Raw genomic sequence first — 144,179 nt, 5'->3', positions numbered from 1 at the left:
ATTGACTGAAGTACTGTTCAAAGCCGTGTTTAAACCAACTCACTCACTCAAATCATCTCTAGCTCCACGCAAGGGTATGTTTTATTCATCTGTAATCCCCTAGAACTTGCACTCGAGTAGGTTCGAAAGTTAAATAATACATATGAAGTGGTGTGTCGACAGGAACGACGCCAACCACCAGCTTACATCGATATTTATTTTGTTTGTATCGCAGACCTTTACATGCAAGTACTCAGGCCAAATATAGATCTTAAAACTTTAAACCCATTGTCCTTAGTGGAAGAAAGGCGCTGCGAATTACATACATCCACTCAGCCCATGAATAGTGTCAACTAATGGAGCAATTTTAATTGTATTGCTATTTCGCTAACACTTCATCAGCAGCCTAAAGTGTTACCACGTCAATCGCTAATAAGTACACGTACATTTACACATATAACACCATCCAGGAAATACATAGCAAGACAACACGTCTCACAGTCTCGAGTGGGCAATTTCAACTTTTATAGTGTAACTAAATGAAATAGAAAAGAAGCTATTTCTCTATAAAGTGTGTCTATAAAGCTGTGTAAGGTATGAAAACGTTTTCAAAGCACGATACGAAAGCATCTAAAATGTTACGATGTGTGCTGCTTTGATGAGTTAAAATGAATGTTGTATAACGCCGCAGTCCTGTCAAAGCGGTCGCCTGTACTTTACAATATTTAAATGTTTGGACCAGACAAACCAGTGATTAAGGGTATGAACACCTTTCCACGTCATGGGGGTACGCTGACACGCTGTAAGACAAGACACCGAGCATGACCACAATCCTCTGAATCGTGTCCTCTGTCATCATGAAAAATTGAAACCAGCGTCTCCAGGGGGGAATTTCAAGATTCTAATACACCAAATCAGAATCAGTCGTTCATTAAGCAGTTTTTGTAGAACCTTCAATGCACTGAATCAACTGGTAGCTGTGATTGGATAATTTTTGAAGATTTTGATGATTTTTAAATGTCAATCTAGTAATTAAAACTGACAATATTTTTCCTATATTTAGTACTGTCTTTTTAAAATGATGACTTATGCTGAATGTGACCACAGATATACTAGTATTCAAGCACGTGACATTTGGTGCGGAACAGGGGGTGGTGTGTTCCGCTTCCTGTACTCGGAAGAGGAGGCGGCTAAACAAGTCATTTTTTTTGCTGCTTAAAGGACAGCCTAGGCACACATGTACAGATAATAGCTGTTGAATACTTAGCCATTTAAAAAAACATACGTATAACGTTACTATGGGAAAACATTTGGTTGTGTGTAACCTCAACAAGATCATTGACTAGCTCCGAATGGATAAATAATCTTGGACGCGACGTTAAACCCAATTTCACCTCACCTCACCGAATGGATACATAACACGTATTTCGTCCCGCCATCCTTGATAGAGAGTCGTTGCAGCTTAACACCATGATAATGTCATAATGTATTAACACACAGCTATAACCTGTGTGTCTGCGTGGTGCCATGCTCACATAATCGACCACATGGTTGTCAGCAACTGGTTTTCTAGATACAGTTAAACTCTGTGTTATGCTGCTGATGAACTCTCCCACTCATTTTTCACTGACTCCTTCGCTCCTTCAAGCATCCCTCATTTATTCACTCACTCTTTCTCTCACTCAGGCCCAATGACTGTTTAAGTATGATAAGTGACAGACACATTCATGAAGCTGCATTAATCAATTTAAGCCACACTGAATAGTATTTCAGTTAGATCATGGTCTGTCAGCTTAAAAGATAAGGAAAAACAAATGATGCCGCTAGTGTACATGTTTGTTTAATTGTTTGTTTGTTTGTTGTTTAATGCCGCAGTCAACAATATTACAGCTACATGACGGCGGTCTGTAAATAATTGAGTCCAGACAATCCAGTCATTGACATCATGAGCATCGATCCACGCAATTTGGATACGATGAGCTGCATCAACCAAGTCAGCGAAACTGACCACCCGAGCCCGTTAGTCGCCTCTTACGACAAGGACAGTCACCTCTTGCGACAAGCATACATATTTACTATTTTGCTGTCAATGATCTAGACTAACATCTAGTCTCTGAAATGAACATATCGTACAGAAAAAAACAGTTGTTCAGTTATCTTAATACAAATATAATAAAAAGGAGCCCAGTGACTCTCTTCATTTTCAGATAGACTTGCCAAACATTACAGACTTGCATGGGCTGTATTTGATATATATTTGTATCAGGGTCTGTAAGACAGACTATCAATGATCTTAATTGGGCGGATACGTTCAACAGATCAACGAATCATGGGACTCCGTCCAACGAATTGCCTGCGGACCCTTTGGGAACTGGGTTGCCCCCGAAGCACGGCAGTTGCTATAAGACAGCCGAGAGGTATTCCATCGTGAATAACAGACAAGCTATATGTGAGGTTATTTTGTCAATATCCTTTTATCACTAACAGCTACAAAAACAGCATCATTTGTCAGGTTCGCGGAGATGTTAAAGAACTGCCAATATGATCTGTTGACATTTCCATTAATTATAAACCCGCTTGAAGAATATTATCTGACATTGCAGGTTTTTTTGGCATAAGACGTGTTACAATATGTTAATGTCAATTCAGCAATACTTCAGAAGTTGCGCACTGTTACATAACAACACAAAGAAAAGAGAGGAAAGTCATTAAAAATAACCAATGTTTAGTCTCAGGAAGGAGACGACGAGCGTCAAAAGAAATTGCAACAGGGATCAATAATTTGGAGCACAGCCCATAAGGCTAAATTAAACATGTAGAAGAATGTCACAAAATAACCCGCGTCTATTTCCCCGATGTCCTCTTAGGTTTAGATTATTAATGGTGTGTATCGGCCAAATCCCTAATGTTGTACTCTCGGAGATATAAACCCGCGTCGCCATTGTCTTAAAATCTGACTTGGCTCTCCGACACGTGCTGTGTAAAAACGAATGTTTGAATGTGTTCGTGTAATAAAACCTCGAAACGTCGTTATTGCAATTAGGGGCCTGGAGAATTATTGGCGGTGGAGGATTGTTTTTGGCTTTGACATTGGTCTTAAAACTCGTCCGCCGAATCAATCTCTAACCGACCTTCTATGAAGTAGCTGGCGCATAATGGCGCTGGCTGAAGCATAAAAAACGTCCGCCAAAGACGCTTACTCACCCACCTGCCATTAACACACCACACCAGTACCGAGTCATCGCGCAGTGCTTGTAATTATACTTTTACTATGTGTTTAGAGAAAAGGTTTTTCTCCATGTACGTGTGCCTGCGTGCGTACGCGCGCGTGTGTGTTTCTTTGTGTTTGCGTGCGTTGGGGGTAGGGTAGTCCTGCACCATGACCGTGGAATATATTTATTTTATGAAAAAATAATAATCTAGAAATGCATACAAAAGCAAGTCTAGCCAGCTCAAGCTAGCTCTATTCAACAGCATAGGGAATTTTATTTTTATTTTTAGAGTCAAGAAGGATATTGTGTAATATAAGATTTCAGAGACTAAATGTTAGTCTAGGGGTAGGGCTTCAGGATCAATAGTTTAGTCATGACTTCACATGTCTCCTTGACACCCAATTATGGTAAGAGTTATCCCGCTTTTTTACTAAATCCAGGCAAATAAGACGGGCTTGAGTGGTTAGAACAATTAGGATTGCAACGATTCACCGAGGATTCAAGCAATTGTCAGATTGATTTGATCACGTGTACCAAAGATGTCTTGGTTGGTAAGAAGTCAGTGTAAGAAGGAGTGAGTGAGTGAGTATGGTTTTACGCCGCTTTTAGCAATATAACAGCAATATCACGGCGGGGGACACCAGAAATGGGCTTCACACATTGTACCCATGTCGGGAATCGAACCCGGGTCTTCGGCGTGACGAGCGAACGCTTTAACCACTATGCTATCCGACCGCCCCAGTGTAAGAAGGAACACAGCTTCTAGAAATGATGTCGGATGTTTTTTCTTGATACAGCATAACCATCTATATAAAAAAAATTGTTTTATTCCAAAACAAACAAAACCATATTCAATTTCATCAGTAAGTAAACAACAAATTAAATTTCTTTGTTATTTAGTCATGACGATCTGAAGAAAGGAGAAAACGTCACTTCCGGTGATTCCAGGCCTACAGTTAGTAACTCAAGTAGTATCAGAAACGTCGGATCTGGATTAAATACTCATATTTGATAAATGATAACATATTTAATTATCATTATAGACAATAAGCTGGAGTAAAATATCATTTCACGTGGCCGCTTCTAGACTAATCAAAACAAACTGCGTGTTTATTTATGGCTCCAGTAACGGATATGGGCGTTAGTTCGTTTATCTGTTGACGCGACATTGAACATCATATGAAAATATTTTTAGATCTCGTGTCGGTTTTTACAAAATGTCCGCCCTTACAAAAGCGAAAGATCACGTAATATCATGTGTTGTATCATATAAAAGACGGTTATACTTAGTATACTGAAATATATATTATCAACTTGTATGCATTTAATTCGCCTTCCTGAACTTGAAATGAGCTTTAACATTTAAGTAAGATTTGTTCTTGATGGGTGTAGGCATTGTAAGGCTAACTATTGTAAACCTTTACCGCCTCGTAGGATCATAATGACTAACACTATCTATATAAACCTTGGGATGACAGTAGATACCCTATGGTATAGGTGTAGCGGCCATAAAATTTCCGAGTCCCGTGATGGGATTCGAACCACGGACCTTCTGATCAGAGGTCGGACGCCTTGTCCACATGACCAAAGAGGTTAACCCCGTCAGCAAGTTGGTTTATTAGAAAACGACGTATCCACCATTTCATGTTGTAAGTTATAAAAAAGGTGACCGACCCATTTTCATAATCATAAAAAAACTCTGCTAAAATTCGAGTCTATTGTACAATTCCATCTATACCATAAGCATGTGTTTATAAATGACTACCACATAGTGATGATACCAGGTGTTCGCTATACATGTGTTCGAAAAACGTAATGCATGACACTGGCAACCCGTTCACCGGTAAAGTTCTCGATGAAATTGTCCGGATTATCGAAACTTCCGGATTAACGAAATGTGGGAACAGAGTAATGTCACTCCATCAGATATAGTCGCTCTCCGCGTAATCGCAGAGGCGAGGTGTCCGCACTAACTTTGTCCGGACTAGCGAGGTGTCACTAATTGTTTCTTACGTGAAATCCCGTTTGATGAAAATTAAATGTAGAAGATATGACACTGGTTTATTGATGTAATTATAAGTATGCATCGTTAAATCTCAGCGTGTTCTACACTCCTGGTCAATCATGATACGTATTATATACAAATCCAAAAGTATCGACTTTGTTTCAGCTTCAGATTTAATACTCACCCCACAAAAATTAGTTTTACTAAAATTTGCATGGTCATATTATCAAAGGAATTTCAAAATTTAGTATAACTGATTCAATAAATCCCAACATATTTTGATATACTTCTTATCGAATTTATTGTTGGATGTTAAAATATTATAAACTTGAAAAAATATGAACATTACCAATGTCCACAATGACCAGTTGTGATATACAGTTGTTATATACAGTCTGTTGCTACATACAATTGTTATACACAGTTGTTAAACATTCGACAGATTCGTGACAGGTGACGACCTCTCCCCAACAATAAGTACGATGGGGAGCCTCCGGCATGCAGCTTGATGAGAAATAAACACGACAACAATGAGACTTACAGCGATGTGCAAAACGCTCCCTGCGTCGACCATCATGATCAAAGCCGCCGACAGAGCTTCACCTGCGTCTGTGAAAGAAGGTAGATCATGGACATACCTTAGCTTGTTTGCTTGGGTCTGTTATTTTTGTAGCAAAACCAAATAGAACATTCAGTAGCCCTTATCTTAAAGTGAAAGGTAATGTATCATTTGAAAGTACCGATGTCTATTTCACCGGGCTTGAAATATACATGAAATGGACATCATTCCTGTCATTCTGTCGCAGGTGGTTGCCCGGTAATTATAATCAAACAAAGCAATGTGTCTCGTGAAAAAAGAACCACTTTGTCTCGGTAACGATCCAGATAGAGAGTCAGTGGATACATTCGACAGAAACTGAGATTATAATAATAATGTCAAAACACACGGCACGCTATCCGTAGTTTGGATAATCATGATGGTGAGCCGTGAACACAATACCACATTATCGCTGACATGGTGATGACCGCACTTAAATCAGACCTCAAGACATTTTTATATGTTTATCGGAAAATGCGTCTGTGATAGAATCAGTTTGGGTGTAAAAGGGACGATTTAGCAAACTATCTTGTTGCTGTAAAATGCCATCGCTGATCGCAGGGTGAACGCTCGTGAATTGATGAAAGAGGCCGACTGTGAGAGATCGGGGGAGATCAAAAGATTCATTTCACATACGCAGACCCCCAGTTGCAGATCACGACAGGACCAGTTTATTGTCTATAATTTACCATTTATAATAAGAACTTTTTGGATTCTTTATATATCAAAATGGGTAAAATACTGTTTATTGGTCACCAAGCCGCACCTGCCTTTTAGTGAAATGCTCATTATTTCAATCAGTTATAGGAGTTATAGGATTTACTTGGGATATCATATTTTCATCCAGCAATTATTCAAACACGACCTGTTCCGAGAAAACAAGCATTTTACACCCCCGTCAGCATCAGCTATTAATAGGTTGGTTTAATGCTTCTCAACATTTTATTGAACCCATTTCATTCCAGTGCCCGTAGGGATTTCTCCGGAATTACTAGTTTAATCCTGAACAGAAACAAATAAACTACTGTCGTTTCAAATAACGATTCGTCTCTGTTTCGGTGCATGTGAACGTCCGTTGGATAAACGTTTTTATAAAGATTCCAATGTAACAGCTTTTACGTGAACTATTCATGGTATTACGTTATTACAACAAGTTTGTTTGATTTTGTTTTGTATTACGCCGCACTCAGCAATATTCCAGCTATATGACGGCGGTCTGTAAAATAATCGAGTCTGGACCAGACAATCCAGTGATTGACATCATGAGCATTGATCCACGCAATTGAGATCGATAAGATGCATCAACCAAGTCAGCGAGCCTGACCACCCGATCCTGTTATTCGCCTCTTACGACAAGCACAGTCGCCTCTTACGGCAATCATGGGTTGTTGAAGACCTTTTCTACCCCGGATGTTCACTGGTCTATGATTACAAGTATCTCGGATGTCGATGAAGTTTCTTGTGTTGAAACAGATGTTGACAAAGGTACTGAAAAACACCATACTCTTGTTGATTATTACAGAAACATAATCAAGAAAACTGGAGTTAATTATAACCCCAAGAGAGATCCAGCGCCATTAACAAATTATCATTAGCTCGACCCCACTGATTAAGAAGTAACCACATTAAACAGCGACACTCTCCGCATTAACCGATTAGAAGAATTTACAGCTTGATCAAAGAAAATGGTCGCAATTTTTCCCAACAGAACATATGTCGTTTAAGCCAAACAAACACAAGATGACAAAGCCTGTACCCCAGGCACACCGTTGGTGTTCTAGATTTCCCCAAAGTGTTGTACATTTCTTTCAATCACATGTCATTATCACCTTTCAAACGGCAACACAATGGGCTTTTTTGATTGGAGTGCTACCTTTGTCAGTCGGTGATATGTTTATGGTATCATTAACCGCCGAAAGATATAAAACCGCCTCGAGGTTGATATAAATGGGGATTTGTATTGAAAACAATGTATCTTCGTATTTTGGAATATAACTGTTTTGTCTGGTCCGCATGCCAAGCGATACATTTCATATTCCGTAGATGTTATAGACATTCTGTTGTTTAAGGACACGTTTGGAATGATGTTAATCCTGTTTATGACTTCTTAATGGACGTTTATTTCCTTTTATCATAAAGGCGTTTACATTTATTTGTCAGGTCGCTTCACCTGTGCTTATATATTTGCGTTTAGATACCCGTATCGATCAGCGACTCTTCAATGGCGGGGCGACTCTCAACCAATCCATGCGAATAAATTGGATTCCGGTCACCGGTATTGTTTTCGATCTTGGACCCTTTGAAGGTAACTTTCGATTAAACAAAGTATTCTAATTAGTAATTCAGTAAAGTAGAGATATTTTGATTGTAATAATATTATATGTGTTGTAGCTAATCGGACATGTATTTATTTGTTTGTTTGTTGTTTAACGCCGAGCTCAGTAATATTCCTGCTATATGAGGGCTGTCTGAAAAAAAATGATTCTCGACCAGACATTCCAGTGATTGGCATCATGAGCAAGCCTGACCACCCGATCCCTCACGACAAACCCGGATCTTCGCCAGCCAACTGGCCATGTTGAAGTGTGCTGCAAACAACAGCTGGCTCTAAAGCATGTCGTGTACTCGGATCTTTATGACTCGTATATATATCTCCACGGGTTTGGGACGTTGCTCATAATATCAATCACTGGTTTGTCCGGACTCGATTATTTACATGTCGTCGTCATATAGATGGAGTATTGTTGAGTGTGGAATTAAACAACAAACAAGCAAGCAAACGCTTGGCTACATATGCGGCCAAGTTCCATGGAAAGCGGGTGATGCGTGTGTGTTTTTTTGCTGTGCGATGCGCAACGCTGCAGCTGTTATAGAAATGGAATATTCCTGTCTTCGTCTTTAATAACAGACAAACAAACGGACGGTACCATTCCAAGTAAAATCGCCCAGATAAACAAATATATGGATAATAGAATCATGGGTACGGAGTAATGTTTATTTGTATTCATGCAGACGTTCCAACCAGCAGTAGTCTGGAATGCAGAGGTTCTGGAATAACGGATTTTCACTGTAATCATCTCCCAACGTTTGAAGTGGTGGGGCATCTAATGCCGAAGTGAGTGAGTTTGGTTTTACGCCGCTTTGAACATTATTTCAGTTATCTCACGGCGTATCAGCTTGATATGGGAGGAAAGCTTGAAGCGATGCAGTCTAAGGCCTTTACTGCTTAACTCGAGCACGAGTATGGTGCTGACAAACCAAGAAACATAATCAGGGTGAATCTAGGATTCGAACCTACGATCACAGTTTCCTGGCAACACAAAGGGACGCAACTCAACTCCAAAGGCTCGGATTCTAATCCTGCATGGATTTAATCAGGGTCTTGTATAACAATATAGGTCCGTGGTTTAATGTACAGAGCCCTGTCTTGGATATGTCAGGGAAAGTTGGTTCCAGCGGCGTCAAACCCCACTCCCTCACTAACAACTGACATATGATCGCTCATTTTGAAAATAGGTTGATAGTCCTCAGCTTAATCTCATTCATTTTTTAAAATTAATTCATCAGTGTTTTTGTAACTTGATGTAACTCGCTTATCCGGCCGGTTGTCTTACACAGCACGTCTGGATTAACGAGGTACTTGAACTAAGGAAATCTTCTAGTCAACTATTTCGTGGTTTAGTCTTATAGTTTCATGTTATAGTCAACTATTTCGTGGTTTAGTCTTACAATTTCAGGCGAACATATATACTTGAAGCATTATGTAAAGCAATTCACGTTGAAACTTTTTAATACCAGATCTTTCGTTGTTCGAATACATGTGTATGTTTTCTTCAAGTAACGGCAAATCAACGCTATTGACATGCTCTCTCTGACATGATTTATTACCATCAGTTGTCAAGATAACTTCCTCAGATCACAGCAAACAGTTGTACATGTCGATCCATATGTTGCCTGGCTATAGCGTTTTAACGGGATATTTCTTTATAAAGCTCGAAGACAGCTATCATTCCCCACACTACATCAATACAACGCATCTTAAAAAGTAACATTTCTGCTGCGTAAAAGAAACCAAAGACTGAGTATATACGGAATGCATCCAGTTCTAATATGTAATATATTTTGAGGGCCAACGTAGAAGGTGTCAAAGAACTAGATTTATATAGCCTATGATTAATGGGAATGAGATACCACAATGATACATAATCAATAGTCATGGTTAGTTCATGTCATAAACAGTGGTATGTCGTCGTGCACATTTAGTGACGTGTCACCAGTAACTAGGAAATCCAAGACCCGTGATGATCCGGGGTAGAATAGGTCTTGCTTGCCGTAAAAGGCGACTAACGGGATCGGGTGGTCAGACTCGCGGACTTGGTTGATGTATGTCATGGTATCCCAATTACGCGGATCGATGCTCATGATGTCAATCACTGGATTGTCTGGTCCAGACTCGATTATTTTACAGACCGCCGTCTTGTAGCTGGAATATTGCTGAGTGCGGCGTTAAACAACAAACAAACAAAACAAACAAAAGGAAATCCAAATGACTTTGAATAGTGTTTAACAAGGACATGCATGTCCGTCATCCGTTGCCCCCAGTGGGGCTTCATCCATGTTAGTCTCTCGCTATATCAAAATAAAAAAATACAAAGATCAATGAGTTGGGTTTATCGTTGGTTTGAACAACATTCGAGGTAAACGTAGTTCGAGACACACGTATAATTAAAGGGGAAGAATTTGAACACAGTGAAATTTTTTAATTCGATTTTCACTATTCGCTTATCTAGGCCCTTCATTATTTCTTATACATATTCGGTGCTCCGACCGCCTTCGTGGCCAAGTGTATGGAGCCTCTGCCCTGAGAGAGAAGGTCCGGGGTTCGATCCCCGTCTGCGTCATACCAAAAGACGTTAAGAGATGGTACTTGTTGTTTCCCTGCCTGTCACCCGGCATTAGGGGGCTAAAACAAGGACTGGTCGGATCGGAGTCAGTATACTCTGTCTGAATGGGTACCCATGTTAAACTGCGGCATGGTATCTCAGTGGGCTTGCACAATAAAACATTAGTCCAAGCTAGTGCTCCCATCCTCACACACACACGTGCACGCACGTCACTATACACATGCAATAATCCCGAACGTCATGTTAAACCCAATTCACTTCACCCATTCTCGATACTCCGCGTATCTCGAACTTAGTATGGTTCGATGGTTAGCTAGACTTCGAGTAAACAAGATTTTCATAACACATAATCCTCTAAAACGAGATGCATCGGAATGCCCAGGGTACCGTGACACCCACTAGTCCTAGAACATGACAGTAATACATTCAGTGAGTAATGTCTCTATTGTTATGTATAAATGGGAAAATTATTATTATTTTTGCAATGTCATTAATTATATAATTATAAATTAAGGAATGAATGAATAAACAACATAACAATATAAATATTTCGTTTTTAATGATTTTATTAGAAGGTACACACGGTTATTATCTATCGTGAAGACGTCCGATTTTCGATCACAAATCACTTAATTTCGTTAATCCGACATACTCGTTAATCCGACACAATCATGTGCAACTAACGATGTCGGATTAACGAGAATTGACTGTATTTAAATGTTGGCTATTTAATGTTTACAGTTAATAATGTTTACAGTTAATAATTGTCCTTCACATTAATCCGTAGTAGTTGTTATCCATACAAAAAGTGTCACGTCATCATAACCTGTCATGTTTCGTTTCGTGTATATATGCGCAAGAAGTGGAGAGTGTTAACGATAGTTACCACAGTGGCTTTATTCTTATCACGTGGTTGCACGGGATTTCAAAACTTTAAACGCTTATCCTGCACGAGACAAATAGTGCATCTCGAGTCACGGATCTATGACGTCACACGTGAGGCGTTTGTGAGCGTCGGTTCACATAACATAACAGTATGTCCGTTTGTGCATCGAACCAATCTAATGTCTCTTGATTATAGGTAATTCTTCATATATTAACCAACATGGATGGTATTCACGTTTCTTTTGTCGGTGAGTATACATAGGAGATGACTATACGATTTTTATGTTATAAAGAACTGTTATATAATACGGACTTTAATCAACATTCGAGCCGCCTCCGTGCTCTAGTGGTAGAGCGTCCGCCCGGAGAGCGGAAGGCCCGGGGTTCGATCCCCGACCGCGTCATACCAAAATACGTTTAAAGGTGGTACTTGTTGTTACCCTGTCTGGCGCTCGGCATTAAGGGGCTAAAACAAGTACTGGTCGGCTCGGAGTCAGTGTGTCTGTGTCTGAGTGGGGTATTCTTGTTAAACTGCGGCATGGTATCTCAGTGAGCTAGCACTATAAATCGGCATCAGTCCGGACTAGTACAAGCAGCCACACACACACGTGCATGCACGTCGCTATATAAGTGCAATAATCTTGGACGCGACGTTAAACCCCATTTCACCTCACCTAATCAACATTGGTTAACTGTAGTAGTTGCCTAACTTATGACCACCAGTATACATCTCGCAGATAGACGTGTCAAGTGTACCAGGTGATGTAGGTCACGTGCAGTTCAGACGTTGATATTGCTCAGACGTTGTAGCCGAGTGAAATAGATAGTACTTTAATTCACTTGTCAATTCCCAGGCCCATGTGAATCTAATCGTGATGACATCGATCAGCTGATAACGAAATCAACAACGTCGAGTTCAAGACGTACGGTTCTCTTGAGTCGAGGTTTTGTATTTTTTCTGATGCTATCAGAAGTGAAAAAATAACGCCAGAGGGGGGATTAACAATTACACACGTCTAGCTATTGTTGTAGTATTACACCACTCTCCGGCAATCAATAGAAATTAACATCGCTGAGAAGCTTGACCGTTGAAATATACATGAAACGTAAACATTTATTTCAGATGAGTGTTGGGGAGGTTCCGACAATTGTTGAAGTCAGATCTAGCGGAAGGCCATAATATTCTCGGACACGGACGGACCCTCCACGAACAACCTGCGGCTATTTTGACGCTGACCGCTGTCCAGACACACGATTTGGTGTCGTTGGTTTCACATACCTGGACTAAGACCTGCGTCCATCTGACCCGGAGGGTGGCACGTCAATTTGTCCTTTCCTGAAATTGAGCACATCCTAGTGAAATGTACATTGAAATAGACAACGCATGACCAGTTCATCTTTGTTAAAAGTGACAATGTAATCTGGGTCATTTATTCCCCAGCTGAAGATGAAGTATACGATGTGACATCTCTCTGTGACCATACAACGAACAGATAGATGCAGATCCCTAAATTATCGCTTCAGTCATTCAAGGGAATCTCGCCAAAGCTGACAAGCTTTTGAAATCCACCATGTCTATTTCAAACAAGCGGAGCCGATTTCACAGCGAAGCGAAATACAAATGAGGGTATTACAGCGTTACGTCATAATTCTAAGTATACCTAGTTGTCGTTGTACAGGAACTAGGACTCTGATAGAAGGGATTACTGTAATAACGCCCATGGTACGAAACCAAAACCAACTTTATCTAAGAATTTCCATGGTACGTCGAAGATAAATAGCTCATGGAGGTATTAATTTCGAAAACGATTATTTACAGCTGACAGAAGATGCAAGGTCAGAAAATTATGTTATTATTGCTGCCAGAGGACCGTATCCGGCCATTGTTCAGACACCAGTGAGGCTTAAATCTATGCGATGTTTGTGTTTGTGTTTAAACCAGTAGTGTATAGGCTCAATCAAATATTTGGTAAAATACATATTCATAACTAAAAGTGTTTTGATATAGCAGGATGTATATAGATGTATATATGTATGTATCCTGCAATACTATGGTTAGGGTAGACATCTATCATTTGCAATTTACACATTATGTTTTTATGTATCTATACATAAATGTATGTATCTTACTAGTATGTATTTATCTTTCACATGCCTGGTGCGATCTTTGCCCAATACACAGAACTTGAAAAACTAAAGAAAAACATAACTTCCTGATCAAAGGCAGGCTTGTAAATAAAAAAAAATCCTTGCAAGATCCTCAAACATTGGATATTACGAAACAGTTATTGAAACGTTCATTTACATAATACAAAACAGATTTCCTATGTTCACAGGGGCTCTGGTTTTCGAACTCCCCACGTTCATTTCTACATTAAATGACTGACTATGAAACGGTTGTTCGTGGATTCATGTATACATGAGCAGGGCACGGCATTGTAATTCGAACTCGCATGCTACAGAACTGACTCAGACGCAAGCGCGCTCGACTAATGCCTAGTCTGAAAATATGATTTAATATAATCTCGCTAGAAACAAGCAGCTTCACGTAAACTAAATAGGAGCCCCAGTAAAATGGGAGATTCAGAACCGGAGCCTACTGAAAGTCCAGACTTGCTTCATTTAGGGTTGCATATTAGCGAAGGGAAAATAATACGGTTGAGGGACTGGGAGACAGACTACAGGCACGCCAATGCGAGAGGTGATGAGTAAGCGTTAAATGATTCAGCTGCTGTTTGGTACAGTGGACACGACGTCATTGGGTGGTCACCCCGCTGTCTTCAGATCGCAGAACAAAAAAGAATACCCGTGTAGAACTGTATTTGAGAATAAGAACAATACAATGCCCACAGCCTGTAATACGCCATATGTGAACGCTTACATCTCAGGGGCAGTCTTCTCTTACAAACCCCAGAACATATATTTCATAAAACAACCATCCCCATTCCAGGCTCCGCTCTAAGAGCCTGAATTAATCCCCTTCTCAGTTTTAAGGCCTAAATAGGATATTTGAAGGTTTCCAATACTCGGGCGTTTCATTTTGGAACTGTGTGTATTTAACCGTATACATCATTTTATTTCGTCGATTATATGAATGTCGAGGTTGAGGGCTAACCTTAGTCTGTCTTACAGACCCTGATACAAATATATATCAAATACAGCCCATGCAAGTCTATAATGTTTGGCAAGTCTAGATCACTACAGTATCAGAAAAATCTGAAAATGAAGAGAGTCACTGGGCTCCTTTTTATTATATTTTTATTAAGATAACTGAACAACTGTTTTTTTATGTACGATATGTTCATTTCAGAGACTAGATGTTAGTCTAGGCTAACCTAATATTTAGAGCGCTGGCTCGTCACGCCAAAACAGTGTTCGAAATGCAGCGTTAAACCAAACTTCACTCATTCACCACCATTAATCACCACCACGATTATCACTATTAACACCATCATCATCATCAGCAGCAGCAGCAGCATCGTCAGCATCATCATCCTCATAATCATCATATCCGTCGTCAACATCATCATCATCATCACCCCCATCAGAAACACACATGTAGCGAGTGACAATACTCAAAAAGCGAAATATATTTTCCCATTAATTTACAAACAAATAGACAACGTTAAGTCCCGTTGAAACAGAAATGTGTTCCTTGAAAAGATAAATGTGTCCATTACTAATTTTACAAACATGTCCATTACTAACATCTGAAACTCTCAGATGACAGAAATATGGGTTGTTTGCAGTTTGTAACGAGATTGACACTTGGTGTTTCCTTGTGTTAGGTTCCGCATCTCGTTATACCTATTAAGTGGCATTAGACCCCACGTCACTCACTCATGCACGTTGTCGTTTCCCGTGGCCTTTATCTGTGTCTCCGATCTCCATGACAGGACGCTTATTTCAGCATGACTGGCACGCCGTGACATTACGCAATGGGGTTACCCGTTGGAAAATGAAAATGAAATCCTGTTTCGATTCCTGTATGATCCACATGCCCTGTTGATGGATAATTATTTATACTTCTTCAAATACGCAGGTTGATATACTACCACGTACTTCCTCTTGTGACAAATACTAAAATAACGGATTTTATGTAATACCGCGTGAAAAAGAATACTATTAGATAAATACGCACGTATTGATGAAAGCATCAGTAAAGACACAGTCTGGATCCCCGAGAAACGCGGAGACAACATCATAGATGTACATTGGATTAAATTACAGTGTTTGGTCCTCATAAACATATCAAATTTATAAATAGGGGGATTTACAGAATATTAAATAGGTGTGTGTTTTGTATCCGTAATTCAGTGTGTACACTACAGACCAAACGAACATGATACAAAACACGGCTTCTCTGTAACAATATTACCTGCATTGTCCTTGGCTTCGTTCCAAACTGTCGGGCAAAAGACATGAAATATAGACTTGAAAATATAATTCATTTAAAAGTTACTAAAGATATCAAAATGTTACATAAAACAGTCGACGAAACAATGAAAAACTAAGGTTTAGAACAACTTTGACACTCGTATCAAATACATCACCATTGAATGACCATTTCTGTTTGTTTCATTTTAGGCCACCACCAAACATGGGTGAACATTTTCTTTAACCCGGCAGTTTATATGAGGGCATCTTCCAGTGAATCTTGTGAATCAATACTGTATATAGTTACATTGACACAATGTGTTAGCGTAACCTTTCATTCAAATTCGAAAAACTTAAACGTAAATTTAGAGAATATCAGTAATATACTGATGGAAATAACTTAGGGAACATCTGTGAGTGAGTGAGTGAGTGAGTGAGTAGGGTATTACGCCGCTTTCAGCAGTATCACCAGACGCCTTCTTCATATATCGAACCCGTGTGGAGAACCGAACCTCGGCGTGAAGAAAGAATGCTGGTTCCACTAGGTTAACCTTATCGCGCATGGAACATTTGAGATTGTGGGTCCGTACACACGAAAAGCAAAACTGAGATTGTTTAACAGCCTGGCTTACACACTAGACACTAACAGACCCAAAGTGCATCGATATGTGACGTCATATTTTATTGAAATCAGTAGAACAACTTCTGCAGCGTTGTTATATGTTTCTTTACTTTTTGTATCAGCATATACATATCTGTTTGTGTGTTCAAAATATCTTTGGATACATTTACGTGTCCGAGTGTATTTCACAGACATTGCCAGTAACACATATTTAGACAGGAAGGTTAATATTTGTGTTAAATAACTTTGATAAAAATATTCCTAATGAGAATTATCTTGAGCATTAGTCCCTGTTGCAAAGATATAACACAATTTACAAATTTTTGTTCAAGCAAATCGTCGTTTTTTCGATCGTATTTATATCACTTCAAATCTACATTATCAAGAATTTGGAGAGGTAGGTGAACATTCATTTTAAACAATATTTGCTAAAATATATTTTTGGTCAAATTTACTTTATCGAGCGCATGTCTATATTATGGGCCTATAACAACGATTTAGACAGGTTAGGAAATGATTGCATTAAACAATTTATTTTAAAATATATCTTTGTTGCATTTACCTCCAAAGAGTGTATTTTTAAGTGTAATCTCATCTATAAGAAAGTCCTTTAGTGCATACTTCGTTACTGAGTGAATCAGGTATTCTTGGTATACCGTGTCAATTCGGCTTCGCATACAGCTGGTGTTGAATGTCTGACTGATTTCGTCGGTCATTCTATCTAGTGTTTTGTATACGCCGTTTTGTATACGACGTTAATCTTTGAAACATTTGCAAGACGAGACTATTCTATTCTTCACGCCAGCAATACCAAAATGTCACCCCTCTATCTCGCTATCAGCCACTTGTAGATTGCACCTGACAACGATATCGACACCCGAAACTGTCTTTATGTCCCTTTTATGTTGAAATAAGCCGACAATGCTCTCCATGTCCATTTCTCCTGTATGTTTTATCTCAGTCTCATAGGCAGAAAATGATCGCTTTATCGAGACGATCCATTGTTGGGAAATCTTAAACAGAAACAAACCCCAAAATAAATAATCCCCGAGTGGACGGTGACAATTTATTCTCTGATCATAGCCGAATAATTGCGATTGGAGTTTCTTCTAATCCTGAATGGGGACATGTGCCACCTTTTCACCCCGCAAATAGATACAGAATTCTTACAAAACCTGCAATGAATGCCTGCCATGTAAATCTGAAGTAACGAGCAGCGGCCCGCTAGTCCAACAGCGAGCGCAACCCATGATACCACTCTCGGCGTTCCTTAACACATTCAGTGCTAGATTATGTTAATTTAACGATCCCATTTAGCTAGGCCCAGAACGTAAAAATGTCCGGGCTTCTGATTTAAAATACTAATTTCCTGCAGAATTAGTAATGGTCAATTGGATTTGGTGAAGACCGATGGTGGCCGGAGTGATGACCGTGGCGATTTCTTTGTCTTGCTGCTTCATTTGGTGATGACCACCGCAGAGCGTCTTTCATGTCCTCGTTACGAAATTCGGCTTGAGGAGGATTCAGGTTAGATAGCCAAGTTAATCCGATTGTAACATTAACTTTAAATAGTGTTCGGCAACATCAGCATGCGTTTTGTAAGTGCGAAAAAGCGTTTCAATAACGACTTCGAACAAGATACAGATGATGCAATGTTTGGCTTTCACAGCTGGTATGCTCGTAAGATCTTGGGCCCTCCTCGGTGTGATTATTACCGGGGGATTCGAAACAGCTGTGGATCGGAACGGGACGTTTAGGTTAAAAAGACTCTGTAGAATTGTGAAAGGATTTAGCCTTCCTTTGTGGGATAAGGTCTGAACGTAAATTTGGTCGAGTTACAAAAAGGTTACAAACGGTTTTCTTAGAGCTGCCGGAATTAACGAGAAGTGTTAATGTTTGAAATAACGCAGAGCGCGAGGGATTATGTGAAATTGGCTTTTCCTGCTGTTTTGATACTGATTCGTGAATTTAGTTGGGATAATATTCATGTAGAAAATTTGTTTTCAACGCCCTGTCGAGTTAAGATAATTTCAGCCATGTTGGGAATAATATTGTAATTCTAGATTCATAAAAAATGTTATTTGAACAAACTTTTAATTACGCTTTAAAATTCAAAAAATCGAAATGTGTTCATGATGCGATAAGCAACATGAAAACATTCAGTAATTTGATATTGATATTAAATTCGTAATAATGGATTCATAAGGCTCTATGTTGTAATACTATCCTGCTCTTGTTTTGGTTAACAGGGATGCACTTCGCAAAAAAACAACTTTCATCTAACAGTGACAGGGTTATTAATCTCTGGTGTTTAACTTTGTTATTATCCCATTATTTTACTCTTCTAATCTATCAGTCAACACATTTTTAACCCCAACTGGGTATTTTGAACTCTGAAGATGAACAAGGTCCACAAAAGTCGTCCTTTGCAAACACAACATAGATTTCAAAACATGTTCGTAAAACCAAATAATTAAACTACCATCTATCTACCGTTAATCCATCTACGCACCTATCAAAATGTTGACATTAGCCAGAATGTTATCTTAAAGCGCAAGAAATGGCGACGAAAGTTGACAAAAAGCCTTCGGATCTGGATAGAAGTAATAAAACTGCACTTGTTGAGCGATGCACGGCACCATATGTCAAGCGTTGCACTGTTTAGGATGTGTGAGGCTGGTCGACGCGGTCTGCTAACTCAGGCATGGGGATACATTCAACATATGGCAGGAGCGGATGCGAAGATGAGGATGGGGTTGTTTGTGTGTAATTTGGGTTTGTACTGTGTGGCATGGGATGTACTTTTTTTACCGTCGTTCCTTTAAAAACGTGAACTTATTTAGTACAGAAATAAGGCTTAATCACTTTAATTCCACTAATATAAGTGAGTGAGTTGAGTTTAACGCCGCTGTGCATTTGGTTTCAGTTATATCACGGCGTGTCAGCTTAATGTGGGAGGAAAGCCCGAAGTAATGACATCTTACGCGTTTACCATTTTGGTGAAACCCGCAAGCAAGGGTATGGTGCTGACAAGCCTAGAAAGATTACAAGAGCTATTTGAGATTCAAGCCAGCCACCCAGGGTCCTGGCACATCAAAGGGACGCAACTCTACTGCAATATATGTTTGCTGCCAGGAAAACAGCCCTTCTGACAATCTGTAATGTCTCATTTATGTGTAAAATGTAATATTAATTGGTTTGATTAATACCCCGTATTCAAACATGTGATTTTCTTTTTGACCGGTCTTAATCCACGACATGTCAATTTTATCCTTAGTGTGTGGGTTAACTTTGCGCTGCTTTTAACAGTGTTAGACGAATATAATAGCGGGGCACCAACAATGGGCTTCGAACCAGGGTTTTCAGAGACTATTTGTCCTTTATTTAATCATGTTTTGAAATCAATTTAAACACTTGGTTACAATTATTTTATTTTATTATCTTAAAATGAAAAGAGAACCATCCCGAGTGAAATCGACGGATTAACAATGTCGGGCATATCGAATTATAACGGACAGATGTCCTGTGTGTATGTGTAGCCAACCAAAGTAACTGCCGCCCGGAAAACACTGTTTCCGGAATAACGGGATATGGGTGAGTGAGTGAAGTTTTGTGTGTTGTGTAACGCCAGACTCAGCAATATTCCAGCTATATGACGGCAGTCTGGAAATATTGGACCAAACATTCCATTATGAGCATCGATCGACGCAATTGGGATACGATAACATGCGACCAGTGAAGATCCGGGGTAGAATAGGTCTTTAGCAACCCATGCTTGCCGTAAAAGGCGACTATGCTTGTCACAAGAGGCGACTAACGGGATCGGGTGGTCAGGCTCGCTGACTTGGTTGATGCATGTCATCGTATCCCAATTGCGTTGATCGATGCTCATGATATTAATCACTGGATTGTCGATTATTTACAAACCGCCGTCATATATCTGGAATATTGCTGAGTACGGCGTTAAACAACCAACCAACCAACCAACGATAACATGCTGGACTAAACAATCCTGTGACTGACATTATGGGTATCGATCCACGCAATTGGGATACGATGACATGCATCAACCAAATCAGCGAGCCTTACCATCCCATCCCGTTAGTCGCCTCTTGCGACATTAACGCCGGATCTTAGCAATATTCTAGTGTTTACTTCCAAAAATGAATTTTATTGTCCTGATAACTGAGCAGGTATATATACTGAACCGCAAAAGAATCGTCACCCCAAGTAACATTGCATGGAAAGTTGTCATTTAAATATCTGGGTAATTTTTGTCAAAGTTTCTAAAATTTAACACTACCTTGTCCGAAAAAATAAAATTTGATGATAAAAATAAAGCAGATGACAATAAAACCGACCGCCCAAACGCATCACGGCAACGGCCATGGTAACCCGATGCACGTGAGTTCCGTGCAAATTGAAATGCACATGCGTTCCCCCGTTTTTTGCCCTATAAGAATCCACCCAGATCGGATAACATTCATTCGTTATTGAATTGCTACCACACGTCAAGATTTACAAATCAGGGACACCAAGCCCTTGGACGATTGCAAGCTGGACAAACCGCCCGGCATGTAGCCAATGCATTTCAAGTCCACCTAAGGACCATATACAGGCTCCAGCAACGGTACCAGACCACCAACACTACAGATGACCGACCACATAGTGGAAGACCAAGGGTCACCACCCGACGTCAGGATCTTCAAGATCGCTTTGTTACTGCTGCGGAAACTGCTCGACAGACCATTGGAAGCACCGGCGATACATTAGTGCGGAGCACCGTGCGCCGACGATTGACGAGCAGACACCTCAACTGTCACAGGCTACACCGAGGACCCATTCTGACACCACGTCATCAACATCACGTCACGTCATCAGGACCATCAACAGTGGGCAACACAGCCCAGCATTGGCGCCACTATCAGTGGAGACGAGTCTTCTTCTCAGACGAGAGCCGTTACTGTATCTCAACAGCAGATGGCAGAGAGAGAGAGAGAGAGTCTGGCGACGCCGTGGGGAACGTTATTCGGATGCTTGTGTTGTTGACAGAGACTCGTGGAGTGGTCCGAGCATCATGGTGTGGGTTGGAATTGGTCTTGCACAGAGGGTCGGCCCTATGGTCTTCCAGAACATCAGTCCAGGGAGAGGCAATGGTGTCACAGCAGCTCGGTACAATGATCAAGTCTTGAGACTACACGCCATACCTCATTTGGCACGTCGCCGCAACCACGAGTTCCAGCATGATAACGCACGTGCCCACACTGCGAGAGCAACAAGAGACTTCCTCCAGCAGAATGGCATCAGAACCATGCAGTGGCCTGCCCTCGGTCCCGATTTAATCCCATTGAGCACCGTTGGGACGAGATTTAAAGACGGCTGAATGACGTCCGACCAAGGCCTACAACTGCAGCTGAACTGCGTCAGGCGTTCCTCAGAGTGTGGGCTCAACTGCCTATGGCCTTCATCAAGCCTCATCCAATTCATGTATCGACGTTGCACGGCAGTCATGATTGCACATGGCGGACACACGAGATTCTGACTTGTGATATCATTTTCTAAGAGACTAATGGCGTTGTGTTTCACTTTAAGAACATTTAACACTTTAATTTCAACCTTGATGATCAGTTTTGCCAAGTTTGCTCAAAGTATGTTTACAGTGTTTGGATATATATCTTAATCATTTTGGTAGAACCTTTCCGAAATACGAATATTGTAAATCTTTCAATTTCTAAGCATTTCGTCCGAAAATCTCGGTTTCCTAATATTTGGCTTCCGGGTAATTAACTTCCCAATGTATGTGCCATTTAACATGACTCCCATCGCTTTATGTAACAAAAGATTTGATATATACAGAGTATCATCAGCAGCCGTAATGCGCTGAAACGTACACTAAGCAGATACAATACGGTAAAAGCGTCTTGGGTGCTGTTTCCGCCATCAAGTATAAATAAATCCTTGTCCTCAATTTAACACTCAATTGACAATACAGAGTATCTTTCTTGTAAGCAGCATGCTGAGAGAGGTTTTTTTTGTGATATTTCAACTCCATGCAACAAGAAGGCGCATTGATGCTGTCGGTAGCCGTTATAGGTTCTTTGTGATATGTTTACTCTGGAACGCTGCACAGACGCAGGTGCCGTATGTTGTGTTTCCTCCAACCGCTCTACTTTTTGTCACTTATAACTCAAGTACAATATTAGTAGGTAATACCGTACATCAGTTGTATGTATATTCAACACTTTTGTGCAGAAGGTGGTAGTTCTCCAAAGTCATATGGAAATGCATCGCCACAGACATTCCTTTCCTGTTTGTTTCAGTTTTAGCCACCATCAAACATGGTTGTATACTTTCTTTTCCCCCTCGGTAGTTTAGATGAAGCGCTCACTAATAAACCGATGTCAGTCTTACTTCAAGTAATCTATTTTTACGGTTATATTTTGCCTGAGAGTTTGAACTTTATTGTGTTAGACAGCTTGGTGCAAGGCTATTGATTATTTTGTAGAACATACTAGTTAATTTGGTTTTGTGTCTTCTATGGCCCTTCTTTCTTTTATAATGTACATGTGTCACATAAATACAATATTTCTCTCTCTTTCTCTCTCTCTCACTTTCGATCTTACTCTCTCTCTCTCTCGATCTCACTCTCGATCTCTCCACCACCCCCTCTCTCTCTCATTCCCTCCCCATCCTTTCTCTCGCTCTCCCCTCCCTTTTTCACTCTCTCAGCTTTCTTTCTTTCTCTCAGTCTCCCTCTCTCTTCGTCTCTCTCTCGATCTCACTCTTGGTTCAAGGCTATTGATTATTTTGTAGAAGATACTAGACTAAGTTAATTTGGTCTTCTATTATTATTGTTTTCTTTTACTGTAAATGGTAATGTACATTCGACACATAAATACACATCTCCCTCTCTCTCTCGTTCCCTCTCTCTCTCAATCTCCTCTCTTTCCTTCGCTCGCTCTCTCTCTCTCTCTCTCTCCATCTCTCACTCACTCTCTCTTCGTCTCTCGCTCTCACTCGCATTCGCTCTCCTCCTCTCTCTCTATCCCTCTCCCGCCTCTCTCGCTTTCTCTCCCCCTCTCTCTCCTCTGTCTGTAACTAAACATGGGTTCGAGTGTCATTATTTGTAAGTAATGTCGAATTACGCGAGCGTTTTCTGAATAAAAACAGCATCATAGTATATAACCGTCCAATTAAAAATACAGTAAAAACTTCGTGCTTCGATGTCCGTCATTACCGCAGTATTTTGTGTGATTTGATAGTTGTAGCCAGTTCATTCGTAATGCACGTGCTTAGAATTAATGCATGTGCTTAAAAATGCATTGAGGGTAGTAGGTCAGTAAAGTGTCAACTACACATACTCTACAGTTAAAACATAATGTTATTCATTAAACAACTTCTGGATAATAATGGCATGGCTTGAAGAAATTCTATTTGGTATACACAAGTTTTTGTTTTCACTCGTGACGTGTTAAATGTGATGTGTGTGAACGTCTGGGGTTAATGCATAAATTCTCTCTTGATGTGTCACAATGCGTCTTTCCTTTAATGAACACCAGGTACTAACACTTTAATCAAATTCAAAAGGAGTTACGACCGATGCACTAAGTGGATTCGAACCCACGCCCTGCGTAATACCCAGCTACGTTCACGGGTCAAGTAACACATCATAAACACACGGTTTCGTTCAGGCGGTTTCCTCTGTTCGCAGCGGGGTGCAGAAAAAGCAAGCATCCGATTTCCCCCGAAATGAACACGTGGTGTATCTAAAAGTAGGAATCTTCTGTAACATGCGTACATAGACTACACCGCTGCCTTTAACATAATTCTTTAATGCTCCGTGAAATGTTAACACGAGATAAAAACCAAAACGGATGCAATTTGTTCACTTGTTAGCGAAGCGTGTTTTATGGTGCAGTAAAAAGGCATTAGATTAGCTGGGGTTAGTTTTTGTCATAAAAAAACAGTAATTCTGTCCGTTTTCTTCTAAAACGTAAACTCGTGTAATCGGTAAGAGTCAAGTGCATGATAAACGATCTTTGTGGGACATTTTTCAAATTCAGATCGTCTCTTTGTTTAAAACAGTTCGTATGTCAAGAAAGAGTAGGTTTGAGAAATATCTCAGGACTTCTTTTTTTCTTTTAAATCTTAAATTTCCCCTTTGAATGTCAGGACTAGATTATATAGAGACAACAATTTACTCTATGACACCCGCTCCCACATCCTATAATTGTGACAAAGGTATTTGATTTATAAAGTACAGTCTCCCCACTTACAGATATTTTTTCATTCGACATCAGTCGTTTAAACTCTACTTTTTACGTCTACATTTATGTACGTGGTCTTATTTTTCATTTTATAATCTCAGTGTTTGAAGTTGTCAAAAAATGAATAAAATTATACAATGATTTGAAAAAAACCCTAAAAATTCATGTTTAGTTTCATAGTATAGAATGCATGTTTCTAGTTACATAAAGTCTACTGAGTATACATGTACATATAATTTTTCTTATAAAATAATACATTGTGTTGTATATAACAGGACGCATTGTTATCGAGCTTGAGAAGGAAATAATGTATGGAACACTATCTCTGTTTATCTTACCGTTATATGTCCTGATCAACTTTTATTTTTGAAATCACCACCATCCTTTCAAGGCATATTATTTATGTTATATATTATATTCATTATATATATCATATATTTTAGATAATCGTATCATTGTGTTTCCATACACTCGCTATGAACGCAGGATATGAACCATAACGCTACACGCACATATTTCTGTCACGGGAAATAGAAAACGGCCTCTTCATAAATGAAGCTAATATACCTCGTCGGTTACCGTTGTTACAGGATGCTGGCGGTATGGACACCTGTAACACATTTCCTGCCTGGAAGAATGTACATTTCAGAGCCTATTTCACCTGTCTCCTGTCACGCTGGGCTGTGTGTGTCGAGACGTGTCGTGTTCACCGCGAATGATGGAATGAGTACACGTTGTCATAACACGGACGAGAGTGATTGACAGTAGACGTTTAACAAGCAATAATTATGTCGATTTCACCTCGGACTTCACTCACGCCATGTAGGTCACAGAAGAAAAGAGTATCAGATTTCAGTGAAATTGGCAACAGTAACACATTTCAACCAGACACGTGCGTCAATATCGTGGGTTTCTATTTGTTTGTTAATTACGCTTTGTTGGTGGTCTCTTGACCAGCCTTGATGAGATATACAATAAAGCCCCGTTTATTGGGACCCCCGATAGACCGGAATCCTGTTTTCTTTGAACGTTTACACGTGCAAATTTAACCTAGAGTACCAAGACCAAGGATTCTTTCATATGAACGATGTTGGGAGCATCACCGTCTGAATAACGGGGTAACACTTTACATTAACCAATTCATACACCGCGCTATAAATCCCGTGTTGATATTATTTAAAGATCAACCATAATAAACCATTTATTCTCATAAGCAGCTTTCCCGTAAGGACTTTATCAAATAATAATAATAATGATAATGATAATAATAATAATAATAATTAAAGCTGCTAGCAGCAATGGCGGGCTCCAAGTAACACTGCGCACAAACGTCCATGTTCGAATCCTCAAAGGGTTTCCTTGTGCCAAATCCGTCAAATGTAAGCAGCACTTGCAGGGCATCGCCGCTACGAAATTGACATGTGCAGTGGCATCCAAGTCTGTTCTAAACCCTCTTCCGACCTTGAACATGTTCGAATCCTCAAAGGGTTTGCTTGTACCAACTCCGTTCAAAAATTGTCACCTAACATCGCTGCTACGAATTGGCGTGTTCCAGGGGTGTCCCAGGGATGTCCCAAATATTGATCAAATATTACCACGAAGCGGTGTTACTTTTAGCATGCAACCAAGAACAAAAGATGAGGTATACATGTCAGACTAACTTCATGTCAATTTTCAATAGTTTCTGTGGAGAACCTTACAAGATATGATCTTTCAAGTAAAATTTCGGTGAAAAAAAATCATCAAAATCAAAATCCAATAGGGCGATGACTAAGAAAGATATCCAAAAACGGCTAACAGAGTTTAATGTATAATGTATGGAGACAATTCTCAGAAAGTTTGGATGCAATTCAGACTGTGGATTCAGAGGAGATAGGATTTGAAGACAGGTACCCAAAAAACCCTTTGAAAACCTTGAATCCAATATGGCTGCCAAACCACGTGACCAATGACCAAAGTCAAAGAACATCAAATGGCAAGCACCCAAAGCAGCAGACACATCTAAAGTTTGAAAGTAATTGGACAAGCGGTTGCGAAGCAATAGGGCAAAATATAGCTTTTAAAATTGCTTATTTTTCAGTTATCTGCCCATGGTCTTTGGGCCTACGGCCTTGGAATTTGTGGGGTATCTGGTACGTAAGTATCTGGATACACATACAAAATTTCAATGGAATCGAGGCAGTGGTTACTATGCTAGCTCTGGTACAAAAATCGGCGGAATAATAATAATATTAAATCGAACAATAGCACTGGGACTCTTCAGCTTTTCGGCTTGGTGACTCTGAACCAGACTGTAACTTCTTTGTCAGTTGAGCTCCAAGTCAAATGGACGAGCGTTCTGAGTTCGTCAGGGCCCCGGGTTTATGTGGTATTGCTGAGATAAAGTGCTAAACCTGTTTCGACCTCGTCCATGTTCGAATCCTCAAATGGTTTGCCTGTACCAACGCCGTCAAATGTAATGAACCGCTTGTCAGACATCACCACGTGTGTCCCAGTGTGTTCTTAACCCATGTTTGACTTCGACCATGTTCGAATCCTCAAATGGTTTGCCTGTACCAACGCCGTCAAACGTAAGGAACCGTTTGTGAGACATCCCCACATATGTCCCAGTGTGTTCTTAACCCATATCCGACCTCGAATCCTCATGTTCGAATCCTCAAAGGGTTTGCTTGTACCAACTGCGTCAAAAGATAGTCACCATTTGCAGGACATCACCACTACGAAATTGGTGTGTGCCAGAGTTAACCAGAGTGTTCTTAACCCATTTACCACCCAGACAATGTTCGAATCCCGATAATCGCCTCTTGAGACAAGCATGAGTTGCTGAAGACCAATTCTAACGCTGATCTTCAAGGGCAGCATACATACTGCAAAAGACACTTGACGGTCAAAGGGAAATAACCCTAGGTTTTCTGAGCGATGTATTCGGTATTTTGTCCATATTACCACCAAGCGGTGTTACATTTAGCATGCAGCCAAGAACAAAAGATGAGATACATGTGCCCGACTAACTTCATGTAAACTTTCAATAGTTTCTGTGGAGAACCTTACAAGATGTGATCTTTATATAAAGGAAAACTTCGGTGAAAGAAATCATCAAAATCAAAATCAAACAGAGCCGTCACTAAGACAGATATCCCAAAACGGCTAACAGAGTTTGGTGTGTTATGTGTGGAGACAATTCTCAGAAAGTTTGAAAGCATTTCATGCAGTGGATTCAGAGGAGATAGTATTTGAAGACAGGTACCCAAAAAACCCTGTGAAAACCTTGAATCCAATATGGCAGCAACTAAAAAAGATATCCAAAATCGGCTAACAGAGTTTGATGTGATATGTATGGAGACAGTACTCAGAAAGTTTGGATGCATTTCATGCATTGGATTCAGAGGAGATAGGATTTGAAGACAGGTACCCCCAAAACCCTGTAAAAACTTTGAATCCAATATGGCTGCCAAACCACGTGACCAATGACCCAGATCAAAGAACAGAAAATGTTAAGCACCCAAAGCAGCAGACATGTGTAAAGTTTGAAAGTAATCGGACGAGCGGTTGCGGAGCAATAAGGCGAAATATATCGTCAAAAAATACTTGTTTTTCAGTTATCTGCCCTTGGCCATAGGGCCTACGGCCTTGGAATTTTTGTGGTATCTGGTACCTAACAACTTGCACACACACACAAAATTTGAACAAAATCGAGCCAGTGGTTAAACTGCTATCTCTGGAACAAAAAACGGCGGAATAATAAATAATAATAATAATAATAATAAATAATAATAAATCGAACGATTACAATAGGGCTCTACAGCCTTTCGGCTTGGAGCCCTAATAATAATTTGTCATTAAATCCTTTAAGCTTTTTGCTAAGCAAAGAGTAAGGTTATCATCCTGGACCTCCTCAGCACAGATCCCCAACACCCCTTACACACCCCCTTTTCATGGATGACCTTGAACGTATTGCATATGGAGGATCCACACTCAAAAAACAGATTCTTCTTGTCGAGTCCTTTTCTAATGATATCTGCATGTCCTTTGGACTTGACAAATGCAACATTCTTCATCTGAAACGTAGCAAGGTAGAAGAGGGAGGATCAGTCGGTTTACTTGGAGGAGGAGTTATTGACCATCTCGTGGAAGGTCAGGCCTTTTCGTACTTGGGGGCACGGGGGGCCCAGTCGTATAAGGCGCCGCGATTCGCTGTGCAGAGTTGCGTCCCTTGGGCACTCCAGAAACCTATGATTGTGGGTTCGAATCCCGGTTCGCCCCGATTATGTTTCTAGGTTTGTCAGCACCATACCCGTGCTCGTGGGTTTCACCGAAGTGGTAAACGTCTGAGACCTACATCACTTTGGGCTTTCCTCCCACATTAAGCTGACACGCCGCGATATAACTGGAATACTGTTAAATGCGGCGTTAAACCCAACTCACTCACTCACTCACTTTTCGTACTTGGGGATGCAGATTAGGGACAAACTCCAGAATGCCCATATCACGGAAATACTTATGCTTTACCCGTCTTTTTATATTCTTTTGGTTTTGTTGATTGGACGAAACAAGAAATTCAGGGTATTGACACCCTCACACGAAGAATCATGTCAGACAATAGATCCCACCACCCCCGCTCTTCCCTCAATCGCTTATATTTACCAATCATTATGGGAGGACGCAGTTTGATTTACGTCGGGGCTCTTCATGATAGAATTGTTTTGTGCACTTTTGCACACATTTATTTTTCTGATGATCCTCTTGTGAAGCATGCCAAGACTCATGATGAAAACAAGGCATTCCACAGTTTTCTAAAACGAGCCAAGGATGCGGGACAAAATCTCAATGTCGGTGTTGATTTTGTTGATGGTTATGTACTGCTGGACGGTACAGAAATGAGTGTCAACCAAGCGAAGTGCCATATCAAATCAGCCCAGACTCAGTCTTTCAAGGGGAGGCTATCTGAACGACAACTGCATCGAGTTTATGTGCTGTGTATTGAGAAGATGGGCAATCCTGCAGAGTCCTTTGCTTGGATGAAGTCGTCTGGCCTGAAAAGTGAAACAGAAGGCTTTCTGTTTGCTGCTCAGGACCAGTAATTTCCTACTCGAAACCGTCAATGTGTGATGTTGCATCAAAATGTAAATATGAAATGTAGATTATGTAAAGAATTTAATGTGACTGTCCAACACATTGTCAGTGGATGCCCAGCTTTGGCACAAACACAGTATCTTAAACTCTTGTAGCTCGATCATTTTATTACCGTCTTCGCCATGCTTGTGGTTTTGACACAGAGGTCCACCAATGGTACGACCCGGGATATGTTGAGGGCGTCATGGAAAATGATCAACATAAAATTCTTTCGAATAGTCCCGAAAACAGCCTCAGACATATCCAGGCCAACAAACCTGATCCTGTCCGTTTTGATAAATCCAAGGAAATCATATATATCATTGAATTTTCTGTCCCCTTTGACACTAATGTAATTGACATGATTCAAAATTGCATCGGAAGTACCAAATTGTCCGACTCCCCATTGTTCTCGGTGCCTTAGGTTTGGTATCTCCCAATCAGTTGACTGACATTGGTAGAGTACCTGGGTTTGCTACCAAGAAAACAGCCCTTCTGACAATCTGGGTAATGCAGAAGGCTGCAGTGATTGGGAGTCTTCACTCTCTCCGAAAAGTTCTGGGTGGGTTTGACAAGGCAGCGCTTCCTTGGAGAAGTCCCATTCGCTGTCTGGGCTGCGTGTAGAGGGGGCAAGGGCCCTGAGCTGATGATGAGCCTAACCAGGGATCACCCCAAACCTTTTTGCTGCATTTATTTATTCTAATCAGTACATAATAATAATCCGTTATATTTCAAGCTGCTCTCAGACATAATTATCCGTTTCATGTCAACTATTTGTTTTCTATGTAGAAAACACTAAGACACATCAGTCTTCTCCGTCATATGAGTTCAAGTTTCACTTCCGTTAATAATGCTATTTTGAGTACGCGTCAGAATGCATAATGAACGCCGCTGGAACTCCAAATTTTATCATATAAATGAGACTTAATTACTCTTTCTTTGGATTTGGTTTGTTTGAAAGAGGACACGCACAGGAGGACTTATCTTATCATTCCAATATGAAATTAATAAGCTGCAGTCAGAAGGCAATGATCAAAGTGCCTAGCAATGTATCACCAGGGCGAAGAGTTTCATCACAAAACTAATCTACTTGTTTCAGAGTTATAAACAATATATTTCCAAAACTAATCAAAATAAAGAAGACATATATTTTGTAATACGTCTACGGCATACAGACAGACATATAATATTTTTAATGTCTCACTCATGATACAACAGATATGTAATAAAAAGTTCGTAAAAGATCCATATCGGGTACGGCTTTTGATTATATCCAATTTGAGGGAAAATAACATGATGAATAATGAAAACATATATATACATCATAACACAAACTTCATGTCACTTATTTAACATATCTCTTCTTTTGAGTCAAATGTCATTTAGGTTCTGACTATGTGAAAGGTGAGATTTTGGTTTCACTTTATCTTCACTCCATTTCTTGATGTATTCCTCTACCATACCATTCCTGGCGCAGTCAATAAGTGAGTGAGTGAGTATGGTTTTACGCCGCTTTTAGCAATATTCCAGCAATATCATGGCGGGGGACACCAGAAATGGGCTTCACATATTGTACCCATGTCGGGAATCGAACCCGGGTCTTCGGCGTGACGAGCGAACGCTTTAACCAGTAGGTTACCCAACCGCCCCTCACAGTTAATGAACAGTGGTTTCTCCGGGTGATGTAGGGTTAGCAGGTGTGTTAAACCAAGCTACGTTGGCCATTTCGTCAAGCAATATGGTAGTACTACCATGATCTAAGACGTAACGTAATAAATAATGCATATATTGCTTTTTGAAGTTTACCGGTAATAGTTTCTTTGAAATCGAGAGTCATTAGTCTGTTGTTCTTTTTGAGGGTATTAATTAGTCTCAGATAAGGTCTCAAAAAAGAGATAGGAATGATAGTAGATTCATCTCAATTGAAAGTTCACTAACACTAATAGACTGTGGCTATTTGTAAATCAGGAATAGAAGCATTTTTGATTACCCAGTATAATATTTCGCCATTCATTTATGATGAACGTCCTGGATCTATTTGCTGCCGTTAGATATTAGTCTCTCATACATACCTTGAAACAAATATATCCAATAGAGCCCAGGTAAGTTTATAAAATCTAGCAAGTCTAGATTACTGCAGTATCTGAACAGAGAACTTCTGGGCTCCTTTTTATTATATTTCATAACTATAATTTAACAAATGTTTTTATCAGCAAATTATGTTCATTTCAGAGTCTAGATGTTAGTCTGCTTAGGTTTGAACTCAGCACTACAAATATCCATCATAGACTATATGTTAGTTTCAAAGGGATATAATATGTTGATTTGTCGAGGATGAAATAGGGAATAAGTGCCATTTTCATGTTTAAAAGCTCATGTTAAACAGATGTAAGAGATAGGTTATGAACATGGTAATATAGGCAAGCTACAAATATACAGAAAGGTGGCATGTAGGGGAAGAGTATTGTGGCATGTAGAGGAAGAGTATTGTGGCATGTAGTGGAAGAGTATTGTGGCATGTAGAGGAAGAGTATTGTGGCATGTAGAGGAATAGTATTGTAGCATGTAGAGGAATAGTATTGTAGCATGTAGAGGAAGAGTATTGTGGCATGTAGAGGAAGAGTATTGTAGCATGTAGAGGAAGAGTATTGTAGCATGTAGAGGAAGAGTATTGTGGCATGTAGAGGAAGAGTATTGGAGCATGTAGAGGAAGAGTATTGTGGCATGTAGAGGAATAGTATTGTAGCATGTAGAGGAATAGTATTTGTAGCATGTAGAGGAAGAGTATTGTGGCATGTAGAGGAAGAGTATTGTGGCATGTAGAGGAATAGTATTGTAGCATGTAGAGGGAGAGTATTGTAGAATGTAGAGGGAGAGTATTGTATAATGTAGAGGGAGAGTATTGTGGCATGTAGAAGAAGAGTATTCCGACATGTAGATGGAGAGTATTGTAGCATGTAGAGGAAGAGTATTGTGGCATGTAGAGGAAGAGTATTGTAGCATGTAGAGGAAGAGCATAGTAGAATGTAGAGGGAGAGTATTGTAGCATGTAGAGGGAAAGTATTGTAGCATGTAGAGGGAGAATATTGTGGCATATAGAGGGAGAGTATTGTGGCATGTAGAGGAAGAGTATTGTGACATGTAGAGGAAGAGTATTGTGACATATAGAGGGAGAGTATTGTAGCATGTAGAGGAAGAGTATTGTGGCATGTAGAGGAATAGTATTGTGGCATGTAGAGGAAGAGTATTGTAGCATGTAGAGGGAGAGTATTGTGACATGTAGAGGGAGAGTATTGTGGCATGTAGAGGAAGAGTATTGTAGCATGTAGAGGAAGAGTATTGTGGCATGTAGAGGAATAGTATTGTGGCATGTAGAGGAAGAGTATTGTAGCATGTAGAGGGAGAGTATTGTGACATGTAGAAGAAGAGTATTGTGACATGTCGAGCGAGAGTATTGTAGCATGTAGAGGAAGAGTATTGTAACATGTAGAGGAAGAGCATAGTAGAATGTAGAGGGAGAGTATTGTAGAGGGAGAATATTGTGGCATATAGAGGGAGAGTATTGTGGCATGTAGAGGAAGAGTATTGTGGCATGTAGAGGGAGAGTATTGTCGCATGTAGAGGACGAGTATTGTGACATGTAGAAGGAGAGTATTGTAGCATGTAGAGGAAGAGTATTGTGGCATGTAGAGGAAGAGTATTGTGACATGTAGAGGGAGAGTATTGTAGCAAGTAGAGGAAGAGTATTTCGGCATGTAGAGGAAGAGTATTGTAGCATGTAGAGGGAGAGTATTGTAGAATGTAGAGGGAGAGCATTGTATAATGTAGAGGGAGAGTATTGTGGCATGTAGAGGACGAGTATTGTGACATGTAGAGGGAGAGTATTGTAGCATGTAGATGGAGTGTATTGTAGCATGTAGAGGAAGAGTACTGTGGCATGTAGAGGAAGAGTATTGTAGCATGTAGAGGGAGAGTATTGTAGAATGTAGAGGGAGAATATTGTGACATGTAGAGGGAGAGTATTGTAGAATGTAGAGGAAGAGCATAGTAGAATGTAGAGGGAGAGTATTGTGGCATGTAGAGGGAAAGTATTGTAGCATGTAGAGGGAGAATATTGTGGCATATAGAGGGAGATTATTGTGGCATGTAGAGGGAGGGTATTGTGGCATGTAGAGGAAGAGTATTGTGACATGTAGAGGGAGAGTATTGTGGCATGTAGAGGAAGAGTATTGTGACATGTAGATGGAGTGTATTGTAGCATGTAGAGGAAGAGTACTGTGGCATGTAGAGGAAGAGTATTGTAGCATGTAGAGGGAGAGTATTGTAGAATGTAGAGGGAGAATATTGTGACATGTAGAGGGAGAGTATTGTAGAATGTAGTAGGAGAGAGTTGTGGCATGTCGAGCGAGAGTATTGTAGCATGTAGAGGAAGGGTATTGTAACATCTAGAAGAAGAGTATTGAAGCATGTAGTGTAAGAGCATTGTAGCATGTAGCATTCGTACGTATTCCAAGAGCCAGATTCCCGAGAACGCATTGTAGAACACACAACCATATGTCCCTGTAGACCAGGGCGCCTTGGCAATGCGCTTTGGGGCGAAACAATGTCAACTTCAATTCTTTTTCCCTTTGAAGGGCCTGGATATCTGTAATAGTAATGAAATTAACAACTTTTGACAACTAAAATGTACAAAAGCTGATAGGCAGACATCTCATTTGAAATGTTGAACGTATACATGCATACGTGGGAAACATTTTCACGGGTTTTTAGGTGTTCAAGATATTATTGTCAACTATGTGCACATTTGCGTCCTGTGCGAGGAAATAGATTAAATATACAGTGAATGCTACTTTTGTGCAGTGTCAGATTTCAAAACTGAATTATCAATACCACCATCCTCAGTCATACGAACGTTTAGGAAATGAGTGTGGCTGTAATGTGTGACAAAGACATTAGTGAGCCTCAAGAGAAATTCTAAGTATGACCAAGCCCTTTACATGATGAACTGCGTTTTAGTATAAGCCCTTAAACAGCAATAGAAATGTACATAGTATCAATATTTATTCATAAAAATAACACATCTGATTTCACAACGAATTGAAATTAAAGGTTTTCGTTATTTCTTAAATTATGCATATCTCATAGGCCAAAAAGCCCCTTATCACGCCTTGTGCTTTATTCAGGTGAGTATGCATTGTGCACGCAAGTTGGGCGACAGTGCCTGCTATACTGCAGTAAATGTCAACAACGAATCGGATTGTAAAGTTATTATGAAAATACTTCATCGTTTCCTGTTTCATGAAATATTCAATCATTGATATTTATGAAAATTAATGTTAGATGAGGTTGGGTTTTTGGAATGTTATGACATACAAGCGAATTTTAAATACTAAACGGAATACACATTTGGTCTGTTCTATCTAACAACGTCGAGTGTTTGAACACGTGAAATACGGTGTCGTCTCACAGCACCAACACACAACAACCTAAACAGTATTTAACAACCACCAAGACACAACAAACCTTAGCTATTATCTACACATGTTTAGAATTGAAACGTGTTTAGAATTTAAACATGTTTACTACAAAAGTGTGTATTTTCCTAATAATCTTAATCTGTTTAGAATTAAGTAAAAGTGTATATCATCTGGCATGAAATATGGATACGATGTATAATAAATATTGAAATAATGTGCAAATCAGATTCACAGGCGCTTGCATAACATATATACTACCAGGCCTTACAATAAAATCGGTACAACGTTAACTTAAAAATGTACAAATAAACCAAGCTAAATTAATGGTGACTAGTGGGCGGTGGGATAGCCTCGTGGTTAAAGCGTTCGTTCGTCAGGCCGAAGACCCGGGTTCGATTCCCCCCATGGGTACAATGTGTGAAGCCCATTTCCGGTGTACACCCCGTGATATTGCTGAAATATTGCTAAAGGCGGCATAAAACCATTCTCACTCAATCTCCGTTGCACAGGTGGTAACGGGAAGGACTGCGAATAAAGAGGCTGCAGATTCGTATACAGGACCTTCCAAAATTTAGACCCTAAACACGTTTACGTGTTAAACACAATCATCAACATGTTTAAACCCTAAACGCGTCAAAAGTATGGGACAAGGAACGTGTTTAGGTTTGTGTTTAGGATCTAAACACGTGGTTTACATTATAGTCAAACATGATCAATATTTGCAACCGGTGTTAAATGGTTGTAGTATATTTGCAACCTCTACTGTAATATGTGTCAAAGATATATCCAGCTACCGGCCCTTCACATTGTGATAAAGCACATGTCATTTTTTTCTGTCCTATATACACAGACCCTGTCATTAGACTGAATATAAAAAATCTATATTTAGCAAAACAGTATAGGCCAACACTATGTCAAATGTCCTGATCTGATTAACAATGCATGGGGGGGGGGGGGGGGGGGGGGAGAGATAGAGAGAGAGAGAGACACAGAGAGAGACACAGAGAGAGAGAGGGAGAGAGACACATACACAGAGACTAAGAGAGAGAGAGAGAGAGAGAGAGAGTAAAACATAAGAGACTACTTGATACAAAGTAACCATTAGCCTTGTGTGACACAGTATAGTTTAAACTCTTAGGCACAACACAAGAGCGTAAACATAGCTTACTTGAAGTATACGTGCATCGGTTAATCGAAACTGCTGGGAAAAGGAAAGTATATGCTGATGATGTCTAAAAACTGAAACAAACAAGACATGGTTGTTAGATGGTGATGTATTAAGACACGACTATCATAGGCGATATCCCATGTGTGCACATAACGTCTCAAGGAACATGAGGATCGCAATGTCGTCGACTGTGTTCATGTGTACACATCTACATCCTTTTGCACGGCAGTTTATAGTAGGATGTACAAGAGACGTCAGGCCATAATGACTAAAAGATAAAAAAAATAGTAGCCGGACAAGCTAAAAACGCCAGCCAATAAACCGATGTAATTTCGTCTGCAAGTCATATACATGTATAGGTTTGTCAGCACCGTGCCCGTGAGTCACGTAGGCTTCACCAAAGTGGTAAACGTCTGAAACCTGCATCCCTTCGGGATATCCTCCAACATCAAGCTGTCACGCTGTGACATAACAGAAATACTGGGGCGCTGAGCCCAACTCACTCGCATATGTATGCATGTTTGTATGTTTTGTTTATTTATTTGTTTATCTGTAAATAATCGAGTCTGAATCAGACAATCCAGTGATTGACATCATGAGCATCGATCTCTACACAGTTGGGATACGATGACATGTAGTATGATTAGTATTTCGGTATATGTTAATAATGTTAGGTTTCAACATGACACCATGTATTTAATCGTTTTAGTGCTGTAACTTTGCAGATCGTTAACTTTAGTAACGGCTACCTCAACAGCATTGATCGAACCTGAAATAGTTTCTGTTTGTTTCTTCCTCAGAGACAGGGGGCACGGGTGGGCGCACCAGAAACCTATGATTGGGGGTTCGAATCCCGGTTCGCCCCGATTATGTTTCTAGGTTTGTCAGCACCATACCCGTGCTCGTGGGTTTCACCGAAGTGGTAAACGTCTGAGACCTGCATCACTTTGGGCTTTCCTCCCACATTAAGCTGACACGCCGTGATATAACTGGAATACTGTTAAAAGCGGCGTTAAACCCAACTCACTCACTCCTCAGAGATAGCATCTATATGTAATCTGGGGGAAAGACATTTAGGCAAGAAGTAGGCATCCCCATGGACAGCAATTGTGCTCCCCGTCTTGCTCATATGATTCTGTATGCATTATGAATAAGAATTTCTCCACGGATTTGCAAAGGGAAAACAAGGTTATCTGGTCAAGAAGTTTAACTTACGCTTCAGGTTTCGATATCTGATAGCGTTCAATAACCATCAAATAGCCAATTCCCGTCCACTGATTCACCCACCTGAACTAGAAATAAAGGAGACCAGTGAGACCGCCTCATCTGTTTCATATTTAGATCTTTGTATAAAGATTCAGAGTGGCAAAACACTATCCATAAGAATGACAAGAGGGATGACTTCACTTTTCCAACAATCAACTTTGCCTTTATGTCGAACAATATTCCTGCAGCTCAAGCCCTTGGTGCTAACATTTCCCTACTTTTGAGTTACATGCTCTTTCCACCAATATTTCAAAGAGCGTCCTACAATTCTTGCTCAGCAGTTGTTTAATCAAGGTTACAACATTCAAGAACTTTCAAAAAGTTTTATGGTTGACATGTGGCGGATATTTCCAAATCTGACGCATCAGTGACAAAAAATATGTCTGATGCAAGTCTCTAAAGGTTCCCGTGTTTTTTCAGTGGAACAATTGATTTGCCTTTGCATGTGTTTGTTTGTAACGGGTGCCATCGGTGAGGCAGGATAATCTTCGCGAACATCTCGTATCATAACTATTTGATGGTAATTCATTGAAGAGTCGCAATCGTACAATCGACTCTGTTTATGGCAGACATTTCGTATGAATACGGAAAGGGTTTTGTTGCTTTTATTTATTACGTCATGGAACAAGAATCTATGACGGTCATCATCTAACATGATCTCATGTATTAGTGAGTGGGATGGGATTTACCGCCTTTTTTTAACAGTATTTCAGTGTACCCGCTGATGTAAGGGGAAGCACACTTGTCGATGACGTTTACCACTTCATTGAAACCCAGGGGTATGACCAAGATCACCATCAGAATATTTGAATCTGAAATTTGAACGCTCGAAGGGGAACCACACTAGACAGTGAATTACGACGCCTGAGACCAATAGGCCGCCCCATGGAATGCGATTTTTTTTCATTTTGTCTCTCCACTGAAAACAGGCTGAAGAAATAGACTTGTGTTGTTTTGTTGTTGCGTTTTAACAGGTGTTTGTATCTTAATTATATGTCGACACCTGTTGTCGATAGCGATACAAAACCACCTGTGCAGTGAAGTTTAACAAACCCACATCCTGGAAGGAACAGTGGAGAAAATAACCCACAGAGATAATAATCAACCGTGTCCATCAAATCGCAAATGAAAAAAAATATCACCGAGCTAAGAAATTTCGAATCCGCAAGAAATTCACGCCAAGAAAGTTTGATTGACAGGTGACCGGGATGTGCTATTGACACCCCTAATACACCTGTGTTGAAACTTCATTGTTCATTTCAATGAATTAACTTCAATTGACTGATGGGTTTGTATAAGAAGGTTAAAAGTGCTACCGAAAGTAACATCGAAATGGAGCATTTGAAATAGACAACCTCAGCCTCTTTTGCGGACAGGCGTCGAATTTCATGGCTAATTGTTTTCTCGCTTGCTCATCTATAATCAGTTTCATCTCTCTCAACGGGTGCGTTGTTTCGTGGGGACTGTATAATCTCGCACTGGGAATTGTCAATTCCAAACTATTTTGATGGACAGATACATTTAATTCGGTGATGAGTAGTTATTGGTGTCTTCTGATCACGCTGATACGTATTATCCTTCCCAGACACCTTTGCGCCAGACCTTGGGCGGTGACCTGACCTTTGACCGGAGAGGCCATTTGCTAATAGCTGTACTGAAGAAACTTAATGAAATACACTTCGTCGCAAATCCATTCTGAGATAAATATCTAGTTGTCCGGGTCCCAACTTCAAAGGTAAGGTCTTTCATGCGAGAAAACTTAGTAATAGTTTCCTTACAACATCTAATAAACAATTAGCACAACCGTCGCCTGACATCGTTATCACAGTGCTTAACTGTTCATGCTTTAAATGAGACTGTCGGATTTTAATTGTCAGGATTTTACTCAATTTAAAGATTAAATGACAAAATCGGAAGAGGAATCGTTTAAATGAAAGACATTATTGAATCCAATTTTAAAAGACCTTTCAATTACCAGTTACAGTATCACCATGAGAACAGCGCATGGTCAGTGTTGGGGGTGATAATGCTGTTCTTCTAGTTGACATACTCCCAGCGGATTGGTTCGTGGCTAGTCATAAGCGTGTGTCTTCGTATGATGTATGGAGTAAATCAGAGAGTCACATACATATATACCCTCTTTATGGGTCGACTATTTGACATTTAGTACGGGAGGGAAAGGTGGAAATCGTTTTTTTCTGCTTTTATGGGAGCAGGTTCTTTAGTACCTCCCCCCCACCCCCCCCACCCCCCCCCCCCCCCCCCCCCCCACACACACACACACACACACACACACCACCCAATCCCTCAGACATGAATATGAGCATGTCAAGTGAATTTAGCATTAATAGGAATTCAATCGTTGTGAAAATACAACGTTTATGATAACTGTGATATTCATAAACAAACCTCCGTTTTATGATTCATTTGATGCAACATTGATTTGACACTATATTTAATAAGGTGTCATTAATATTGATATGATTATCTTTAGATTCCGGGTATTAATCACTGGTATATGGCAGGACTGGAAATGTTGTTCGACAAGGGACACTTCTCTGTCCGTTGTTTTTAATGCTGGCGACCTCCCAACGTGTAACGCCGTCCCAGTTGAAACACGGCCAGTTTATTGGCCTTGATATTTTACCGGACATTGGCGGAATTCGTGTCAACACCGTCTCTGCCCTCCCTAGCATTTTCTAACCCGGACGCTATCTCATTTTCTTCTAATCTGTTTTTCTTCGGATCGGCAACAATGTTCTATACGTCGAGTCGCGACATCAATCCCTAAATCCTAACTTTTGTCAACAGTTTAGTCATGTAGAATAACACTGCTAGTAGGAGTGCACACATTGACATTATAGGGATTAAAGCTTGTGGGGGTCTTGAACGACAAGGACAGCGTGCACGGAGGGGAGGACGGAGGTCAGGATGAACACCAGTCGATGAGTAGAGCAGAACATTTAGGATGGAATAGTGGTATGCATTAAATTTTCAATATAACGTAATTGAAAAATATTTGTTTTTATTTGTCGCTATACGCAATATTCCAGCAATATCGGGGCGTTGTGGGTAGCCTAGTGGTTTAAGCGTTCGCTCTTTACGACGAAGCCCCGGTTTCGATACTCACACGGGCAAATTGTGTGAAGCCATTTCTGGTGTTCCCTACCGTGATATTGCTGGAATATTGCTAAAAGCGGAGGAAAACCTCACTTACTACAGCGACATAACGTCTGTCCCAGAATACTCGTGTCTAGCACGATGAACGCTCTGTAAGGTCGGCGGGACACGGGACCATCCTGTTAAGATACGTCTGAGGATATAGAGATCTATTCTGACCCGGAATCCTGGGTAATCGTATTATTAATGGTTACCCCAGTTATAACTAAGTATTTGTTGCAATGCTGCAATTGACAAATATAAATTGTCAGCGCAAGAATACCAGTCAAGATGGTCAGCAGAAACAGATTCCATTTCGTGCAGGAAAAATAGCTGTGAAAATTATATGAATAGACCACTGAAAATCAGTGATGAAATGTGTTCGCGAAAAGGATAGGCATCTCCTGCCCGGTACCGGTGTTCTTCACTTGCCCAACTCGTCAGTACTCCTTCTAACAGCGGTACCGGTGTTCTTCACTGGCCCAACTCGTCAGTACTCCTTCTAACAGCGGTACCGGTGTTCTTCACTTGCCCAACTGGTCAGTACTCCTTCTAACAGCGGTACCGGTGTTCTTCACTTGCCCAACTGGTCAGTACTCCTTCTAACAGCGGTACCGGTGTTCTTCACTTGCCCAACTGGTCAGTACTCCTTCTAACAGTGGTACCGGTGTTCTTCACTTGCCCAACTGGTCAGTAATCCTTCTAACAGCAGTACCGGTGTTCTTCACTTGCCCAACTGGTCAGTACTCCTTCTAACAGCGGTACCGGTGTTCTTCACTTGCCCAACTGGTCAGTACTCCTTCTAACAGTGGTACCGGTGTTCTTCACTTGCCCAACTGGTCAGTAATCCTTCTAACAGTGGTACCGGTGTTCTTCACTTGCCCAACTGGTCAGTGCTCCTTCTAACAGCGGTACCGGTGTTCTTCACTTGCCCAACTGGTCAGTGCCCCTTCTAACAGCGGTACCGGTGTTCTTCACTTGCCCAACTGGTCAGTGCTCCTTCTAACAGCGGTACCGGTGTTCTTCACTTGCCCAACTGGTCAGTGCTCCTTCTAACAGCGGTACCGGTGTTCTTCACTAGCCCGGGCGGTCAGTACCACTAATAACAACGTTACCGATGTTCTTCACTTGCCCAACTGGTCAGACTTTTTGACTCCACATAATTAATCCTGACAGGTTTATCATGCGAAACTGATGCTTTGCAGATCATTTAGACGTCATCGGTTACCGGGACGTCATAACCCAATCACATCACTTATATGTCTGCCACTGAAGCTGTAGCTGTGCTGGTTACTACTTATATACGACCAGAAAAAGTTGTCAGAATGATTTTAGATAATGAATAGAATCTCACGCTCGTGTCTTTCAAGCTCAAATATATCAAGACTCGTTGATTGTGGCACAATATCCCCACACACCTCCGATATTTATAACTTTTATCAACTCGTCTTGATATATTTGATCTCGGGGAAGACACTCGGTGAAGATTTTTTACATTAATTTTAAAGAATGTATTTAACGACTGGACAGACTCATGGTTTATAGTGAAACAGTAAGTGCAGATAAAACGTTAGAAACTTCCTCCAAATGATATTGTGCCCTGACGTTATGACAGTATACACGCGAACCAGGTGCAGGGATATGTAGAAGGCGTATATTTCAGTGTTCTGGTTTGATGGTTCACCCAAGTTGATCGAATATTACGTAAAGAGGCCGAATGATGGGACATTGACATTCCCAAGCTGTGTCGCCATGACGACTGGGGCAGATCATGCAACTGAATATACTCGTGATTAGAAACTGCACCCACAGTATTGCAGACACCCTGACCAGGCATGGGATTACATCCGATTTAGTTTACAGTTCAATACCTAAATAATCGATAACAGCTTTTGTCCTGATCGATATACGCATATCTAAAGATGGGGCAGTCGGGTAGCCAAGTGGTTAAAGCGTTCGCTCGTCACGCCGAAGACCCGGGTTTGGTTCCCGACATGGGTACAATGTGTGAAGCCCATTACTGGTGTCCCCCGCCGTGATATTGCTGGAATATTGCCGAAAGCGGCGTAAGACCATATTCACTCACTCTCCCTGAAGATAAAGCTGAAACATGTTGGAGAACAATCCGTGTCGTGTAATTATTTTGTGAATTTCTTAGCATACAAATTGACATGGAAGCTGAGATTTTTCAAAATATTTTCCATGTAATTTTTGTGTGAATTTCTTTGCATATATATTGACATGGAAGCTGAGATTTTTCAAAATATTTTCTATGTTTGTTATGAATTGTTTGATAGGCACTTTGTCATGTTCGTTATGTAGCATAGGAGAAGATCTACACATTTGTTTTTGAGACGCCATCCTCAACTTTTTCATAACAGTTGATAACTTCAAATATGGTTTGTCAGCAGAACTTTGATTTCGGCATTGAACAAAATCACGTTATCGTTGATTCAGTTTACAATACTGAATGCAAGCCAAAGGAATTAATTCATGTAATCCGGCGCATATTTAAATTCCCTCCAATCTCTCCTAACCCTGGGTTACCCTGGAACAAGATTCCCCCCGGTGTCGCCACAATGGTTGTTTACATTTATATTCCACATTCTAAGTCCTCTTGAGTTTCCTGATTCTTAAGTAAGTTTTCGGAAGGATTATGAATACTTGATATGGTATGCGGCGTATCAAATCCTTTAATCCCCGACTATAAACAAACCAGCCATGCACAATAACAGTTGGGGTTAACCCAAGATGCGAGGTTGGGATGTATCCATCTCACAGCAGTTACCTCCCTTGGTCGTTCCATTTCTCCGACTGGTAAACATCGTCAGGTACGTCGATCCTTGTCATTTTATTCACCCTGCATCGCCATGTATTTCCTTGTTTTTGGGTAGATTCTTAATAGGTGGTTTTGCAATTCTTCTAGATTCAATTATGTTGGCTCTACCTTAAGAATAATGTCTACTTTCTGTGAGCAGAGACTTTTCGATATGGGGTGACTGCATGTGAACAAAGTTCGAGTGTGTGAAATTCCTGGATATGCAGCCCCAATTTTCATACTTTTTAATTCATACTTTATGACTACCAATTATCAGACTAGCCACAGAGTTAACCTTGAGCTGGCCACGCGTTCTGAAAAACACGTGTCTTCCATGTGGGGAATCGGAAGGCGCCACTCGAAGACCGTGGTACATTTATCCCATAACGATAAGGATACACAGCCTTTAATGAAAATATGAACACGACCATGAACTGAAATAATCATAATTATTACTATGACTAAATATATCATTTTGATCAGTTGAAACAAGCTGTTTTAATATCCAGTTTACATAAAGTAAATTTTCTCGAATGCCGATAAATGCGGAAATGATTGTGTATTTGTTCCACAATATTATTATTGTCGTAAATATCATCACGCAAATTAATAATCGCAGATTCTACAAATTTAAACATCCCAGGCATAAGGGCAGAATGTCAAGCACTGTCCATCTGCCGGTCCGACTTGAGTCAATAATCTTCCAAAACAAATATTTTTCATATGTTTTTGTAAAATTAGTCAGGGGTGCGACAGATGATGGGTTTATTAAGGCATTGTTGGTGAAGAAACATAATGCCAGATTTCCGCTCAATTTCCATTTTGATTTTCAACCAGTATTGGTCCAGCGGCAGATGATGGAAGATAAACATGTGGCATTCAGCCATGTTTGAATTGGTAATCAAATATGTTTATCTACCCTGACGGACAATTGGTTCAATGTTTCACCTGCAGAGGGCGCCGTATGGCCAAACTTTCCATGCGCGATGAACTTTGACTTTACGTGATTCCATGTGCTTTGAATGACGTGAAGATGGTGTTAATTTCAATATTTACGACGAGGCATTTTGTGAATAAATTTCCCACGCGGAAATGAGTTCTTAATTTTGAGTTTTGATGTCGGGTGTTTTTATGAATTCAAAAATGCCGTTTTGATAAGGGGAAGACTTTAAGAGAAAGACGAAACAGGCACTTGTACAGGCAATCTAATAATGTAGAGTACACTTTGAACATGATCGTCTGTATAGTTCTATAATTTGCATTAATATTAATATTTATGGCCGGTGCTTGAAACACAGCGTTAAACGACAAACAAACAGACAAAAGTTTCCTCCGGCGTTTAGCAATACTCGAGCTTTACCACGGGGGGGGGGGGGGGGGGGTACGTAATGGGGGGTTGGGCCTAGTCTCCGTGTATGTACTTATCTATGAATAATAGGACCAACATATATATAACATATCAAGCACAGGCCATACATATTAATGCAATCTGATAGAATTATACAGACGATCATGTTCAAAGTGTACCCTACATTAGTACATTGCCTGTACAGGTGTCTGTTATGTACGTTAAGTACATATCCAACCTTAACGTACACTGTGTCATTCGCCTGATCTGTTGAATAGTGTACAAATCGAATCGTTGTTACGAACAATCTTAAAGTTGATGTGTCAATACACTGAGTGACTGAGTTGGCTTTTAACGCTTTGAACAGTATTCCATTTATATCACGGCGTGCTGCCTCATGTGGGAGGAAAGCCCGAAGTGACGCGAAGTCTCAGACTGTGTCAATACAGCGATTGCTGTATTTGGATCGATCATACCACATCATCCCTATAATTAAATGCTGGGGTTTTATTGGTAGCGTGAAAAGACACGGGTTCGACAATCATGTACGAAGCCAATTTATGGTGTCCCCGACGTCATATGGCTGGAATAGTGCTAAAAGCGGCGTAAAACAATAGTCACACATTCACTTAGTGCAGATGCTCACAATGTATCCAATGCACATCCTGAACGTGGATTGAGAACTATCAACTATGGCCTGTCTGTTCCTGCCCGCCGCGAAATCTGGCACTAGTGAGTACAAATCAATTCACGTACTTACACTGAAGATATGACTTCGATCTTGATAACGGCTGATTGATTTATAGGTTATATGAAATTAACAGCTGGATTTATATCTCTGCAACGGTTTAATCACCGACCGTGACAGTATTATGACACCTTGAATCTGAAATATGTCAGTACACATATACCACTTGTACACTTCAAGATCACTTGAAATCGACATGATTACCAGAGGAGTAGAGGTATCTCGTGCAGAGCGATATCACCTGCTGTATGACAAGGCGAAAGTGTCAATTTCCTATTGTCAGCCACACTTGACCGTCTGTGGTGTGACGGTTTATGTACATTTCATAGCGGGATCATCCCGATCTGTGACTCACAGAGTAATATACAGCCGCTCTGTCGACAGGGTTGGCAATGTCTGTTGTCTATAGCAGCCAGACTATATGACTTTTTGTTGTGGTAATAACCCTCATAGACATACAGGAGAGTCGACCAGCTGACGGCTCAATCTCCATTGTCAATCGTGTCTGTATATGATATATACCATTGATACCATTACGTCTTCCAACAAAACGAAGTCCAACTCATGTCAAGAAGATTATGTGGCAAGTCGAGATTGCCTCAGCTCTTGGAATTAAGGGTTGTTTGGGATTCCGTTTGGATTTTTTATTATTTTATTTTGCAGACATGTAATTTTAAATAAGACAACCTTATTTCTAGGACTAAATGTCGGTCTCCCAAACGTTGTATATAGATATACGCATATATCTTAACGCGGACATTTATCGACTGACTGTTTGTGTTCTCCGATGTGCCCATATATTCGACTCACTCGATCGATTGTATCATTTCCCTCGCTCCAAAACACAGTTTCAACATGAACGACGAATTATCTTGTATTCCATGCAGTGCACAAAATATGTGCGCAAATATGCTTCTTTATTATCGAAGTCGTCAATTATCTTGCTGAGATCTTCAATACATGCGCGATATGTATTTTATAGGTCGAAACGAATAACGATAGCGACGCATAATTGACTAAACCTTTCGTTAAAACACAATACCTATTTGTTCTCCGATCTTTACCATTTGAAACTACACTTGCTACACTGACATTAAGGATGCCATTTAAGCATCCCTTTTTAATGAAACAGTTGCAAATGAAATATTTATAAACACATAATTTAAAGTTACGACGAATTCAGGTGCGGTGCAGCACAGTTCGTTAGTTTCTGAAATTCCAACACATCGCGGCCTTCAAATTATGTGCTCAGTTCGTGTATCTCCGGAGATGAGACTTAAAGCCTCTGATGATTAATAAAGATCGGAATTCCCATCATTCGCTAATGAGTCTTCAAAGTCACTGGCCTTTTGACCGTTCCATCTGTGACAAAGTTCCATCGACGTTCCATTTCACGGGTAACGACTGGCTTTGTTTGTCTTATCGGCAATTACGCAGGGTAGTGCTAATATCCCCACTCCCATCGGAAACGGAGGCTAATGTAAATAGGGTAGTCTCTCGTCTCATTTAGAATTCATAATTTAATGTGGCATTTGCTATTCGTAGGGAAAAGGCGTTTGTTTATCTTCATTAGAAATTGACACCGGAATCAGCGGAATTTTCCAACTGGCGTAACGCTTGCTTCATCTCGCGCCTCCCATCTTGCAAACGTTAACTAGTTGTGTGGGAAACGTTAGTGTAGCCATTTTGGAATGTCGGCAAACGTCACCTTGCGTCATTTGGGGCGCGTTACGTGACCTCTGCGGTCAGTACGTACATATTGCTGCTGATTAATAGATGTGTGTGTGTGCGTGCGGTTTGCGTACGTGCGTGTGCGATGTGGTCGGACAATAGACATGGACACAACAGCTTTGCATATATGTAGGAGATAAAAATTATGTATTTTCAGATTTGCGTGGTTATTGAGTCTGTGGTGCCCAAAAATCGTATTTGGAACAAATGCGTTGGCCGGAGATATTCACATACAACGTATCAAATTCTCATTATTATTGCAAATCTGAATCAAAAAATTGTTTGTCGACATTGTAAGAAATAAAAGTTAATCGTCTCTCTTTCTACTTGCCAGATTTGACGTTGCTTTTGAATGATGCATCAATTATACAACGACTAACGTTAAATCTCCCGTAACATCTGAACCCGCCTGGTTAGCAAACCCTAGAGAACACAACACCTGAATCCAAGTTGTTTTGACAAATATTGATTAACCACAGATGTACTATAAAATGCATTTGATACAATTCTCACCGAGTCGAATACAACCTTTTCAAACTTGGGATTAAGAAAAATATATTGTTTAAAAATTATATATGAAGTAATGTGTTCACATGCCATGCAGTGACACCCCAGAGGATTTCGACGCTTCGAAACACATTTAACAACTTTTTTTAATCAGATTGCGGCACACACCTTTATTTTAAAATGTTCTTTGTGTTTGAAATCAATACTTGGCGTGGTAGGTTTAAGAGACTGATGCACCTCTGCGTCAAACATAAAATTGATATCGGTATCTGTGCTTAGTATCTTCAGATCCTGATGCAAATTAAGGCCTTCATTGGAGATTAGTGTATTTATTAAATTAAAACTCAAATTGATTTTATTCCCCTCAGTGTTACCACCGCTCCAAGACACCTCGATGAATCCAGTAGATGTCGGACATTCTACCGTTTGCACTAGTGACGATATTGATATAATAATCTGAGACGTTTCCCTGAGGGATTCCATCGTAGAGTCCCCAATAACCCCGCTTGTCGTGGTTGATTGAGTAGCCTCGTATCCTGACAGATCGTTGTTCATGTCAACAATAACTCGTTTGCTTGTCCCATGCTCGGTTAATCACAGGTCGGCATGATACAGCTGGAATTTGGGGAACTGAGGTAAAACAACTTTCACTCACTCACCTGAAAAAGTGCAGGATAAACACAGAAAATACATGCTGATACCTTCTTTCCCTCAATGAAGAACTCGGGTCCGTGTTAAATTCAGTTTACTTATATATCACAGCAGAGAAACATTACATCTCTGAATGGACATGTTAAAGTTTGAGATGGTTTTTTTTGTATGCCTTTTAGTAAATTATATAAAGGATCCTGGAGATTTCTTCGTTCCTGAAACTGAAGAAATCTAGACTTGCCCAAATATTATATAGACTTGCAGGAGAGGTTTCGGATGTGTTTGCTTCAGGGTCTGTTTGATCGGCGACGAATATTAGAGGTCCGGATTTTGTAACGAGAAGGGACGGCTTCATTTAGTTATTTTTATATATATTCAAATGGAATGGGCATAAATCATTACCCCTATCAGAGTGAGTGAGTGACGTTTTACGCCGCTTTTAGCAATATTCCAGCAATATCACGGCGGGGACACCAGAAATGGGCTCCACACGTTGTACCCATGTCGGGAATCGAACCCGGGTCTTCGGCGTGACGAGCGAACGCTTTAACCACTAGGCTACCCTACCGCCCGACCCGTTTCAGAGACCTGGCGACCTATTCTTGAAGCTGTCTTAACCAAGACATATCTTAGCGACTTACGACAAAAACTGCAAAGAGCTATTCTTGAAGCTGTCTTTAACCTATCGCAAAGTTATCTTACTTACGACACAAATCTTATCTGAGACAGCGGCTCTTGTTTCATAGTTTTCCTTTAAACCCCTTTAGGTAATGCGGTGCATGTTTTTCTCAGTCCGTATATCCTACTACCGCAGTGTCCCACATGTTTATTGTAACCGTTCTGCGAAACGAGTGAGTGAGTGAGTATGGTTTTACGCCGCTTTTAGCAATATTCCAGCAATAACACGGCGGGGGACACCAGAAATGGGCTTCACACATTGTACCCATGTCGGGAATCGAACCCAGGTCTTCGGCGTGACGAGCGAACGCTTTAACCACTAGGCTACCCGACCGCCCCTCTGCGACATTATTTCATTTGTTGAAAGAAGGTGATGGTGAAATGGGGTTTAACGTCCCGTGTGACAGTCCGGACAAAAATGCCGTTTTTTGTGTTAACCTACTGACAGACCATGCCGCAGTTTTAAACATCAGACATTATACTGACTCCGAGCCGACCTGTCCTTGTTTAGCCCCTTCCTGCCGACCGCCAGGCAGGGTAACAATATGTACCATCTCCTAACGTCTTGGTATGACGCGTCCGGAAAGCGAACTACCGACGTTTACCTCCCCGCTTCATGATTATAAGGCAAGGAATGCTGAAACTGTTTGTGAACAGTATTTCCGGATTAAACCTCTACTAGGCCAAAGAGCCGGCCCCGGAAAGCAAGATAGATAGTAATGCTATTATCAACGCCCCAACATTTTTTTAAATATTAACCTGGTGCCATTGGAAATAAAGATCGACGATGCAGTGTGCACCAAATGAATACAAATTTTGCCCAGTCCTTTATAAGAATGATGCACAACGTCGGACATTGCATTCATTTTACAAAGGCTTTTGAGATCTGCCAAGACTTTTTAAAGCAAGAAATTGCACAACGTCAGACATTACATTCATTTTATAAAGGCTTTTGAGATCTGCCAAGACTTTTTAAAGCAAGAAATTGACAATGACTTATTTCACCAGCGGTTAAAACCCCTGATGCATAGTGTGTTGGCTGCTGCTGAAGACAGCCCACATTAATACACGCGTGGTATTTTTAGGTTTCAACTTCAATTTACAACGAAATGAGAATAAATGTGGGTTTCATTTATAAGTCACTATTTGCGCATCTGGGGAAAACGGAAGCTGAAGACGTTCTCAAAATTTTAAAAATATTTCTAATTTCTTGCAAATAGATATCGATCATAAGGCAGACAAAATCTAAACATTTCACATACTTTCTTCCCTTGTCACAACAGGACGGTCCGACATCGATTAGATCGTGTCAGAGGATTCATTCCCGACACACTTACCTCCCGTGGAGCACGCTCATGTTAACTGAAATATGAGTAATAGAATGTTGTGCATTATCTAGGTTCATGTAAGTCGCCGCGTATTCATCATCGTCCGTTGTAAATCTTCCAAAGTGAGCCAGTTTATGAAGTACTGAGGTGACTGTGGCATAGGTCCATGGACTGAGGGACCATTCACTGCACTTCTATACTACCACTGTCACTACCATCACGCATCTCTGGGTGTGTGAGGGTGGTGGTTTAAAGTCGCTCGTCACTCGATTTCGATTCCCCCAATTTCTGAAGCCCCCCCCCCCCCCCCCCCGTCGTGGTATACTGCCCAAAGCGGGGTAAAAGCCTACTCACTAACCCACTCATTCACTGCAGATGTAAGAGTATATAAAATCGTCAACTATTGCTGCAGTAATACTAATGTAACATCCAGTACTACTGCCGTTACCTACTACTACTACTACTACTACTACTACTACTACTTCCACTACTTCTTCTACTACTGCTGCTTCTACTACTACTACTACTATTACTAATACTACTTCTACTGCCACCACTACTACAACTACCACTACTGTTGCAACGACTACTACTACTACTGCTACTACAACAACTACTACTACTACTGCTACTACTACTGCAAGTATTACCACTACTGCAACTACTACTACTGCTACCACTACTACAACTACCGTTGCAACGACTACTACTACTGCCACTGCCACTACTACTACTACAACAACAACTTCTACAACTACTACTACTGCACCTACTACTGCTGCTACTACCACTACTGCTACTATTACTACTACTGCCACTACTACAAACCACTACTGAGACCACTACTACAACTACCACTACTACTGTTACGACTACTACTACTTTTAATGCCACTACTACTACAATAACAACAACTACTACTACTACCACCACAACTACTTCTATTTCATTTCATTCAGTGAACACTGCCTGCAAAGAATGTACAGCATGCTGTAGAAATTGTAACTCCACATTGTAACTATGCTGGCTTACAATATGTGTACTAGTGTGAGCGGTGGGCAGTCCGCGTCCATGTCTGACCATCACAACAGAATGTGGACGGTGGATTACAGTCGGAATGTCGTATACCGTGCCAGTTGTCTGTAGGGTCAGCCTCGCTAAACATATCCCGCTGATAAAACTTTCGATGCGCCTCATGGAATTGTTTTTAATTTTCGGCAGCATCAGTATCATCAACAACCCTCTCTGAGTCTGGTCACTGTTTATCTGTTACTACTGATCAGCTGCGTGGTCAGTTGATGTTTGTTTACACAACAACACGGTGTCCGAGCTGCACGGACTCTCAATCCCAGATGTAAAGGAGTGATGAATATACGATACTGTCCGTCAGTACCATGTCAACCGTGACATGATAGGTGAGGTGAAATTGGGTTTAACGTCGCGTCCAAGATTATTGCACTTACATAGCGACGTGCATGTACGTGTGTGTGTTTGTGTGGCTGCTTGTACTAGTCCGGACTGATGCCGATTTATAGTGCTAACCCACTGAGATACCATGCCGCAGTTTAACATGAATACCCCACTCAGACACAGTATACTGACTCCGAGCCGACCAGTCCTTGTTTTAGCCCCTTAATGCCGAGCGCCAGACAGGGTAACAACAAGTACCATCTTTTAACGTCTTTTGGTATGACGCTGCCGGGGATCGAACCCCGAACCTTCCGCTCTCCGGGCGGACGCTCTACCACTAGACCACGGATGCGGTCGTGACATGATAGGCCACGTTGTACACGGAACAACCACCAGCACTACTACTACTACTACTACTACTACTACTACTACCACTACTACTACTACCACCACCATTACTACTACTGCTGCTGCGGTTTCTACTACTACCACCACCACAACTACTGCTACTACTACTAATACTGCAACTACAACTACTACTGCTGCTACTAATACTAATACTACTACTCTTACGACTACAACTACTACTACAGCCACTACTAGCGCAACTACTACTATTACTACTACTGCTACATCTACTACTGCAGCTACTACTACTGCTGCTATAAATTTTTCATTTTGTTAGTTTTAGATGGGATAAGAGGCTACTTCTACGCACACTAATAATTCAACTTCTTCTTCTACTACTACTACTACTACTACTACTACTACTACAACAACAACTACTACTACTACTACTACTACAACTACCCCCATTATCAATAATAACAGGCTCTATTTACAAATGCAAACATTATAACTTCAAATACACCTTCTTTGTCTATATCTACATAAAAAGTGAACAATTACGACAACTGCTAGACTTTTGTTATTGCTGCTGCTGCTGCTGCTGCTACTAGTGATGGCATTAAGGTGATAGGATAATGTACTGTTTTATTTTGTATGAGGTGATGGAACGCTATCTTTATAAAAATATACTTTCCTATCTCACTCGAGTGAAATAACATGTTACATGTATTTGCCTCGAGCAAAATATAGCAGTCCTTCCCGGACACTATATTCTGGCCGTCAGTGTAAGATCGCGAACAGCAGTCAGAAAATACATGATAATAAATTGAACATGTATGTTTTCGTGCCAAAAAACACGTTTATCGCATCTCGTGACCTGGCATTCTCATGAGTAGAGAAATAAAAATTGTTCACACATTATGTTTCAAACATAATCTGTTTTTCAATACACTTGGTCCAGTGATGAACCAGATCTGTTATCCCGGCCTTATAGAAGTCTTTATCTAGATTCTACATAAAGGCTATAGTCCTGCACCATGACCGTGGAATATATTTATTTTATGAAAAACAAATAATCTAGAAACGCATACAAAAGCAAGTCTAGCCAGCTCAAGCTAGCTCTATTCCAGCAAAATCAGCATAGGGAATTTTGTTTTTATTTTTAGAGTCAAGAAGGATATTGTGTAATATAAGATTTCAGAGACTAAATGTTAGCCTACACAAAGGCCTCCATGGCGGTATTCCCCTCGTCGCTGCTGGTGAAAACCTCTACCACATAGGTTTGATTTGAGTGTAGGGAAGAGCCAAAGGGTGTGAGGTCAGGTGAATGAGTAAACAATTCCAAACCACAGTCTGCAGCTGCAGTTACTGCCACTTGTGATGTGTGGAGAGGCCTATTGTCCTAAAGCAGGAGTGCATCTGGACAGAGCCTTTCTCGACGTGTTACCTTGACAGCTTCTCTCAAATGACGTTTTTGTGGCATAGTATTGGCCACTGATAGTCAATCATGCTTATCGTTCCGGACCGCCTCTGTGTCCAGTGGATAGAGCGTCTGCCTGGAGAGCGGAAGGTCGGTGGTTCGATCCCCGGCAACTTCGTAGCGAACGATGTTGAAAAATGGTTCTTGTTGTTATCCTGCCTCGCTCTCTCTCTCTCTCTCTCTCTCTCTCTCTCTCTCTCTCTCTCTCTCTCTCTCTCTCCTCTCTGTCTCTCTCTCTCTCTCTCTCTCACCCAATTTCATCTCACCTCACCTCAAACATTTCTCGAAATCCTCAAAAGGACTCAGGATATGTCCAGTCTGGTCAGCTCTGATCTGGTGACATCACTCTGGGTACCAAACCTTGCGGACAGCTTGTCCATATGTCGTGTGTCAGGTGGTCAGTGCTGACCCACAACTGATCCCCGTGGTGTCAGCTTTGTATATGCTGGGTTGTTACACGTCGGTCAGCTGTGTCCATGAGCTGGACAGTCTCCACTGAAGTTTCACAATGTCAATTTGTGTGCAACTTCTAGCTCGCTTAAATTCAGCAGCCCATTTCTAAACAGTTTAATATGACAGTCTTTCCCGCGGCTGGTAATGGATGGTCCCCCGGTCAATAGAGAATAGAGAATCAAGAATGATTTTGCAAGTCTAGATTGCCTCAGCTCTAGGTTTATCAAGGATTATTCTGGGCTCCATTTGAATTTTTTAGTAATAACTTTGTAAATATATATTTTTAAATAAGATAACTGTATATCTGGGACTAAATGTCAGTCTATGTAAGGCGAAAACATGAGAATCTGTTTATTTTTCTTCCGGGGTCAACAGATTCGAGTGATTTTCCAGACTTCATCCATGTAATGGTTGATATATAATTTGTCAATAATGTTGTCTAATGACCTATAATTGCGCAAGTTGTACTTGTTAAGATGCACGTTCAGAATGACAGCCGAATTCATGGCACAGAGTCAGCTGCATCAACAGCAGGGTGATGTCATCATAACGGTTTAACTGCGGTGGCTTTTCCTTTTCATGCAGGTACTTCACACGTCGTTTCTCAGTTTTCTCCATTTTTTCTCCCCTTTGTGACTTGTATAAAAACAAATTCAGTTGTCAATATTCCAAGAGATGATATTCTTTTCATACACGTGTTGAAACGACGGGGCGGTCGGGTAGCCTAGCATCATTTGGGAAATTTTACGACCGCTTCGATTGATCAGGTCTCTCGATTTGTGGTTTTTCCCAACCACTGTTCTTAAACAATAATTAAGCTATTCGAAAATGTGTCTATTCTTCAGTATCGATTAACAGCGATGTTGGTGTCATCGATACAATACGATGTCATATTCATTCTCACATATCGATACTGGATTGGGTGGTCAGGCGCGCTGACTTGGTTGATTCACGTCATCGTATACCATTTGCATGGATTGATGCTCATGATGTCAATCACTGGATTGTCTGGTCCAGACTCGATTATTTACAGACCGTCGTCATATAGCTGGAATATTGCTGATTGTGGCGTTAAACAACAAACAAACATATCGAAAAAACGATTTGTAAGACCCACGTTACTAATTCTTGGTGTGTCTGAGCGATGCCCTTCGCTCGTGGGTTTCGTGAAGGAGTAACATTCAGCATTTCTCACCTTCTTCCAACATTAAGTTTGTGCTATAACTTAAATATTGCGACGCAACTTCCCCGTGCTTGATTGTAACGGTACAGTATGAGTCTTTGTCATACAGTCGTATTATTTGGATTTATTTTATATTTTACGGGAGCTTCTATAACTATTTAACGTCACGTGATGGCGTGAAAGGGACATCTTGCGTGGGTTTCGTTGAATAATGTTTCACAACACGCGCCCGATGATGCCCTTTTAACACAACATGTATCTTGGAAATTATATCGAGGTAAACCGGTCCCTGTACTGATATATCAGAACGTGGGTATAACGAACTACAATAAACATAATTGCAGTATTGGCTTGTATTAGCAGTGATCACTTCATAACAATAATTGTGTTAAAGGGGAAGTGTACACGCAAAAATCACTTTCTTTCTTTTTCTAAACAAAACGCAATTTTAGAATTAATTAGTATCTGTGTTTGAAAATATACACTCATTTTTTTCACAGTGAAAGTAGGAAGCTCACAATAGTGTGAAAATGATATGCCGTTATGAGGCCTTCGTTTTTCGAGCTAAACAGGCCTGAGTTATCCCCCTTAGATTATGACGTAATTGGTGCCAATTCAACTGGGTCCCTGTCTATTCTCAACGCAAAAGATATCATGTACCAGTTTGCGGTAAAACAACATGGCCTACGACACACTCCGGCGCAGTGGTGACTCAGCATAACACTATGCTGGCTGGCATCTGAGACGCTAGAATCACACACCTAGACCTACAGCACGTGAAGCGGCTCTAACAAAGCATGATGACGTCATAATGTTTATCAATTGGCACCAATGACGTCATATTGCAAGGGGCATAAGCCATGGTGTTTTTGTTGTGGAAATAGAACACTTGGTAAATGTGAAAAATATAAATCGTTTTAATGCGAAAAATATGTTAATTAATTGTGATATTTTTATATTTTTGTCTATGACACTTCTAGGTTAACACTTTTAATGTGGAAAAAGTACAAGAAAAATAGGTTAATTTCCGTGTGAACTTGCCCTTTAACTTGTGCAACACATGCATGTTGGCGGACGTCAGGGGCTTATGTCTCAATTGTTTTAAATTACTGAACCAGAGACACGGGTCAACACACTTGAAGATTACGGGGTAGAATTGGTCTTCAGCAACCCATGCTTGTTGTAAGAGGCGACTAACGGGATCAGATGGTCACACTTGTTAACTTGGTTGATACATATCTGTTGCGTAGATCGATGCTCATGATGTCAATCCCTGGATTGTCTGGTCCAGACTCGAATATGTTTAGACTGCCGTCATATAGCTGGAATATTGCTGAGTGCGGTGTTAAACAACAAACAAATAAACAAACAAATCATAATATCAATATCAATCACAGGATTTGCTGGTCACGAATTTACAGGTCTCCGTCTGATATAGGGCTGGGACGAGTCCAAATTTACTACCCGGGTGCCCACCCCCCTATTACCCGACCCTACCCGGGTACCCACCCCCCTATTACCCGACCCTACCCGGGTACCCACCCCCCTATTACCCGACCCTACCCGGGTACCCACTGTATGTCTCAGGAGATGTCTTAAAATGTCCGATTGGGAACAATTTTAGCATAGCCCTGGCAAAACGTATTTAGATACACGTATTAAACAATCTGGTCATTCACACACTGAAGTTGAATTAAGTTATAAATTTATTCAACCATATGAAAAAACAAAAGGAATGGGTGCATAGTTAGAAAGAAATGGGAACATTAGTGACTTGTAGTGTAACCATAGAGTTCCAGATATTTTTGACATTACAATATCACGTGACTAACCACGGGTCCGGGTAGTCCTGTATGTACCCGGGTCCTACTCAGTACCCACCCGACCCGAGTACCCGAGTTACCCGTCTGGCCCTAGTCTGATACGTATACATGTAGGTAGCTGGAATGAGTGCAGCGTTAGGAAATACACAGAAAACTTAAAATTACACGCCCTGAGATTCCCTGAAGGGGACGTAAAGTGTCGATTTCTATAGTGACGTGAGGGAGTGTTATTCGGATGATACTTCCAATCTGGATACTGTAGAACGCATGCGATAATATTCAGTGGATAATTTATTCCGGGTCGTTTTAGAAGTATAATACGGCTAATCGCCTGAAAATAGTACAGCCGAGAATCGTTAACTACATTCAAATTAACTAGAAAATTACCAGATCCTGCTAATCGGTCCAGAACGCTGAACAAAGGAAATTCCTTTGTCAAATATAATTTCATGATAAATTAACGTTTAAAAAATGTGATCGAGCATTGACAGATGTTACTGCAAATATATACGTTGATCGGTGCAGTCATTCTTTATTAATAGTACAGTTCCGTAGTATGTTCCGGGTAATTTAAATCAGTCGTTTTGCTTCACAACATAAACAGTTTCTGGGTAGCCGAAATCATTTAGCCAACACGATATGACCTTTCACCTCGACAGGAAGTTCAAGCAATCGGTCATTGTCTGCTTGTGGTGGGAGAATGCCGAACGGCAACACTTTTCTGTATTGAGTCAAGTTCGTTGAAGTGAATCGAATTATGGCTTCTGCTTTAAACAACTACCAGGGTGAGTACGCATAATTAAGAATCCTGATATATTTTTTATAGTTAATAGTTTAATAGTCTTAATAGAGTACTAGTCTTAATAGAGTACTAGTTTTAATAGTATAATTGTTTTAATAGTTGATGCGGCCAGACTGGCTGCTTACCATAGCATTTCTCAGATTGGATTGATAGTATTTACTCTTCTAGTATTGTAACAATGCACTCCCTGTACGCATTCCGATATTAGATGGGGTAAGATAATGTAACGTATCACTGGTTCATGAAATGGCAAAGGGCGGATAACATACATCGAGTCAGTGACGGGGGACGAGCTATAATGGATGTATAATAGCTGTTGTTAAAGGGATAATATGAAGTATAATACCATAGTAAATTATCTTGACTTCGATTTGATTTTTCTGCCGCCAAGGCCACAAATAACAACAAGTGAACCACACGAGGTGCCGTCAGCGCCTCAATACATGAATCTTATGAAACTGTCACATGGCGTTCCCGGGCCATTAATTCAAGCTTTAAGCTTATCAGTGGATACACACACGACCACCCCACCTGCCACTGATTACTGGTGGCTGTGTACACTGATATACAATATATATATTGAATAAATTATTTATCATGTTTGTTAGCTCATTTAATTATTTATCATTATATTTAATGTTGTCATCACTGTGCATCCGTTCAGATTGACAAGGTTCAATTCACCTGTATTGGATCTGGGATTTGTTTAAATGTTTTACGCGATGGGATTGTCACCTAATGGGAACTTCAGAAAATATTATTCAGAAACTATCCCTCTCAGTTGAGTCTTACGTTAGCGATATTATATTAAAAAATGAACTGTTCTGGCGCTAAGTCAGCACTCAAAGATGGTTTTATTTTTTAAAACATGATTTGAGATAAAACGTTTAAAAATAATTACTTAAAATACGCATAATAGACAACTGTTGATTGGTATCTTAGACATCTCCTTTTAAAATATTTTTTCTTTCTTTTTATTTCGGCCAAACTTTACAACATTTCAAACATGGTAGGGGTCACGTGATTGCAAATTAATTTCTTATCCGTGTCTTCATTGAACCAAATTTATTATTACACAAAATTACCCCGCCACTCATTCTTTCAATTTTTAATTACATAAAGAAAAACTCCGTGCACTTTTCTTTTGATCCTCAGTATATTCATATTTTGAATATATTTTTTATATATATTTTTAATATATATATAAACGCAAAGTAATGTATTCCGTATTAGTTATTTTTGTATATTTTATACAATATTGGTTCGATCCCCAATTTTGGATTTTATATGGTTGGATTAATGACTCATCCTCGAAATTTATCAGAGTAAGAGTTACTTCCCTTGAGCAATTATTGCGTCGCCGACTGCACTGGGAAAACTCAGGTAGAGTGTGACTTAATCTGTTTGGCTTGCTGGGTTGTCGTTAAGTTTTTGGCGCCTAGGGTTGTCGTTATTTGTTGAACAAATTCACACATTATATTGATCACGAACAAACTTTGTTTGATGAGTCACTGCTGATAAGTGTGGACATTCCGCATGGAGTGACTCCATGGATATAAACGCATTCCTCGCGTATCGAATTACACAGCCGCGGTGTCCCGTCAGTTAAGTCTGATGTACGTGTTCATGGTTCGTAGGTTAACTACTTTCCATGACGTCATTCGTATTTATGATACACATGGAGTTGATAACAGCCAGTGATAACAGGAAACTGTATCACGCAGTTGCCCGTTCACTGTCGGGGTATCAGTATCACGCTGATACTGAATCAGATTAAGAGTACCTTTTACCGCTCTGTAGATACCTGTACCCCCAGTAAATATGTCCCGTCGACACCTACTTGTGGTAACCATGGCCGGAGGTGTTTGAAGTGGCTGTAAAATGTAGACAAGGTTTTTGCACCAGCAGGTAAGTGGGAGCTTCAACACTGCGTCTAATATACATCACAAATGTCTATATCTACGAAGCATGATACGGAGTTTTATCCCTTTGTAATATGCTCTTAAAAAAGTAGGTTACTCGGAAATAAGTTCAGTTTCCAAAGTTGTAAGAAATATTAGTTTCTAGTCAATGTTGTATGATAACATAAAACGAATTGGGTACACAATACAACCGGTAGTAGAGTATGACAGTGGATGTTATGTCGTCAACGATCTTAAAGGACGATCGAGTTAAGATGGGGAATGTCAAGGTTGACGTTTTTGATCAGTAGTGCGTAATACCGCCACATTTTGTCAAACATTCAGTCCCTTGACGGGGCAAAGTGCGTATGAGTCTCCCAATGGATTGGAGGAGTCTATCCCACGCCTCTTGGAGGGCTTGGACAAGTTCAGTTAACGTGGTCGACGGCCTGTGACGTTGACGCACACATCTCGCTATCATGGCCCATACGTGTTCAATGGGGGAAAGCATTGCTTGCCATGGCATTCTATGGAGTTTGTGGTGGTGGAGTTGATTCGTGCTCGGAGAGCACGGGCGTTGTCGTCCTGAAAGACAAAACGTCAACCCACACGCCTTGCAAACGGAACAACCAATGGTGTCAGTATGTTGCCCCGATAGTACTGTCGAGTGACCACAATATGGAGTGGGGCTCTCTCTTTCACAGTGATGCCACCCCACACCATAAACGATCCACCGCCAAATCTATCATGTCTCAGATTGACATTGGCTTGACGTTCATTTCAACGTCGCCACACACGTCTGTCAAGGAAGAGGAAAGTGTATCGGGACTCATCTGAAAACAGGACACGTGACCATCCAATATTACCCCAGTCTCGACGTTGTGTGCACCATTTAACGTCTGTTGGCAATTTGATGATTTGTATGGGGCGGCACAACACGTGGCCTTCGAGGATTGAGATGAGCTGCTTGTTGACCATTTCTAACCGTCTGACCCGTAACTCGTACTCCTGATGAAAGTTTGCAGCTAGTTGGGAATCTCCATTTGTGTTCGATATCGTAGTGTCTGGTTTCGGATCAATCGATCCCGCACTCTTGTCGTCAGTTGTTGTCCAAAGGGGACTTTAATATCGCCGCTCGCCATGTTAAACCATGGATTTGTTAACCTCATTGTGTCATCCCACAGCGAGGATGGACGTCCCTAACGGAGGAGAGTGATGACGTCTTAAGCTATAGACAGGAACAGGGACCAGCCCTGAACTATTTTTGAATGACTGGTGTTTTTATAGCATTGGTTTGACCGTCGATGAATCTAGAACAAAGGATAACAATCAAAGCCATGCAAGGAAGTGTTATGAAGCGGAAAGAAATAGAAAGTTTGAAACGCACGCGCGCTACCCTGGCCTTTATATTGAACAGAGACACTTTTGTAATCAACCGAGACCCGAGAAGACCCACTAGTGAATGGGTAGTTGTTCCAGCAATACATACTTGATTATACCGTTCTGTCAACATGAGTCTTGAGCCGCATAAAGGCAAACTATAACCGACTCGGCCCATTTCGATAAAAAATATAAGTTTGGAGTTGTTTTTTTAAACTAATAATAAGATAAAATCAAGTATATCATCGAGGGTACACGTATTTCAGTAGATTTTATTTTCTACGGAAATGAATTATTTTCCCAGCTCTTTTCATACCGTGTTAATACCGTAACCAGTGTAATTAACAACTCACCGTCTCCTCAGAATAACCTATAGAAACAAGAAGCTTTAGTCGCTTGACCTTGTTTAGGGACAATACGTCAGTATTTACTCCGCCTTATGAATGAAAAAAATTGCGAGCACATGTTCACCTGACCTCGTCGGTCTAATAGGGAGAATGTGCCCCGTCATTTTGTATCCACAGACACTGCTGCCTTGAGAGATATGTTGATCATGTTTGTTTGTTTGCTGTTTAACGCCGCACTCAGCAATATTCCAGCTATATGACGGCGGTCTGTAAATAATCGAGTCTGGACCAGACCATCCAGTGATTGACATCATGAGGATCCGATCACGTTAGTGGACTTTTACGGCAAGCATGGGTTGCTGAAGACCCATTCTACCCCGGATCTTCAAGGGCCGTTAATCATGTAGGTGAAAGAAGCTGTATTGTAATAGAAATAGAAATAATTATTGTTATGCCTCCTATGTTGATAGCAAAATATCAGGTGAAACATTTTACAAACACAATACCGATTGTCTTCGTTTTAAGGTGTTCAACACTGAAACTCTTACTTTTAAAGGGCAGTGGACCCAGGTCATTGCTAAATACAACCTCTCGCAGTCACCCGACAGTAGAATCTTACCAGGATTGTAACCACGTGATCATAACTCAATGATGATGTTTGTCGCTGAGCAAACAGACATTTCTTGAAAAGCGCACTTTCCAATTTTTGTCATTGCTGTAAGTAATATCACGTAATATATAGCACACTGTATAAGCAAACTTGCAGCTGTCTTTGTTCATTAATCATCACGATATTTCGTGATTCTGTTTCAAGTGTCGAGGAACTGTGCATTTATTTTACGACGGGAATTTATATAAGGACTGTACTAAAAGTGTACCGATGAAGGGAACAGAATAGAAGACTTGGACATGAACATTCCCCACAGGGATCCCTGGATTCCAGGTCCCAGGCAAGCTATGGTTGTCTTACGAGGTGGCTTACTTGACCCGGTTGTCAAGATCTGTGACTTGGTTGGATGCGTGTCACTGACTCTGACGGTGTGGACCGTACCTCACAGGATCAGACACTGGATTGTCAAGTCCAATTTTGACTATTTAAAGGCAGTCGTCATACAGCTGGACAATTACCTAGTGCAGAGTTAAACAACAAAACAAACAAGCAAAACAATTTAAACTGTAATTTTCCAGAAAGTATATCGGGACGAACTGTGCATATATTTCACGACTGGTGCTTATGAAACGAAGGTAATAGTGTACCAACAAAGAAGTGAGGTGAGGTGAAATTGGGTTTAACGTCGCGTCCAAGATTATTGCGCTTATATAGGGACGTGCATATGTGTGTGTGTGTGTCTGCTTGTACTAGACCGGACTGATGCCGACTTATAGTGCTAGCCCACTGAGATACCATGCCGCAGTTTAACATGAATACCCCACTCAGACACAGTATACTGACTCCGAGCCGACCAGTCCTTGTTTTAGCCCCTTAATGCCGAGCGCCAGACAGGGTAACAACAAGTACCATCTTTTAACGTCTTTTGGTATGACGCGGCCGGGGATCGAACCCCGAACCTTCCGCTCTCCGGACGGACGCTCTACCACTTGACCACGGAGGCGGTCACTAACAAAGAGAATAGACTATCAAACTTGTCATGACACGGAATCGACCGTAGGGACTTCGAGTTGAAACAGGTCCCATGCAAGAGCTATACGTAACCCTTTAACCACCAGGCTACATACCCATCCACCCGCTTCAAGCTCCAGGGACGTCAAGCGGGTGACTTGGATTTGGTTTTGGCTGATTTGACACTGCAGGTGCATCGTGTCAGTGCGAATCGTGTAACCGGACCTGTTTGTTGGAGTTTTCTGGCTACGATAACATGCTTTATCAGACAGACAGAGGAGTAAATACGTCACTAATCCATAGGTCATGTACCCTCCTTCTTCATTCACTACTATTAGCGTAATGCGATTCCCCTTTCCGTCCCTGCACAGGGTGATTATGATTAAGTAGATTACTGAGACAAATGTATTACTCATCTTATCGTTGCTATCTTTTAGGCGTATATATTTTTATACTTGGTTTACAGCCATAGTGTTTGTACGTTCGAATCCCGAATGGGACTCAAAAGTACTTGAATCTGTGCTTTACTTAGAGTGAGTGAGTGAGTTTGGTTTTACGCCACTTTTAGCAATATTCCAGCAATATCACGGCGGGGGACACCAGAAATGGGCTTCACACATTGTACCCATGTCGGGATTCGAACCCGGGTCTTCGGCGTGACGAGCGAACGCTTTAACCACTAGGCTACCGACCGCCCCACTTTACTAAGTGTTATCTCAAATACAGCATTTGATATATAGTGTTTAGGTTCAACAAATATTTTGTTTAAAATGACCTTTTTAAAGCATGTTTTGATGGGTGATATAAAGCAATAGTAAATGAGAGGTTTTTAATAATCTATTCACAGGGCTCTTTGCCTTACCATCGAGTTTTTTGGATGCCTTTTCTGGACTAACATTTGTTTAAAAAAATAGATGTTCTGAAATTTTAGACTCGCGGGTCTGTAATTTATGCATATAACAAACATGAGCTCCACTGGCAACAGTGTTCGTTGATAGTTGATGATACCAGAACATACCAGAACATACCAGAACATACCACAGCTTCGAGAATTATAGGGGGCACGAGTGGCCCAGTCGTCTAAGGCGCCGCGATTCGCTGTGCAGAGTTGCGTCCCTTGGGCACGCCAGAAACCTATGATTGTGGGTTCGAATACCGGTTCGCCCCAATTATGTTTCTAGGTTTGTCAGCACCATACCCGTGCTCGTGGGTTTCACCGAAGTGGTAAACGTCTGAGACCTACATCACTTTGGGCTTTCCTCCCACATTAAGCTGACACGCCGCAATATAACTGGAATACTGTTAAAAGCGGCGTTAAACCCAACTCACTCACTCACTCAAGAATTATAGATCAGTAGGTATATAGTGCCATAGTTGAAGATATAGGACTGCTTTAAGGCTTTCCTGAATTTGCAGCCACCGCCTTATATTTCTTAAACCGCGGTGTTTTGAGAGATCTCATGGGTATAATATTTCGTGTATCTTCTTCATAGCCTGTTTTTTTCTAACATACTTATGAATAATACAATAGGCCAAGGTCATACTAAAAGTCAAACCTTGAAATGCGTGTTGACACTGTAAGCTATGGGGCATTGACTGGCACTGTCTGAAAGAATTAAGGTAAATGACCTTCCCATGAGGTAAAAGGTGTAGGTAGAGGTCAAGTGGGGATATTTAGCTCACCTTCCCTTGCTGTATTTCCTCGCGATTAAAAGTACGTTTGATTATTGTAATTGAATAATATATACAGAGGAATCTGCTCTTGTTTTTCAATAAAAGGATTAAAGGTTTTTTTCATAATTATAAGGCATCGCGTTTAATATCATTGCAGTCTCAACGTGCAAGTATATGTCCGTTTAAAGTGCTAGCCCAATGATATACAATGCCGCAGTTTAACATGGATACTTCACAGACTCATACCGACCACGTAGCGAACACTCCCTGTTTTGTCCCCTTAACGCCGAGCGCCAGGCAGGGTAACAACAAGTACCATATTTTAACGTCTTGGTATGATACGGCCTGGCATCGAGCCGCCGACCTTCCGCTTCATATGTACAAGGCTCAGAATGGCGATTTTTTTGTGATACGTATTTTTTGGTTAAACCTCGGCTGAGGAAGAACGTGTTGCAAAAATAACATGCATGTAACCTCTCTTTAACCACTTGTCACATCGGTTGATCAGGCTCGGTGTCATCGAACCTCGACGGGTTGGACTGATGCTCATAATATGAATAGGTGGAACCATCCATTCGATTATTGTATTGACAGGCCGCCCCATATAAAGGGATGTTGCTGAGTGTGGAGTTTCACGTAAAAAACTAAAAAATTAATTAACTTAAAACTACTTGAAATCTGAAGCTGTTTATGTGGGCAGATGTCACGATCGTATAATAAATATATAAGAATTAGAGTTTTCCTGAAGACATGAAACTGAAAAATAAAATTAAAATGAACATTTAAAAATGTTAAATGATTTTAAGTTGCATGTTTGTATTAATGCTTTAAAAGTTATACATGTAGGTGATACAGCATAGACTTCGCCTTTGAGTGTACACTCATTTGTCATGTAACGAAATATTTGCCACTCGTGCTTGGTGACGTATGCAACCTATGGCCGATGTTGTGGAAGTATAGAATGAAAACATCCATGCTGTGATTCATTTTCTATACAAAACCGGAGTTGTAGGCGTTTTCCTCTGGAGACATTACTCACTAACAACGTCTTGTCAAGACACTCAAAAAGTTGTCTCCAGGAGCATTGAGAGACTGAGTGACTGTAAGTTAACGCCGCTTTAGAACAGCTTTTCAGTCGTCCCAGCCTAATTTGAAAGGACAGGTGACGGTGACCCAGGTCTAGCCATGCTTTGTGCCGTGATGTAAGTCATACCAACAACGCAGCGACAACTGGTCCTATAATAATATTTCTTTCCCTTGGAGATTGTGACACACTTCAGCTCTTTTTCACACACCTCTTGATAACAACCATGCAGCGACTTTGTGGAGCAGACAGGAGTTCCCAACATGAGGAAATAGTGCAATGTGCAGGCCTGTGTTGAGAGTCTGGTGTTTGCAGATGAAACACACATCACATGACGTCAGTGAGTATAATGTTGTGCTGATTAACAGAGCACTCAGCAATATTGTCGCTTAATCACGGTGGCCAACTTTGAAGCAGACACGCCATTGGTTGATGGGTGTCTTGTTTGATGGCATAGCGGAGCATGTTGACCTTGACCTATATTAGTTGCACATCTGTCACTTAACAGTTGTGATCTGATGGCTAGGTTCTAATCCAATTTTGTTCTTGTATACGTTTCATGGTGTGTAAGCACCATACGCGAGTTTGTACCACCATACTACCAGTGTAATCATTTCGACGAGCAGAGTTGCGTCCCTTGATCGTGCCAGATATGACCGTGGGTTCGTTCGATTTGTTTGTTTGTTGTTTAACGCTGCACTTACCAATATTCCAGCTATATGACGGCGGTCTGTAAATAATCGAGCCTGGACCAGACAATCTAGTGATTGACATCATGAGCATCGATCCACGCAATTTGGATACGATGACATGCATCAACCAAGTCAGCGAGTGTGACCACCCGATCCCGTAGTCGCCCCTGACGACAAGCATAGTCGCCTTTTACGGCCAGCATGGGTTGCTGAAAAGCGATTCTAACCCGGATCTACGTGGGTTTGAATCCAGATTCGCCCTAATTTTTTTTCTAGGTTTGTCAGCACGACGCCCGTGCTCGTGAGTTTCACCGAAGTGGCAAACGTCTGAGACCTGCATCACGTCTTGCTTTCCACCTTTATCAAGCCGTGAGATATTCTACAAATCGGCTTTCAACGCAACTCACTCGTTCACTCGCGCACTCTCTCATCATGCTGATGTTGAGTTTTTTAAATAGCATATGGATGAATTACTGTTTAAGACGCTACCCACGCACCAATACAACGTGAACCGTCTGTCAACAGTGAGTGACCACATAACATAGCATATAGAATGATGGCCATCATTAAAGTTACTTCTGAATGCGACTGTTCAGTTCTGCAAAAGCTGGATGCAGGCTCTATGTTAACAAAACAACTACACACATCAATACTGATAAAACACTCAGCTTTATGTCAAGTGGACGTAATTAAGCTATTTCCGAGTTTTATTTGCCTCCAGTAGAAAACGCATAATTTAAAACACTGCCTCAAACGAGCTGTAAAAACATTTCAACACTATTTGTTTCACAAGAGCGTCGACGTTATTTGAGCTATCAAAGACATATAGATACACAGGTGGCGTTGTAAGGAGGGTAACTAGAAACTCTGTACGTAAATCCGGCGCCTAACAATCCCATAACATAAAATGTCTCAACTGAAAGAATATCCATCGTTTTCGTGACCCTGGAACGAGACAGCAGGTTTTAAGAATGTACTTATTACTGTATACAAGTCTTCTCTGTGCCATTGAGTGTAATGTTCTTGCCTTTGTATTGCAGGATCCAAGGATGCCATGTAGGCGGATTTGTACCAGCTGTTCGAGGATGTAAGTAATCATTAACGATGAAGCTGCTGCGAGTGTTGCCCGTTGTGTTATGTATTGTGTATTCTTCGGCTAAAGGGGACTTGCTGGAATTCGATGGGTCTGGCGATATCATTTCCCCCTCAAGGCCCCCGAAGACCAAGGTCATAGAGTTAGGACCAGCCTCTGTTCAGCACATAAGGGCCCGGGATAAGACTGTCAAAAGAACAATGAGAGTGCTTCTTCCGGGGATGATCAGATCCTTTCTGGATACAAATCTTTCGGATTTTATCCAGAAGCATATGGCCAACATTGTGGAGGCCAGACCAGCACAAGACTTGCAGACCAAAGTCCAGAGATTGGAAAGAGTCGTGACCCGTTTGAAGGCTCGTCTCGCTAACGTTGGTAACCGCATGAGACTAATGGAGCGCCACTTCGAGGATCATCTGGAGCGTCACGATTCCACGATGCCCCCAAGATCCACAGAGCCTGCTAGAACATCGGGGTTCGACAGTTCAGGGGAGCTTCAAATAATAGATCCGGGAGATGTTGTCCTTCTTGAAACTGTTCGAAATCAAACTGAGCCAAATGACGCTTCAGCGGGGAAACATGGCCTTCGGAAAACAAGCCCCATCAGCAAGACCGTAAGTTTTTGCCTTAAAGTAATTCATGTTTCATGTCAGCCAGCGATTCAGTAATTCCAATATAACGAATGGATTAAAGTAGAATTAATTTTGTTGACAAAAATGAGGTGAGATAAGGGGTTAAATGTCGCGTTCATGATTATTGCACTAATATGGCTGACGAGCCAACCTTAAGCCCCTTCATGCTGAGCGTCAAGCAGGGTAACAACACGTGCCATATTTTAACGTATTTTGGTATGGCGCGGCTGGGGATCGAACCGCCGACCTTCCGCTCTCCGAGTGGACGCTCTACCACTAGACCACGGAGGCGGTCATGATGCAAATGGTGTCAAAAGGATTATACAGAAGTTACGGAGCTTTTGAAGGCACGCCTTATATTTACAAAAAAAACAGGAACGTGATGACAATCACAAGTGACACGTCAGTGAGTACATTCCCAAACACTGTCATCTTGGGATATCACGACGTGAGCGACGTTTCCCTGATCATGCAATACCTTGGATCAGTTTTCATGCTGTGAGAGGCAATCACATGCCATACCCTCTGTAACAAACTCGAAACATAGCTCCGTTTAGGAACCCACACAATGTAGCAGAATCTTGTGTGCGATATTTGCGTTCCCGTCTCACAGTACGTTCTGTTCAGGTACTTGTGTTGGTACTTGACACATTTTGTTTCCGTATATGGATCAAATGGTTATGAATGAGTGGGTGAGTGTGGTTTTACGCCGCTTTTAGCAATATTCAAGCAATATCAGGGCGGGGGACACCTGAAAAGGGCTTCACACATTGAATTGAAGATATCGTGAATGGAATTGAAGATATCTTAAATACAGATAATTGTAGATATCTGCAATAATATGTAAGATATCACGAAATGAATTAAGGATATGGTGAAGCGTATAACTGATATCTTGAAAAATATTGCTGATATCTAAAATTCGATTATTGATATCAAATATGATTTAAAGATATCAAAATGTCATGTTTTGTTATGATGTCAGTAATTCAATTCCTGATATCTTGAAACTAAGTACAGATATCAATAATTAATTATTGATATCTTCAAATGTTGCCATTATTAAAGACGTTACTTTAATAATGTTACTTAAACTAGATAACATATATTAATAATTGATATGACGATATCATCAAAATTATTAATGATATCTTTAATTGGATTTATGATATCTTGAATTGAATTAAAGATATCTCGAATTGAATAAAAGATATCCTAAACGAATTAATGATATCTGTAATGCATTTGTAGATATGTATAACTTATTTCAAGATATCTTGAATTGAATTTAAGATAACTTGAATTTATTTCTAATATATTTATGTACAGTAGGATGGTAATTGTTTAATGATATCTTAAATACATTTAGAGATATCACAAACTAATTTGTTGATATCACCGTAACATTTTAAGCTATCGGTAATTGTATTATTGATATGAAAAAAAAAGAATTTAAGATATCTTTAATTATTTTTTGAAATCTTAAAAACATTATTGATATCTTTAAATAAAATACCGATATCTTTAAAACAATTGAAGATATCTGTAACTCCGTAAAAAATGGGAAAACGGCTTGCAATATTTCCGCACATTCCAGCAATACTGATGCACGTAATGTTGGTACATATTCCCAAACTGCATGTGTTGGACAGAAAAATGCGATCCGTCAGTTACACCTTTTGCCAGATTTTCAGAACAGGTTTTGCAAATTTTCTCTAAATTAAGAAACAATCGTAGTTCTAATGTGCAAGACAAAGCCCTTATTATGCACTGTATTTTATCAAGAACATAGTAAAATATCGATGTTGACTAATTGTCCTCGATGCGGGTGTCCGTACACACAGGCCCCGATTGACAGGAGTTGGCTGTACTTGTTTTTTCAACCTGTGACATTTCCAAGAGTTCCTTATTTGTTTTTACGTCTTTACCAGGGACGTTTTTCCCTCCCACACGCATTTCTTTCCCCATTCGATACAAAGCATACACATGCCTAATACGTCAGTATCCCCGAACCGCACGGAGCCTGTAAATGTGTTATGTGATATACGAAACTCGCTGATATATACACAAGCAGCTACGGCAACACAAGCAGGCGTTCCGTAGTTCCACCAATAAGATACAAAATATTATTCCGACCACCATCCTCAATTTTATTCGATTATGAATGAAAATCGAGTGCATCCATTGACTGGGTAATACTGTTAGCGCTTTGAACATGTACGTTGTGTATGGAGCGCAATCCAAGTACAAACATTATCATCTTCGTCATCATCATCATCATTATCATCATCATCATCATCATCAATAATAATAATAATAATAATAATATTTACAGATTAAAATAAATCATGCAGCAAAGAGGGTTTTGTTTATTATTATTTCTATTAATTCTTCTTCTTATTATTATATATTACTAAATAATAAGAATAAACTCTTTGCTGCATGATTTTTTTTAATCTGTAATTATTATCATCATCATCATCATCATCATCATCATTATTATTATTATTATTGTAGGTCTTTGATGATGGTAGCTTTACATTCACTGAACCCCTGTACAACGGGTCGTGTATGCTCATCAAGCAACACTTGCAACACACGGTTATCATGCTTGAAATAGTAATCGATTATTCATATTTTCTTTTTTTAGTGAAATAAAAACAAACAGTACATCGTTTCTCTACATTTATTCGTACACCATATCCAACAACAATAAAACATTCACTTTTGTGATGTGATACTCTACCACACATATACCCCCCTAAAAGTTCGCGAGTATGGTTATGCGCCGATGTTAGCAATATTCCAGCACTATCACGGTGGGGGACACCAGAAATAGGCTTCACACGTTGTACCCATGTCGGGAATCGAGCCCGCTCCTTCAGCGTGACGAGCGAAGTCAACGCCCTAACCTCTAAACTACCCCACCATCCCTGACCCCTGAGGAATGAATAATCCAAATCAGGTCAGATATGCTAATGTAAGATTTTGGTGGAAAAGCACAATGTCAACATATCATACTCAGCATATACATTGAGCCAGTGGTGTCATACTCAGAAACTGACTGTGCCGAGTTACGTCTCCTTCCTGTGCCAGGATCCGATTTTCGCCTTACCTTAAATCGTTTGCTTTTTTCTAAAATATGTTCAAATTAATCGTTCACAAGCAGCTTTAGTGACTTCGTGTGGCCATTGCACCATTTACGTTTTACGTTTGTCGGATACAGTGTTAAAGACAAAGTGCATTTGGCTTAGACTTTACGGTAGTTTCAAGACCTTCTCACAAAACTATCGTTAATTGCATGTCAGATATACATGTCAAAATATATACGGCGTGTGTGGGGAAACTAACGCGGACCTCACTTCCAGTGGAGGCAATGCACTTAGGCTGGGTTACCGCTCATATCCTCAACTATGTCACAATCTTCAAATCCTGTCTAAGGGTCACGCTGATTTGCTTTGCACTGTATGAGAACCACATTCCATCAGTAAACAGACGTTCGAAGTTGGAATTCGAGCATGACCGATAGCTGTACTAACGTAAAACGTCAACGCCAGAGAATAACCAGTCACGGTTATCTGCCGAAACAGATTCCTTTGGGCGTAATAGTTGTGAAAATGTTAATATATCACTGAAAATCCAATAACACACAAACTATTTTTTGTTTTGTTTTCTAATCAAGTAACGGTTCAGCGCGATCATCTGATAACCCAGTGTTACTGGAGCGAGATTTGACAGTATGTTTTCCTATAATGTTTGGTTTAGCTTGTTATTGTTCCCCGATTGAGTCGATTGTTGTTTGTGCTGTCAACCACGCGCTGGTATTTATTTACAGGATACCGAAAGAATATGAAATAATGCTGACTTGTGTAAATATAAATCGTGAACGTCGGAGAACAAAATCTCAGAAACAGAAATCTCAGAATCTCAGAAATCCAATCTCAGAGCGCAAAGGCCAAATCGTGGTGAAAAATTATTTGAATGGATGAGTGAGTGAGCATGGTTTTACGCCGCTTTTAGCAATATTCCAGCAATATCACGGCAGGGGACACCAGAAATGGGCTTCACACATTGTTCCCATGTCGAGAGTCGAACCCGGGTCTTCGGCGTGACGAGCCAACGCTTTAACCACTAGCTACCCGACCGCCCCATGAATGGATGACAGCAAATCAGTGATGGAGCAAGGTGTTGACTTGGTTTTACCGCTTGAGTGAAAATTTAACATTGAATGTTTTTCGACTAATGGGTTACGTTTGTCTCTTATCATTTAGTGTAATCGTAGTGACACATATATTCCTGTCAGGTTGTTGGCTAATATATGACTCGACTACATCGTCTCAAGCCGGCATATATATACCAGTAACGTGAGTTGGGAGTTCGAATCTACACTAATGCAACCAGACACCCATGTTGCTCGTTATCTCCCTTAGTCACATTGAACTCAGAGTTAGGGTCTGGGATAGAGTTTCAGCATCTTGACAAATATCTGCGTCATGTCATATTGTTGTTTTGCTCGTTCTTAATTATTTCAGGGGGCATGGGTGGTCCGGTCGTCCAAGGGGTTTCAATTCGCTGTGCAGAGTTGCGTCCCCTGGGCACGCCAGATACCTTTGATTGTGGGTTCGAATCCCGGTTTGCCCCGATTATGTTTTAGGTTTGTCTGCATCCCACCTTTGCTCGTAGGTTTCACCACCATGGTGAACAAAAAGCGGCGTTAAATCCAACTCACTCACTCACTGACTCAAGAGACCGTGATTTGGTTACTTAGCGTTAGTGAGTGCGTTGGGTTTAACGCCGCTTTTAACATTATTCCAGTTGTATCGCGGCGTGTCAGCTTAATGTGGGAGGAAAGCCCGAAGTGATGCAGATCTCAGACGTTTAGTACTTATTATCAAAAAATATTGATATCAGCAGCCAATCACATGAATATATCGTTAAAACATTGTATATCCGTAAAATCTTGAAATGATAGAATATATAATGACATAATATTCATAATATTAGTCTGGAATATTAGGAGATCATAATATCGGTAGGCAATCTCATTAATTAGTCGGAGTATTGGTTCTTCTATTGACAAAACTTCTAGGCTGTCCATTGAGTTAAGCAGTAGGATTGAAGTCAGCTCACAACTTAATAATCAGTTCGTGTACGTATGTCGTTTTTTTTGTTCTTCAAGGTAATATACATTCTCGGCGTTCCACCATTAGATCAGTAACATTTTTCAATCATGCTACGGCAGTACAAAAGAAATGTTGGTGACGTTTTATATTTATACAATACACATGTGTCCAGTTAAGGAGAGCCTAGGCTCCAGTTACTCTCTGACCCCCAGATGATTTTGTATTATTTTCCATCATTCTCATTTTCAGAAAAGAGATCCGAAATCCTGCCAATCCAAAACGACGGATGGCAAACACGAACACAGAGTCCTGGCGGTGAGTTACAAGGACTCCAAATTCGTCATCTTTGGTAAGAACGACGAGCAGATATTCCCACTGCAAACCAGTCAAGTTCGCAGCGTTGTTTATGATCCTGCTACAGAGAGTGTAATATGGTCCAACTACACCTCCAGAGATCCTGGGATATTCTCCAGCAGTCTTAAGACGCCTGCCAAGTCTACCAAGCTGTCTCGCTTGTCCTCTGAAGGGATGGCAATCGATGTCTGTAAACGACTGCTGTTCTTCACAACGTCCACGCCCCGCTACACCATCAGTAAGATGACGACGCGAGGCAGACATCTCAGAGAAGTGAAACACATGAAGAAATACGGCCCCTACATGTATTCCCTGGCCGTCGACCCCGATGCCAAAGTGATTTATACATGCCACTATTCCTTCTTAGTTAAGACAAGTTATGACGGGAGACGACAAGAGGAACTCATCAAGGATAGTAGCTCCATATTCGCCGTATCGCTCGACCCTACCAATCAGGCGCTGTATTACAGTTCCTGGGGCGGGATTAAACGCCTGCAGTTGGATAAAGGTCAGTCGGAAACCGTGGTGGAAATTCGCACATCTCCTCGTAACATTGTCTTCTACCAGAACAGGTTGTATTTTGATAACAGCAACTTGATTAAAGTCTTCGGCATCAAGAGCGACCGCATGAAGACCCTAGGAAAGCTTGATGAATCAACTCTGTCAATTTGTCTTATACCCTAACAGAGTCCATAAGATATCGGGATAATGCTCCCCGTTGACAGCCTTAGGCGGTCATAATAACAGAATGTATAATATCACAGGTGCAATATAGCATTTGAACAGGATCACTGGGACCTTCATTACACCAGAATTCTTTCGGACCAGATGACGCTGTCAATAATGATAGTACAGGACAATAGGCTTTAACAACAAATCCAATCTATATTTATATCAGTGTGTTTGTTAGCATGAGAGTATGGTATCGAGGACCATGGGATAGTTCTAATGACATGTTTTGTGTCTAGGATCAATAGTCGTTGATTTAAAACCTACATGGGAAAAAAAACATTTTAAAAAGACTGACATGGGTGCAAGGCGCGCAGGCCCATTGGAAATCCAAGCAGGGATGACACTAATAATTAAGAACCAGGTATTTGTAAACACAAAGAGAGTATAAACAAACTCCAGGAAATATTTTTTACCCTTATAGAACTGAGTAAATGTCTCAAGATCAGAATTTCTTTTGATACCAGTCCGTTGGGCATGGTCCTTTTTTAACGCTCGAACGAACGCTAAGTGTCTTAAGGATACGAATATGCAGAACGGTTCCTAGCGACCAAAGAATTGGCTGGGTTACTGACCCAGGTCAGTCAGTCTCCACAATGAAGTGTGGCACCACGTATTGGATGCTTGTGTGTGGGTATGCTTTTGTGTGATTGTGTGTGCTTATGGCTGTTTTAAGAGCCAATGACGACGGCGTGCATTGTTGCAAAGCTGTATATCCACAAGGCTTGAACCGTTTGACTGGTGTGAAAGCAGTGAGATGTTGAGGACGAATTCCAAATTTCTTGATGGACAATGACGCCGAAAAACATATACTATTTGACATTTTACAAATAGTTTTACACTTTATTTAAATTCAGCTATGAGGAAGTGTAATCTATATTAATAAAAAAATATAAGCAGTGTTTTGCGTTGTGTTTTATATTTGCAGAAATGCTCTGTGAATGGTATTTTATGCCACGGTTAGTTATATTTCTTCCCCATCACGGAGGTAAACCAGTGCCTGAAAGCACGAGTAATGCCATCGCATTACAATGACACACAATTTGCCATATTAGACGTCTCTTACGGCAAGCGTAACTATTGGGGCCCATTCTGAACTTGGGAGTTCCAACCAGCTAGGCTTTCCTGTCTCCAAATTTGTTTGTTCTTAAACGCCACAATTAACAATATTCCAACTGTATGACGGCGGTCTGTAAATAATCGAGTCTGAACCAGACAATCCAGTGATTGACATCATGAGGATCGATCTATGGAATTTTGATACGGTGACATGCATGGAACCAAGTCAGCGAGCATGACCACCCGATCCCGTTAGTCGCCTCTTTCGACAAACATAGTCGCCGTTTACATGCCAACATGGGTTGCTAAACCGTAAACTTCACGGGTTGAATATACATGCTCACAGACTTAAACATACTCATTTATTTTCGTGCTAATGAAATCGACAAAACAATTTCCATAATCACTGCATTATCGGTTGCATCCATCACAGACACATGCAAAGGCCAGTAACGTATTCACCCGAACAAACACGAAAACATATAGTAAAAGCCAAAGTAGGTAATTGCATCAGACATCATTTTGGTCACTAATGTGTCAAATTCAAAAATGTCCTCCACGTTTTCAAAGCTTTACTAACGCATTAGATTATGTAACCTTGATCAAGCAATTCAACTCTTGATAACGGGTCTTATGATGCTCTTTGAAATTGTACCTCTTGAGTTGTGAAATGTCGACACCAAATTTTGATATTTTATTGTCACAATAGTTGTGCATAGATTTAAATATGAAACAGATTAGGCGGTGTCACTAGTCTCTTTCATTCCTCATTCAGGTGGGTAAATCAGCAAAGGGAGTTGGCTATTTGACTGCTTTTGAACGATCTTACACCATCAAGCTTAAACACTTCTTAGCCAAATTCCATTTTTCGATTTTGCCAATCCAAGCTGAAATCTCAATTCATATGTATAAAGACACATACCAGCAAGGAGGGGATGCTCGTGGGAATAGGGATGGGGATGCCTCACGCTTGCCTAAACATCTTATCCCCAAATTTCATACACGTGTTATATATGAAGTCCAGCAGTCCAGTAGTCCAGCAGTCCAGCAGTCCAGCAGTCCAGAAGTCCAACAGTCCAGTAGTCCAGCAGTCCAGTAGTCCAGCAGTCCAGAAGTCCATAAGTACAGCAGTCCAGCAGTCCAGAAGTCCAGCAGTCCAGCAGTCCAGAAGTCCAGAAGTACAGCAGTCCAGCAGTCCAGCAGTCCAGCAGTCTAGCATTACAGTAGTCCAGCAGTCCAGAAGTCCAACAGTCCAGTAGTCCAGCAGTCCAGCAGTCCAGCAGTCCAGCAGTCCAGAAGTCCATAAGTACAGCAGTCCAGCAGTCCAGCAGTCCAGCAGTCTAGCATTACAGTAGTCCAGCAGTCCAGTAGTCCAGCAGTCCAGTAGTCCAGAAGTCCAGCAGTCCAGCTGTCCAGAAGTCCAGCAGTCCAGCAGTCCAGAAGTCAATAAGTCCAGCAGTCCAGCAGTCTAGCATTACAGTAGTCCAGCAGTCCAGTAGTCCAGAAGTCCAGCTGTCCAGCAGTCCAGCAGTCCAGCAGTCCAGCAGTCCAGAAGTCCAGAAGTCCAGAAGTCCAGCAGTCCAGAAGTCCAGTAGTCCAGCAGTCCAGAAGTCCAGAAGTCCAGAAATCCGGCAGTCAAGCAGTCCAGCAGTCCAGTAGTCCGGAAGTCCAGTAGTCCAGAAGGCCTGTAGTCCAGAAGTCCAGAAATCCGGCAGTCCAGCAGTCCAGCAGTCCAGCAGTCCAGCAGTCCAGAAGTCCAGCAGTCCAGTAGTCCAGAAGTCCAGCAGTCCAGCAGTCCAGTAGTCCAGCAGTCCAGTAGTCCAGCAGTCCAGCAGTCCAGTAGTCCAGCAGTCCAGTAGTCCAGCAGTCCAGTAGTCCAGAAGGCCAGTTGTCCAGAAGTCTAGTTGTCCAGAAGTCCAGAAGTCCAGTAGTCCAGTATTCCAGAAGGCCAGCAGTCCAGAAGTCCAGTTGTCCAGAAGTCCAGAAGTCCAGTAGTCCAGTAGTCCAGAAGTCCGGCAGTCCAGCAGTACAGCAGTCCAGCACTCCAGCAGCCAGCACTCCAGTAGTCCAGTAGTCCAGATGGCCAGTATTCCAGAAGGCCAGCAGTCCAGAAGTCCAATTGCCCAGAAGTCGAGAAGTCCAGTAGTAGAGTAGACCAGCAGTCCGGCAGTCCAGCAGTCCAGCCGTCCAGAAGTCCAGCTGTCCAGCTGTCCAGAAGTCCAGAAGGCCAGTAGTCCAGTTGTCAATAAGTCCGGCAGTCCAGCAGTCCAGCAGTCCAGCGGTCCAGCAGTCCAGTAGTCAAGCAGTCCAGTAGTCCAGTAGTCCAGTAGTCCAGAAGGCCAGTAGTCCAGCAGTCCAGTAGTCCAGTAGTCCAGTAGTCCAGTAGTCCAGCAGTCCAGCACTCCAGTAGTCCAGCAGTCAAGCAGTCCAGCAGTCAAGTAGTCCAGCAGTCCAGCAGTCCAGAAGGCCAGTTGTCCAGAAGTCCAGTTGCCTAGAAGTCCAGAAGTCCAGTATTCCAGTATTCCAGAAGTCCAGTAGTCCAGTAGTCCAGTAGTCCGGTAGTCCAGAAGTCCGGCAGTCCAGCAGTGCAGCAGTCCAGCAGTCCAACAGTCCAGCACTTCAGTAGTGCAGCAGTCCAGCAGTCAAGTAGTCCAGCAGTCCAGAAGGCCAGTATTCCAGAAGTCCAGTAGTCCAGTAGTCCAGAAGTCCGGCAGTCCAGCAGTCCAGCAGTCCAGCAGTCCAGAAGGCCAGCAGTCCAGCAGTCCAGCAGTCCAGTAGTCCAGCAGTCCAGTAGTCCAGCAGTCCAGTAGTCCAGTAGTCCAGTAGTCCAGTAGTCCAGCAGTCCAGTAGTCCAGAAGGTCAGTAGTCCAGAAATCCGACAGTCCAGCAGTTCAGCAGTCCAGCAGTCCAGCAGTCGAGAAGTCCAGCTGTCCAGTAGCCCAGTAGTCCAGTAGTCCAGCAGTCCAGCAGTCCAGCAGTCCAGCAGTCCAGAAGTCCAGTAGTCCAGTAGGCCAGAAGGCCAGTATTCCAGAAGGCCAGCAGTCCAGAAGTCCAATTGTCCAGAAGTCCAGAAGTCCAGTAGTAGAGTAGTCCAGCAATCCGGCAGTCCAACAGTTCAGCTGTCCAGCAGTCCAGCAGTCCAGTAGTCCAGAAGGCCAGCAGTCCAGAAGTCCTGTAGTCCAGTAGTCCAGAAGTCCAGAAATCCGACAGTCCAGCAGTTCAGCAGTCCAGCAGTCCAGCAGTCCAGCAGTCCAGCAGTTCAGCAGTCCAGCAGTCCAGCAGTCCAGCAGTCCAGCAGTCCAGAAGGCCAGCAGTCCAGAATTCCTGTAGTCCAGTAGTCCTGAAGTCCAGAAATCCGACAGTTCAGCAGTCCAGCAGTCCAGCAGTCCAGAAGTCCAGCTGTCCAGTAGTCAAGAAGTCCAGCTGTCCAGGTGTCAAGAAGTCAAGAAGGCCAGTAGTCAAGAAGTCCAGAAGTCCAGTAGTAGAGTAGTCCTGCAATCCGGCAGTCCAGCAGTCCAGCTGCCCAGCAGTCCAGCAGTCCAGCAGTCCAGTAGTCCAGAAGTCCAGCTGTCCAGGTGTCCAGAAGTCAAGAAGGCCAGTAGTCAAGAAGTCCGGCAGTCCAGCAGTCCAGCAGTCTAGCAGTCCAGCAGTCCAGCAGTCCAGCAGTCCAGCAGTCCAGTAGTCCAGCAGTCCAGTAGTCCAGCAGTCCAGTAGTCCAGAAGGCCAGTAGTCCAGTAGTCAAGAAGTCCGGCAGTCTAGCAGTACAGCAGTACAGCAGTCCAGCAGTCCAGTAGTCCAGTTGTCCAGAAGTCCAGAAGTCCAGAAGTCCAGCAGTCCAGTAGTCCAGAAGTCCGGCAGTCCAGCAGTGCAGCAGTCCATCAGTCCAGCAGTCCAGCACTCCAGTAGTCCAGCAATCCAGCAGTCAAGTAGTCCAGAAGGCCAGCAGTCCAGAAGTCCTGTAGTCCAGTAGTCCAGAAGTCCAGAAATCCGACAGTCCAGCAGTTCAGCAGTCCAGCAGTCCAGCAGTTCAGCAGTCCAGCAGTCCAGCAGTCCAGCAGTCCAGTAGTCCAGAAGGCCAGCAGTCCAGAATTCCTGTAGTCCAGTAGTCCTGAAGTCCAGAAATCCGACAGTTCAGCAGTCCAGCAGTCCAGCAGTCCAGAAGTCCAGCTGTCCAGTAGCCCAGTAGTCCAGTAGTCCAGCAGTCCAGCAGTCCAGCAGTCCAGCAGTCCAGAAGGCCAGCAGTCCAGCAGTCCAGCAGTCCAGTAGTCCAGCAGTCCAGTAGTCCAGCAGTCCAGTAGTCCAGTAGTCCAGTAGTCCAGTAGTCCAGCAGTCCAGTAGTCCAGAAGGTCAGTAGTCCAGAAATCCGACAGTCCAGCAGTTCAGCAGTCCAGCAGTCCAGCAGTCCAGAAGTCCAGCTGTCCAGTAGCCCAGTAGTCCAGTAGTCCAGCAGTCCAGCAGTCCAGCAGTCCAGTAGTCCAGTAGTCCGGTAGTCCAGAAGTCCAGAAATTCGACAGTCCAGCAGTTCAGCAGTCCAGCAGTCCAGCAGTCCAGAAGTCCAGCTGTCCAGTAGCCCAGTAGTCCAGTAGTCCAGCAGTTCAGCAGTCCAGCAGTCCAGCAGTCCAGAAGTCCAGTAGTCCAGTAGGCCAGAAGGCCAGTATTCCAGAAGGCCAGCAGTCCAGAAGTCCAATTGTCCAGAAGTCCAGAAGTCCAGTAGTAGAGTAGTCCAGCAATCCGGCAGTCCAACAGTTCAGCTGTCCAGCAGTCCAGCAGTCCAGTAGTCCAGAAGGCCAGCAGTCCAGAAGTCCTGTAGTCCAGTAGTCCAGAAGTCCAGAAATCCGACAGTCCAGCAGTTCAGCAGTCCAGCAGTCCAGCAGTTCAGCAGTCCAGCAGTCCAGCAGTCCAGCAGTCCAGTAGTCCAGAAGGCCAGCAGTCCAGAATTCCTGTAGTCCAGTAGTCCTGAAGTCCAGAAATCCGACAGTTCAGCAGTCCAGCAGTCCAGCAGTCCAGAAGTCCAGCTGTCCAGTAGCCCAGTAGTCCAGTAGTCCAGCAGTCCAGCAGTCCAGCAGTCCAGAAGTCCAGTAGTCCAGTAGTCCAGAAGGCCAGTATTCCAGAAGGCCAGCAGTCCAGAAGTCCAGAAGTCCAGTAGTAGAGTAGTCCTGCAATCCGGCAGTCCAGCAGTCCAGCTGCCCAGCAGTCCAGCAGTCCAGCAGTCCAGTAGTCCAGAAGTCCAGCTGTCCAGGTGTCCAGAAGTCAAGAAGGCCAGTAGTCAAGAAGTCCGGCAGTCCAGCAGTCCAGCAGTCCAGCAGTCCAGCAGTCCAGTAGTCCAGCAGTCCAGTAGTCCAGCAGTCCAGTAGTCCAGAAGGCCAGTAGTCCAGTAGTCAAGAAGTCCGGCAGTCTAGCAGTACAGCAGTACAGCAGTCCAGCAGTCCAGTAGTCCAGTTGTCCAGAAGTCCAGAAGTCCAGCAGTCCAGTAGTCCAGAAGTCCGGCAGTCCAGCAGTGCAGCAGTCCATCAGTCCAGCAGTCCAGCACTCCAGTAGTCCAGCAATCCAGCAGTCAAGTAGTCCAGCAGTCTAGAAGGCCAGTATTCCAGCAGTCCAGGAGTCAAGTAGCCCAGAAGTCCGGCAGTCCAGCAGTCCAGCAGTCCAGTAGTCCAGAAGGCCAGCAGTCCAGAAGTCCAGTAGTCCAGTAGGCCAGAAGGCCAGTATTCCAGAAGGCCAGCAGTCCAGAAGTCCAATTGTCCAGAAGTCCAGAAGTCCAGTAGTAGAGTAGTCCAGCAATCCGGCAGTCCAACAGTTCAGCTGTCCAGCAGTCCAGCAGTCCAGTAGTCCAGAAGGCCAGCAGTCCAGAAGTCCTGTAGTCCAGTAGTCCAGAAGTCCAGAAATCCGACAGTCCAGCAGTTCAGCAGTCCAGCAGTCCAGCAGTTCAGCAGTCCAGCAGTCCAGCAGTCCAGTAGTCCAGAAGGCCAGCAGTCCAGAATTCCTGTAGTCCAGTAGTCCTGAAGTCCAGAAATCCGACAGTTCAGCAGTCCAGCAGTCCAGCAGTCCAGAAGTCCAGCTGTCCAGTAGCCCAGTAGTCCAGTAGTCCAGCAGTCAAGCAGTCCAGCAGTCCAGAAGTCCAGTAGTCCAGTAGTCCAGAAGGCCAGTATTCCAGAAGGCCAGCAGTCCAGAAGTCCAGTAGTAGAGTAGTCCTGCAATCCGGCAGTCCAGCAGTCCAGCTGCCCAGCAGTCCAGCAGTCCAGCAGTCCAGTAGTCCAGAAGTCCAGCTGTCCAGGTGTCCAGAAGTCAAGAAGGCCAGTAGTCAAGAAGTCCGGCAGTCCAGCAGTCCAGCAGTCCAGCAGTCTAGCAGTCCAGCAGTCCAGCAGTCCAGCAGTCCAGCAGTCCAGCAGTCCAGCAGTCCAGTAGTCCAGCAGTCCAGTAGTCCAGCAGTCCAGTAGTCCAGAAGGCCAGTAGTCCAGTAGTCAAGAAGTCCGGCAGTCCAGCAGTACAGCAGTACAGCAGTCCAGCAGTCCAGTAGTCCAGTTGTCCAGAAGTCCAGAAGTCCAGCAGTCCAGTAGTCCAGAAGTCCGGCAGTCCAGCAGTGCAGCAGTCCATCAGTCCAGCAGTCCAGCACTCCAGTAGTCCAGCAATCCAGCAGTCAAGTAGTCCAGCAGTCTAGAAGGCCAGTATTCCAGCAGTCCAGTAGTCAAGTAGCCCAGAAGTCCGGCAGTCCAGCAGTCCAGCAGTCCAGTAGTCCAGAAGGCCAGCAGTCCAGAAGTCCAGTAGTCCAGTAGTCAAGCAATCCAGCAGTTCAGCAGTCCAGAAGTCCAGCTGTCCAGAAGTCCAGTAGAACTAGATCATATGCTTCTCCTTGTTTATTGTAATTTTGGAGTTGAAGAAATCACACGAGAAGCCACACAAGTAAATCACTATTTACCGGCGATAGTTATTCCTCGGCGATAACTAATTGCTTGTTGACAACTTTGATTCTTCAACGATACAGACCCTGTACACCGTACACGGTTACAATGTGCAAGATTATCCTTGAGACGTCCAACAAAGATACGAGCCTTCAAGTTTTAAACCGGGCATATAATATTGGTTATGGTGTCTTTAGTTGCCGTATACGGTGTCATATCAGGTTAGCAGAAAAATATTGGGCGAGGCGTTAGAGGGAGACCACTCTTCAAACCTTAGAGGCCTAACCTTGTTGAAAACTTTAACTTTACTCAACAACAAAAATTCCCGTGACACCAATATTTTAGTGTATTTTTCAAACAAGTAGTACATGTATGGAATCAATTCACAAAAACGCAACTGCTACAGAAAAGCGTGCATACCTTACAAAAGTTGACTTTTATGCAAGCCCCTTGCATTTCATTACCCAAGAATGGGTATAAAAACATGTGCGTTAACGGGATTCCATATGCATTGTTTAGCGGAATTATTCAACATTAGGAAATGCCACGCCTGTCCGAAGATGAGCGTCTGCGAGCCATTGGTATGCTTGAAGCAGGATCGAGTCAACGTGATGTTACAAGACAATTTAACACCATTTGGTGTTTATGGCAACGTTGGCAATATACGAATGCAGTTAGAGACCATCCTCGGAGGGGCAGGCCACGCGCAACCAATAATCGACAAGACAACTGGATTCGAACAACACACCTACGAAATCGATTCCAGCCAGCAACAGTGACTGCAAGAAGGATCCCTGGCCTTCGACGAATATCTTCACAAACCGTAAGTCGTCTCCTCAGATGTGCAGGGGTTGTCGCCAGAAGACCCCCAAGACGTCTCATTTTGACAGGAAACCACCGTCAAGCATGTCTACAGTCGTGCAGACGGCGTCTACGCTCGACGGTCAAGCAATGGGGACAAGTTCTATTCACTGACGAGTCTCGTTTTCACTTCAGCCACAGCGATGGACGGATTCGAGTGTACCGACGTCGAGGTGAACGTTACGTCAATCATTGTGTCATGGAAGAAGATCAGTTCGGGGGCGGCAGCGTTATGGTATGGGGTGGGATTACAGCAATACAGAGGACCCGTTTGATAGTGGTAAAGGGAAATCTCAAAGGACAGCGCTACCGCGACGAGATCATCGGCCCTGTTGTTCTACCGTTTTTGCGCCGTCATGGCCAAGGCATTACCTTTCAACATGACAACGCCCGGCCTCATATTGCTCGACTTGTTCAGGATTCCCTTCAACAAAACAACGTGAATGTCATCCCCTTGTCGGCTCGCTCCTCTGATCTCTCACCAATCGAGCACATGTGGGATGAGATGATCGGCGCTTTCGACGTCAACCACGTGTTCCACAGACCCTCCAGGAACTTCGAAAATGGCTCCAGCAGATATGGACAGGATTTTATGCGACGTTTGGTCCATTCCATTAAACGAAGATGTGTTGCTTGCATTGCAACAAGAGGGGACACACACGCTATTGATTTGTAAATTGACATCTGATGTTCATGTTTTTTGTTTTCTTTTATTAAATCACGCATTTTCTGAAGTCAGTATGGCCAATTAAACCATTTGAATACTTACAGGAGTTTTTTATCTGTTGCAAATCGAAATTGTTTCAGATTTGGTAAAAAACATAACTTTGAATTAAATCTTATTCAATATCACAGGAACTTTTGTTGTTCGGTATGTAATCTTTATCAATAAGGTCACGAACCAGATCCAAAAAACAGATTAATGTCCTTGCACATCACAACTAATGATAGTAAAACACAAAACATGGTCAAATAACGAATTTCGGTACCAGCATTTCCATGTAAAACATGTGAGGTGAGTGTTGGAAAATCAGAGATGGCTGTTACTGACGGTATACGGTCTCATAATAGGGCAGTAACAACCATCTTGGATTTTTACTGACAGTCTACGGGCTCATATAGAGTCAGAAGTTCTGCTCTCCGATTGGTCAATCTCACCTTGATGCATAATAAAGGTTGCCATGCTGACGTGTGATATATTTGTTTCGACCTGTGTTTGTTGAGTGATCTTTCACAATTTGGCGTGCTTCAGTTCACTGACTTGCTGACTTCGGCTCTGGCGTACCCTGTTCTTTAGCATTGAATTGGACAAAAAGCACAGCTCAGCCATCACATTTATCAAAGAGTCAGTCATCAAAGAATATTGATGAACGATTGCATGCTGTTTATGGGGAAGATTCACCACAATTAAACACACGGTAAAGGAACTGCAGGCTGGGAGAAAGAGTTTGGAAGACGATCTCTGATCTACCCACCACCAACACCACACAAGATAAAATTAATGGCGTCCACATCATGGTACTGAACAATACACTCCATAGGTTAGTGGAGACAACATACGTCTCGCACGTGTAAACAAAGCAATACGTTATGAATATTTGCATAAGTTAAATAACAAACAAACAAACAAAGCTTATATCAAAGGAGTTTACCCGATGGGTTCCATCATCAAAAGAAATCTCTGTTCAAAGCGGAGTCAATTCCGGCTATATCATAATCATAAACTATTGTGAGCAAAACGTAATTAAGATAAAGCGCGACCATTTGTCAATTACTGTGTAGGTTTGGCTCATGGAAAAAAAGTTCCTAATTCACAAGAATTTCCATTTTTGGGATTTAGACAAAAATAACATGTTCCGTAAAATAATGAAATAATATAATTTTCCCTCAAATTAATGCGCTGGTTATGCTCTTTATCCTGAAGGACATGTGATTAAAAAACCTCCTTATTCAAACAATAATAAGTGTCTTGAAACAGTGATAGGAAATATATACCAGTACTGTCTTAAACCAAAGTAAATTATTTTCAGGGTATTCGAAAATTAATAGCCTGATAAACATATAAACCAAATGGTTTCACTTTTAATCAAATCTACCACCAATACCTTGTACTTATAATATCTTGTACTAGTAGTTTACGCCAGACTCGAGTTCTCCAAACGGTGTCAAAAGCTTTCTTTTTCCTTGACTTAAGTAAGTATTTTAGGTTATGCAGAGTATATGATCACTTGTAGAATAATCCTTCTAAACCCAGCTTGTGATTCGGACAGAAACGTTATTTGAATTTAAGAACTTATATATTCTATTGTTCAGAATTCAACTGAAAAGTTTTCCGAGAAAACTTATAAGACAGGTCTTTTTTGTCTGGTTCTTGTTTTATCACTTTTACCTTAAAGTTTATATATTAGTTTAATAATACCACTAAAGCCACTGTCCTTAAAATATACCATGATCGAATAATAGGTTAAACATTTCAAGTTAATATACACGCCTCATTATGACTGAAAACATTCTCTTATATTGATTAATTATTTTGTCCAGATGCCTGCAATGCGAAATCAAGACAAATCAAGTGATCGATGAACCAAACAATCCAAGGCTACGATATTGCATTTACTGATTTTGTTGAAAATTATAAAAACGATATTTTAATTTTGAAGTACGTCTGTTTTGTATAAGTGTCGAGATTCCGCTGCTTAAAATAAACAATATCGTTTAAGAAAGACATGTTTGTTTTGCAACACAGTGGGGGCACTTTTAATGTCTCGGTCTGAACATTTCTGTGGCAAATTGTCAATCAGTGTCACAGACATATTGTTCATCTCTTCATCATTGATCCAACCTTATGATGTGTACCACTGTTTGGCCTTTTATGCAGAGTGGAATCTATTTCGGCAGATAATCGAAACTGATTATTCTCTGGCGTTGACGTTTTACATTTTTATGAACAAAGTTTGCTTTGGGCCATGAAGAATGTATTTTTGCTAGAGAAATCTACCGAGAATTGTGTTTTACTTTTTGCCCATGAACTGGGTACATAATACACTTAATTACTCATGGACGTAACCAAACCGATATAAATGTATGTCAGAACTACATGTTCTTGTAGGATCAAAATATCCACATTTCTAAAGATCGACAGAAACAAAATACTCAACCCTAATATAATATATATTCAACCAGTTAAGATCAACTTGGAAAAAACCCATAAGCACACACGCGTTCAAAACAAACATGTTGTCATCTAAAAGAGAAACATTCGTTCTCCACATCATCACGGAAAATATTTGAAGAACAAATAATCAATTGGATGTTTCAGTAATGATGTTTGCTATAACACGTCCCCATTTGGAGCATTCGTAATGAACTTTCATAATTAATTTTTAATGTTATGCTTTTCTGCCACGTAAAGAAACCGTTGGTGTTTGTCTATAATTCATCAATTGAAAGTGGATATATTGTTTCTGTGCCTGAATACAAAGACAGATCAAGAATAGCTGTATCGAACAAAGTAGAAGAGTATGATAAAATCATCAAATTGGCTAATGACGCAACGTCCTCGCGGGTCTGATCTAGACACTGACAACCTGAACAAAATCTGATCTAAAACCTGCTTGTGTTTCATTTAAGATATTGTTTCAGTCACACCAGGAGTAGGATCTTCTCTCTAGAATGGAAGTAAATACCTTACTTAAAGTATCAATGAGACATATTCCCCTGTAATTATGGGGTTTATTCTTCCTACCTCCTTTGAACGTGGGACAGATTATGCTCTGCCCCCCACTCCTCTGGAAAACCTGCAGTGTGAAGGATTCTGTTGAACATTTGTTTTATTAAAATAGGTGCAATGTAATGTCTGGTTGATTCATAAACTCACTTACAATACCCTCAGACCCTGGAGATTTATTATTTTTTAAATTGTGCAAACTCCTAAGGACTTCCTCATCAGTGAAAGGCATGTTAAGATCATCTCATATTTCCATTTTGGGAATCGAACCCGGATCTTCTGCTCGACGAGCGAACGCTTTAATCACTAGGTTACCCAATCGCCCTCTGTTATCAGAGAGTTATTATCACAATCAATGTGTTTCTCAATACTTATCTGGCGTAACACATGTGACATCAGAGATTCATGACGCGAGATGCACCATTTGTCTCGTGTAGGATTATCGAGTAAAGTTTGGTAAGCTATTCAGCATGTGGCTTACATGCCACGCTTGATCACTGATGACAGCCACAGAGTTATGGGCAATATTGAGGCCGGGTGGAATGTTCAACGTGTTGCCCGTTAATAAGGAGTTCACCAGTCCACTGTTTACAGAGTTCTGCAACTTCACGTCCAGACAAACAACGTCAAGCTCGGAGGGGTCTCCCTCGAGTGTCGTCATACCGTTTCGTGTCGTCATTATGTTGTTAATTCTCATTTACGGAATCGGTTCTTACAGGCAGCCATTAGAGCAAGAAACATTGTTAGAGCTCACAATAAGTCTCAAAACCGCTTGACGCCGTCTCAACTATTTACGTTGCCGTTGACCCTACATGTTCGTTGGGGCTCGATTGAGTCCACACCACGGCCGTGCGCGGCAAAAGTGGGCAACATTTCATCGTGACTGGCGAAACGGTCAATGGCAGAACGTTGTGTTTTCATATGAAGCCGCTTTAATCAATATTCAAGCAATATCAGGGCGGGGGATACCAGAAATGGGCTTCACACATTGTACCCATGTCGGGAATCGACCCCGGGTCTTCGGCGTGACGAGTGAACGCTTTAACCACTAGGCTACCCTACCGCTCCCGGAATCATGAACATGGGTAGGCTTTTAGCTGCTGTGGTCGCTGCTGATGGAGGTCACATAGGTTATTGACATGTCTCGTTGCTGAACACAAAAGTGACATTATTTATGGCCGCTAGGATGTTACTGTTCCGGTCAAAATGTGACGCAATAATACCGTGACACTATGTCGCAACACTTGACTGATTGTTAGTGTTGTGATTAATTGGTACACATGTGAAACACCTCTTATAAACTTCCGTACTTCTAAGCTTCCAGCTTTTTCTATGGTTCGCGTTTCTCTTGGTAGTGAGTGTATTAAACACCAGAGAATATCAGTCTCGATTATCCACTGAAACAAATGCTATTGGACGTAAACGGCAAAACAGCGGTGAACATTATATGAATGGATCACTGAAAATCAACGATGACACCAGGTGTTTACGAAAAGCGTAAGCATGCCCTGCCCTGCAGCCAGCACCCAGGACCCATACAAGAAACTTGATACGTCATGCGCTGTGAACATGGTGCTCTGCAGTGTGTAGTCATGCACTTTGAACATGGTGCTCTGCAGTGTGTAGTCATGTACTTTGACCATGGTGCTCTGCAGTGTGTAGTCATGTGCTTTGAACATGGTGCTCTGCAGTGTGTAGTCATGCGCTGTGAACATGGTGCTCTGCAGTGTGTAGTCATGCACTTTGAACATGGTGCTCTGCAGTGTGTAGTCATGTACTTTGACCATGGTGCTCTGCAGTGTGTAGTCATGTACTTTGAACATGGTTCCCTGTAGTGTGTAGTCATGTGCTTTGAACATGGTGCTCTGCAGTGTGTAGTCATGTGCTTTGAACATGGTGCTCTGTAGTATGTAGTCATGTACTTTGAACATGGTGCTCTGCAGTGTGTAGTCATGTACTTTGAACATGGTTCCCTGTAGTGTGTAGTCATGCGCTTTGAACATGGTGCTCTGCAGTGTGTAGTCATGTACTATGAACATGGTGCTCTGCAGTGTGTAGTCATGTACTTTGAACATGGTTCCCTGTAGTGTGTAGTCATGCGTTATGAACATGGTTCTCTGCAGTGTGTAGGCATGCGCTTTGAACATGGTTCTCTGCAGTGTGTAGTCATGCGCTTTGAACATGGTGCTCTGCAGTGTTTAGTCATGTACTTTGAACATGGATTCCTGTAGTGTGTAGTCATGCGCTTTGAACATGGTGATCTGCAGTGTGTAGTCATGCGCTTTGAACATGGTGCTCTGCAGTGTGTAGTCATGCGCTTTGAACATGGTGATCTGCAGTGTGTAGTCATGCGCTTTGAACATGGTGCTCTGCAGTGTGTAGTCATGCGCTTTGAACATGGTGCTCTGCAGTGTGTAGCCATGCGCTTTGAACATGGTGCTCTGCAGTGTGTAGTCATGCGTTTTGAACATGGTGCTCTGCAGTGTGTAATCATGCGCTTTGAACATTGTGCTCTGCAGTGTGTAGTCATGTACTTTGAAAATGGTTCCCTGTAGTGTGTCGTCATGCGCTTTGAACACTATTACATAGGCCCAGAACAACAGGCCAGTCCTAGTCACCGTAGATGGAGCGGTACATCAATAACGTACGTACTTTTATACCTAGGTGTTTTTATGACCATTATACGTGTATTTCGAATCGAAGCACAAGATTATCAATAAAGCTTCCACAGTCGTTTTTTCCTTCGAAACGTGACAAACCCAAACAAGCACGTCCCTTAAAATCCATGATTTTTAACACGCATCCCTGATAAGAGTCACGAATAACGAAAACCCCAATACTTTGATTACTATGAAAACTTGTCGAACACGACGATGTAGCTGGTTGCTTTGTTGCGCAAGCTGATGGTTACCTGTTTGTGTTTATATCAATGTATCGATCTATGCAAAACAAATGTTATTCAATCGATTATCGAAATATGGTACATCTGAACACATACAGCGTTCATAGGTATAATTAACTACGACTGAGGCAATGATTAGAAACACAAATCTCTTCAGGATGGAAAGGTCTAGTGCAATGTTTTGCAAGTCTAACTGGGTTCGTATAAATCTGTCTGTCTGTTCCCTGCGAACTATGTACATCGTTTACTTTAAAAGGTAAATTCTGACTGATTTGTCACATGTTTCTTGTCCCATTTCTGAGTGGTCAAACATTCAAACCAAACCAAGTGAGATATTAATCTATCGTCAAAATAGGCAATGGAATATATATTTTATTTGTTTATCCTTTATTAATTGAGTCTTTCCACCACGTGGGTTCTTTAAGACTATTAATGTTATATCCGTGATGCCGATCTTTGACTGCATTGGTTGAAGTGGTATAATTTCCATTTTTCAGATATTGCTTTCAGTGTGCTGCTTCGTGTTCAGATTTTCCAGTAAGTATAATATGAATTCCGCCATATTAGCTAGCCTTGTTGTAAATACAAGTAATAGAAACATGTCCTACACAAAGAAGATTTGTTTTCAAGGGTTCATGCTTCCATAGTAGCACGGCAACTTGAAAGTCAATACGGTTAACCTACCATCAAACGGTTTACTAGATCAGGGGGAATTCCATTCACGTTAGTCTGTCTTACAGACCCTGATACAAATATATATCAAATACAGCCCATGCAAGTCTATAATGTTTGGCAAGTCTAGATCACTGCAATATCTGAAAATGAAGAGAGTCACTGGGCTCCTTTTTATTATATTTTTATTAAGATAACTGAACAAATGTTTTTTTTATGTACGATATGTTCATTTCAGAGGCTAGATTTTAGTCTACATTCACGTCTCAAGTTACTTTTAATGAAATCACATGTGTAAATATTTCATGAACTCCCATCTTCGTCGATCTTTATCTGGTACAGCATGTGGTTGTTTATTTGCTTGCACGAATCACATTGTCCCCAGAAGTTATTGAAACTGATAATTTCTTAACCGAATCGACATTTGATTTCATATTGATGTTGTGAGTGGGACACTGGATTGATTTTATGTATACGAAATGAAGATATTTATTGCTTAGCATCTATACTCATATGACCTGGGTTTCCCAATAGTCATAGTTCATAGTCACATCGGCAATATTTCAGCCATATCGTGGCTAAATCAAGTTTTATATATTTTTATATGTGTGTGTGTGTGTATATATATATATATATATATATATATATATATATATATATATATATATATATATATATATATATATATATATATATATATATATTTATATATATTACACAAAACTGAACTATAAAACCTGTCGACGAAGGACAGTAACATAACTAGATTATCACAGACGTAGATATAAAACTAGTATGTCATTTTAAAATTTGAACTATTCCTAACAATACATTATAAAAATGGACTATAGATCACCAGTAACCAAAGGTAGGTCACCATACTAGGTGCCGTGTGGACGTACGGTACTTCTGCTACCTACATGGTAACCCAGCAGGATTTACACCATCCCTCTGGCTACTGATGAGTGTTAGTAAGTTTAAACCAAAGCATTTAAAAATCAACAAGAATTCTACGATTAAAACCATGGAAATGAAACATACTTTGAATGAAGTGGGACTTACGTACCTTCTCAGGAGGACAATTATTTTACGTAACTTCAACCCCCTTTGAAGGTACAGCCACTTACAATCACAGTTATATAATCATTTTACCAAATACAATCACATACCTTTTACAATACATATTATCAAAATTGATCTTTTAACACAATTTCTTTGAGAGAAAATACAAGAATTAAATGAGTACTTACCTGGTTAAAAATATTCTTGATGGATAAAACCTGGAAATAATTATCCCTTGTGATGGAAAAATCAATACAGTCAAGCAGGACATGCTTGGCTGTGATTCTTTCATCACAAGGGACACAGAATGGAGGATCTTCACATTTTAATAAATATGCATGTGTATGACGAGAATGGCCAATACGACATCGTCGCACCGATAGTTGGTTTTATTGCATGTAATTTATTAGTACCAACTTGGGTGTCCCACTTCTTTTGCATTAGGCCTTTTATATAGCATCTAATTAAAGATTTGTAGTCGCTGTATGGTACCAAAAGTGTTGTCACAGATTTGTTGAGTGCTGCCTTTGCTGCAGCATCAGCCATAGTGCAACCAGCAAAAGACGATGTCGTATTGGTCAGTAGCAAGGTCATTGTATAGTTCTAAAATATCTTAAATGAATAGATGACTTGAAAAGCTCGATTTTATGGCCTGTAGACACGATAATGAATCTGAAAATGTGATGAACCGTTTACAGCTAGGCTGTTTTGGGATATATTCCAAAGCAGTTATGGTCTGGACTTGAATCGATCTGTGAAAATGGAACGGTGGGATTAATATTTCTTCTCGCTTGTATATATTCTTGTTGATATATTAATTGATTTATAATTTCATACTATAAAGTTAACACAATCTCAATAAAATCAGATCTTTGTTATCGCTACGGCCAAACAAAGATCTATTAAAAGTTTTTTCTGTTTTCTTTTTAACCACTGCATTTATCAGCAATATAATTAATTTAGTATTTTGTTTGGTCTTGTAACATTTCATCTGACTTATAAATAATAAATGCTTTGGTTCTGGTGTTTAATGTCGTCAAGCTGCTAGACCTACATGAAACAAAATGGACTGTCCTTACGGTGATTTGGATATGGAATGAGTATATATCAATACTAATAAGTGAAGAAAGTTCTGTAAAATTACTGAGGTGCATGAAATTGATTTTTTTGAGCGATATAGACTTTGTTTTCGGAAATGATAGGAATCTAACACCAAGACAATAGCGAATGAAAACAATATGGAACCCTGCTCAGATGTGGCCGCCGACACAGATCAAAGCAACTGCTCCTGATCAATCCCAAACCGAAACCCGATTCACCATCGTATCGGACAAAAACTCCGGGATTTTGAGAAACCAAGACACAGCAAATCTACAATGAACAACACTTTATTGATAGGCTCTGAAAATATTCAATGGTAAGCCAAATAAAGTTAATCTAGCTTTCAAAAAAATAAAACATAAATAGGTAAGGAAAGAAACTTTAATTAATTATTAAATTGTTGGCCGACCTTCTCTGTGCGGAAGGACTGGGCACAGACATGAAGCTGGCGCCGGGTCATACAGTAGGTCCATCTCAGATGACAAGACCCATACCACCCATGCAAATTATTACAGCACACACGACAAATCACAAACTCCACAGAACTCCGTTCAGTTCCCACATCGTCCAAATGTTGGTTTGCGGTTTTCCATAATTGTTCCATAAACTTCATTTTCAACAGTAGTAAGTATAAATGTCTTACTCATGCTCCCGTTTGACTCGAAATACACCTCTTTAAAACTTATGTGACGTCATATATATAATGATGTACAGTCGAATGTCGGCGGAAATATTTCTCAGCCTATTTTTTGCACTTCCTAGCCTGTTTGCACTCATTATCAAACCGTGGTGTTCGAATGTATGGATTTGCAGAGACCTTTGGAATGGTTATGTCGGCAATTTCACTTAAATTATCAGAAAACAGCTGAATAGGATCAGTTACATTCCTGAACACATCAGGCTTCAACCTATCAGTACAGAGTTCTGAAAGGAAGGCCAGTTGGCTTTTGTAAAGTTCCACCTTGATGTTGGTGGAACATCAGATTGATTATTTTCTGTTAGGATTGAAAGGAAATTATCAATTCCACACAAGTCATTGTGAACCGACCACGTAACTTCGTTAAATAGATTTGAATCTGTTAATGACAAATCTAAAGCGGAATAGGTTCCAGTAGCAGGATGTAAATATGTACTTGATCCATCATTGAAAATGCACAAGTTCGTATTTGAAATATACACAAAGAAAAAAGTTAAGCACACCCTAACATATTTCATTATTGTTTGTTCCCAATATTTGTAACAGTCATGAAAGCTATAATTACGGGAAAAATTATGTTTTCTCGAGATGATGTAATCGGTCATGCATGACGAAAGCTCATGTGCCATGCATGGTATGCTCGTGCAGCATGCTACCCTCGAGTATCTCTAAAAGCAGTATAGCCAAACGTTAAAATTGCTTTCTTAAGCTCGGTTTTAAACAGTTATTCCATGACATTATGTGACCATGGCACGAAGGAGATTACCAAACGCCACAAGATTGCAAATAATCGGCATGCATAACACAGGAATGTCTTGTTATGCCATTGGTCTGATTCTGGGGTATCATCACACTGTCGTAAGCCGTTTAGTCGAGAAACATGCTCCAGCCGGTAATAAACAGAAGCGTCCCAGATCGGGAGGCTGTGGTTGGCCAATCGTTGTTTCAGAACCAGAACAGACTTGTGTGGAATTGATAATTTCCTTTCAATCCTAACAGAAAATAATCAATCTGATGTTCCATCCACATCAAGGTGGAAATTTACAAAAGCCAACTGGCCTTCCTTTCAGAACTCTGTACTGATAGGTTGAAGCCTGATGTGTTCAGGAATGTAACTGATCCTATTCAGCTGTTTTCTGATAATTTAAGTGAAATTGCCGACATAACCATTCCAAAGGCCTCTGCAAATCCATACATTCGAACAGGAAACGGCTGAAAGCAGCAGGACTGAGGTCTAGACGAGTCATAAAGCGTCCCTTGTTGAGAGATCACCACAAAGCTGCTCGTTTAGCATGGTGTATTGAGCGACGGAACTGGAATCTGAGAACTTGGAGACGGATCTATTGGTCAGACGTCATGATGGAAGAACGAGAGTTTGGAGCCACCGGAAAACAGCCCACACCACCAGGAACATTAAACCGGCTATTGCATACGGCGGGGGTTTGGTAATGGTTTGGGGGTGTATCTCTCATGATTGCAGGCTGGATTTGGTCACCATAAGGGGCAACTTAACAGGGGCTCAGTATATCTGGGACGTTTTGAGGCCAGTCGTCGTTCCTCATTTTGACAACCACCCTCTTGCTACTCGACCTCAGTACATGGATGACACTGCCAGGCCTCATCGCTCGCATGCAGTGGTGGATTGCACGAGGGTCAATGCAATAACGACTCTACCCTGGACAGCAATGAGCCCAGATTTGAACCCCCTTGAATATGTTTGGGATATTCTGGGGCGGCGCATACATGCACGAGATCCTCCTGTACAAGCATTACGCCAACTTGAAGCAGCAATGCATCAGGGGAGATTGTTATTGACCCATCATATAATCTTCAAGGACTTTACCTTTAGGATTAACGGCAACACTTCCCAATACTGGGTTATGTCCGTTTAAATCACCCATGATCAAGCAGGGCTTTGGGAGCTGGTCATATAGTGATTGAAGATCTGATCGCTGAAGCGCAGAAGAAGGGGAAATCCGTAGAGAGCACAGTATAAACGTTATGTGCAAAGTCGGGTGTACTGCGACAGCTTGAAGATTGTTTTTTCGCGCCACAGGGCTGTGGATCACATCCTGTCTCACCAAAACAGAAGATCCTCCAGTAGTTTTAACACCTGGAGGAGAAAATGAATTGTAGGAACTATACCGACGTAAATCAAAGTTGTTAGTCTCTTTGAGATATATGTCTCCTGGAGACTGCCGATGGGTTTAAATCTTGTATTAATAAATGTAATTCACTATAATTGGTCCTAAGACCGCTGCAATTCTACGAGATCTACCTCTCCCATTTCGATGCGACTTACTTCTGTTGCGCCCATTTGGATGAGTAGAGACATCCATGTCCTCCAAGGTTTGAAACCTATTATATATTTGTATAGGGTCACGGTACACGATCAAACTTTCTAGAATAATCAACTTTTTTGCTGGCATTTGTCACAATAGGTGCTGGTTTTGGTGCTGATGCCACTGCTGCCACTGGTGTTGATGGTTGATCTTCTGTTTGGGAATAAGATAAGATTGTATCATGGAAAAGTTATCGGTGTTAACCCAAGTAAAATCAGTCTGGCATTGTATGGAGGTAACTAATTTGGCAGTTATGCGTGTCACAGCTGCTGAGTATGAAACAGATGTGGAGATAGAGATAGTAGACATGACCAAACCTTTGCTTCAGGGAGATTATGTTTCTTTCATGTTTCAATTTGACCATCTGAAGCTGAATTTTGAACTTGGGACAGGACTTCGAGGAAGCCACATGATCTCCAGAATAGTTTGCACAGTGTGGGTTTTTGCTACATTTATCATCTGTGTTGTGGTCACCTTCTCCACATGGATGGCGGATCTTGTGATTGTGGCATGATTGCGCCCCATGCCCAAATTGTTGGCATTTGTAGCATCGAAGAGGATTGGGAATATATTTATCCACTTCGATGTTAAAGTAGCCAGCTTTAATATTTCTTGGAGGGGTTGGTTTGGAAAAAGTCAATAGATAAGTATTTGATTTAATGATTGTTTCATCTCGTTTGTAACTCCTTGGTCTTTCAATTCATCAGCTATTTCAATTTCGGACATGTCAGAGAGACAGTGGTCTCTATCTTTGACAATGTCTTTGATTGATTTTTGGGTCTTACATGGTATAACCAAAACAGGAATAGAAATCAAATGTGTAGCAGCTTGTTTAGCAGTTTTACATTCAAAGAGCAGCAAACCAGAACGGATTTTCTTGCACATCTCCAACTATGCCATTCAATGCTTTAGAAATGGCAAATGGGTTCATCTTCAATGGAGAACCATCAGTGGCAGAAACCACTAAAAATCGAAACCAATAAGTAGACGAAGTCCTCAGGGTTGCATTCTCCTCATCTGAGGAATCCTCTAATGCCTGTTATTTTTGCGTGTGCCATGGTTAGTGTATTTACGGTTCATCCCCCCAGCTCCCCACCCACCACGGAGTGTCATAAAGACAATGCTAAATACCAGTGGATCTCCAATTGGCAGCACCAAGGATACTGAGGTGATATACTCAAGCAGAAGAATTAATTGAAAATTAATTAATCCACCAGATTGACCCATGAGCCACCGCGGCCGCCTTCTGGGCATAGGACTCTAGGCAAATTACATACTAGAAAGTATACATTACAAATTCAACAAATATAACAATTGGCCAAGACAACAACAAATCATTGCAACATTTTGACCAAAAGAATTCAATAGTCTAAAAAACTTGTGCAACACAATATTGATCCACAGGGGTTGACGTGACAAGCCGATTGATAGGGCCGGGCCCCATCCTTCCACCAATAAGGGTCAAAGTGGTGTATTGGGCAAAGGAAGGCTACTCCTGGAACCACTGCACTCAACCACCAGACTCCCGTCCTCCGCCGACACAGGGGCGCAACCAACGGCAAACAGGTTGCCTATGGGGTGCTGAGGACACATTGTACCCCAGGTCCACACTGAGAAAAAGCGATTAGCGCTACCCAGCACTCACCACGTGGTTGCTCATCATGAGTGCCATCCTCCTTGAGCTGACCCATCGTGATTTTACTTATATCTGTTCAACACCTATTCACATACCTTGCAATTATGTATGATTTTGATAATACTAAATGTGCAGATGTCTTATCCTGTTATTTCTGTACATTTCCAGAAGAAGTTGCTGGCCAGGATCAAAGAGGAACTGAGTTCATGCTATCGTTCATAGACATCCCATCAACCGAAGGGAACCCGCTTTTATTTATCTCAAGTGAGGAGAGAGCAAATGTCAATATCACCATTCCTCTGCTTGGGTGGGACCTGATGAGAACACTTGAACCTGGCCAATCTTGGAAGAAAACACTGCCGAGAGCGTTGAGGTACAATGATTTTTTTACAGCCTCACATTCGGCAGTGTACGTCACATCCTCATCATCTGTTTCAGTCTATGTCTACGATGGTATGAAAACCAAAGCATCTGGATACATGGCCCTTCCTTTCCATGCCTTGTCAACCTCGTACATTGCAGTAACATACGGTCGTATGCGTTCTGAAAACGAAAAACCAGTGATGCTGATTATAGCTATCATGGACCAAACCACAGTGGACGTTTATTACAAGATTCCTAGCGGTGACAAATGCGGTGTTCTTGAAAACGGTGATACTTCGAACCACGTCCTTGACGCCTATGATGTTTATGGCATGGCTTGTAGTGGAGATTTTACTGGAACGAGAATTGTTAGCGACAAGCCTGTCGTTGTCATCTCAGGTCACCAGAACATTGGCGTCTTCGACAATTCAGGTTTGGATACTATACAAGAGATGCTAATTCCAGAAGAACACTTTGGTCTGAATTACGTCCTTATCAAACATGGCTCGAAAGGAACCATCAACAGAATTGTCTCTGCCTCGGACAACACCCAGGTGAACTCCAGCATTGGTTCATCCTTCAACCTGAACGCATTTGAGTACGTGGACATCGACACAGATGACGGCGGCCAGCAATGTATCAGCTCAAATAATCCTATTCTTGCTATCTCATTTGGAAAATCTACGAATAAGAAAACAACTGGGGATGCCTCGATGTGTATTTTAACTGCTAATAACAGGTTTACGAGAAGACTATTTTTGGATTTTGGTCTAACTGACATGATCGGTGTGAGCGTGCATATGTACGTTGTCTCGGTCATCCGCCGCGCAGATGTTGGAGGTGACGTATTTTCTCCAGGAGTGTCCAGGGAGGTCATCCCCACATGTCAGTATGATGTTTTAACGATGAGGGTGGACGAGTGGCCTCTCTCCGTTGGTGATGGCGCTATGGAATTTGGTTCATATCTCTATGGTACAACTGAGGACATGCTTAATGGCATATCCTTTCCTCTCAACATGAAGTTTGGTGAGTATATTTCCATCTTAATGGAATAGGGTGTGGGAACTGCAGGAAGTCAGGCATTAGTGGGTTCGGGACAAGCTGATCGGGATCAGATCCCAACTGAACCACGAACATAATTCTTGGTCTGTCAGCACCACACCCGTTAATTTGGGCTTTCACCTCGCCCTTGACCTCCGTGGGTACGTTGTTGTTAGAAAAGGTTCCCTATACATGTAGGTCAAAGGTCTGAAGTCGGTAAGAGGCGACCAAATGGATATCAGGTGACTTGGTTGATTGCTTGTCATCGTAGGTCGTGGATCGTTGCTCAAAATATCAATCACTGGATTGTATGGTGAAGATTATTTTCAGGTCGCCGTCATATAGCTCGAATAAGTGCGACGTTAAACACCAAACACTTACAACGTGACTGAAAAAATGTTTTTAAAGTGTGCGTCCTCATTTCACTCTTCATTAAAGAAGATTTACACATGTTTTATTTAATTATTTGTTATTGGCAAAAGTTTACTTTCTACACCCTTTCGTCATACTAGATCCATATTTACGGGTATGTTTGTGTACTTGTATTGGTTGACAGGCCAAACCTTTTTGATATTGCTGGATATTCCGTGAAAACTTAGAATTCTTGTCAGATATTAAGCTGACAATTATATAAAGTATGGCCCAAATTATGGATCGAATTGAGCTTCGTAAGTACAGAACAGGAACAGAATTGCCACAGTTTATCTTATATTAGGGTTGGGTGCGCATTATATTGTGTTGGCTAATGTCAGGTGAAGAATTGCGAACCATGCCTAAGTTTGCCGCATGGTCCCGCCCCTCACGAGTTCGACTCCCAAAATGCGTCCTGATTATGACCATTTGTCCCTCAACATCAAATCCGTAAAATAATATAGCTTGAGAATATGTTTGCTTAATTAACCCCGTACTTAAGCAAAGCCTACTTGATGCCCTTACATCTAAAGATTGTGTGACCACGTCCATACAAACTTAGCGCCGGTCATTTTACCCAGGTATTTTGCCAATACTATGCCCAGGTCATTCTTCAGTTCATTTCTGTCTGATGAAGTGTTAGGATATAAGCAGCTCCACTATCACAATAACAGATTGAAGCTGTCAACAGATAATAATTTAATCAGGGGAAACAACAATTTCTACATTCCGATAATAAAATTACAGGAAGCTGAAAAGATGCATCGCTCGATGAATTACTTACGTTTTTCTTATATATATGTTTAAGTATCTATGGTGTAGATAATGTAACTGTCATAGTACTTTTCGCCTTCAAATATATATATTTGATATATATATTATATATATATATATTTATATTCCATTTTATACGCAGGTATGGAAGACTCTTCAACTTCATCACTTATCGAATCTTCCTCAATGTCCCCCCACACATCGACTCCGCATCCGTCATTATCACCTGTGATTTCTACATCCATGACGTCACTCATAACTGTGTTTGAGTCCTCTTTTCAAACCATGACTGTTGAACCAGCACTAATATCATCTTCAGCAGTGATCAAATCGTCAACAGCGAGATCTACGGTTGAATTGGAAACCATGTCATCAGAACCAACTGTTCCCGCAACCTCTTCATCAAACACCAAATCGTCCACAGCGTTTAGCTCTTTGACTTCAGCCACTTCAACTTTGCAAACATATCCTGCCAATATGCCAGCCTCGGTTGCTGTCATTCCAATAGATGGGGAAGACGTAGATGTACCACAGAGTTGTGGATGTCTTTGCAAGGCCCACGTCCCTTGGAACATCACGGAGGAGTTCATTGAGATGTTACGAAAGGACATCACAGACGTCCTTCTTCTGAAGACTAAGAACCTCTCCAGGTATATCAGGAAGCGGACGAGTGCTCATGACAACAGACCTAGTGCCATCACATTAGGATCTGTCGGAACGTTCTTAATTATTCTTACAGTAGTTGTCATATTTGTTCCTGATGTAATATCTGGTTTGAGGTATCTCTTTACTGAAGCCAAACACGGCCCCAAAGTGTTGCAGTATGTTAGCAACGTGAAATAGTCTATATGTGTCTTTGCAAAGACATTTCTGTGTCAGTCAAGATCAAAATGATGAGTGATTGAGAAATATTCAGGAATATTCAGCAGTATTTCTGCCAGTATCACGACACACAAACGATTGATATTATAATTATGTGGCATTGTAGCCGTGTAGGGACCCGAACAGGAAATGGTCACCTAAAGCTCATTTTTACTTCTATGAATATTTTACATTTTATTATTATCGTATATGTTTTACGTTTATAAATATATTCTAAATGCCGTTGTCACTACTACACAATATGGCAAGTATGACCATTATTCCATGTATTAGTCATTTTATGGGCGCCGTAATTCGATGGGCAGGGTTGCACACCCTAAGCTTGCCTGGATAAAAAGATCGTAGATTTGAATCCCAGATCTACCTTGATTATTATTTTTGGTTTGTCAGCTCCATACAAACGTTCATGGGTTTCGCCAGGAAGGTAAACGTCTGAGATCTGCATCACTTCGGGTTTTTCCAATCACAATAAGCCATGATATAATTTAAAATTGTTCACATGACATTAAAACTACTGTGACTATTCGTATTAGTCATATATTGTTTTACAGATTGCTGATTTTAAATGCACATCGAATATGCCACAGTTGCTCACATTTGCTTTCAAACAGAGAGGAGATTAAAACGAGATACATATGTGAAATGTAAACGAGATATTATTTTCATTTTTACAAAATCAAACAAAACGGACTCTTACAATGTTTCAGCTTTTTAGAAAATATGTTTTCTGGTTTTTTTTACTTTCATTCTTTCAATTAAGCAGTCATGTCACATGGCATGTCACTCGACCCGTTCAACGTGGACGATCGGAAACTCTTCCTGTGGTGTACTGAGCATTGGTAGACAAGTGACAACGCCATATAAGACTGTGGAATTTCCACATTAGACAGCCGATAACTTTGATTTCTCCACTTCGCTACGTCATCAAGTGTCATTCTCTTGGAAGCGACCAAAGGGTTACCAGTGTTACATTGTATGAACGTTGAAAAGCTACATTCATGTACCCTTCGTTTTTTTTACGTTTTGTAGTGTTTTTAACATAATGAAATCCATGGATGTGAACACCATCCTCAGAAATTAGTAATTACAGTCATAAACTTTACATCCAGGGACGAAGACTTGACACCTGTACCTATTGTGTTTTGGAATACAAATTTAAAACAGAAAAAGACATCTCTGCCTAGGCAGTGGTTTATATTTTCTTGCTAAATTATTTATTTCTCTAATTGGCATCAGGATCCTGTCACACAGCAGCTGTACTTATGTAAGTTATGACACTCAACATCCACAATGTAGGTGGCTGTTTTATTCCGTATTTGGAAAGTCGGCCAACATGTGAACTTCATTCAATACTTTCTACAGTTAATACCTTTCTCATAATTTAAAAAGCGAAGGAGGGGACATTATTGTGATATAATGAACGATAAATTTAGATTTTTCCCCTATTAAAGAATCAAATGGAAGTATCAGCATCAGCAACAATAATGTATCAGCAACACTATTTACTTTGCAGCCTACTTAACGTTTACCTTCATTTTACTTCCTGAATTGTGTTTGAGGCCCTTGATTCCCTCTTTACACGCAGACAATGCCCCTAGTCTATTCTCTCATATTACACTTTTGGTAATACCTTTAAACACTGCATAATTAGTAGCTTCACCAAAATGCTTACTGTTTTCATGTAAAGTTATTAATGATATATTTATGATAAGTGGCAACGTAAATATTTTAGTCATAGATAAGAAATGTGTGGCTAGACTGAAGCTAGCTGTTGTGGGTGTTGAGGAAAAGATTGCGGGGCTCAACATGTATTTAGTAGTTTGTCACATTCTTATTGTTGATTTGATGTGGCCTTTGTTGGATGATACCAACATGATCTCTCACTGCATTCTGGACTTTCTGTCTTCTGAATGTCTTGTGCCTTGGTATTTTGAAATTGTATAATTGTTTGTAATTGCTTTTTGTTGGATGGTAATTTGTTGACAAATATGTTTAAATCTGCATGGAGAGTTCCATCCTTGAAACCTATTGTAAGGTCTTCATGCTTTGTCTGGGCTGATGGTTTACAGTATGTCCAACTCGTCCTCGACATTCAACAGATCAAATTCAAAATATTCAAAACTGTGAATTGATGAAGCGTTGTAGTCCATGATTATCCTCTAGCTTTATGTTGGCCATGCTGACTCAACTCAACTTATAACTTATCCACGCGCTGAAATAGCTCCGTTTTGAATGACACCGCGCTTATGCTGGCTGCCCCGTTTATTACAGTCATGATCGAAATATATTCTCTGGAACGTCATTGCTATGTGGAGATGGTGACGTCGCTTCCAAAATGAAGCTCTGGTAGGGAATTGGTCAGATGTATTCATCATAACAGATCGGACATATCATATTCTGAATAATTCCGGAGGCTCCAATATGAACTGTCAACATATTACTGTATTATCCATGGATATATCGTGTGTTATAACCTTCTGATATTTACACGTTAACTTTAGTGATTCCCAATACTGTTTGTCCAGTTGAAGAGATTGCTACATTGTTGACAACAATACAATATTAACGTCATCGTTATTCATGACGTCACAACTTGATAACAATACGTCATCTTAACAACAGATTGACTTCAGTGATGTATTTCCGTAGGGTTGACATTTCATACGTTTTTCGTAATTTGCTCTCTTACATTGTCAATTAGTTGTACATAGAATAATCTAGCCGATTATCCGTCCCTCGTGAATGAATTCTGCAAGAGATCTTCTTAGAGCTTTATTAAATTCCGGTGTTTAAGCCATAATATGAATGTACAGAAAACTCGATTTAATACAATCACAGAGTCTTCGTTTGGTTTATGTACGAAATGTAACCGCTATGAAATAGAAAATGAATACCATTTTTTGTTAATTTAACCTTTCTATAAAAGTAGTAGAGATTCCAAATTCCAAATTCCAAAATGTTATCATGTGCAACCATCTGTTCCAAAATGTATCAAAATGTCTTCTTTCTACCAGAAATGATTCTGTTATTAAAAATCTGTCCATATATTTAAAAAGACATTCACCTATGTAAATACAAATGTAAAAATATGAACGTTTGTTGGAAGAAAATATGTGCATGAACTCTGGGCAATGTGACCTTCATTCATGAATAAACTTCCATTTCTTCTTCTTCTTCTTCTTCTTCTTCTTCTTCTTCTTCAAGAAACTTGGAAAAAGGCTCGGGAATTATATCATTCATTCACTCGGGACAGATAATCCACATATTCGTCGGTTATTTGGTTATTCTCTAATTATTATCTACTATTGACTGAGCCATGTGCATACATGTATCTTTAATGTTTGTAAACATAAACAAACTCAGCCTTTATATTACTCTCGTCTTGATGTTTAGAAGATACACTATACAAACCTGTCTGTCTGACTGTACAATGCAGATGATATATTGGTGCGTTCACTGTTGTATGTTGTATTTGGTAGATTAAAGATGTTTCGAAAGGGGTGTGTTGATGTTTTTAGGTGTTTAGGTTTGAAGTCTGTTTAACGAACAGTCTGTTTAATGACCTGACGTCCAAAGTATCAACGTCAATATGCATAACCGTTTAATATTATGTTTGTTTATTTATTGTTTACCGCCGTACTCAGCAATATTGCAGCTATATGACTGCGGTCTGTAAATAATCGAGTCTGGACCAGACAATCCAGTGATTGACATCATCAGCATCGAGCCGTGCATTGGGGATGTGATGACATACATCAACCAAGTCAGCAAGCCTGACCACCAGACCCCGTTAGGCGCCTCTGACGACAAGCATGGACGCCTTTATGGTTTACTGAAGACCTATTTTATCCCGGATCATCACAGGTCCGTTTAATATGAAGTAGGCGAGTAGCAATCGATAGTAATCGTGTCATTTTTTCTAATGTTTTCTTTTATTGTTTGTATTGTTGTGGTTTTTGAGAGAGAGGGGGAGAGCGAGGGGCGATACACGGAGGAGTTACGCAAGTTACGGTGTTTATTATTATGTAATTAAAGAAAATTCTATTCCGTGAGGCACAGAAATTATTATTCATTTTGCCTTTGAAAATATTTAAATTTAGTTTAGTGAGTTAGATATTCCAAAATTTTCAGGACTTGAGACAGCAGCAATGGGCTTCACATATCGTCGGGCATCTGAACTGGGCGTATTGCGTGACGGGCGAACGCTTGAGCCACTGGGCTACCGCAACGCCACTTTAATTCGATCTTTAGGCAAAATTGGAATACTCTAGCTGTTCCAGACGGGGTTTTCTGCGTCCATTATTCAGGCGATGCTTACCTTCAGACTGTACAATACAGTTAGGAGAATGTGCGTCTTTGTGTATATAAGATTGTATGTCATTGTACTGGATCAGAGGAGGCGATCAGTAGAACTCTTTTACTATTTCTATGGATTATTTGGATGAACCGAAGTGTATAATATCTTTATAGGTTCTATTGAAATTGTTTTCTACTGAGGTCAGTTGTGGTCGCGATATATATTTATTTAGGTGCAGACCACTTTTGCCAACATCGAACACAGTTAATGAATCTATTTCATGAACGATTATTCTGACTCAGAAACATTAACTCCCTTATTTGGAACAATTAAGGTTGAAACAAATACATTGCCATGGAGTGTTTCACGAGAGGTTCAGTGTTGGTCAACAATCCAATAGCCCTCGGACAGAAATTCGATTACCTCAATGAAACTCACCGTATAAAGACAATAGTATATATTATTTATAAAACTGACATTGTGTTACACTGGTATTGCCCGTAGGTAAAAAACACACTCGGGGAACATTGTTTTATACACAAGTAAATAATTTGTTTGCAGACCTCTCCTTGTAACACGGGAGTTGAGAGGTAGGGATCTTTGAAGATATATGGATCGTATTCCTTGATTGATATATATTTTTGGTCAATTTCACCTCAAAGAAAATATGGGAACATATGGTACAAGACAAAACAGGCAATTGCACCGGACAACGTTTTGGTCACTGATACACCAAATTTGATAATGTCCTCCACATGTCTACCATAAAGAGAGTAGTCCGACGCTGTTTGAAATCTTGGTAGAAAGAACATGCATGATTGCACCTCATTAGTTGTGAAATGTAGACACCAAGGGCTAAACTGCAGAAATAATCCTCGACATAAAGGGAAAGTTAAAGCTATCCCTCTTGTCATACAGTCTTGTGGAGAGAGTTTTGTAACTCTGAACCTTTATGCACTGATCTATACATAAGACGGTCTCACTGGTCGCCCAGGTCACAATCCCCTTTTCTTAGAAACTGACCACTTTATATTGAGGGGGTGCTGGGTTTTATCGGCAAAAATAAATTGTACTCGAAAATGTTTTAAAGATATCCTGTCCCAGATTGTTGGAAAAAAAGAAATTGCCTGCCAGAATAAATACGCTGTTGCAAGGTGCCATTCTTAAAAAAGAATTCAGTGAGTGAGTGAGTATGGTTTTACGCCGCTATTAGCAATATTCCAGCAATATCACGGCGGGGGACACCAGAAACGGGCTTCACGCAGTGTACCTATGTCGGGAATCGAACCCGGGTCTTCTGCGTGACGAGCGAACGCTTTAACCACTAGGCTACCCGACCGCCCCCCAAAAAGAATTCAGGTTTCTCTCCCAAATTGCGCTGACGCGCCGTGATAGAACTAGAGTACTGTTCAAAGCGGCGTTGAACCAAACTCACCCACTCACTCACTCATATACGTTTCTGTGTTCATACGAGCATATTGTAACCTTTGTGAAATCACACCAGAGTCATCGGTATCTCGCCCTTCAACTTAGAACATCTCTATACATGTGTATAGTATTACTGTGATGTTTTGACTGATCTTCAACAAGTTATCTTTCATCGTTGAAATTACAGCTCCTACAACTGAGGTGGTACAGATAGATGTGTGTCTACAGGCCCGCCCAGCTATGATTATACACAGATCATCAATAAGGGACATCGTAAACTAATGCAACCAAAAAGACAACGTTCAATCTGATCATGCAAAACAAGAGGACTGTTTTTCACAACTGATCCTCACAATGCACACACATTCATTTTTAGCTTCAAAAGGTATTCTAGATTTCTTTAACTGAACCCCAGCAGCAAACATCCAAATTGAGGCAGGTTGATCAATGCCGATAATTCGTATGGAAACAATAGTTTGCGGTATATGACTAAAACTAGTTTACTTTGCTTTTTACAAAGATGCAAAATTTATGTCACCACAGTAGGCAGTGATTTGAAAGTTTCTGTTGAAGTTGGGTTTTAGTGTTTTATGCACAATGTTTTATGCACCATGTCAAATGCTGGACACACCAAGTTTATTTCTCTTTCACAGGATAGCCTCTCCACTGTTTTGCTAAATTAATTCTGCATCAAAACATTCTGTTTGTAACATATATGTTTGTTACTATAAATAAAAAGACAAGGAAAGTCTGTAAAACGAGAAACAAAACTGATCTCGACGGAGCAACATTTTGAAACCAGATCTTGCAGAGAGTATCTTGATCCAAAAGGGGCGCTAATGATTAAAAATGTTGGCTCGCCACACCGAAGGACTGGGATCGATTCCCCAAAAGGCCACAATGTGTGAAGCCCATTTCTGGTGTCCCCCACCATGATATAGCTTGAATATTGCTAAAATCGACATAATCGACTCTCGCATCTCACTATACAGTCCGTTTGAACTGCATTCTAAGAAGCAGGTATGTTACCAAACTGCAGTGAATCAATTAGTACCTTCATAGTTACTTTACATCAATTAAACATGACCTGAAGCGTCTGAGGTACCCAACAAAACGTCAGCTCTGACACACTCTGTGTATGTACACATCGAGTCAATGACTGCCAATGTAAACACCACTGTGGGATATACAGCCCGGAGTGGTTACATATATCAAGGCATTAATCATAGAATTAAGCTATAATTGTAAAAGATCTGTATATCCTGATGTATCTATATATTGGGAACACGTCTGGAATCGGACACAGCTGATGTGTGATCTGTTTCAGTCACGTTGTGATACAATCTCATGATGAAAATGGGTTTCCAGTTTCACTTTCTCTCACCTATCTTTCTCTTGATGTTGATATTATCAGGTGAGTTTATTGTTATGTCTTGTGATTTGGGATAATAGCATTGGGAGCCCGCGACACCAATTTGTTACCTTTGACAACCCTTTTTGTTTGCTTGTGGTTTAATGCCGTACGTACGTTCCGGCTATGTGGCGGTGGTCTGTAAACAACCGAGTCAGGACCAGACAACTCAGTGATTGATATCATGAACAACATCCACGCTGCCAGGATACGATAACATGTAATAAACCAAGTCACAGAATCTAACCACTCGATCCATTGAGTCGTCTCGTATGACAAGCATTTGCTGGTGGGTCCTACACCAACCTGGATGTCCCACGGGGCGACATGGCACACGTTGAGCGTGAACCAGAATTCAAGCTCGGATTAGGTGTTCTCCTATTGTTTAACTCTTTCAAAGAAAGTTAAATCATTGCTCCGGAAGAATGCTTGTCGGGTGGTCAGTCTTTGTCATTTGGCTGATTTCGTGTCCTTGTTCACTTGTTGGGCTATAAAAAAACGTTAGGTTTACATTTGCATGCCATTACAATCTTACAGCAAGTGAACAGCGAAAACATGCCACGACTAACGGAAGCCCAACACAACGACACCATCGGTGCACCAGCCTGCAAACACGAGAAACATCCTTGGTCGTAGTCTGAATTTTCCACACAGCACCAAGCACCATTACAAGACTGTGGAACCGTTATCAGAAACACGGGATAACATGTGACCTTCCCAAATCCGGTCGACCACGTATGAGTAGAGGACCAGTTCGAGGTGTCATTTTGACGAACCTGCATCGTCGGCTGGGTAGTCAATAGTGTCAAGGTCACAGAGTATACGTTTGGTTTAGTGACGCATCTTATGCTTGGCCGTGCGGATGGTAGATGTCTTGTTTACAGGGGTCATGGGGAACGTTTTGCATGAAACTGCATACAAGAAGTGGGCAGATATTGTGGTTTGTAGTGTAATGATGTGGGCATCTATCTCATACACTGGTAGAACAGACTTGGTGCAAGTTCTGGGGAATTTAACGGCACAACGTTACATGGATGAGATTCTTCGGCCATACGTCTTTCCCATTATGAAACAAGCGAACGTCATTTTCAAACAAGACCTCCCGACCTCACACGGCAAGACCGACAACAACCTTTTTCTGGAATCACAACATCCAGGTCCTGCCATGGACCTCCAGGTCTCCAGATTTATACCCAATCGAACATTTATGGGATGCACAGAACCTCCGACAGTTGGTACAAGCACTGCAGGCAGAGTGGATGAACATTTCCCAGGCCACAATTCGGGATCTGACTGCTTAAATGGGATGACGATGCCAGTCAGTTGTGGACTCTAATTGTGGCCATGCAAGGTATTGAGAACTGGTGACCTTCACCTTGAACATCTGCTGTTCCATTTGTGTCATATCATACCTTGAACAATGACAATGATGTGTGCCAGTTTTGAACAATCTAAAATCACTTTTGCGTTTATTTATTTTTGCAGTTTAAATAAAGTACATGCTATTAAATCAAATATCGGTTACACCTACTTGGATTGTCAGTCCAGATTTGAAGAGATCGTTTTACGACGATGTCGTATTGGCCAAAGTAGATACACTCATGAATATATATTCAAAGGTGAGGATCCTCCATTCTGCATCCCTTGTGATGAAAGAATCACCATCAAGCATGTAATGCTTGACTGTGTTGATGTTTCCATCACATGGGATAACTATTTCAAGGTTTCATCCATAAAGGATCATTTTCATAATCTTAACTTTCATTTAGTTCTTGGGTTTTTAAAGGAAATAGAATTGTATAATAAATTTGGTTAACTATATATCTGAGATTGTTAGTGGATGTGTCCTCGAAGGGGGGATGAAGTAGGGTAAAAAAGTCCATGTCATTCAAATAATATTTATTGTCTGCTACTCTTCTAAACGTAGTATATTCATCATTTTAATCTTTGGCTGGTAAACTGTCGCCATTGACTGAAGGGATGATATAAATCCTGCCAGGGCCCATGCAGGAAGCAAAGGTAATGTAAGGGTCCATGGTCCCTAATATAGTGATCTCCCTTTAGCTACTGGCGATATATAACACATTTTCATATTATGTTGTTGACTAATACGTTATTGTTTTAAATGTTCTCAACTAGATATAAATCGAATCTGTGATATTCTAGTTATTGACTGTTCATCGATAATGAATGAGGTTTTTATTTAGTCTAAATACGTGTATTATTAATGTATAACTTCTCGTCACGATGTGGCTGAAATATTGCCGATGTCTCATTAAATATAAACACATTCACTTGTGTGTCATTTTCTGAGAAAAAAATTAAATGCTCAATGCAGCAGTGTTAGCACCGACCATTTGATGTTATGGGGGTTGGGATGTTTATCCTCAGTTTTAAGGGTGACATAAAAAATGGCTCCGTCCTCCACGTTGCATTTTCATAGCATATCTCATAAACCGTTCAAATGTCTCGGTGTAAATGGCATGTGCTGAACAGGTGCCGTTAGCTTTTCAGAAATTTCTTAAGATTTTTGTTTGCGTTTCCAGGGAAACATGTTGGACAGGTTCAAATGTGAATGGTGTGTTAATAATAACTAATAATCTTTAGTAGGTCATAGCCACGGACGAATACGCAGTGCTAGAAAGATGTTTACAGGTCATACTAATACCACTGTAATTGTCTGTTGTAAGCCACATGTCATGATGCGGATCGGTAAAGCAATAAATGTTTGTTTGTTTGTTTTTTAACGCTGCACTCAGCAATATTCCAGCTATATGACGGCAGTCTGTAAATAATCAAGTCTGAACCAGACATGCATCAACCAAGTCAGCGAGCCTGACCACCCGATCCCGTTAGTCGCCTCTTACGACAAGCATAGCCGCCTTTTACGGCAAGCATTGGTTGCTGAAGACCTATTCTACAACGGATCTTCAAGGGTTAGCAATAAAAGCATGGCCCGCTCTCCTGTCAACAATATCAGGCAGGGCATTCAGTACGTCATTTGCAGATTTGTATTTGATTGGTGTCTTAAAACAGCATTGGTCTGAGTTGCTTCCTTCAATGATTGACATCTTGTTTTACAGGCAACAAACTTGTTTCTTCTTCTTCATCATCTTCTTCTTCGAGTTCTGACTCATCTTGGTCAAGGAGCGTCGAATCGTCCTCTATTGACGAGTATGATCAGACAGAATGTGGATGTCATTGCAAGGCCCATGTCCCTTGGAACATCACTGAGGAGCTGCTTGAGATGTTACAGAAAGACATTTATGACCAGCTACTTGTTGAGACTAAAAACCTATCCCAGACTATCAGGAAGCGGACGAGTGCTCAGGACAACAGACCCAGTGCCGTCACTATGGGATCAGTCGGAATAGCCTTCTTTGTTTTTACAATACTTGTTATTTTTATTCCGGATGTAATGTCTGGTCTGAGATATCTCTTTACCGAAGACGAAGACCGCCCCAAAGTGTTGCGGTTTGTTAGCAATGTAAAGTAGTTTATCTGTGTCTTTGCAAAGAGAAATATTTTCAGGAGAGTATGGGCTTGAACATGGGGAGATAATTCAAATCAACTGCTTTATAAGTACAACTTTAAAATAAATAAGGTCCCGTTATGTAATAAAGTTTCTTGGAGAAATGAATTCTTTCAGCATGTTTTCACTATTTCTACAACATGTCACCCCTACAACTGGAGATGTCATGCTGATTTCCAAGACATAACAAATATGCATCAGGTTGCATTAAATATATATCTTTGGGGCGTCATTTCAATTCAATTCTTTATTCAAAAATGATGTACTGTGTAACCATTTTTTAACTACATGTAGTCAAGTAGATACATGAGTAATATGTGTTACATTTCTCACAAGCTGTGACCCCTTTTCGTAACGTTCTACGATCGCTGACCTACATAACCATGTCTGATTACGCGTTTCGAAAGCCTCTCGACTTGAAACCGTTCTTGTCGTCGTGGTAGAATTGAGATAAAACAATTGTGTTTTGAAGGGTGATGTAGTCCCACTGTAGGGTAGATACCTCTGATATTTTAGTTAGATTTGGAACCGAGCGCTAGAACCTGACCACCACCCTCCCCAGTCCGAAAACTGCCCCTTATAATACGTAGTTCCAGAATGATGTTGTTGGGGTCTCAAGGTAATCACATTTTGCACATGTACACGTTCTTTGATTGTGAGGGTCCCTTGGGGTAGCCTAATGACTAATGTGTTCGTTCGTCACGCCAAAGTCCCGTATTGCTCTTGATTATCATCCAATGGTTTCAGTAAACGGAGGATGCCAAATATCCTTTGAAAATTGCTAAATACAAGCGACTAAACCCTTTCCATAATATTGATAAAAGCAACAAAAAACATTTCCACAAGAAATCTTTACAAAAAGTCCATTTAAGAATTGAACGTCAGTTTGGATGGGTTCATTGAAGTGTGAACGATTTAAAAGCGCTGGTTACACTGTGTGAACCTCCGAGCTTGCGGAATGTTTTGATACGATAGTGAATCGGGTTTTAGTTTGGGATTGATCAGGAGCAGTCGCTTTGACCGTCTCCGACGATCAATCGGTAAAACAGGCAAGTATATTTTTTTTTAAATTTATGTTTTATGGTTTCTGCAAATTTTTTTACCGATGCTATAGTGAATCGTGTTTTAGTTTGGAATTGATCAGGAGCAGTCGCGTTTGCTTTGGGTACTACATTGTTTTCATTGTTGCTAGAATCCTGTCACTTCCGAAAACAAGGCATCAAAGTCAATATCGCTCAAAAAATCAATTTCGTTCACCTCAGTAATTTTACAGAATCAATTTTCTTTACTAGCATTATTAGCATTGAAAGCCGTTCCATAACCAAATCACCGTAAGGACAATCCATTTTGTTTCATGTAGCAGCTAGACGACACCAAACACCAGAACCAAAGCATTTATTTATTTATAAGTCAGATGAAATGATACAAGACCAGGCATAAATACTAAATTAATTATATTGCTGATAAATGCAGGGATTAAAAAGAACGTAGAAAAACGAGTTGATCGTAAACACCGATCGAGAATTCGGGGAAACCCCGGAAAATAGTTTCGGCAAAAGTTCGGTATTTCGGTGAACTCCAAATATCAGATCACGTGACTACCCATTCAGCCAATCAGCATGCAAGAAACAGTGTAAACTTCAAAGTATGAACTTATTGAGTCCACTGTACGATTCCGATTACAGGTATATCATAAGCATGTGTGTGTATGAATCACTATCAAATGGTGACGATACCAGATATTCGTATCCTGCCCCACCTGGCATCCGTCACAAAAAAAGTGCAAAGGAAAGTTATTGTTCACCTGAAAAACCCGGGATAGGGAATTATATTTGGTTTTCCTCCAACATAACCCTCACATGCCCCATTTGACTACAGTATCGCCTGTGGAAGAGGTAACAAAGTATTTTTGTTTACAATTAACTGGTACGTCTCTGTTGTGGTGGGTAGTTCCAGGCCTTGTAGAAAATTTAAACATCATCGTCCACGTGAATTCGTTTGTTTCTGTCTGAAATAATCTGAAATCTGAAACACTGTCATACGATGGGCGTTCAATAAGTTTTGCCACTTCAATATAAAACCAAGTCGCAGAATATCTTTTGCACTTTTATTTTTCAATATAATCTCCATTCACTTCAGTACACTTATTCCATTTGTCCTAAGCTTTTAATACCACTTTTGTAGAAATCAGCAGATTTCTCTAACCACGCCTCTGTGGCAGCCTTTATGTCCTCGTCATCCTGGAAGCGTCTTCCACGTAGGGCAGATTTATTTGCCGGTACAGGTAATAGTCACCGGGGGCTAAGACTGGGCTGTACAGTTAAATCACCCATCCTACAGCCCAGACTTAGCCCCAGTGACTATTTCCTATAAAGACATAAAACTTATTGAACGCCCCTCGTATTTTACAAATCATTGAATAAGGACCTTATAATTGGTCACCTCATGTACATTTCTTTGATTATTTTCTTTGAAATATATTGTGCTTGGTGCAAAAATATAGTTAAATAGTCCAGTGCCCCTACTACATAAGAGGGCAGTCGTGCCCACAATTACATCGATTACTCATCCTGGGTACGTGGATGGTCAAATCGTCTGGGGAGACGCAATACGCTCTGTAGAGATGCGCCCCTTAGTCTCTCCAGGATCGGGGGCACGGGTGGCCCAGTCGTCTGAGGCGCCGCGATTCGCTGTGCAGAGTTGCGTCCCTTGGGCACGCCAGAAACCTATGATTGTGGGTTCGAATCCCGGTTCGCCCCAATTATGTTTCTAGGTTTGTTAGCACCATACCCGTGCTCGTGGGTTTCACCGAAGTGGTAAACGTCTTAGACCTGCGTCACTTCGGGCTTTCCTCCCACATTAAGCTGACACGCCGTGATATAACTGGAATAATGTTAAAAGCGGCGTTAAACCCAACTTACTCACTCACTCTAACCAGGATCTGTGGTCGTGTGTTCGATTATGAATAATGCTTTGTCATCAGGGCTCGTTGGTTTCACCAGTGTAGTGAACGTTGGAGAGGGAATATACTTCTCATATTAAGGTGAAACCCCGTAATGCAACTGAATCATGTTCACGGCAGCATTAAACCTGACTCACGCAATCACTATTGGTTATTCCAAAAACTTGTCTTGTCGAGGAAGAGCTGCTGATTTTACGAGCGCATTACAAATAACACAGCTTTCGCTGGTTAAATGTTACGAGCCTTGAATATTTTCAATTTCAAAACAACATCTTCTTTTTGTGCCTTTGATAGTCTTTTTTCTGCACTTTAAAGAAGCAAACTTCGTTTTTACTTTTATCAATTTCATGTTCTTTTTATTTGTTTGTTGTTTAACGCCGCACTCAGCAATATTCCAGCTATATGAGTGAGGGCTGTAAATATTCTCGTCTGGATCCGACAATCCAGTGATTGACCTCATGAGCATCGATACACGCAATTGGGATACGATGACAGGAATCAACCAAGTCAGCGAGCCTGACCACCCGATCCTGTTAGTCGCCTCTTACGACAAGCATAGTCGCGTTTTCCGGCAAGCATATGTTACTGAAGACATATTCTTCATGGGTCCTTTTTTAGTTTTTAACCGTTCTACACGTGCGAATCTTGACATTCATGTACTGTTTCGTTTTATAACTTTCTACGGTGTTGACTTATTAACTTAGTTAGCCTCAGTTCTAAAAATATCACTGTACTTGAACACCGATCCCTCTGACTACAGCTATTATGGTCATAAACTTAATTTTCAGGGTCGAGAACTTGACATCATACTTTTTACTGTTTGAAAATACAAATTTAGCCCTGCGTTTTGTTCCACATACAAGTACATTATTCATTCATTCATAAAACTAGCTGCCCAATCAAATTACCAACATAAGTAGGATTCTATGGGACGTCACTGATAAGAGTGAATGAGTATGGTTTTTCGCCGCTTTTAGCAATATTCCAACAATATCACGGACACCAGAAATGGGCTTCACGCATTGTAACCATGTCGGGAATCGAACCCGGGTCTTCGGTGTTACGAGCGAACGCTTTAACCACTAGGCTACCCGACCGCCCCGCACTGACAAGATAGAGACGATGACGACACGTGTGTATTTGAACGATTCTCGATTCTGAGTGGTCAGTTGGAACGATATGACGTTGCTACATTGTTCAGAACAATATCATCCTTTGTCCGTGACGTCACACCTTGATGACATGACGATCGATTGTATTTTATATTTAGGATTGACATTTGATATGTTTTCTTCATTTTTGTTTTTAGAATGACAATATTGAACAACCTACCCGAAACTTGAAATTACAGATTAACCATTCCTGGGATATGAATGATGTAAGAAGCTTGCATAAGAATATTTCCGTAACAAAAGCAATCCCTGCTAAAAGAGCCCATTGCGATTATATCACAAGCATGTGTGCATGAATCACTATCAAATGGTGATACTGCAAGGTGTTCGCCAAGGGAATTGCATTGGAGAACATTTATTCACTGATGCGTCAAATTTGGAAATGTCCTCCACATTGTTACGCATTGTTACGCGTCGGTTCCCAAATTGAAACAACGTGTTATCCAAGAAATATGTACGTAAAATAATTTTTGTGTGAAACAAACAAATAAGCAACAAATGGTATAGAATGAACAATTGTATTACAAAATTAACTACGTTTGCAAATCAATACAAATACAGTCAAGACATGACCCTAAATCACGGCCGAGAACACCACCTTCATAAATCCTATTCAGACTATGATGGCCGATTACCCTAAAAATGTTGATATCTATACACGTACTTGTCATAATTGTATTACCACAACTTGAGGCTATAAAAGACATGTAACCAGTTCACTTCATGTTTCCCTAGTAGTGAGCTGACATGTTTACAAGGTGTGCGCATACGTTAGATTTCTATAGTATCTATTCCACAGTGTGACCATACCAGATTTTAAACCATAGTAGGGTTATCTCCTAATCATGTTGGTAGGTGAGTGAGTGAGTTGATTCTTACGCTGCTTAAAGCTATGTTCCTGCCATGTCACGGTAAGGGACAAAGAGGTGGCATAACCCTGACACTCACATCCATATGAGGAAGCGAACCCTGGCCTTCTGAGCCACGACCCAACGTATAAGTCATGAGTGAGTGAGTGAGTGAGTATGGTTTTACGCCGCTTTTAGCAATATTCCAGCAATATCACGGCGGGGGACACCAGAAATGGGCTTCACACGTTGTACCCAAGTCGGGAATCGAACCCGGGTCTTCGGCGTGACGAGCAAACGCTTGAACCACTAGGCTACCCGACCGCCCCTGTAAGTCATGAGGCTACTCCATCGCCACGATTAGTTATTTAACGGCGTCGGGCACTGTCATTTATTTGTTATGGATTTGAGAAAATTACATGGGGGCATGCCATCGGGATGTGTAATCGTTGGAAATATGTAACCAAACGTTATCTTTGCCGCACATGTGTATAATGATATGCAAACATGCGGAATACTTAATAATTATGAAAATATTTAGAACATTCCTAACTGTAAATTATCACACTGAACATGCTTAAGTTATTCGCCTACAATCATAACAGGGAGCCATGTCCTGTCCTAGACTTGTTTACATGCCATACCTGCCGCTTGCGTTCTTCGCCTGCAAACGCTATGAGGCGAAAGCTTGGTACTTGAATCAATAGGGTAGGTATGCTACAAACTTCCTTAGCGCCTGGTTGACCCTCTGGATCAAAATTATCTTGTTGAATAATATGATGACTACGATTCTCAGGCAACTGAACCCCACGGGAACCTGACCACCAAGCACCCAACTCCGAAAACTGCCCCTCATACATTGCTGTAGTTCCAGAATGATATACTTTATGTGTCAAGGTAGATAATAGCAAGTACCGTATTCGACGTAATAAGCGCCCAGGGCGCTCTCAAAATTAGAAATAGGGGGCTGTTATTAAAATATTATTGAAAGATATATTTCGTGGTTTATGCTGACGGTTTGAACTGTTTATATATACGACAGATATATTTTTCCAGAATTTCGTTGCCCATAATTAAGGGTGCATATAACACACGAGTGCGTATCATACACGAATAAGTCTTGTGTACATTGATCAATCGGAAAGGGTGCTGAGCAAATATCGCCGTGGGCGCTTATTTCGTCGAATACGGTATGCACATAAACGTAATTTGATTCTGAGAGGTATGTGGAGTAGCCTAATTGCTGAAGTGTTCGTTCGTCACACTAATGGTGCGGGTTCGTTTCTTTAACTGGGTACAATGGGTGGAGCCCATGTCTGGTATGAAACGCATGAAAGGGCAAGTCAGTTGTTCACCAGAAAAAAATACCGGAATGGGAAATTGCTTTTAATAATAGTTACTATTGGTTTTCATCCTAGATTATGCTGACACGCCCTGACACACCATAAGTGACGAAAACGCCTGTGCTAGAGGTAACCAAATTATTGTATCACTATTAACTCTCTGTTGTGGTGGAAAGTCCCTTACACCAAATTGAAACATCATTGTCCATGTGAATTCGTTTTGTTCTATCTGAAATAATCTGAAAGCTGACACTGTCGTATTGTTTTGAATCATTGAATTAGGATCATATAGTTGGTCACCTCATGTATATTTGCTTGATTATTTACTTTGAAATATATTGTGTTTGGTGCAAAAATATATTTAGATAGTCCAGTGCCCCTACCACATAAGAGGCCAGTCGTGCCCACAATTTCATGAAGTACTCAACCTGGGTGCGTGGATATTCAAACGTCTGGGACGACGCAATTCGCTTTGCAGAAATACGTTCCTTAGTCTTACCAGGATCCCCGATTCTCCATAATTTCTGATTAAAGGTTTGTCACCATCATACCAGTGTTAGTGGGTTTCACCAATACAGTAAACGTTGAAGAACTGCAATACTTCTCATATTAAGGTGAAACGCCGTAATGCAACTGTATAAGGTCCACAGCAGCATTTAACCCGACTCACCATTCAATCACAACTGGTCTTTCTTCAGAATGGTGCAATCAAAGATCTGCGGAGTTTACGTGCGCACTACAGACCTCACCGTTTTCGCTAGAAAATTGTTACGAGGGTTGAATATTTATAATTTTAAAACAAGTGAATCAATGTTTTGGATTTTTTCTGCACATTAAAGAAGCGAACTTCTTTTTCTATTTTCACTTCCAAACCAACAGTTAAAAACTCTGGTCATACTGCTTGTCAATCGTTCTACCATTATCATCCTCATAGATGGGCCGCTTGGGCGTGAATGATCAGAAACACTACTTGTGGTGCTGTATTGAGTCTTGCAATGTGAACATTATGGCAACATGGGAGTTGCAAGCTTCTAGCATTCATCCATGACCTGGTTTTCTTGAAGGTAGTACTCTTCTGATAAGTGACCAAAAGGACCAGGGTGCATTGTATGCACGTGTAAGTCAAAACAGATATATACTGTTTCGTTGTTTGTAATTTCTACGGTGTTGAACTATAAGCATGATGTAGTCCTGTGCATTTAGCAGAGAAAGGGAGCAAATCACATAATTGGATACCCTAGTCTTACATCTCCAACAGTAAAGCTACAGATACACCCAGCTTACAGCCAGTACCCGTCACAGCCCATTCGAGTAGGAGTGTATTCTGACCAAGTGCCACACCAGCTACCCACAGCAGCTACCAGGTTGACAGTTAAAGTTGTAGGAAATATATAACATCAGACGTAGGTAAACGATAATTTAAATTTTTTATGCAAACCTTCACAATCTATTGTTGCCACCACAATTATTTTTAGCATTTAATCTGAACAACACTTCTCGTTTCACTTGACATGTATATTTTCCATACCTAAAGTACAGACTTAAAAAGAAAGCAATATTTTAATAACAAAAAGAGCCCCCACAAAGGAATGAAAATAGATCCTCAAAAGAAAACAATATGTATTTAAACAAAATAATCTAAAACAACTGGAAATACTATTAAAACAGGAACTATTATATACATTGACAGAAGGAATCTGTTTAAGCTGATCCTAACTAGCTGAAAAGCCACTTAATAAACCAGTAACTGCAAATGAAATGTATTTACAACCATATAATAATAACTATACTCACCGCCAAAAGAAACACGAATACCATACATGTTTGTTGCTCTTTGAAGATTTAATCATTATCAAGGTATAATAGATTGGTTCGATGCACAATCGGATATACTGGTATGTTGTGTGAACCGATGCATCACATGTGACGTCATAGATCCATGACTCGAGATGCACAATCAGTAAAGTTTGGAAATCACGTGCAGCATATCGTGATAAGAATATGGACATTCTGTGGTAACACTTTACTGATTGTTGGTTTTGTCTAGTTACATACTTCCCCATATGTTTCTATGTTTCGCGTTTCTTTTGGCAGTGAGTATATAAACTGATATATCTTACTGAAAACTGACATTGGCATTTCAAAATCCTTTAAATTCAAACATTTGGGAAGACAAGGGTATATCCTGTTTCCGAAATTGTTTAATATATTCCTCATTGATTTCTTAAATAGATTTCAAACTTCATGATAATCCTATAACACTTTTGGGGTTAAATATTTGTCATTTGTTGTTTGCTATTTACAGAATAAACAGGTGTTACTTGATTGTCTAAGAACATTTTATGTAAAAAAATCCCAAAGAGTCACAGAGCAAAAACCAATGTTATAGTGTTTGACAAATCAAGTGAAGTAGAGGAAAGAAAGCATGGGTCATGGGTGATACAAAAATACCAGTCACGGACAGATATAATTATTTAGTTATAACATGTTAAGCAAATGGTAAACCTAAAACTTGTGGTCCAGACTCGATTATTTACAGACAGCTGTCATATAGCTGGAATATTGCACACAACACACAAACTTCTTCTCCTTCTTTTTCTTCTTCTCCTTTCCCCCTTCTTTTTCTCTGCCTTCTTTTTCATTGTCTTCTTCTTCTCCTTCTACTCCTTTTGCAATATTTGAATCAAGTAGCGCCCAATCATTCTCTAACCATGACTTGTATGAGTTGACATCTTCCATGCCTCAACAGAAAGAATGTGGATGTCATTGCACGGCCCATGTTCCTTAGAACATCACCGAGGAGCTGTTTGGGATGTTACGGAAAGACATCATGGACCTTCTTCTTCTGGAGACTAAGAACCTATCCAAGACTATCAGGAAGCTGACGAGTGCCCAGGAAAACAGACCCAGTGCCGTCACTATAGGATCAGTTGGAATTGTCTTTGTTGTTCTTACAGTAGTTGTCATTTGTGTTTTCGATATAATTTCTAGTCTTAGATGTCTTTTCACTAAGAGTAAAAACCGCCCAAAAATGTTGCGGTTTGTTAGCAATGTAAAACAGTTTATAAAGTGGTAAAAGTGTTCGCTCGTCAGCTCAAAGACCCCGGATCGAATTCCCATACGGGTACAAAGGGTGAAGCCCATTTATGAGGTTCCAAAACATTTTTACAAAGCGGTGTAAAACCCAATTTACTCTCACTTTGGGATTGATTTCATATCCTCTTATACCAGTTATCTACATCACAAATGTTTTATTAGATTTGTATATGTGTACAGGGATAAATATACCTCCAATGTTGTGAATTTTAATTTTAATGGTGGGTTCAAATCACGGATTCATGCCGATAACAACCCAAGTTTTTTCACCACTAGGCCTATGCTCATTGGATTTCAAACATACGTGGAAAATGTCTTCGATCGAAGTTTTTGGCTTTCCTTGTACATTACGCTGACAAACCCTGATTAGTAATATCGTAAACATAACGGGACAAAAACGGTTAACGGTACCCAACTAAATATAATCACTATTGACTAGTACCAAAAACGAAGATTTCTATTTGCTGCTTTTGGCCATCTTTTGTTTTCGCTCATTGAAAAAGCAAATTTCTTTTTCTCTTTTGTTTTCATATTTATAGTTAAGAAATCTGGCATGCGAAGATGTCGTATTGGCCAATCTTATTATACACATAAGTATTTATTGAACAGTGAGGATCCTCCGAAGCTCACTGTGCTTGACTGTTTTGATTTTTCAAGCAAAAAAGCAAAACAAGGAAATATATGGTCTGCTCAAGAGGTATAATCTTTGCTTCACTTGCTGAGATTATGGAGACACTTCAAACCATTCCTACGTAGACAATGCTCCCACTCCATTCTCTCATATAGCAGTATTGGTATTGACCTTTAAATGCTTAAGTAGCTTTGTCAAAGATACTCATTGGTTTAATGGTGTTTAATGGTATACTTGTGATTAGTTACCGTGTACGTATACATGTTTGTGCCATCAATATGAAGTGGTTGTTTTAGTCTAGACTGAAGGGATCAGGTGCAGAAGCATGTTGTGATATTCCAACAGAAGGCAGTGGGCATCAACATGAGTTCAATAGTCTGTCTTATTGTTATTCGGCAACCTAAATGTTGTCACAATGCTTTCCGGACAGTCTATCTTGTTATTGTCCTGTGTTTTCGTCGTCAGAAGCATTGTGCCTTTCAGTATCTCTGTTGAAGGCAGTACGAACGAAAAATTTAATTTTGATATACATGTTCAATGCCATACAACAGTGTTTTGAAACCATAGATGGGCTACAGTGTATTTAAAGACTAGATATGTCCACAACCCTGTATTCAAATCTGAGATATATTGTTGGGACATTCGAGAGTAAGGTAGTGGGATTCATTGCGTGTGTTACGAAGTTTGTCTAACATTCCGTACTCTCAATCACTTGTCACTTGTACGTTTGTCAGCAGCGTCAAACCAAGGTTATTTTCTGTTGGATGTCAATTGTTGACAAAGTGTTTATTTGCAATCAGGTTTTCCATAATCATAACTAATTCAACGTTTCGATGGTTTCGACAGTCATCTGATCGTTTTAAAAACTAAAGCAATGACAGTGTTTCGTCACTGGTTACCGTCACGCTTTGTGTTCGCTAATGCTGACTGCATCTGAACGTTCAACTCCATTACCATCCTCGATTATTATAGCTCCATTCTCTGAAGGGTAATACCCTGGATCTAGCTCCGTTTGAGTCCAGTCCGCATGACAAGGCATTAAAATAGATGTGCGAATCAATTACAATAAGGTCTGAGATACATGATGTGGGAGGTCACTGATTGGAGAGATGGCGATGGCGAGGTCATTGACAAGACGAAGCTGTGGTAGTGAAGTGTTCCAGGGTATTTGTCAAATGTATTGGAGTTATCATATCATGGATGGTCAAGAATGCTGAAATACAGGAACTGTCAAAAGTGTTATTTGACCAATAGTGTACTAATGTTTCCGATATTTTTGTAATGTAGACTTTAGCGATTCCCTATGCTGATTGGACTGAACATTTTGACTTCAGTAAAGGTTAACTGTAGGGTTTACATTTCCTACGTTTTCCTTCATTTGCTTTCTCAAAATGTCAATGAGCAGTATATGGAATAAACTACCCGAAAGTCGGATGTACAGATTACCCTTCTCTCGTGAATGAATGATGCAAATAACTCGCCTAAGCCTAAAGCTCACGGGGGTACATCTATAATTAAATTGAGTCAGATAATACACAATGCCTCGTTGCTCTTTTTTTTCAATTTTTGCCGACTGCAAATTGAGCCATGTTCCTACATGTACGTCTTATGCTTGCTGTTAAATAAAAGAAATAGGCCCTTTACAGTGCTTTCGTCTTGATGCCTAAAAGATACAGTATACATCACAGATCATATATTGGACAGATGCATTCACTGATGTATCATCACAGTGCATCAGAGATCATATATTGGACAGATGCATTCACTGATGTATCATCAGTATCATTACAGTGCATCAGAGATCATATATTGGACAGGTGCAATCACTGATGTATCATCACAGTGCATCAGAGATCATATATTAGTTTGGACCTGTTTAAGGCAAAGCGATGTTTCATCATCTCGAGTGCGTGAAAAGATATCATTTGTTGTTGGTTCTATAGCCAGTATAGTATGATTTTGTCTTTGCACATTTGTGAATGCAATTTTAAGGCAAAATAGGAAATAAACAGCTTATTAGAAACCTGCTATGAACGACAAAGTGACAAAATGTGGACATTTCCGTTACGTATCGATCAAGTGATGTTTACCTTTAGACTGTAAAATACAGCTAGGATGATGGCCGTGTTTCGGGTATATAATATTGTGTGTTTGTACTCATCACACCGGGCGATTAATAGACCTGGGTAAATAGAAGTGAAAAATATCATTATGTTCTTTTGACATTGGTAAAAGATAACTCCAACTGTAGCCGTTATCTAGTGATTCACTATTAACAAACATTGCAGTATGGCTCATGGATAAAACTTCGTTATTTCGACCCATACAATCCATACTTCGAAACCCACAAACTGATGTAAATATTTATGAAACTGTACATTGTGTTGCGCTGGTACTACTCGGGGCTGAATATTGAATTATCGTGTAAATATTACGCCGACATCTCATTGGAAATATTAGTATGGAATATGCGAGGTGGGAATCTTTGAACATTTATAGATCTCATTCCTTGGTTCAGTAATTCTTAAGATTGAATAGCAATTATTTGAGCCTGTGGTTATCTAGAGAAGAAGTGTCACGCATTGTGCAGCATAAAAAGTGCTACATAGTTCGGGTAGATATGTACAAAGTCTAGCCAATATGACCTATGAGACACTAAAGTCATTTAAATGCGTAAAACATTTATAGATTTAAATAAAACATGATAAGCGAGTAAAGGAAACCACTCCCCCCAAAACAACCCAAACAAAACAACCAAAACAACATCAGTATAGGCACAGCCAGTCCCCTCACCCCAAGTCTGCATGTCCCCCCATACTACCTTCAAACATGCAACCTCAACCACTAAACATACCGACACAATCACATCACTATAACCACGCCAACCATCGTATCCCCAAGCACGCACGCACGCACACGCACACGCCCCGACACACATCGTATTCATCTTTCTCAACTAAATCCATAAAACCATCTTACTATGTCTACATCAGTCCTCATGAATCCATGCTCATGCTTACACACATACTCCCTCTACCCATCCGTCACACTAGAACTGCATCAGCCTTCGTGTATGCGTGATCATACTTACCCCTCCCAACCCACCCTACCATTCCCCAACATTCATCACACCAACTTTATCCACTCTCATGTATCCGTACCCATCTTTACATGCATACACGCCCCTCCCACCTCTATATCCACCCCACTATATCCACTATATCTCTAGTGTAGTATTTACACAAAAACAATAGTTATTTGTACAAACATTATGTCAAACCTATTTGATGCCCTTTAATCAACACAAAGATATTTCTACACTGATGCTTTGAAACACTTTAATCCTTCTGACTTCTTCCGCTACCATGGAAATGAGGACATTACAAAAGTTTTAATTTTGGTATTTTGTAAAATATCAATACTGGAACTCCGTGAACGATACCGGCTTGAACAATTGCTCTTTTAGTTCTGAATTTCAACATTACGACATACAAAAGAGAAGGTAGAAGCTAATAGTGATCTTTTAGGCTATCACATTTTCAAATTCATAGTTGCAATTCTGAATTACCATAGCTTGAGCAATATTGAGCTTCCCGTCATGCCGAGACACATTTGGAGACCAACTCTGACTATAGTAAAATATAAGAATCAGATGTTCTTTAACTTCTTTTGAGTAGTATATATGAATCTGGCTACTTACCCACGAATAGTGACTCCTTGCATCTAAGATACACAAATCTGTATCAATAGGTAATGAAGGACAACCAAGCAAGTCACCTTGCTATACAGCAAATGGAAACGTTCTAGAATCCAAAAGCTTACTTAATTAATTTATTACCAATCGGATGTGTATTCGCGGTACTTCGTTTTGCACAAAAGAACATTGCCTATTATATATATTATACGTGCACGCAAGATGAACGTGTATTCATCCTCTGTATCACGTTTAAAACAAATTGTTTCACAAAGGTCAAGATTTGGTATATAACTATTTTGTTGCGCTCTTTACCCCTTTGATCATTTGTTTTAAAAAATAGCATAGCAAACATTTAAGCTTTCGATAATCTAGAGTAATATTTATCACAATAACAATAGTTGTTTGTGCAGGATTAATGTCGAACCTATTAAACCTATTTTCACTTAAAGATTCCAAAATTTCGTTTCGACAGAGCTGAAATGTTCAGCTGGTGGAATAGGTATTTTTTCCTCTGGACCAAGAGGTAACTATGGATTATTGCTCGATATGGCTTCGCTGTTTGTCAGCCCGTTTGTCAGCCTTAGAATCAATGGCACCTATCAGACTGCCACTACTGTCCATTATCTATAGGTATGTATCGATCGGCACCTTAATCGAAAACATCTTAAGAACGTTTGCATTACTTCACGCGTAAATAGCATTTTGTTATTTTATATTTTCTTGCATTCAGATGGTAGCGTTCATCTGAAGCGCTGTTACATAGTCTGAAGGTCTTTCAAGTGTTCAAATATGTGGAAGATCTGTATCTACATCTTGACTGCAGAGTCATAGGGGCTACATATTATTTGCATCTCCGCGGTGAAAAATGTATGTTGGTTTTTAGTGTTAAAGATTTGATATTGAACATTACTACTATAACACATCATGAAAATAAAAGCAACAAAACAACATTCATAATCATAAGCTCTGCTGACAGCAGAGTCAATTGTATGACTTCGACCACATTATAAGCATGCATTTATGAATCACTAATAGTGATGATACCAGGTGTTCACAAAAAGGTGGTACCGGTGGCATCTGTCACAAACACATGCAAAGGCAACTCAATTGTTCACCTGTAAGAAATACGGGAACATATGGCACAAGTCACAATAGGGAACTGCATCAGGCATCATTTTGTCACTGGTGCGTCAAATCTGGAAATGTCCTCCATATGTCCGCCACAAAACATATTGAAGCTTTACTGAAGAATTGAATGTTGTAACCCTGATCAACATGTTTCCTATTTCAGGTCTTGTATTGGGCATCATGCTGATTTTATCTGGTATGTAAATCAAGCTATTGAAACTATCGTAAATCTGTAAGGGGGCAACTGTTTAATATTCTGGAGGCGTTACTGCCATAGACACAATATGTTTGTCCGTCAGTGCTTTAGGACATAGTTTGGGGCTTCGAAAGGAGTATCGAACAATTATTTCTTCCACAGCACATCTGTCCAGGTCATCCAGCAGTCAAGCGATCATTTGTTTTCTTTTGTAAAATCAATTTGAAAAAAAAAAAATTCCACTATTTTATGGAACAAATTTTCTTATTTGTTTCATCTGCAATGGCAAACATCTATTTTGATAAGCATGGTAGTTCTTCAGAATAACGCTTAAAATGGTTTATTTTGTCTCTACTATTAAGGTGCTGAACTGGACCAAAGAGGGACGGAGTTTATGCTGTCACTTATATACCCCAAGTACGATGGTGGTTATCCTCTTTATCTCAGCTGAAGATAGAGCCTACGTCACAATCACCATCCTAGTTCTAAGTCAACACCCTGCAATGGACATAGCACCCGGAGAAACATTGAAGCCTTCCCGGGTCATTTCGAAACGTCGCGAGAGGCCAGGCAGACTCTAAAGAAACACAATATCTCATAGACTAGTGCGGACCTCCTTTGATAAAGGGCAGTTACTTTTGTGGCCGTATCGATGGATTACCGCGAAAGGCAAGGAGAAATAAATACATGAAGGCATTTGTTATTTAAATAAACACAGGTTTTAATTTAAACTGTATCACCTGTTGTCTCTGTCCGATTGACAAATCACTGAAGTAATAAACATTAATGCGCACATTCCAGGAGAGCATACACGTTGTCTATATATCTTATGTGAAACAAAAGAATAGTTCTTTTTGACGACAGTCGTTTAGCATGACATAGTATGATAAAGAGGTTATCACGCTTGTTTGTTAAGGTATTAAACCTCTATATATTGCTGACTGAAACAAAAAAGGTCACTCACACACTTACTCACATAAATGTAGGAACTCCTCTTCAAAATCAATATCCTCATGAACGTACCATAGAGGGACAGGGGTGTAACATTAATGAAAATACTGGATTTTGATATGTCTACGAGAGGTGTGAAATCACTGTAACAGCCTCTTTGATGGCTGCACCACAGCGGACGGTAACATATACAGAAGAAAAATTTGTTTTCAAGCTTTGTCAGCAGCCATTTGAAATAATAGGTAGAGTAATATATTCCAAAATGAAAAAAATTGTCGTTTCATTATGCGACTGTGGCCTGATCCCGTTTGTATCAAGATGAGCAGCATTACGCCATAATAATGACCAGTGATTATCTTACAACAGTAGCATCTGCCGTGAATGTTACTTCTACATCCCATGCGATGGTGTAGGAGAATATCATGGGGATGCAAGACACTTCCTCCACGCGAGCTTTTCGCGTCATACTAGTTCATCACAGTTACATACAATTATCGGACGAAATCTGCTTATACTGTGTAACTTCTTGTTGCCATCATGGATGTTACCACAATGGACGTTTGTACAGTGGTGACTGTGATGGACGTACAACTAGTGAGTCTTCTAGCCACATCCTCAATGCTTATGACGTGGTACATGGTCTACGATGTACTGGGGACGTCACGGGGACGTATGTTGTCAGTAACAAGCCTTTAGTGGTTCAGCCTCTGGATATAATCAAAAGTTTTATTGATGACATGTATGGATGGATCTAATTTGATAACTTTACAAGAGAAGCTGATTCCTGTGGATCAATGTCGTCTATGTCTGAGTTATGTCCTGATAAATAATATCTTCCCCTGACAACACCCGGGTCGTGTCCAGTACTGGAGCTGTCTTCCTACTTAATGATGCGTACGATTATGTGGACATTGACACGGATGAAAGTGGGCAGCAATGTATACACTCAAATTATCCAGTTCTTGTAGTTTCATCTGCAAGTCGAATGAGAGTGAAAATTTTGACAAGAAGCTAGCTGATGCAACAATGTATATCGTCATTTTAAAATAATATTACATTGTAGCTATTACATTGAAACGCTTAATTATGAAAAAATATAGATAACCACTGTAGATACTGTAAATCAATGTCAACAATATCGTGTATAACACTATGCTTATGTCAAAGTAATACCCCATGTTCCTTGAAAACAATAACAAATGTTCCAGAAAGTTATTGTCGTGAAAACATATTACTAGTTTTGTTTTCATAATATGTTTGTTGTCTACTTTTACATTTCATAAATATTTGAACTGAAACGTGCCTTATTCTCAGTCCTGATTCTGAAGGTACCACATGCAAATTATATAAATATATGAATTACAATTTCTTTCATCTTCTGGCTTACGCCTGTGCGCTTTATATGACAGTATAGGTACTTGCATCAATTGGGTAGGAATGCTACAAACTTTCGTTGCGCCGTGTTGATCCTCTGGATCAAAGTTATCTTGTGGAATAATATGATGAATAATATTCTCAGGTAACCTAACCACACGGAAACCTGACCACCACCCACCCCGAAAACTGCACCTCACACATTGTAGCAGTTCCAGCATGATATACTTTGTGTGTCAAGGTAATCGTAGGTACATACTTTGCATTGCACATTATTTTATTACGTTCTTTGATGGTGAGAGGCATGTGGAGTAGCCTAATTGATGAAGTGTTCGTTCGTCACGTCAAAGGCCCGGGTTCGTTTCCCCACATGGGTACAATGTGTGGAGCCCATTTCTGGTGTACCCCTCTGTGACATTAAAAGCAGGGTCTATTGTACAATTTCGATCAAATAGTGATGATACCAGGTGTTAGCGAAAAGGTGGGCACGCCCTGTCCCACCTGAGGCACCAAACGCATGAAAGGGCAAGTCAATTGTTCACCACAAAAACACACTGGGATAGGGCATTGCACTTGATAGTCAACATTAGTTTCCATCCGACATTACGCTGACACACCCTGATTTCACTGAAATATCGTCAACCATAAGTGACAAAACTGTGCTGCTGGTAACCAAATTATTGTATTACTATAAACTATCTGTTTATGGTTGAATATCCCTCACAGCAAATTTAAACATCATTGTCCATGTAAATTCGTTTCTTTATCTGATATAATCTGAAAGCTGACACTGTCATATTTTTTTCAAATCATTGAATTAGGGTCTCATACTTGGTCACCTCATGTATATTTTCTTTGAAATATATACTGTGTTTGGTGCAGAAATATAGTTAAAAAGTCCACAGCAGCTTTAAACCCGACTCACCATTCAATCACAACTGGTTTTTCTAAAGAATTGTGCAATCGAAGATCTACTGAGTTTACGTCGGCACTATGTACAGACCTCCCAGTTTTCGCTGGTAAAATGTTACATGCCTTGAATATTTACAATTTTAAAACAATTGAACAAAACGGACATTTCCTTTATTATGCTTTCGACAATCTTTTTTCTTTCTTTTTTCACTTCCGAGCCAACAGTTTAATACTCTGGGTATACTTCTTGTCAATCATTCTACCAAACACATCCTCATAGATGGGCTGCTTGGGCGTGAAGGTGGGCCTGTGGTGCTGCATCGAGTCTTGGTGGTCGACGAGTGAACATTATGGTAACATGGAAGTTGCAAAACTTCTGGCATTCGACGATAACCTGGGTTTCCTGATCATAAAATTGGCATTCTCCTGATAGGCGTCCAAAAGGACCAGGTGCATTATTTGCACGTGCAAATCTTAACAGTCATGTATTGTTTCGTTGTTATTATCTTCTACGGTGATGTCATTTTAATATAATTTACTCTTGCGCATTTTGCAGGGAAAGGAGGCAAATCACGTATGATGATGCCCTAGTCTTACCCCTCTAACTGCCACACCACCTAGCCACAGCAGATACAAGGTTGACAGTTAATGTTTTAGGAAGTATGTAACATCTACATAGGTAAACGATAATTTAATAATTCTATGCATACATTCACAATCTATTGATGCCACCACAATTAATTTAAGCGTTTAATCTCAACAAAAAATAACGTTTCACTTTACATGTATGCCTAACGCAGTATGGAGAAAAATATAACGAGGTGAATAAAGTAAGCAATATTTCAATTACAAAAACAGAGCTCTTATTGCCAAAAGGAACGCAAAAGGTTACGCAAAAGAAAACAATATGTGTATAAACAAAATAGGCTAGAACAACTGGAAACACTATCAAAACAGGAACATATAAGAACTATTAAATAAACTGACAACTTCATCAGAAAAAAATCTATTAATGCTGATCCCGAGAAGCTAACAAGCTGAAACGAAATGTATTTACAGGCAGCTATATAATTGCAACAATATACAGATTTATTATGCTACAAAGAGAGACTGACCAATCAGAGAGCAGAACTACTGACCCCACATGAGCCCGTATACCGTCAGTAAAATTCCAAGATGGTTGGTACTGACCTGATATGAGACCGTAACCGTCTGTAGCAGCCATTTTGAATTTTCCAATACCCACCTCACATATTTCACATGGAAATTCTGGTACAGAAATTCATTATTCTACACTGTTTTGTGTTTTAATATCATAAATTGTGATGAGCAAAGACATTATTTATGAAAGAAACCACGTTCGTGACTTTATTGATAACAATTACAGAGAAAAAAACTTACAACGGAGGTCACTGAGTTATAAATAGCAACGTCGTAGAAGATGCTATAGGATGACGTCACAAACAAGAAACGTGACGCCAATGACGTCACATAGCAAGAGAATAGATAGCAGCCCGCCGTTAGGGGAAAGCGGACTGCTATCAAGTTACAGTGGCCCGCAGATTTCTGTTAACATGCGAGTATTTTTATGACAACTCTATCCATTTTAGCTATAGTACTTTAAACGTTCACATTTAGTGCATTATTTATTCCATTGTTAACGTTTATCTTGACATTAGAGCGTTGTATCGGAAACATATGTACTGGTCCTGTAGCTTATACCGGTTGTAAGTGTCAAGTTTTCATTTTGACATGATATGTGCGACAAAGATACCAAATAATGTAAACCTTTCGGCATAGTAAATTCGTTATGGTGTCTAAAGACACTATAACTAATAATATATCCGAAGGCATTTCAAAATCCTTTAAATTCAACATTGTTCAATATTTCCCCTTAATAATTTCCCAAATTGAATTCCAATTTGATGGTAATCAAAAAACACTTAATGTTTTAAATATTTGTCATTTGTTGTTTGCTGATGGCCGACAGATTACAAATAATACAAATTTTACTTGATGGTCTTAGAGTGTTTTATGTAAAAATAACCTAAAGATTAACAGTGACAAAACCAATGTGTAGTGTTTGGCAAATCAAGTGAAGTAGAAGAAAGAAGGCATGCGCCCTGGATCATACACATACCAGTCACGCGCTTTGTAAAAATGTAGGCATAACATTTGAAGCAAATGGTAAACTTAAAACTTGTGCTAAACCTGTCTTTGAATGGCATGTAGAAGTGATACACATCACATCATGAAGGAGTAAGCATATACTTTACCCCATGCCTTACTCTTTGAATAGTGAGAGAGTAAATCAAAGCGACAAAATCCCTCCATAGTCACAAGACATCCTTGCTGAAAGCAGAGTCCATTGAACGACTCTGGCTATATCATGAGCATGTGTTCATGAATCACAATCAAATAGTGATGTGACCAGGTGTTTGCGAACAGGTGAGCGTATCCTGCCCCACTGGTGGCACCCGCAAACACGCGCAAAGCTGAGTCAATTGTTCACCTGAAAATCATGGGAACATACGTTTTAAGTCAAAATAGGGAACTGCATTCGACGTCATTTTTGTCACTGATGCGTCATGTTTGGAAATGTCCTCCACATGTCTACCATAACACTTTTTGAAAGCTTTACTGAGGGCTAGAATGTTGTAACCTTCATCAAACAACGTCTGAGCAAGAGTTGTATGACGCTCTCTGAAATCGTGGTAGAACGAGCATGTGCGATTGTACCTCAAAATTTGTGACATGTAGACACCAAGGGTGGGGCTGCAGGAATATTGTTGGTATGAAGGGAAGGTTGACTATGGGAAGTGTCACACATTCTTGTAGAGAGTGTTTCGTCCCTCTCAATCTTTATGCTTATATGAAACTGTTACAGAGGAAGCGGTCTCACTGATTTCTTTTATTTCTAGTTCAGGTGGGTAAACCATTTGAAGTCACTTGGCTAATTGACGTTATTGAACGATATGAGAACATCGACATACTTGAAGCTTAAGTTAAGCGTCTTGGCTAAATTACCTTGTTTTCACTTTGCCAATCCGTGCAGCATATCTGATTCATATGCATAAAGAAACAGATCAGCATGAAGGCTAGCTCAATTGGTGCTCTACTTCTTGCCTAAATGTCCTGCCCCCAAATTGTACATGTTATCAATGAGGAAGACCAGCATTTCGTAAACTTCAGGTGGCATTTGCTTCCATTTTTGACCTGAACCTCTGAAGATAGATCTGTAACTTAATGTATGGTCATCACGTTTTGTAACAAAAGCCCCTTGTATCAAGGAATGAAGTTTTGCTTAAGTTTGTCATGTGGGATAGTGGTGAACAAATTTGAACAATTGAATGTTTTAACAGATCTGAAACTGGTTCTTTTCTAAGATTGTAAAGAGTCAAGGAAATCCTTTCAGTTTTTGAAAATGCGCAAAAAATACGCCTGAACTATTTTTCATATCATATCTTTGTATCTTGAAATCAATGAATCAGTACTTACACGCTCTGTATATGTGTATATATAGATGGACTGACAGTACCTTAATGGAATACATGTACCTTTCTTGATTGGTTATATGCATTAAGGAATTGAGTATAGAACAAAGGATTGTTTTGTCTTCACGTACTCCAGAGATGCATTCTTCTCAAGCATAACCCTTCAGACATGATCGTCTGTCTCAGATCAAAACAACTGCGAAATATCTATTGATCTATATATGTATCTTGGCAACACGCCTGTAGCCCGACACAGCTTATTTGCGATATGTTTCAGTCACTTTGTAATGAAATCTCATGAACATGTGTTTCCAATTTCACTTATTCTTACCTTTGTTGGGCTTCATGCTGGTTTTATCAAGTAAGTACACTGTTTCTGTCTTCTTATTTTGGATACTGACATTGTGAGATGTTTCCGTTACAATATTGGAATAATAATAATAATAATAATAATAATAATAATAATAATAAACATTAAAAACCCGCTTCTTTCGGCACATACAAAACCCTTTTTAAGCTCATATATGAACATGTTCAAAGTCGGAGATAGTTTTATCCTAATAGGTAGTTTGTTCCACAATTCCGGGTGACAACATTGAATGACGTCTTTTCATCATTTGTGTGTTGATGTAGAATTGACAAGATGTTCTGAATTTCCGACCGTTAGATCATACTGATACCAATATACGAGGCAGAGATTTCTTCTGGTTTCTACTGGAAGCTAGTGAAGTAACATCAAGACTGTTGTAATGTTGAATAGTTTCAGGTACAGGATACAACCCTAGCTGCTGCACGTTGTGTTCTCTGAATATTCTCTAACATGACTTTGTACATGTCTGCTAGACAGTCGGATGGCGGCTACCCCGTTCCATTCTGCGTTTCGTACTTAGGCCACTGCTTACTGACGTTGAGTCAACGGACCGCAAGCGTTGACATGGACGTTGGTTTCGGCTACCGGGAAACGGCAGGAGTAGAGCCCCGGTTCGGTTAACAGAGTTGCAGGCTTGGTCACTGCATTTTGAGTAGAGGCATTTCCTAGGGCTAGGGTTTCATTAATTGCTGGCGGGTCGGAGTGATAATGCTTAGGTGAACGGGTTGCTATCGGCTCCCTGTCAACCACGTTAAGTAGCGTCCAGTCCGTATTGTCTCGGGTGCCATCTAATGAGTTGCAGTATTTGGTAATGTGTGATTTTATGATTTTATTATCGATGTCTATTTAGAATGACGGAATGCTAACTTTGATCAGGGTTAAGACATTCGAGGCCTTACCAAAACTTTCACGACTTTGCGGTGGACATTTGGGAATAAAAACCGCAAAACCCTTATCATATTCAATAGAGTCAATTGTTCGATTGAGACTAAATCGTGAGCATGAGTTTATGAAGTCATTTCCGAGTTTGGCGCATCTGTCTGAAGCGGTTCCCTGTTTTGGCTTGTGTCGTATGTTCTCGGGGTTTTTTTCCGGTGAGTGGTGGGCTTGCCTTTGCATGTGTTTTTACAGGTGTCACCGGTGGGACAGGTTACGCCCATCTTTTCGCGAACACCTGATGTCGTCTCAGTTTGATGGGGGTTCATAAACACTTGCTGATGATATAGTCGGAATAAACACTTGCTCATGATATAGTCGGGATAAACACTTGCTCATGATATAGTCGGGATAAACACTTACTCATGATATAGTCGGAATAAACACTTGCTCATGATATAGTCGGAATAAACACTTGCTCATGATATAGTCGGGATATATACTTGCTCATGATATAGTCGGAATCGTGAAGTGGACCCTGCTTTCAGCAAGGATGTCTTGTGACTATCGAGGGGTTTTGTCTTTTTTTATTCATTTCAATGACCAAAATCATTTGCACGAACTTGGAATATTACACATAGAATTTACCATGATGATAATAACGTACTATATCGAATGACACAGAACTAACGTTTGTAACAGGCATATTCAGAGCCGAAAAGATCCTAAGGTGTTTAGAATAATTTTAGAATATGAGAATATTGAAAAAAAGTGGTTTCAAAAACAAAAGGTGGTCGAATTCTCAAAAAGACATCGAATTAGGTAATAATGTAATAACATAATGTTGATCGCTGTTACATTAAATCTTTAGGAAGTAATGTTGTCCATAATGTTAGTACAAACACAGCAGTATGCGTAGAGATCTACGCCTGTCTCGTTTTGGATTCCCACTATACCTTCTACCTTCTATGGCAATTTCCCCAAATCATCTAAAGTGCTTGGTTAGGAGTTACAATACATTGTGAGTTTTCGTCACTCTGGTTTTACGAAACGAGCGTCAGAATTTGTGTGTGTCCCGAGCGAGTTTCGTAAAATCAGTATGAGACACATGCGAGTGTAATAATTTCTTTATTACCCATAATTTCTGAAACCTATTGAGCTCTCCTTGAACAAAATGTACTAATCGTACTCTACCGTCTTTGAAAAACACAATTGTCGAGTGTCAAATAAGATTTGTATGACGTAAACAATACATTGATGCAGGAACACCTGGTACCATCACTATTTTATAGTGGTTCATGCTTATGATCGGAATTGTACAGTTAGCAGAGATTTATTTTGGTTTTGGAAGGTTGTTTTTTTCTTTTATTCACATTTTTTGTTCAGTGTCATCTTCTGCCTTAGTCTGACTTTTATCTAGCAGAACACTATAATACAAGACACGTCACCTTCATACAACGCTTGATCATATGAGTACGTGTCTCGTCTATATAAAGCCAACTGATCAAAACGCTACACGTAAAAATGAAAACCTCCCTAGAGAGGTAACAGACACAAAAATACCCCGCATCTCAATTCCCCTGTAGGGAATATATACAGTATTAGTTTACAAAATGAAACATCTGGCGTTTCTATATCCGACTGTGGCCACCACAATGTGCAGCGTGACGACATAATAGTGAACTGCAGTGCAAAACTAAACATTGCTTGCTGAATTTTCTTTTGGGGCGCACTCTTCATGTTAGCTAGGTAGTTGTGCTAAACACGTTTATTTCCATGCCGCTCATGTATGCGAGTAGATTCGGTATTATGGAACACATTATGTTTATCTTTGAAATAAAATTCACCTACCCAGTTAATCTTTCAATCGTTATGGCAAACGTCTTGTGTTGATGAGCTCTTCATAATAATGTTTTATGTGGTTTTTGTTTTCCTTATTCAGCTACTGCTGGTCAAGATCAAAGAGGGACGGAGTTTATGATGTCATTTATTCACGCCAATAAGAATACCGGTCACGTGATCCTCCTAATCTCAGCTGAAAATGGAGCTTTTGTGACGATCACCATCCCACTTCTGAGTCAACGCCTCACAAAGGACATAGCACCCGGGGAAACATGGAAGCCTCACCTACCCACAGAGTTGAGGTACACTGCTTATTTTACAACTGTGGCATCTGCCGTGAATGTCACTTCTACATCACCTGTGACAGTGTACGTCTACGATGGGGTTCCAATCAGATCCTCTGGATACATGGCACTTCCTCTACACGCGCTGTCCACGTCCTATGTCGCAGTTACATACATTGGTCAGATGAACACTGCTTATCCTGTGTTCCTTCTTGTTGCCATCATGAATGACACCACAGTGGACGTTTTGTACAGGCTTTCCAGTGGTGAATGTGGTGAACGTACAACTGGGGAGTCTTCTAGCCACACCCTCCAAGCATATGACGTTTATGGTCTACAATGTACTGGGGACTTCACGGGGACGTATGTTGTCAGTAACAAACCTTTCGTGGTTATCTCTGGACATCAATTAATGAATATAAGTGGATCTAATGTTGATACTCTTCAAGAGATGTTGATTCCTGTTGATCAGTTTGGTCTGAGTTATGTCCTGATTAGTCATTATGGCAGCGCAAGGGGATCCATCAACAGAGTCGTTTCTTCTTCTGACAACACCCGGGTCGTGTCCAGTACTGGAGCTGTCTTCCTACTTAATGCGTACGATTATGTGGACATTGACACGGATGAAAGTGGGCAGCAATGTATAAACTCAAATTTTCCAGTTCTTGTGGTTTCCTTCTGCAAGTCGAATAACGCTGAGAAGTTTGACCAGAGGCTAGCAGATGCAGCGATGTATCTCGTACCCGCAACCAACATGTTCACCACAAGCATATATGTCGACTATGGCCTAGCTATCGAGCTGGATGTAGCTGAATATGTGAATATCGCCTTTGTGTTTAACAGACAGGATACTCCCGACTTTTCAGCTTCTACAATTGTCCACGAGGTCATCTCAAGCTGCCCTTATGACGTGTACACAATGACAGTAACAGAATGGCCAGTCGTGTTCTCTGAAGGTTCCCTCAAATTTGGCGCTTACCTCTATGGCACAAATAAAAACAAGTATAATGGAGCAGCTTTACCTCTCAATATGAACTTTGGTAAGCCATATATCTAATATACCTCTCTTCACAGTAAAGATGATTTAAGAGTACCTAGCGTCGGACCAATATGTTTACAGGCCATTCAAGTTAGGTGAGGTGAGGTTTTACGTCGCATTCAAGATTATTGCACTTATGTAGCGACGTGCATGTTGCATGTTGCATGTTGCATGTGTGTGTGTGTGTGTGCGTGTGTGTGTGCGTGTGTGTGTGCGTGTGTGTGTGCGTGCGTGTGTGTGTGCTAGTCCGAACCGATTTTATAGTGCGAGCCCCCCTGAGATATACCATGCATGTTTTCTTTAATTTCTACTATCTTGTTTTACAGGTAACAAACTTGTGGCGGCTTCTTCTTCTTCTTCTTCTTATTTTACCTCACGTTCTTTTTCTTCTTCTCTTTCCTTTGCTTCTCCGTCTTCCTCTCCTTCCTTTTCGTCTTCTCATATTTCGCCTTCTCATTTTTCCTTTTCTCATTTTTCGCCTTCTCCTTCTTCTCCTTCCTCTCCTCCTTTTCCTTCTCCCTTATTTCCTTCTTTTATTTCGCCTTCGTTTTCGTCTTCTTCGTCTTCTCTTGCCTTTGCTTCTCCGTCTTCCTCTCCATTTTCTTTTCCTTCTTCTCCTTCTCCTTCTTCACCTCCCTTTTCTTCTCCCTTTTTTCCTTCGTTTACTTCGCCTTCTTCTTCTTCTTCTTCTTCTTCTTCTTCTCCTCCTCCCTTTGCAACATCCGAATCGAGTAGCGTCCAATCATCCTCTAACCATGACATGTATGAGTTGACATCTTCCATGCCTCAACAGAAAGAATGTGGATGTCATTGCAAGACCCATGTTCCTTGGAACATCACCGAGGAGCTGTTTGGGATGTTACGGAAAGACATTATGGACCTTCTTCTTCTGGAGACTAAGAACCTATCAAAGACTATCAGGAAGCTGACGAGTGCCCAGGACAACAGACCCAGTGCCGTCACTATAGGATCAGTTGGAATTACCTTTGTTGTTCTTACAGTAATTGTCATTTGTGTTCCCGATGTAATGTCTGTCCTGAGATGTCTTTTCACTAAAAACAAACACCGCCCCAAAGAGTATCAGTTTGTTTGCAATGTAAAATAGGTGATCTTGTGGTTAAAGTGTTCGCTCGTCACATCAAAGACGCTGGTTCGAGTTCCCATACAGGTACAAAGTTGCTTTTTTTAGGTGGTGTAAAATCCAATTTACTCACTCTTTGGGATTGAGTCAAAAGGCATCTTATGTTAGTAACCTCTGGCACAAATGTTTTATGACAATATTTGGTTTCGTGTACATGTAGACATATATAAAGCTGTGGTTTTCAATATTATAGTGGGTTCAAATCACGGATTCATCCTGAAAATGGCCCAAGTTTTTCACCTCTACGCCTATGCTGATTGGGTTTCAAACATACGTCGAAAATGTCTTCGATCTAAGTTTCTTGTCTTTCCTTGTACATTACACTGACAAGCCCTGGTCAGTAATATCGTCAACAAAACGGGACCCAAACGCCTCTCAAAAAGGTACCCAACTATATTTATATTGCTATTGATAATTACCAACTACGAACAATCTTTTTTGTGCTGATGACAATCTTTTGCTATGGCTCATTGAAAAAAGCAAATTCCTTTTTCTTTTTCTTTTCAAATTTACATTTAAAAAAACTGGCATGCGATGATGTCGTATTGGACAATCACGTTACACACATGAGTATATATTGAACGGTGAGGATCCTACGCTCCTCTTTGTGATGAGAGAATCACAGTTAAGCATGTCTAGTTTGACTTTGTTGGTATTTCCATCACAATGGATACATATTTCAAGTTTTCATCCATAAAGGATCTTTTGAATAATGTTAGTCCTCATTTAATTATTATTTGGGGGGGGGGGGGGGGGGGGGGGGGGTGTCATAGAATTGATGAATATATTGTGATCCACATAGGTAGTTGTTTTATGAATTGTTAACTAAGATTGTTAGTGGCTGTGTTCACGTAATGTAACATTGAGAGGTATCGGAAGTACATGTCATTCGGAGATTTATATTTTCGGCTTAACTTGCAAACAAACCCAAGCAACCAGAGGAATTGTGTAACTCCTGCTTTGATACCAAGAAGGTAGCAGAGGTACCGTAAGTCCCCATTGTCCTTACTTTGGTTGCCTAACTTTAGTTCCTAGTGATCTGTAGCCCATTTTTATATTGTATTGTTATGTATAGTTTAACATATATATCTGTGATAGTCTTGTTATTTTACTGTCCTTTATTGACAGTTTTTTTTATAACATGTATTTAGTATTCATGAAAATCTTTCCATGTAGTCACTATATACTGGGTATACTGCATGACAGTCTACAACCGATTGACGTCAATATACCAGAGACACACAACATTGTCGAACTGGGCTGCTTGGACGTGGATGATCAGAATCTGGTGTCGTATCGAGTCTAGCAATGGTTGATGAGTGAATTGTATGGCAACATGGTGTTGAGTGTGTCTGGCATTCAACATGCCTGATGGCCTGGAATTCCCTGAAGTGGCATTGTTGTGGTAGGCGACCAAACGGACCATGTTCCAATGTATGCACCTGCAAATCCCTACAGTCATGTACTGTTTCCTTTCTGAAATGTCCGTGTTGTTATGTCTATAGAATATACCTTAGTCTGAGTTCTGAAACATCAGAGGACGTGCACACCGACCCCCTGTAACTACAGCTATGATGGTCATACACTTCATGTTCAGGGGTGGTGGGTGGTGGGGGGGGGGGGGGGCTAGTGGTTAAAGCGTTCGCTCGTCACGCCGAAGACCCGGGTTCGATCCAAGACATGGGTACAATGTGTGAAGCCCATTTTTGGTGTCCCCCGCCGTGATATTGCTGGAATATTGCTAAAAACGGCGTAAAACATACTCACTCACTCACTCGTGTTCAGGGACCAGAACTTGACACCCGACATGTACCTTTTGCGTTTTGGAAACACAAATTTAGATACATCCATGTAAATGATTGAAGATGCAGTTGTATAATGGTATTGTGTTGACATGCAGGTTAAGATCACTAAATGTTCACCAATATTGATCCTATAGATTTATCAGACGATTATGTTAATATCCAAACTCTGGCCTTTATCCTGTCCCACACTGAAGCACATATGGATGTATACTCCCCAATGAGCTGACAAATACTTGTTGAGTGCACACTGATCCATTGACTGGGTAATAAGTGCATTTTGAGCAACCACTTAGTTGAAGGAAAACAGCGCCGAACAAATGCACTTTGAACAATATTGTAAAACCAAAACTTATAAATATAGGGTTTGCTCAAAAGGTATAATCTTTGCTTTACTTGCTGAAATTAGTGAGACACTTCAAACCATTCTTACGTAAACAGTGCTCCCATTCTCTCATATAGCAGTATTGGTATTGAACTTAAAATGCCTAAGTAGCTTTGTCAAAGATACTCATTTGTTTAATGGTGTTTAATGGTATACTTGTGATTAGTTACATTGTACGTATACATGTTTGTGCCATCAATATGAAGTGGTTGTTTTTGTCTAGACTGAAGGGATCAGGTGCAGAAGCATGTTGGGCTATTCCAACAGAAGGTAGAGGGCATCAACATGAGTTCAGTAGTTTGTCTCATTGCTATTCGGTAAACCTAAATGTTGTCACATTGCTTCTCAGTCTTCTTAATGTCCTGTGTTTTCTTCACCAGAAGGGACCGCCTCCGTGGTCTAGTGGTAGAGCATCCGCCCGGAGAGCGGAAGGTCCGGGGTTCTATCCCCGGCCGCGTCATACCAAAAGACGTTAAAAGATGGTACTTGTTTTTACCCTGTCTGGTGCTCGGCATTAAGGGGCTAAAACAAGGTCTGGTCGGCTCGGAGTCCGTATACTGTGTCTGAGTGGGATATTCATGTTAAACTGCGGCATGGTATCTCAGTGAGCTAGCACTATAAATCGGCATCAGTCCGGACTAGTACAAGCAGCCACACAAACACACACACGTACATGCACGTCGCTATATAAGTGCAATAATCTTGGACGCGACGTTAAACCCCATTTCACCTCACCTCACCAGAAGGAATGTCTCTCTCAATATCCCTTTGGAAGGCTGTAAGAACGCATATTTAATGTTAACCTTGAGGATGGACTACAGTGTATTTAAAGACGAGATATGTCCCAAACCTATATTCAAACCCGGGATACATTGCTAGGATATTTGAGAATAATGTATTTGGATTATCTGTGTGTGTTGCGTAGTTTGTCTAACATTCTGTACTCTCAATCACTTGTCACTTGGCAGTTTCAGTTGGCTTAACTGTGAGCAATGTAAGACCGAAGTTATTTCTGTTGGATGTCAATTGCTTACAATGTTCAATTTGGAATCAGATTTTCCATCATATAACTAATGGTAAGGCCTTCTTCCTTTATGTTGAATGGTGGATTACAATATTTATTTTCGATCCTGTTTTCGACGGTAGTGTGATCATTTAAAAAACTAAATCGGTTAAAGTGTTTCGCCATTGGTTTTCGTCGCGCTTTGTGTAAGCCAATGCTGACTGCATCTCAACGTTCAACTCCATTACCATCCTCGATTATTATAGCTCCATTCTCTGATGGGTAATACCCTGGATCTAGCTCCGTTTGAGTCCAGTTCGCATGACAAGGCATTAAAATAGATGTGCCAATAAATTACAATAAGTTCTGAGATACATGATGTGGGAGGTCACTGATAAGATAGATGGAGATGGCGAGGTCATTGACAAGACGAAGCTGTGGTAGTGAAGTGTTCCAGGGTATTTGTCAAATGTATTGGAGTTATCATATCATGGATGATCAAGAATGCTGAAATACGGGAACTGTCAAAAGTGTTATTTGACCAATATCGACAGAAATATCGAGTGTACTAATGTTTCCGATATTTTTGCAATGTAGACTTTAGCGATTCCCTATGCTGATTGGACTGAAACGGATGACTTCAGAAAAGGTAATCTGTAGGGTTGACATTTCCTACGTTTTCCTTCATTTGCTCTCTCAAAATGTCAATGAGCAGTATATGGAATAAACTACCCGAAAGTCGGATGTACAGATTACCCTTCTCCCGTGAATGAATGATGCAAATAACTCGACTAAGGCTCGCGGGGGTACATCTATAATTCAAATGAGTCAGATAATACACAATGCCTCGTTGTGCTTTTGTTTTTCTCCAATGTTTGCCTACTGCAGATTGTTCCTACATGTATGTGTTATGCTTGTTTTTAAATAAAAGGAACAGTCTATTTACAGTGCTTACGTCTTGATTTTTATAAAGATACAGAGTACATTACAGATCACATATTGGGCAGGTGCATTTACTGATGTATTGTCACAGTACATCAAACAGATCACATATTGGACAGGTGCATTTACTAATGTATCGTCACAGTACATCACACAGATCACATATTGGACAGGTGCATTTACTAATGTATCGTCACAGTACATCACACAGATCACATATTGGACAGGTGCATTTACTAACGTATCGTCACAGTACATCACACAGATCACATATTGGACAGGTGCATTTACTAATGTATCGTCACAGTACATCACACAGATCACATATTGGACAGGTGCATTTACTAACGTATCGTCACAGTACATCACACAGATCACATATTGGACAGGTGCATTCACTGATGTATCATCACAGTACATCACACAGATCACATATTGGACAGGTGCATTTACTAATGTATCATCACAGTACATCAAACAGATCACATATTGGACAGGTGCATTCACTGATGTATCATCACAGTACATCACACAGATCACATATTGGACAGGTGCATTCACTGATGTATCATCACAGTACACCACACAGATCACATATTGGACAGGTGCATTCACTGATGTATCATCA

The 144,179-nt window shown here is 40.7% G+C and overlaps 2 protein-coding genes, 1 long non-coding RNA gene and 1 pseudogene across 6 annotated transcripts; all 4 read left to right on the top strand.

The window, feature by feature from the left end:
* Window positions 1–5,648: 5,648 nt before the first annotated feature.
* On the top strand, window positions 5,649–13,957 carry LOC125376134. The gene is made up of 3 exons (XR_007219053.1): window positions 5,649–5,817; window positions 7,989–8,099; window positions 12,707–13,957. It is a non-coding gene; the product is annotated as an uncharacterized LOC125376134 (long non-coding RNA).
* A 25,545-nt stretch (window positions 13,958–39,502) lies between these two features.
* LOC124115027 lies at window positions 39,503–75,870 on the top strand. Of its 4 annotated transcripts, none has more exons than XM_046475830.2 (3): window positions 39,503–39,607; window positions 68,079–68,745; window positions 74,136–75,870. In XM_046475830.2, exons 2-3 carry the CDS (start codon window positions 68,143–68,145, stop codon window positions 74,922–74,924), a joined length of 1,392 nt encoding a protein of 463 aa, XP_046331786.1. In that variant the 5' UTR covers window positions 39,503–39,607; window positions 68,079–68,142; the 3' UTR covers window positions 74,925–75,870. The 4 variants fall into 4 exon arrangements, with proteins under 4 accessions (XP_046331786.1, XP_046331785.1, XP_046331784.1 ...); XM_046475829.1 differs by lacking the exon at window positions 39,503–39,607 and adding an exon at window positions 59,670–59,722; XM_046475828.2 differs by lacking the exon at window positions 39,503–39,607 and adding an exon at window positions 60,036–60,247.
* A 4,348-nt stretch (window positions 75,871–80,218) lies between these two features.
* LOC125376208 lies at window positions 80,219–81,294 on the top strand (annotated as a pseudogene).
* A 9,260-nt stretch (window positions 81,295–90,554) lies between these two features.
* Window positions 90,555–139,207, top strand: LOC124129113. The gene is made up of 6 exons (XM_048388161.1): window positions 90,555–90,611; window positions 90,912–90,951; window positions 98,093–99,313; window positions 137,056–138,279; window positions 138,605–138,725; window positions 139,072–139,207. Exons 1-6 carry the CDS (start codon window positions 90,573–90,575, stop codon window positions 139,205–139,207), a joined length of 2,781 nt encoding a protein of 926 aa, XP_048244118.1. The 5' UTR covers window positions 90,555–90,572.
* Window positions 139,208–144,179: the final 4,972 nt, after the last annotated feature.

This window comes from Haliotis rufescens, unplaced genomic scaffold, assembly GCF_023055435.1.
Source record: "Haliotis rufescens isolate VD_foot unplaced genomic scaffold, xgHalRufe1.0.p SCAF_7, whole genome shotgun sequence".
Taxonomy (NCBI): Eukaryota; Metazoa; Mollusca; class Gastropoda; order Lepetellida; family Haliotidae; genus Haliotis; species Haliotis rufescens.
This window is presented reverse-complemented; position numbering and strand designations above follow the sequence as displayed.

What these genes read in the sequence shown, in the direction of transcription:
- LOC124115027 (XM_046475830.2), top strand. Translation starts at nt 68,143, where the DNA reads ATGAAGCTGCTGCGAGTGTTGCCCGTTGTGTTATGTATTGTGTATTCT. An exon ending in CAAGCCCCATCAGCAAGACC is followed by an intron (nt 68,746 to 74,135) that starts GTAAGTTTTTGC and finishes TCTCATTTTCAG; the next exon opens with AAAAGAGATCCGAAATCCTG.
- LOC124129113 (XM_048388161.1), top strand. Translation starts at nt 90,573, where the DNA reads ATGGAAAGGTCTAGTGCAATGTTTTGCAAGTCTAACTGG. An exon ending in TGTTTTGCAAGTCTAACTGG is followed by an intron (nt 90,612 to 90,911) that starts GTTCGTATAAAT and finishes TCCATTTTTCAG; the next exon opens with ATATTGCTTTCAGTGTGCTG. An exon ending in TCCTCTCAACATGAAGTTTG is followed by an intron (nt 99,314 to 137,055) that starts GTGAGTATATTT and finishes TTCCTTATTCAG; the next exon opens with CTACTGCTGGTCAAGATCAA.